The following is a 144,179-nucleotide window of genomic DNA, read 5'->3' as shown; positions in this document are numbered from 1 at the left end:
ACTTTACATTTTAAGAATTTAATGTTTAACAAAGATAAATTTTAGAATTATATTTCAATATTTAATATTTTTCAAAAATATATACTTATCATTTATTAATTGATGTTTTGTTGTTATTTTCCACATTTTAAAATTTTATGTTTAATAAAATAAGTTTTACAATTACATGTCAAAATTGGTTGTTTCACAATGAACATGTATAATTTGATACATATCCATTTTTTTCTAATTAATTTTAATATACACTTCATATTTTAACATTTCTATCTTTAACAAAAACAAAATTAATAGAAAAATTTCTAAATTTTATGTGTTATAATTACAACTTGGAATCCATATATTTATGATGTGTTGTTATTTTCCAATTTACATCAAATTTTTTAATGTTTTTCTACTCTTTCAAAACCATGTATATTTATAATATTGTATTGTTCTTTCCCATTTTACATTCTAAAATTTATGTTTCATAAAACTATAAATTTTTAAAAGTAAACTTCAAAATTGTTATTTCACAAATATAACCCTGTATAATTTAATAGATACACAATATCTTTAATTAATTTTATATTCTATAACCCGAGGATTGCAATCCTTTCATTCAGTCCGACTCTAATTAACGTATCAAGCCGGGAAAGTGGCTAGGTGTTAGGTTTTGTGTAATAATCATCTTCCATCTCGAATTTAGTTGGTTTCATTTTATATTAAAATTAAAAATTATAATTTTAAATCTTCACTAGAACTAATTCTATCGACTACTTTTATCGTATAATTTCACTTAAATTGTGCGTTAATAAATGCGTTGTTTGAAAATTGGCTGCAAGTTCAATAATAATTTTACATTTTATTTAATAGTATTAATTTTTATTTAATATTAAGGTTTTAAATGAGTTGTTTCAAAATTGGCTGCAAGTTCAATAATAATGTTACATTTTATTTAATAGTATTAATTTTTATTTAATATTAACGTTTTATTTTTCACGTGTTTCATTAACTATGTGCCACAATGCATAAAGGTGCGTCTGGCTTTCCTTTTATTTGTAATAGGGCCGGTGGGCTTCTTCTCTTACCCATCGTGCCACAATTAAGCTTCTTAGCATGCCTTTAGCTTACCCTTTTTTCCAAGGTAGAGGAAAGTAACTACTCCCTCATGGGGAAGCCCCCTTCCGTCCAATGCTATAAGGTTTGTGACAAAAAGAAAGTGGGACTTTCCTCATATGTTAAAGTGGTTACAGAGAAGAAGTGACTCACTCGGAATCAATAACATTGATTTTTAAGTATCGAATACATTTGCATTTAGATTTTAAAATGAAGTTTTAATAAATATTGTATTGTATTTTAATGTATGTTTAATATTGATGATGTTACAATATAGTAAGTAGTAAGTTAATCACCAACTCAGGGTTATAGTCCGAACTTTTTATTTTCATACCCGGAACAAACAAGTTATTTATATTTAATTGTAAGAACAAGTTAGTTATATTTAATTATAAAAACAGTGTGTCAATCATTACCTTATTGCATGGTATTTAATCTTTGCAGTGTTTGGTAAATGCCAGTAAATGGGTATTTTACAGCCGAAGTATCACACTTTTCTTTTGATTTCGTTTAAAGACATTTAACATATTTGCAGAGCAAGCAAAAGTGTAAGGACCTGCAGTCCTTGGCACGACCTCTCGGTTGGTGTGACGAGTTGGTTCATCCCTTGGGCGTGTGGTTTGACGAAGTGCGAAGCTCAGACTTACAATGCGATGAAGTCATATGATAATGAACGCATAAAGGAGGAGAGCGAGGTGTTTTATATGCGTGGGGAACATGAACGCTCAAAACCATGGCCGACCAACAAACGTAGCAAGGCCGACTACACTTGTGGGCGTTTGGACGAAGGCTGACTCATGTTTTGGAGATGTTTGCGATGGAGATGAGGGCGTGGGCAGGTCGGTTGGGTAGCCAAGACCTCGCCCTGCCACTCATATAAACTAGCACGCGTTGGAGCTCATTTGGACAATCAACAACTTCGCTCATCATGTGAAGAGAAGTGCGCAGATCAAGTGTGGACGCAGCAAGAAGGAAAGGCGCAGATTTTGGTGATGCACCTGCTCTTGGGCAAGGCCGCACGAAGGTAGCACATATCTCGGTTTTGGGTGAGACTTGGCATGGGTGTCTTGGTAGCTCGGGTGAGCGCCCGCTCGTCGTGCAAGGGTAAACGGTGGAGACTTAGTGAGTCGCCCGCCGGTGCGAAGATGGAGAACGGTGGAACATGGTGAAGCCGAGTACACGGTGAAACGTTGGTGAAGCTGGTTGTGGGAAGGGGGTGTCTTAGTGACTTGGTGGAGTCACCCGCCCGTCGTGCATGAAAACAAGGTTCGGTTGTGAAGTGCGGAAAGCAGCTCGTGTGAGGGCGCGCCCGCCCGCCTTGGGCAAGGAAATCTTGGTTGTCGCACGGAGGTGTGACAAGGTTGTAAATTTGGCTAAGTATGAAACTTGGTGTTTCCAAGTATACTTGTAAAGCTTTGTAATATTGTAGATTGTATAATATATTATTTGGACAGACTCATTGTTCAGGGAGTTGCCCCTCCCTTTATACTGTGCAATTGCGTTCTTCATTTATAATTGCTAATGATAATGAATGTGTATGGGTGTTTATTGGTATAAAGGAAACATTAATAATACTTGGTTGCGAAACACAAACTAAGTAGGATAAGTGGTTAGGCGTAGTCCACGAACATAAGTATTGGTGAAAAGAAGTGTTCGATGGTGCCGCACCTCACCAAGAGTGGTTGAAAGACTACTGAGGCTCCGGTGTCGTGATAGTTGGTATTGGAGCTAGTTTGAAGACTTGGAGGAGTCTTGCAGGAAGCTTGGAAGCTAGTGATAGTGAAGCAGGTACTTGCAGGTGAAAGAAGTTGTTTCACATACAAGTGGAACAAGGGTTGGTTCAGGTTGCAGGCATCCTGGTGAAGCTGTTGGATGGTCGAAACTAGATCGTAAAGAAGAAGGAAGTTGTTAGCAATGGCAGCTGAATCTCAGGCTGGGTCTAGTCACGATGCAAAGGATGCTACTATGGCATTCATTAAAAAAGTGTTGGAGAAGATAGAGGACTTAGACGCTTTCAAGACTAAGAAGATGGACTTGGTCGAGAGAGATCAAGAGGCCAATTCGAAGATGAGAGAAGAGCTCGAGGAACTTCAGACTCAACACGAGTACACTGATCTTTTGTGTACACAACTTGAAGTAAGGGTCAAGGAGATTGAAGAGGCAAGAGATCGAGGCTTGGCAGAGATCGTGAACTTGCAGAAATCTCTTGATGAAGCCAAAGATGAGATCGCGGTGTTGAAGAAGGCCGTGAGGCATAACTCCGGTGGAGGAGTGCCTCATGTGAAATTCAAAGAACCAGAATCTTATGATGGTACAAGGAGTGCAAAGACTCTTGGCAACTTTCTATGGGACATGGAGCAATACTTGGAACACTTGGGTCTATCTGATGATGAGACAAAGGTGAAGGTAGCTGCTCAGTTCTTGACAAAGGATGCTAAGATGTGGTGGCAAAGGAGGATGGATCAGATTGCCAATGGCAGTGCTGGTGACATTACTTCGTGGGATGAGATGAAGAAAGCTTTCCAGACCCATTTCAGTCCTCAAGATGAAACGTGGGAAGCAAGGATGAAGATAAAGTTCATAAAGCAGACAAGGAACCTACAGACATATCATCAGGAGTTTGCAAGTGCGATTCTGGAACTTCCTAACATGGCGGAGAGGGACAAGGTGTTCAACTTCATTATTGGGTTGAAGCCTTGGGCATGCAATGAAGTGAAGAGGCAGAAGATTAAGACACTTGAGGAAGCTTTTGCTGTTGTGGACAGGTTGGTGGAGCATTATGATGAGACTTCTGATGATAGGAAGAAGTAGTCCGATAAGCCGAAAGAGAAGAAGAAGGAGGATGCTTCGAAATCAAATGATAAGACGAAGACGAAGAAAGCCTTGAAGTGTTGGATATGTGTTGAACCACATACGGTGAAGAATTGTTCTTCTAGACCGAAAGTGGTTGCGATTGCACAGTCTAATGCGAAGAATGAAGAAGCTTCTGTGGGGATGATGCAGATACTTGGTGGTGCTGCTGCTACAGAGGTGATCTCTCGGAGGGATCCTAAGAGGAACAATTTGGAGTATGTTTGGATGAAGATTGGGAATGCTGATATACTCACTATGGTGGATAGTGGGGCTACTCACAACGTCATGAGTGAAGATACTACGAGAAGAATTGGGCTGAAATTTGTACCGGTAAAGGCACAAATGAAGACAGTGAATTCTCCTCCTGATTGTGTTCTTGGTGTAGCTGAAAAGGTGGACACAACACTAGGTGAGTGGATTGGGAAAGTCGAATTCACTATAGTGCAGATTGATGACTACGAAGTTGTGCTAGGAATGGAATTCTTGAAACAATTTGATGCTATGATTGTTACACATTTGAAGAAGCTGTACATTTATGATGGAAGGGAAGATGTACCCATTCGTGTTCCAACCATTGGAGTGACAAAGCTTGATTGTAAGTTGGCAGTGATGCAAATGGAGGATGCGAAGCGAATGGAAGACATGAGTAAGCGGTTGTCTATGGTTGAGATAAAGCTTACCGAGAAGTTATTGATCATCAGGACTCTTTCAGATAGTATCTTGGATTTGTCAAGAAGGCTAGAAGTGGTCGAGGATGATGATGATGATGATGAGGCATACGTGAGGCCGAATGTCCGGGAGGAGGATCAGGTCACTTATCTACAAAGGATGGAGATAGAGAATCCTGACAGATGGATTGAGATGATTAGTGAGGCTGAGCCTTCAAGCTCTACTCCCTCTACATCTTCTTAGATGACATAGAAGATGGGGCTCATTGTTAGCTGCTCATGGTAGTGAGTCCTTAAAACAGGTTGAGCAGTTATGAAAGATGGTGTAGGGATGGTTCGGCATCAAGCATCATGACATGTTGCAGATGGGATGGAATTTCCATGGACCGGAGCATGGGTGAGATTCTTGGCTAGTCCAGGATGTGGCAGAATCCGAGATAGACTGGTGAAGGCATAAGGATGGGCATTCTTATGATTTTAGTGTGACAGTTGGACTGATTACCCGACTAGTTCAAGTCATGGGGGCTAGCAGTGTACTAGAGAGATGTTGACATCAGGCAGGCAGGAAGGATGACAGTTCACAGGATGGGACGATTCCTGATGGATATGGTAGTTCTACATATGTTGCAAGGATGTTTGCAGTATGTGGAGGAGTTGACATCATGGGCCAATGATGAGATAGATGATGATGTTGATCTTGGTGGATGGCTACCAGGATGGTATGTTGTCGAGGACGACAATGGTTTTAGGCGGAGGAGGATGTAAGGACCTTCAGTGATTGGCACGACCTCCCGGTTGGTGCGATGAGTTGGTTCATCCATCGGGTGCGTGGTTTGACGAAGTGCGAAGCTCAAACTTACAATGCGATGAAGTCATATGATAATGAACACATAAAAGAGGAGAGCAAGGTGTTTTATATGCGTGGGGAGCATGAACGCTCAACCCACGGCCGACCAACAAATGTAGCAAGGCCGACTACACTTGTGGGCGTTTGGACGAAGGCTGAATCATGTTTTGGAGATGTTTGCGATGGAGACGAGGGCATGGGCAGGTCGACTGGGTAGCCAAGACCTCGCCCTGCCACTCGTATAAACTAGCATGCGTTGGAGCTCATTTGGACAATCAACAACTTCGCTCATCATGTGAAGAGAAGTGCGCAGATCAAGTGTGGACGCAACAAGAAGGAAAGGCGTAGATTTTGGTGATGCACCCGCTCTTGGGCAAGGCCGCATGGAGGTAGCACATATCTCGGTTTTGGGTGAGACTTGGCACGGGTGTCTTGGTAGCTCGGGTGAGCGCCCGCCTGTCATGCAAGGGTAAACGGTGGAGACTTGGTGAGTCGCCCGCCGGTGCGAAGTTGGAGAATGGTGGAACGTGGTGAAGCCAGGTGCACGGTGAAACGTTGGTGAAGCCGGTTGTGCGAAGGGGGTGTCTTGGTGACTTGGTGGAGTCACCTGCTTGTCGTGCACGAAAACAAGGTTCAGTTGTGAAGTGCGGAAGGCAACTCGTGAGAGGGCGCACCCCCCCGCCTTGGGCAAGGAAATCTTGGTTGTCGCACAGGGGGTGTGACAAGGTTGTAAATTTGGCTAAGTATGAAACTTGGTGTTTCCAAGTATACTTGTAAAGCTTTGTAATATTGAAGATTGTATAATATATTATTCGGGCAGACTCATTGTTCATGGAGCCGCCCCTCCCTTTATACTGTGCAATTGTGTTCTTCATTTATAATTGCTGATGATAATGAATGTGTATGGGTGTTCATTGGTATAAAGGAAACATTAATAATACTTGGTTGAGAAACACAAACTAAGTAGGATAAGTGGTTAAGCATAGGCCACGAACATAAGTATTGGTGAAAAGAAAGTGTTCGGTGGTGCCGCACCTCACCAAGAGCGGTTGAAAGACTACCGCCAGCCTGGGGGCGTGACAAAAAGGGTTCCATCGGCATCTCAATCGATGCCCCGTGGTATGTACCAATGATAAACTCGTCCAAAGACAGCGCTGCGACTCAAAGAATCTTAGATTTCTGGTATGGCTAGTAATGGGAGAACCAGGAAACCCAACAAAGAATGATAAAGTCACTCACCGTTTTTCTGACTAAATTCCATTGTTAATGCATGAATTCATTCTCTGATTGAACATGATAATAGAGCCTGTTATGTATGGAGATTACCCTTCTTCTATGAAGAAGATTGTAGGCTCCAGAGTGCCTTCTTTCACCAAACAAGAATCCGAAATGCTGAGGGCTCCAGAGTGCCTTTTTATTAACTCTTCCCACTCCTTTCCCTATTCCAAAGTTCAACCCCATCCACTCTCCCCACTCCCTTCCTTCTCCCTCTTACTCCTCCCATATCCCTCGTTGCTTGTTCACCCATCCCCTTTTTATTGTCCCACAAATAAATATATTCCTCCCAGGTTTCTTCTTCACCCATCCCCTTCTTATCCTCCCACAAATAAATATATATATTTTTAAGAGAATGGTAGATGTGTGAAAGAAATAGAAGAGAGACTATTAAGAGTTTAAAATTACTTCAACCATTACACATACCTAATGAAATATGAGAAGAAATATATATGGATTAAATTACAATACTACTAAAAAAAAAACCAAGGAAATTATTTTCATTCTAGTTGGTGGATTCACAAAATATACACATTTTTGTGAAAAAGTACATATATTCTAAGAAGGTGATAGAGTCTCTATAAAAGAAATACATAGGTATCATGGATTTTGGAAAGTAATATATGCGATAGAAATCTAAAATTCATGGGAAAATTTTGGAAGAATTTGTAAAAGATTACAAAAAAAAATATCAGCTATGATTTCATCATATTATCACAAATAGGTGGTTAAATAGAAATATTTGAAGGGTTACTAGGAAAACATCCCACAATTCCTCTAGTAAAATGAAATTATAATACTAATCACACCATTTTTAAAAGTCACACAATTTTTAAAAGTACCCATTTGAAGGTCTTTTGGGATATTTAATTGTTGTGTCACATATTATTTTCAAAACCATTCTAAAAGATAAGCAATAGATTTGTATAAAGAAAAGAACCAAAAAACTTTATTGGTAATTCAATAAAACCTTCAAAATGTCCCAAATAAGATGAAGCAACAAATATATAAATTTCACAATAAAATAATTTGAACTAAGAATTTGAGTGTTTCTATTTTCTAATAATATTCGACTCTTAAAAAGATACTAATTTTAAAAATTTCAAAAAAAATACTAATTTTAAAAATTTATGATTTTCGAAATCATTTACAAAATTAAAGAAATAATTTATAAATTAATTTTTCATTTTACATACATCCTTAAAATTTTCCATATTTATTATATAAAAAAAGTTTTTTTAAAAATATATATTAAACTTTTACATTTTAAGATTTTCCATATTTATTATATAAGAAATATTTTTTATAATACATATTAAAAATATAAAATTAAATTGAAAAAATTCACATAGTTAAAAATTTATAATATCTTTATTATTGAAATACAACCATTACCAAATACTTGATCAAATAAACATGCCTCGAGGAAAAATCCGTTGAGAAAAATAAACAATTTATGAAATAACATCCTCAATTATAAAACTTTGAAGCACAATTCTTTTTAAAAACGATAAATTATTATATTCATTTTGATTATGGTATCATATCGACGATCATACTTATCTCCTCTTTGTTTCCCAATATAAACCTAACAGATTCATTTAAATAAATCATATATCGCGCGTTTAAATGTCATTTGTTTTTTTGTAAATGTTACTTAATATTTTAAATAGTTTTAAATATATTAAAAAAGGTTTGGAAATTATAATTATATAAAATTTATTTTTTACTAAAATTTATTTGAGAAAGGAAAATATCATAATAACATTTAAAAATCATAATTTAGCGAGTAAAAAAGTTGAAGTTCACAGTAAGTTTTTCAATTTTTATTTATTATTTTATTAATGCTATAATTCTAATTGAATTTATGATGGACATTGGTTTCCAAATATTTGTATGAAAGAATTTTCTCCAAGAATTTATTGTCAAAATAGAAGTGTCACATTTTTTTGGATCATAACCTTAGTTTTTCCACTATTAATAATTATACCCATTTTGGAGAAGAAATCTTGGAGGATTCTTAGTGATCCTAATGACTCCTTGCCAAAAAAAATATGTTTAGCATAAAGGAGAGGAGTTATGACCATATGACCATACCAATGAACATGGTGCCAAGATAACCTGCATCTTCCAAACACTATTCTAGCATATTAATGTATATGCCAAAATGGGTAAGGGATAAGAGACAACCTTACTTGGACCCAATATCACATTTACTTTCTTAATCCCGGGAATAACATTTAGGCACAACCTTGTCAAAAACTGACAACTTGAGAGGACCATTATCCCTTCTAGCCTCTTCCATAGTTTTGTTCTAGGAACAATGTCAAAAACTTTTCTAAAGTCAACAAAACAACAGAGGATATTAGTTTTATTATTGGGGCATTCCTTTGCAATTATCTTAAGAGTAACAAAATGGTCCATGGTTGAATGATACTTCCTAAACACAATTTCGCCTTTAGCTATTCATGCCAAAGGCTAATCTCTTTTTCTAAAATAAGCTCATACAACTTGGCTAAAATGTGGCTAATCATAATGGTCCTGTAATTAGAGGAAATACTTTTATCCTCACTCTTAAAGATAGAAAAAATAAGCTTATGTTTTGAAGGCTTAGAGAAACCTTGCTTCACTGCCAAATTAAAAAGCTTGTGTATGTTTGAGATGAGGATAGGTTCTGACATTTAAAAATTTCAACTTGTCAACCTTCAACACCCTAAGTTTTCCCATTAACAATGTCTTCCGAAGAAAAGACATCATCTTCTACAAAATAATTCAAAATGGTGTCATGGCATTAAGGGATTCATAGAGGTATTTAAAGTAAATATTTTAGTTTTTGAAGGGAATCAAATTATTTTTTTAATCTTATGAATTGAATTTTCCTCCAAAACTTTCTAGCATCAAAGATAGAAAGACACAATAATTGTTTTTTACTTATATAGTGTATTTTATTTCTTTTAATAAAAGCTTTACAGGTATTTATCTTTTTAAGTTTTAAAATTTCTTTGAAGCATCCCTAATAGATTTTCTAGCAATTTTAAAATAATTATCATATTAAAAATTTACCATTCTCTTATTCTTTTTTATCAAAACGCATCTCTTTGTTCTTTCTAATTTTATTAAATAATTTCTCTAATCACTAATATAATTATAAATTTATTTAAAATGATAAAATATATGAAAACAAATTATATATTACCTTTTTCAATATTTCTCATTAATATTATGATTATAATTTTAAATGAGATAAAAATATTTTCAAATATAAAAATAAAATTTATAATTAAATAATTTTACAAAAAATTTAATTTAATTTTATAAAAATTTTAATTTTAAATATAATAAAATTGTTTTGAAATAAAAAATAAATTTTACACTTCAGAAAACTTTTATAATCTAATTATACTAAATTAATATTTAATATATTTTATTTTAATGTTTTATAGAATAAAATATCCAATATTTTATATAATAAAATATCCAATATTTTATAGAAAATATTTTAATGTTTTATAGAATAAAATATACAATGTGGATATTTGGAAGATGCCTACTGAACATGGACAATATGCTCATACATTCCACCAGCTGGCTCATTTGGGAAGTTCACATTTTCAACAGCTCTTCAAGGCTCCACCTGGGACTTCACTTGCAGAAATCATTCGTATTGTTGGTCTCTTCCCACGGTTTGTAGATCCTGACATATCTGAAGACCTTACCAAACCTATATCTATGGGGGAATTGGAAAGTACACTTAAATGGTTCAAGAAGGATAAAAGTCCCAGTCCTGATGGATGGACTGTAGAATTCTATCTCGCCTTTTTTGAGACTTTAGGCATGGACCTTCTCAAGGTTGTTGAGGAATGCAGAATTATGGGGCGCATGTATGAGGCTATCAACTCCACCTTCATTGCCCTCATCCCAAAGGTGGATTCTCCCCAATCCTTCAATGATTTTTGGCCCATATCCCTTTGCAATTGTTTATATAAAATTATAGCCAAAATCATTGCCAACCGTATCAAGCCTATTCTCTCGACCAACATCTCATCTGAGCAGTTTGCATTCCTTCACAATCGACAGATCCATGAGGCCATTGGTACTGCTCAGGAAGCACTCCACTCCATCAAATTGAAGCACCTTAAAGGAGCTATTCTCAAAATTGACCTTTCAAAGGCCTTTGATCGAGTGAGCTGGCTCTATCTAAGAATGCTTCTTACTCATCTCGGATTCCCTATCTCATTCATTCAATGGATCATGTGTTGCATTTCCTCTATCTCTTTCAGTGTACTTATAAATGGATCTGCCTCCAACTTCTTCCATGCTGAGAGGGGCCTCAGACAAGGCTGCCCACTCTCCCCTTTACTTTTTCTGCTTGTCATGGAAGGCCTAAGTAGGTTGATCCTGCATGAAAGAAGAGAAGGGCGACTACAGGGGCTTAAGATCACTGATAAGTGTACTATATCCCATCTTCTATTCGTCGATGATGTGCTTATCTTCCTCAGCGGTGGCATTCGAGACTTCACTACTTTCTATGACATCATGCTACTGTTTAGTGCTGCCACTGGGATGGAAATCAACAGGCAAAATTCAACCATCTCTTTCTCGGCATGCAGTCCATTGGAAACGAGATATGCTTATCAGAAGTTCCCCTTTCAAAGTCAGCGATTGGATGATGGACTTAAATACCTAGGGTTTCACATAAAATCCCACGGGTACAAAATAGATGATTGGATATGGCTGGTAACTACGGTGGAAAAAGGCTGCTAAATTGGAATCAATGTTTCTTATGCAAAGTAGGGAGGTTGGTGATTATCAAATCGGTATTGGAAGCCACTCTGGTTTACTGGATGTCCTTAGCATGGATTCCACAAGGTATACTTTCGAGAATCCAAAAGATATGCTGCAAATTCCTATGGAATGGACACAAGGAGGGGAAGCGATTCGCATGGGTGAGATGGAGTATTGCACTGCCCAAGAAATGGGGAGGATGGGGCCTCAAATATCTTCCAGCCTTCGCACATGCATTGGTTGCCAAATTAGGTTGGCTTCTCCTAAAATCCAGAAGCCTGTGGACTGAAGTGATAATCAATAAATACATATGGTTTCTAAACCAATTGGATTAGATCCACCTCCCAATATGGAACAAACATGGCATCTCTGTTATCTGGAGGGTTGTACTACAAATCCTCCCCAACATTAGGAATGGACTCATGTGGTGAATTAAAGCTGGAACATCAGTTCGCATTGGCTCAGAACCATGGACACGTTGTGGCAATTTATATCAACTTCCACTAGACCTTATTGATTTCCTAAATGACTGGGGCATAACTTTGATTGCACATATAGTGGATCAGGAAAGCTCTAACATTTTCATGCAGGCCTAGAAATTAGCAGACACACTTGGTATTCCTGATTAGTGGATTTAAGATTGGGAGGGTTACATAAATGCTTTATTTGAATCACACGTCCACATATTTAATGACGAAGATGATCTCATCTGGGCACCTACAACAAACAGAGTATACTCTCCCAAGGAAGGATACCCCATTATACATGCTGCGCACAAGCTACCCAGTTTGGAGGGGCGATGGAGAGCTCTATGGAAACTTAAGGCGCCCCCATGAAACCGTCTATTTATGTGGAATGTCATCATGAATAAAACTCATACTGCCATCGACGTGATTAAGAGATCACACTTTGGTCTGACCTAGTGTGTCATCTGTTAACACGACGAGGAATCGAATGATCGCCTATTCCTGTTCTGCACAACATTATGACACATTTGGGAGCAAGTCCTCTCCTCCCTGGCTATCACACAACATTGGGATGGGCACAATATCAAGGAGGCATGGAACAAGTGGTGGGTAGCTTCCTCCAACATGAAGATCCGTAACCTCCCACTGATTATATGTTGGCACTATTCATATTCAATAACTTGCAAATTCGGTGGCCATTAGTTATTACTCGGATCATCAATAATTTTAATGAGCTGCCTGATGATGATCAACCCCCACCTGCTTGCTCTATAACTCCTGAAGCTATCAACCATAACCACCCCTGGGCTTACTTTGATGGATCTGCCCAAGACTAGGGATGTGGGGGGGTATATTACTTCACCTATGAGACAGTCATTCTTTCTGAATTCGCATGGGGTTGGGTGTTGGCACAAACAACTTCGTAGAACTCATTCCTCTCTGACATTTATTATATTTTGCCTTGGCACAAGATTGTAGACAAATTCAGATCTTTGGGGACTCTAAAATCATCATTAGTTGGTTCAATTGCACATCTGTATGTCATATGCATTCTCTCAGAAACATTTTGGGTGATGCTTTGCAATTAAAATCACATTTTGAATAGATTTCTTCTCTCCATATTTACAGGAAGCGCAACGAGATTGCAGATCAGCGTTCCAAGGAGGCAACGAACCAACCCAGAGGTCAATGGTTGATATAAGAATAGAGGGAGGGATATTTTTTTTCAGAATTATCATAGGCCCTACATCGACCAAATACAGCAAAAGGCCGATAGGCCCTAATTTTACAGTTTTTGGAGCATATCAGTAAACTTTGCAATATAAATTTTTATATTTTTGTATAAATATTTACAGAACCTGAAGGCATACCCTTAGTGGGTAATTATGTACAAAACTATATATTTTGATGGCTATGGCCACACATACAGCATATGCCACTGGCATTTACAACATGTAATTTTTCATTTTTAATAGAAAATTACAATTTTTCCCTGGAAAAAAAATATACAATATGGGTTATCAATAAAATATTTTAATAAGAATTAATATTGACATATATTTAAAAATATATATTAATAACAAAAAAATTAGTTTAATGTGAATTGATAAAATATTTCAGTGCATATGTTATTTAATTTTTAACATTCAAAAATATAATTTAAACAATAAAAAATTACACATTATTTTTTGCACTCTAAAATAAATTTGTACTTAAAAAAATTTAATCTTAAAACTCATATTAAATATAAATTTGTACTTAAAAATTTAATCTTAAAAGCCATATTAAATCTGGGATTAAAATAAATCTATACTTTTTTATAGTTTTGGACACTGTGAATCTGCGGTTAAAATAAATCTATACTTTTGGACGCTGTGATTCTTCTAACGGTCATAGATATCATCAAGAAGCATATATATCATTGAGGAGAAGCTGTGGCTGGGATCTGTTTAAATGTACACTGAGACTTACATTCATTTCCAAAACTCATGGACATTGGAATTGGTCAACTGACCTGAACATCGCCTAAGACTAAACGGAGCTGCGCCTTAAATCGCTTAATTAAATGCACGCGGCGAGGTGGTTCGAAATAGACCAGAAAAACCCCAACAACCATGCCGTAGAAATAGAACCATAGACTCGTGCAGATTTTCCTCACAACAAACGTTCAATATTAAAGAATAATTCTCTGCCCCTTCTCAAAGGTTTTAAGTTCATTTTTCTATCTTCTCAAAATATCCACAAAAGGTTTTTAATTTATCCATTTTGTTCGCATCAAGGAAAACGTGGCGTTATGTTCAAACTCGGCTGTATATACTTGTATATATAAATGATAAATTAGTCAGCTTTGAAAGGTTGGTCGAAAGAAAATACCTGAGTTCGTCCTCCAAAACAAACGTGAGCTGAAAGCCATTTTGACTTGGATCCGAAGAATATGCTGAAAGTCCAGAACCTTCTGGACCTATAACGACGTCTACGATGACGTTTGCATGGGGAGGAGACGGAAATTTTCTTTTGCGTTGATGGGAAATTGGGCCCAAGTTTCAAATTACACAGCAAGAAAAGGGTTTTTGAACTCTATGTTTGTTGAAGCTTGGTAATGGTATCCTCATGCCTGTCTACCTTAATAGTTTAGTTGTACGCATAAAAATAGACATTATCTTACCTTGTTACCCCCTGGGGGTTAAAGGCGACTGTTTGTTCAGTCGCTGCTACCTAATAACTCTAGAAGAGAAGAGGAGACCTACATCAAGTATTTGCTTGTCAAAGTCTATAACCCAAAATCCAAGGGAAATAACATGGCAGCCGTCTCCCGTAGACAAAGTCACCAGCGTCCTTCTCCTTCGTCGTCGTCTTGGCTTGCCGCTCACTTCACAGCATTGCCAATAAAAGGGCATCGATTTAGCAGCCAAAGTTATTATCAGTTGTAACAGCTTCCTCAGCCATCAATTGCAGATTCCTTACACACCTCGAGAGTCCAAGGCATCGAAAGTTTTGTGAAGTTAGAATGGAGAAGCAATTGCAAAAGCATTCAATAGCCCATTCATCGTCAACGTCATCTCTGGGCATTGACATGGCCGGGGCCTTCTTCAAGTCCATCCACAGCGCCGCTCCGCCTTCTCCGAGCACGCGAAACACAAAGATAACCGTCGTCGGCGTCGGAAATGTGGGCATGGCAGTTGCGCAAACGATCCTTACACAAGAGCTCACAACGGAGCTCGCCCTGGTGGACATCCAGGCCGACAAGCTGCGGGGCGAAATGCTGGATCTACAGCACGCCGCCGCCTTCTTGCCCCGCACCAAGATAGTGGCCGGCACCGACTATGCCATCACGGCGGGCTCCGACATCTGCGTCATCACGGCCGGCGCCAGGCAGCGGGATGGCGAGTCGCGCCTCAATCTGGTGGAGCGCAATTTCCATCTCTTCAAGTCCATCGTACCGCAGCTCGTGAAATTCAGCCCCGACACCATCCTGCTCGTCGTCTCAAACCCAGTGGACATACTGACATACATCGCGTGGAAGCTCTCTGGTTTGCCGTCGAACAAAGTGATGGGCAGCGGCACCAACCTCGATTCCTCGCGCTTTCGCTCCATGATCGCAGATCATCTGGACGTGAATGCGCAGGACGTGCAGGCGTACATCGTAGGCGAGCATGGCGACAGCTCGGTGGCTCTGTGGTCGAGCATCAGCGTGGGGGGCGTCCCAGTGTTGAGCTTCCTGGACAAGCAGGAAATTCCGTACGAGAAAGAACATCTGGAAGACATTCACCAGGCCGTGGTGAACAGCGCTTATGAGGTTATCAAATTGAAGGGGTACACTTCGTGGGCTATAGGATACTCAACTGCTAACTTGGTGAAAAGTGTGATTCGAAACCAGAGGAGGGTTCATCCCGTTTCGGTGATGGCCAAGGATTTCCACGGTATCGAAGAGGAGGTGTTCCTGAGCCTGCCTGCTCAGCTGGGAAGAGGAGGGATACTGGGCGTTGCCAGCATTCACTTGACAGAGGAAGAAACCCATTGTCTCAAGATGTCAGCGGACGCCATTTTTGAAGTTCAGAAGCACCTTCACATTTGAGCTGAGCGCATGCAATACATCATACTGCCCGATGCTACATTTTAAAATCTTCCTATGCGTACATTGATTTGACTTTAGCTTTTTGCCTGGGGAAATCTTTTGCAAAATGACGATTCTACATTGGTAGCATCCCTTTTTCATCTATATTGTTTTTATTTATTGAAAAATGACAATTTACATCGGTAGAAATCTAAAATTCATGGGAAATTTTGGAAGGAATTATAGAAGATTACAATAACAACATTAGTTATGAGTTTATTATATCATCTCCAAATAGAAATACTAAATACATGTTTGGATTTATTTTTATATTTTTAGGAAAACATCTTCAATGAGTAAGGTGACTTTTTCTAGTAAAATGACGTGTAATACTATTTATCGCACAACTTATAAGATGTTTTTCCAGTAAAATGACGTGTAATACTATTTATCACGCAATTTATAAAATGTTTTTATTTTAAATTTTTAGATATTTAATTCTTAATATCGCACCTTATTTTAAAAACCATTCTAAAATATAGGAAATAAATTCACATAAACTAAAGAATCAAGAAACCCTACAAATAATTAAAGAAAGAGTCAAGAAATTCTCTGAATATTATAGTATCATATAAACTAGCAATTGTCCTAAAAGGTATAAAGAGAGACCGATAGACTTATGAAGTTGGAATTGTTGAATTTCTATGAATGATTAAAAAGTACAATTCTTTTTCAAAAAAATATTAAAAACTGAAAATAATGAATATTGGAAACCAAATAACATCTACAGTCTAAATTTTATCTCTATATATATATATATATATATATATATATTAAAATCTCAATTTTATTGTCAATTTGGGTATTGGTTAACTTTTACACAAGCATATGCTTCCACAATTGTAACTCTTCTCCAACATTGATTCATATTCTTTGTGAAACCTGCCACATTAGTGCAGTGCAATAAGAAATATTGTAAAGAAAGGTTGAGAAATCTTTCTTTATATATAAATATATATTTTTAATATGTTTTGAATTTATTTAAAAATGAGCAGTTTGTATCAAATCTACTGTGCTTGTCCCAAGTAAGATATAATTTTTATATTTCATTTACTTAATTATTCATAAATCTTTTTAATATTTCTACTTATTATTTGTTCATAATGGACATCGCAGACCATTGTCATTATGAAGCTCTGACAAATTGTATAATTCATACAGCTCGGCAGTACTTCTTAAGCAAATGTTGTGAACTTTGCATGGTCTTTCCATAAAATTGACTGCACCAAAAATGGGATCCATAGATTTAGAGAAGCCTACTCTTGAATAAACTCCATTTCTAATTTTTCATTTTTCAATTCTGGTAGTGACATGTAGCATATTTCCTTCAGGTTGGCATCTCCTCACATATCACCTTAAGAGGGGATTAAGAGAGTCTGAAGTTCAACAATTGTTTTTGTGGAATTCTAATTAGGCTCTTAAATATATTAAAGTAATTTTTCTGAATTAGGCTCTTAAATATATTAAAGTAATTTTTATAAACCACTGCCATTGTACATAATTGAATTAAATGTAAACTTTATAAACCACATACATGTTATTAGTAAGTAATCTTAAAAGTAACATGTTAAGAGTGACATGGTTCATAAAATGACTTAATGTAATGTAAAAACAAATTATTAATGTTTAAAACACTGGTGGATCCATATCCAAATTTAAATCTGAAATCTGGTAACTTATACACACACACACATCAACCGGATTTAGCTCAGGTGGTTGGCATAAATGTTGTTAACTTGTTATCGCCCCCAAATAGGTTCAATCCCTGCATGTGATGTATTGAGTTCATAATGAGTATTTCTTGTAATGGCTTCTAGCCTTAATGTATGAGCAATCCCTCAAGGACCGAAACATTTATATTCCTCATATGGAATATAAAGATATTTCTTATGGAAAAAAATATTTTCCTGTTCACTCTTCAACCAACAAACAAGCAATTCAAAATTAGTGATGAAAGGAATATCTTTCTTTTTATTTTTACATGATCATTAACCAAATAAGAACAACATGAGTAAAGAAATATCTATTACAAAATAAATTCAACAATAGAATTGAAAGAAACGTTATTGCAGGAGGTCCAACATCTTCCAGCCTTCATAACACCAACTCCTATTCCAAGCAAATGTGGGAAACATGAGGACTATGCTATTGGCCTAATTCCCCTTGCACCTTCATTTAAAAAAATTACATCTTCCTTTATATATATATATATATATATATATATATATATATATATATATATATATATATTAAAACTACATCTTCATACTTTTAATTCTTAAAAATATATAATAAATTTAACAAAATTAACTCATCCACAAACCTAAAATAATTACTAAATTAACTAATCCAAAAATGTAAAATAACTACAAATTAACAATGGAATTTTCTCATTGATGTTGGGAATTGGTGAAATCATGTTCACAATGTTTGGTACAAACCAAAGAGATAGTTGAGTTGGTGTTAGTTATCTTGCACAGTGCAGTCACTCATTTGAATCCGAAGGTTATAAACCTATTTGTTAAATATTTTCAAAGTTTCATGATATCGTTGTTGTAATACTTATACTTACCAATTATTGGTCTTATACAAAAAGAAATTTCAATGCGTACGTATACACAAATGAGTCAATTGCAGATAATGAATTGTGTGCCTTACAATTGCAACCATGATTGTGCCCTCGCTGGGAATTTTGAATGGCTCCCTCTACCAAATCTAATATCCTTTCTACCTTACTATCTGCTTCATCATCTTTACTTAAATCAGCATCACTATTGTACAAGAACAGTCCTTGTCTCGGGTGGTTGCTCATCAACGAAGACAACAAGGAAGGAGGGTTGTGGGTTTGGGCATGGGAAGTTCCATGAGAATCCACTGCATTACCATCCAGAGTATTGAGGTCTCCAGCATCACCATCATCATCAAAAGGGGCAGGCATGCTTAGGTCCAATAGTTCCACTCTTGCAGGCAGCTGCTGCAGCTTAGGGGTCTCCTTGTTGCCACAACTAGTAATTATAGTATCTGAAGCTCCGCTACCCAGTGGAATCTCTTGTGACCACCCAAAGCCTGACCTGAAGCAAAACCCTTTTTACAGATTGAGCATTCATGGATCCTTGGAATCTTCTTACCTGAAATAGCAGCAGACTCAATTGTCCTCGTTCCATCTCTGGCTTTGGCACCAAAAACCTTAGTCCTCTCCTTTGTAGGAGACTTGTGGAAATTTCCAGGCAGCTGAGAGCCCAATCCAGTACTGAGCTTGTCAGCTATGTCTTCTTCTAGGCTCTCATTCTCATCCTATGTCTGTGTAAAACCGCCCTTGAACTTAACGTGGCTAGCACTGTGGCCTCCCAGAGCCTGATAGCAATGAAAAACCTTGTTGCAGGTGGTGCACTTGAACTTGCCCTTCGTAGCCTCATCATCATCATCATAAAGACTGGCATCATCATTAATTTTCTTATATTTGACCTTCTTGCTCATGGATTTTGGAAGCTGGGAACCAATATTGGGAAGCTTGAGGGAACCTGCTTCAGGATCTGCAGCCCCAACTTGAAATTGTGGGTTTTGGGCAGTGTTTACTCCACTTGCAAGCATTACAAGACACAGGGCCAAGTCCTCTTCTTCATTATTGGTTACTGAAACAAATTGTTCATGCAGACTAATTTGGAGTGCATACCTGGGTCTTTTAAATCTCTTTTCCTTCACCCACTTATCAAGCCTGCTTAAATTCCCACTTGGTTGATCAATCTCGATCTCGATCTGACCACCACTATCTCCTCTTTTTTCTTCTTCGTCTTGGGTCTCATGTTTATGTGATTCTTCAAGACAGGCATCACCAAGTCTATCTTGATGTGTTTCACAGCAGCAGTTCATGTGACCAAACAAGCCTGACCACCAAGAGCTCTTCCCGAAATGAATCCCTTGCTGCAAATCAAGACACTGATTGTTAATGTGCCTGAATTCTCTTTTGTGTTTCTCCAAATAAGCACACAATTTGGGTACAGTATCTCTCCGGAAAATATCCCATAGAGCACCTCAAAATTCTGAGTTCAGGTTTTCCATCTTCTCTGAAATCTTAAGACAGTGATCTCAAAGTTCTTGTTTTGGTGCTATTACATCCAAAGTGCTTATTGATGGTCAAGAAAGGCAAGTTGTGGGAGGTTAGGAAGCCCTTCTATGAAATGCCTAATGAAAACATTTGCCCCATTGTTGTCACATACAATGTTGTTATTGCTAGTTTTTTGTAAGAAAGGCAAGTTGGAGGAGGCCAGGGAACTCCTCTATAAAATGCCCAACAAAAATATATCCCTTTTAATGTCACATATGCTACATTGGGTAAGGGGTTGTAAGCAAAGGGCTTTAGCAGTACACCAAGAACGTGATTCGAGATTTGAATTATGACCAAGTGAAGTTTGTCATTGACAAAAAGAAGAATGATTTGTTGGGGTCATTAAGACCTACAGTTATCGACAGATTCAGTTTCATACAAGTGGGATCATCTATCTGTAGACAGTTTCACTGTACTCAAGAAGTCCACAACACCTAGATTGGGATGATCCTACAAGTATGACACCTAGACTTATGCATTACAAAGATACTTAACGACAATATTACTAAGGCTATAAAATGTACATAGAAAATCGCTAACGTGAAAAGTACACATTATATTGTTGATCTAACTAAAAAAGGATATAAGGATGCTTAAGAAATTTTGACTATTCAAGCTAACCTCCTTTTGCTTTCATATCTGATATACCAACACTTTCAGAGAGCTTTGGACCATTATTTTCAGGTTGATTATCCTAGTGCTTATCAAAATACTCCATTATATTCAAAAAAATTGAAGTCACTTTCAAAGAAGGATCTGTAAAATTAATCAATTTGCAATTGTCTTCATCTTGTATATTTTTCTGAAGAGGAAAACAACTATGATTGTTGCAGGCCCCTCCCTGTGAGTGATGTAAATACATTCACTTGTAGATGTAGAATGCTCCTCTTGTTGGTGGAGAAGCATTTTTGTAACAGATAAGGCTATAAGTTATTTATTAGCATCATAAAACATGGGAGTTGGTAATGACTTGTAGGTGTTGTGAGTTAAGGATAGCTTAGGTACAACTACTAGTTCATCAAAAGATCCATGTGATATTAATTTGGACTCATCTGATTTTTCCCACAATACCCCCACCTCCAGAAGCTGAATTGGTCTACAAAATGCGATACCCTCTGTCACTACTCCACCCAAGCCTTGCTTAATCACTACAACAAAACAGGCAATTTGCGCCAGATTTAGCACCAAATTCTAGTGCATTTTTTTCTCAATTGGGATGAACAACCTGGCGCTAAATCTGGCTCTATTGTACAATTTTTAAAGCGTCTTTTTTTGCACCAAATTTTGCATCTTTTTTATGCCAAATTTTCCATCATTTTCTGCATCATATTTTGCACCAAGATTTTCATTTGGTTTTACAACAGGTTTTGATTCTAGTTTTGTGCCTTTTTTTGCATCTATTTTTGCATCATTTTTTGCTTCCTCTTTTGTGGAATTCTTTGCTTCTATTTTTGTGTCATAATTTGCATCGATTTTTACACCATCTTTGACATCTTATTTAGCGCCTTTTTTTACATCCAATTTGTGCCAATTTTTGCATCTGGTCTTATGCCATCTTTTGCTTCTAATTTTGTACTTATTTTTACATCTATTTTTGTGCCAATTTTTGTGCCTTTTTTTACACCATCTTTTCCATCCAATTTTGCACCATATGTTGAATCTGATTTAGTGCCAAATTTCGCATGCATTTTTGCACCATTTTTTGCATCCACTTTTGCATTTTATTTATCTCCCTTTTTTGCATCCTATTTTGCACCATATTTTGCATTTAATTTTGCATCATTTGTTGCATCCAATTTAGCATCATTTTTAACACCATTTCTTGCATCCAATTTTTCATCCTTTTGAGCATCTAAATTTGCATCCTATGTTGAACCATATATTGCATCCACCTTTGCATCCCATTTTGTGTCTATTGTTATGTTCACTTTTGAGCCATTTTTTCGTCTACTTTTGCATTTGTTTTTGCACCAAGTTTTGAATGATTTGTTGCATCATTTTACATCCAATGTTGCATCTCAATTTGCATCCAAAATTGAGCCATTTTTATGCCCATTTTTGCACCATTTTTATTTCTTTTGTGTCCAATTTTGCACCATTTTTTATGTCCAAATTTGCATCCTTTTTGGTATCTAGTTTTTCATCCTTTTTGGCTTCCAAATTTGCATCCTTTTTTCTGCCACATTTTGTGTCCACATTTGCATCTCATTTTGCACCTAGATTTTAGTTGGAATTTTCATCTAGTTATGCATCATCTTTGACATCCTTGGTTTCACCATTTTTTAGTCCCATTTTGCATCGTGTTTTGTGTCTTTTCTTACATCCTTTTTGCATCCTAATTTTACACCATTCTTTGCATCCTCATTTTGGTGTCCATTTTTGCATCCTTGTTTGCACCCAATTCGGTATCCTTTCATATACCCTATTTTGTTCCCTTCTTTGTGTCTAGTGTTGCACCCTTTTTTAATTTTACTTTAAAAACCTTTTTGTGTCATTGTTTGCATATTTTTTTGATGGCTAGTTTAACATCCAATTCTACTCCCAATTTTTCATCCATGGTTAAATCCACTTTTGGCTTCTTGTTTAGAGTTTTACTTTTATTTGCATGACCACCTCTATGGGTTCATTTTACTAAGTTCATTTACATAGTGAAATATATTAAATTTTCTAAATATCATTTTGCTGTAGGATTTAATGCATGGTTAGATGAAAACAAAACCCTCTCAGTTTATCTCAGAAACCTAGGACAAACCAATTAAGAGAAAGGTTGTTCTAAGGCTTAGGATTCTTAGTAGATCAAGATGTAGAGTATAGATTAAGAAAAAGAGAATGAATTCTTGTGAGTCCTCGCATGCAGGTCTTCTTGGAGTTTTTCGTATAGCCAAGAAGCGCTCCTAGCTAGCTCCAAAGCTTGGTCCTACACATAAGAGAGAGAATAAAGCAACCTTCACAACATAATATCTTAATAATCAAAACTATAAAAAACATATAAATATTATTGAATAAATAAATATAAACCAAAAACCCATGCATACATTAGTTAAATAGAAGAAGTAAAGAATGAATAGAAACATATGGAAGGAAGAACAACTGATCTATATGAATAAAGGAGTTAGAGGAAAGTTACAACAATCAGATATAGTTGCAACATCACCTCCCCCAACTCATAGCTCCAAAACTCTCCCTCTCAAGATAGATCTCAAGAGCGTGACAATACAAAATTCCCATCATTTTTTCAATGGCCAAGCCTCTAATATATTGGAAAGTGGAGGCTATGAAGATTTCCAAAATTCCTCATTAGTTCAATTTGGGAAAAATATTTTGGGTGAATAATGTTTCCTCATATAAAAAAGGAATTTTCCACTTTTTAGATGCTTTTGTGCTTAGGAAAAAGCTTCCCCATGCTTTATGGCTCTTTCCCACTTTTGTATGCTTTTATTTTTTAGGAAAAAGCTAAAGATGAGGATAAAGAGATTACATTCCACCATATGTTTCCGAAAGTGACCAAGAATGTCAAATTCAAATTCTAGTTTGCTTATGTTTTAGTTTTTTTTTAAATATATATTTAGTTTTAGTATTTTTTTTTCTAGAAAAATATATTTAGTTTTTGGTATATTTTTCTATAAGAAAAATTATATTTTGTTTTTATAAAAATGGATTTTAAACATTCCATTCATGCTAAATTTGTGATTTTATGATAGGAGTTTAAATTATATATAGTAAAGTAACTTAATGTCATGTGTCGTGTTGCTGAGATGGGTGTTATACATCTCTTTCTTGCTAAGTTATAGAATGTGCTTGGGTTTTTTTAATGCAATAAAACTAATTATGTTCTTCATGATATCTTGAAATGTTCATCTTGAACCAGGCTAATAAAACAATAAAGTTAAAATAGGTTTTCCTTTGTCCTTTATAGATCTTTGTCCCCATTAATCTTGGTCTTAGTAGATTAATTGTCTTGTGGTGGCCTTGAGTGGTCACTTCCATTAGTTGCATGCTTTGTAGTTTTCAGTTAGTGACATTTTTCAGGCTTGATAATATGTTATTTAATTTATCAAAATGTGTTATTGTCCATATTATTGTTAAATATTAATATTAAATATGTTGATTTTTAAGCATGTTTTAGCAAAACTTTCCCAAAATGTTTATAGATTGTATTTTATAATGCAATGATTCTTTGCTTGATGAAATTTTTTTGGATATTTTTTTTAATGATTCATTGATTGATGAAATTGTTATGGATATTTTTTTTAGTATATTAAATTGTATGTGATAAAGTCAAAAATCACCTCTTTTTTAGATTTTCATTGATCAATTTCCCTTAAGGCCATCAAGTTCACCATTTGGTCCTAGGTTAATGAAATATAGGAGTCATGAAGTGGAATTGTCCAAGCACTTAAATCTTGAGACATGTTTCTTTTTAGTCACTTTATACTTTCTTTCTATGTAAATTTTTGATGAAAATAGTCTTGGAACATGAGGGGCGTCAATAGTAAGCGAAAACAAACTCCTAAAAGAAAAATGGTATGCAAAGAACCCATAAATAATGTTGATATAAGAAGCAAAAATATTAAGTGAGGTTCAACCTCATATAATTAGAAAATGGGGGAGGAATTTCCAAGTAGTAGTGATTGGTGCTTAGAGATACTTGGGTGGAATGGTTATTATTTGAAATGATTAAGACATCAAGGTTACCAATATGTTTACCTCTTTTCGCATTATGACAATACAATTTTAGTTCATTGACATTGAGGACTACTACCATGTATCCAATGTCTATGACTCCAATATCGCAAATGGAAAACCTCTATTTCTCAATTCTATTTCTAGCACAAGTAATTTATACTCCCCATCTCCATGGATTGTTGGGAGTGACTTCAATATTATAAGTGTCTCGAGGAAAAGAAAGAATGAATCGAAATGTTTAACAAGATATTTTGTAAGCTATACCATTAAAGCCACAAAGTAGTCTCCATTAAAGTTGTCAAGAAATGAGTCTCCAACCCACACATGTGGATCAATGAGATGTAATACATGTGTGTGTGGTTACGAACTCAATACACCTCTATAATAACTCCACAAACTTATGTATTTCACTCTGTCACATAAATTGACAATAGTGTGACATAAGTAAACCAAGAGTAGACATGAAAGCCTTAGGAAACAAACATTCCTTAGATCCTCAATTAGGTGCTTAAATGATGAAGTGAAAATGCAAGGAGAAAAGAAGAATTCATGATTTAACCATCACATACATGTGATCAAGTGCGACTAGGAGTGTATATATTCATATATTTTCCAAAGAGGGAGTGAATACATGAGTTACCATTTATTCCCTTATTTTTCTTTCTTTTTCATTTTCTTATATATAGGACTTAGGGAATAAGGTTTTCATAAGTTTGGCACAACTCATAGATATAAGATTTACGTGAATTTTCACTTCAACCTTAGAGTTTAGACGTAGATAAATCAATATAGTGTATGTTTAATGATTTTGGCTTTCACTTTTTTATTGTATTTCATCACAAATACAAAAGGGGAAATATTTTGCCACAAATCTATGAATGCTTAATCATAAAGTCATCAGGTGATGAAAACAAATTAATGATGTTATTCTCTACGAAAATGATGGGTATTCTTGAGAAAATCTTATGCTTGTGGATGTTTCCTCCCTGGTGGGAGTGAGGGTAGACACCATGTTATCCATGTGTCATGTACTATGGCTAGGATTAACAATCGTAAGCCTAGTAAAGGCACTAGTAGGGATAATGGTGGATTGGATAAACATCTGGGACCAATATTCTTTGAGAATTTGGACATTGACTAGGACTAATCGCCATAAGTCAAGTACATTAATCCAAGATAAGAATAGTCATGAGGATTGACATTTTCTGGTGTCAAATATTATGATAGTGGATTAGGAAATGATCATGTGAGGACATACCTGGTAAACATCTTGGTGGGGTAAGTGCCTTGAAAGGCAGTGGTGTCCAAATTTATGCCTCCCAACATTGTGCTCTGATCTAATGGAGAGATAAACCTGTTAGTCAAGGCCTTACTATTTTGAGAATTTTGGCTATGATGATGTAAATCATCATTGATGCTTATCAATCTAGATCCCTTCTTATATGAATATTTCAACTTGAGACTACTTTTTTGTCTCATTATGAGTACCTCGCTAGTTTAGAGGGAGGGTCATCATCTTCATTATTGCCATCATCACCACCATCAATGTGATCATTATTGTTATCATTTCATTATCATCATAATCACCATTCATGTCTTCTTCATGATCATCATCATCATCATGATTTTATATATTGTCGTCAATTGTTCATAATTATAGGTATCATAAGAAATATCACCAACCTTAGGACACATGATATATGAAAGAAAAATAACCACTTTATTTTTTAGAAATGATTGATGATCATCAACATCAGTACCATTATCATCGTCATTATAATTGTCATCATCCCCATCATCATAACTAATATAAGTTTTATCATAATTTTTGTCATCTTCATCATGAACATCATAATCATCATTCATGCCATTATTGTTCTTGATTATGACCAAGATGAAAATAATGATAATGATGATCAGATGATGATGACTTGGAAGATGAAGCCAAAGATAATTATTATGATTTTTACCATGATAACATTTAAAAATTGGGAGGAATGGCCAAGGTCATTAGCATCATCATCATTGTCATTGTAACTCTCATCGTCTTTATCATCATTGTCATTATCATAACAATCACAATTCATGTCATCGTCATCATCTTCATTATCATCATCGTTATAATTATTGACATTGTCATCAGTTGTTCATAATTTTCAATGTCATAAGAAATATAATCAATGCAAAATATATGATGTGTGTTGGAAAATGGATGCAAAAGTAAACAAAAAAATGGGGGTAAAAATAGACGTAAATTTGGATGAAGAGTGGACACAACATAAGTAGATGCAGAACAAGACAGAAAAATTGAACAAAAGTGGATGAAAAAGTAGATGCAATAGTTCATACAAACTTGAACACAAAATAGGACTCAAACATGGATGAAAAAGTGGAAGAAAACATGGGCACAATAGTAGGCATAAAACTTAGCATGAATTGTGGTGAAACAAATGTGGACACTCCAATGAATGTAAAAAAAAAGGGACACAAACTTGAATGCAAAAAGGAGGAAAACTTGGATGAAAAAAGGGATGTAAACATGGGCCAAACATGGGTGCAATAGTGAACACAAAATTAGTTGCAAAACTAGACAAATCAAAAGTGGATGTAAAAGTAAATTCGAAATGGGATGCAAAAAACATAAACAATATTTGATGCAAACTTGGACACAAAAGAGGATGCAAATATGGATGCAATAGTGGAAGAAAATGTGGGTTGCAATGATAGGCATAAGATATGGCACAAATAATAGCACAAAAAAGGTGGATGTAATAATAGACACAAAAAAATATGCAAACTTAGATGCAAGACAAGATACTATAAGGGATGTAAAAGTGGATGCAAACACGGGTGCAACATGAGAAACAAAATTGGATACAAAATATGGATGAAATGGAAGTACATGCAAAAGAAGATACAAAATGAGATGCAAAACCCAACACAAAAGTGGATGCAAAAATAGATGAAATATTTTATGCAAAAGAGGATGTGAAGATGGATGCAAAATTGGAAGAAAACGTGGGTACAACAGTATGTGCAAAACATGGAACAAATTTTGTCACAACAAAAGTATATGTAATGATAGATGCAAAAAAAGAAGCAAATGAAGATGAAAAATAGGATGCAAAAAGGGATGTAAAAGTGGGTGTAAACATGGGTGCAACAATGGATGTAAAGTAGCTTTTGCAACTTATTTGAAAGAGCAATTTTGTCCCAACAATTAGACTTGTAGCATAAAGAACATGGTTAATACATATGATTCGACCAAAAACTAGTTACTACCAAAATTCAACCAAAAAAAATATTATTGCATAAAAATAGAATTAAAAACAAAAAAATAAAAACAAAAAATTCCCAAATTAAAAATAAATAAATGATAAACTTTTTTTTACCAAAATTTAGTGATTTTTTTAGTGCTAATACTAACATCACCATTACAACAAGATATTTTTTTAGTGCCAATACTGCCATTACAACAAGATATAAGAGGGATATAATGCAAAAAGTTTAATAATAATATGTATGTAGAAGATGGTCTTCAGACTGGTGAATTCATGATAATCAATGGGACTACATTCAAAATAATTGGATGTTATTTACTTTTTTACATAGATTGTCAAAATAATTGCATAAATCGATTTTTTTTAACCAAAATTTAACAAAAACTTTGCTAGTGCTAACATTAGAACCACCATTACAACAAGATATCTTTCTAGTGTTGACAACACCATTATAGTAAGATACCTCAAGAGAGACAAAAAATTTAAAAAGTATGATAATAATATGTATCCAGAAGATGGTAGTGAAACTAGTAATTGTTCATTCTCATTATCATAATCATTGTCATCATCATCAACATCATCCTTGTCATCGTTATTGCCATCATTACATTATCATCATAATCACCATTCATGCCATCATCATCAGCTCCATCATCATCATCATTATGGACATTGTTTGCAATTGTTTATAATTATAGACGTTGTAAGAAATATCATCAACCCAAAAAATGTGATCAGTGCTAGAAAAGGGTTGTTTAGGACACATTGATATACGTAAGAGAAATAACAACTCTATTTTTGAGAGATGATCGATGATCATCATCATCACCACCATTATCATCGTCATTGTCATTTTTATCATCCCCATCATCATCATTAATGTAATTTCTATCAACATTGTTGTAATCATCATCATCATTCATGCCATTATTGTTTTTGATGATGACCTAGATGAAAATGATGATGATGACACCAAAGATAATGCTTATGATTATGACAATGACAACATCTAAAATTGGGAAGATTCGCCAAGGTCATTAGCGTCGTCATCATCATAATCATTGCCATCATCATCATTAATGTCATTGTAACCACTATCGTCTTTATCATCATAATCACAATTCATGTCATCGCCATCATCTTCATTTTCATCATTGTCAATATTATTGACATTGTCATCAATTGTTCATAATTGTCAATGCCATAAGGAATATCATCAATGCAGAAAATATGATGAGTGTTGGAAAAGGGATGCAAAAGCGAACAGAGAAATGGGGGCAACAATAGAAGTAAAATTGGATGAAAAATGGATACAACATAAGTAGATGCACAACAACATGAAAAACCTAACACAAAAGTGGATGCAAAAGTAGATGCAGTTGTCAATGCAAACTTGGATGCAAACATGAAGGCAAAAGTGGAAGCAAACATGGGTCCAATGGTAGGTGTAAAACTTGGCACAAACTGTGGTGAAACAAATGTGGATGCAACAACGGACACAAAAGTAGATGCAAAAATGGATGAAACAAAAGTGGATACAATAGGGGATGCAAAAACATACACAATATCTGATGCAAACTTGAACACAAAAGAGGATGCAAATGTGGATGCAAACATGGAAGCAAATGTGGTTGCAATGGTAGGCGCAAGATATGGTGCAACAAAAGTGGATGTAACAATAGACAAAAAATATGCAAAATAAGATGCAAAAATGGATGTAAAAGTGGAAGCAAACATTGATGCAATAGGCAAAACAAAATTGGATGAAAAAAATGGATACAATGGAAGTAGATGCAAAAGTAGATACAAAACGAGATGCAAAACCCAATGCATAAACCTGACACAAAAGTGGATGCAAAAATAGATGCAATATTTGATGCAAAAGAGGATGTGAACATGGATCCAAAATTGGAAGCAAACGTGGATACAATAGTGAGTGCAAAACATGGTGCAAATTATGGCATAACAAAAGTGGATGTAATGATAGATGAAAAAAAAGAATCAAATTATGATGTAAATGAAGATGTAAAAAGGGATGCAAAAAGTGAAATTTAAAATGGGTGTAACAGTGGATGCAAAATTGTATGCAAAAGTGGATGCAATAGAAGTTGATGCAAAAGTAGATGCAAAACAAGACACAAAACCCGATGCAAATCCTGGTCCAAAATTGGATACAAAAAGGGATGCAAAAATAGATGTAGTAGTTGATGAAAACCTAGATGCAAATGAGGATGAAAACGTGGATGCAAAATTATAATCAAAAGTGGGTGCAAAAGGAGGTGCCAAACTAGGCGCCAATTGTGGCACAAAAATATTAGATGCAATAGTGGGTACAATAATAGATGCAAAAGAGGATGTAAATATGGATGCCAAACAAGATGGAAAAGTGGATGCAACAAAAGTAGATGCAAAATTATATGCAAAACTAGACACAAAACTCGATGTAAAACGTGGCGCAAAAGTGATGCACAAATGGATGAAAAAATGGATGCAAAAAATGATTTAAAAAAGGATGCAAAAAAGGAGGGAAAAGTCGATGCAAAAGTTGATGCAAGTGTAGGTGCAAAAAGTGGATGCAAATGAGGATGCAAAAGTATGTCAAACAAAAATAGATGCCAAAATTGATGCAAAACCTGGAACAAAACCTGGTGCAAAGGATGACATAAAACTCGGCATAAAATTTGGTGCAAAACATGGTGCAAAACCTATTGCAATACCTGGTGCTAAACATGGTGTAAGATTTGGTGCAAAACTTGATGCAAATTTTGTGTCAAGTTTTGCACCATATTTGATAAATGGATGCAAATAGCACCAAAAATGGGCTCTAGATGCAAAAAAAAGAAGTAAAAAGGGACGCTAATCGTTGGTTTTGTTGTAGTGAATGCAATTATGAGTTTCCTAATTTGGTTCATTGTTCATAAAGGAACTCAGCCCATAAACATAATATGACTTTCCCTCCCTTGATCTACATTTGTTATCTTGCTCTGCATAAGCTATGCATCCTCTTAGTACCTAGACACATCCACCTAATATGACTCCTTCCAAAGACAGACAACCCCCAAAAGGGGTAAGCATGTCACAAGCAGAAATCCAACCTAGATGGGGAGGAGAACAACCTCTCATATTAACCACCCAAGCTAGACCACATTAACAAAATGTCTGTTAACAACGACAAGGTACATATTGTGAAAATTTGGAAATAGCTCAAACGAATCAAAGATCCTTATAGTATGCAAATGGGAAAATCCCAGAAATGATCAGGGTATGGTCGAGGACACCTTTTACAGTACCTTAAAAACATGTATGACATAGAAACATTTCCCAGCCATACCTAATACTGATCCTTTCAGCAATATGTTGTTCGCACATGATATGTGATCCTTGTAGGAAAAATCCACATGTTTCTTACACAACGTAAAACCCATTAAAAAATGCATTTCAATAACATTCAAGCAGAAGGTATATATTCTACACATTTGGTAGAAAAAAATACTAAGAATAAACCCAAGCAAATGGGACAGAGGATGTATTTTCTTACACAACGTAAAACCCACTCAAAAATGTATTTCAATAACATTCAGGCAGAAGGTATATATTCTGCACATTTGGAATAAGCTCCTCTCGGTTTTCACCTTAGAATCCCTCTGTTCTCCACATACCTTGTCCCTTTTACTGGGAAACAACTAAATTAACACTAGCATATTTCCTCATCAATTTGCATGTAATCACCATTGAATTATTTCTTAAAAGACCAGGAAAATGAAAAAATGGATCATAGACACCAAGGGTTTTAATACAGAACTGATATAAAACTCTTTGAACGACCTCTAGGAAAGAAAACATGTCATGAAGGACCATGGACCGAGGGGATTGAAAACGTCTGGGAAAGAGTTCCTGACATAGAAATTGTATTTTTGTGATCAAATGTCTGATCGAACCATCTATTTGATTGATTGAAACAGCCCAAATTGCGCAAGCCAACAATTGATGATAAATTATCTGTGCCAAAATCATAGGAAAATGAGATATTTGGCCATTGATGGCCTCCTTTGAGTAAACCCCTTGCAAACTTTTGATGTTTTGGGTGTTTCTAATTTCTTTGGAAATTTCCTTGGAAAGCAGCTTTCAACCTCAGTAAGTTTTGCGCAGATGGCATTTTAACCTCGATTAACTATCTTCTCGGCCTCCAAGAAAAATCAGTTCCTTTATGGGGCAAGAGCTCATGGAACTCTCTCAATAAACCACTTCATGACTTAAACATAAGAAAAATCGCTTTGTGAGTATGTAATTGTTAAAAAAATGCGAGCAAATTATTCACAATCATAATTCGAAAATCAGGAGCTACCCTTCTACCTTTTGCTTAGTCTTCAATCAATTCTTCAAATGAAGAATGACATTTGCCTACACACCAGTAGGGTTTTGATATTAATTACAACATTGTCATCCTTCTATTTATCAATTCCAAACCCTCCTACCAACAAAAAAATTTACCCCCAAACACCTGTCAATTAAACAAATACATCTAGATTTGAATACCCCGAACGAAGAAACCCACAACCCAATAAAAAATTGATTCAAGTTTAATGCCCGCAGTGAGAAACCCTCTGCCCAATAAAAGAATTTATTCAAGTATAATGCCTGCATTGAGAAATTCTTCGCCCAATAAAAATTGATTCAAGTTTAATACCCACATTGAGAAACCCTTCGAACTAAAAATTTGACCAACGATACCTCACATAGAGAAACCCTCCCTAGTTATAATTTCACCTTAACTATAGTAACCCTGTTCTCCGAATTGACCCCAAAAACATTTCTGCAGACTTTTCAAGCTGCCAGTTTTGGGCACAATGCATAGAACTTGACCTTAATATTTCAACATTTGAATTCCAGGAAAGATTAGTTACAAAATAACTTAGAAGATACAGTTTTATTATAGACCTCTAAATTTTTTGCACCACATCGACTCTTTTCAAGTTGTCAGTTTTGGGCAAAATGCACAGAACTTGACCTTAATATTTCAACATTTGAATTCCAGGAAAAATTAGTTACAAAATAACTTAGAAGATACAGTTTTATTATAGACCTCTAATTTTTTTGCACCACATCGACTCTTACAGGTTCTAAAATAGAAATGGGCAAAACCCTAATGGTGTTTAGGTAACTTCACAAAAAAATTACTGAAAATCTCAATACCATTAAGATTCTGAGTGTCGATGTCGCCTCTGTACATATAATCACCATCAAATTCTTTCTTAAAAGACGAGGAAGATGAAAAAATTGAACATAGACAAAGGCTTTCAATATCGAACCGAGACAAGAACCCTTTGAACAACCTCTAGGAAAGCAAGCTCTTCATTGTCGCCATCGACAGTAGTAGGTTCAGAGGTTTTAATGAAAATTTCAATACTATTAATATTAAGAGTGCAGATGCCGCGTAGAGGTCACCTAGAGGGATTACTGCTACTTCCAAAGCATATAACTGATCATGTTATGACATTTTAACTTAGTTGATTTTACTCTAGTATGAATATGCATGCCCCCTACCATTTCTTGCCCTCGAGCCACATATCCGAAATGATAAAAATGAGACTTTGATTCCGCTGCTAGGAAACAAACCATATCTAGTGTACTATTGGTCATTAAGCCAAGAAAGAACTTAATATAACCAAGAAAATAGGCTACATTGATACTTGCAAGGCTTATAGATTCTAGGCAGAAAACTGATTTATTCGACGCAGAAACTGATTTAACCTGTACCTGCCATAAAAAACCCACAACAAAACACTGGACTAAGATTATAACGGTGTAAGAATGGGATCAGAAAAGCCAGTCTTGAGAGCACTAACCATTGAACTTTGAACAAAAGAACTCTGAGCACCTAAACGAACAACTTCTGAACAGAACAACGGAGCTTTAAACAGGGTATAGCAGAATCGAGCTATAAAAATGGTATAGCAAGATCGAGTTGTAAAGCAGAATAGTGAATCACCACTGAATAACCGAGAGCTCAATTCATTGTTAGGCAGCAAGGCAGGTTGTGCACAACAGAGTGCACAGCAGAAACCGGAAACATTATTGCAGCAGGTTGTGGAAGAACCCGGAAACATTATTGCAGCAGGTCATGGAAGAGCAGTGGAAGAGCAGAAAGCGGAAAGTAGGAGGAGCAGAAATCGGAAAGCAGTTTTGGTGAGGGAGGAATAGTCTGAGAACATATGCTAGATGTCAATTAAACCAGATGCTAGTTGGACGCCAGATGTCAATCAGAGAATCAAAAGGTAGACGACTAAACTCATTCAAAGGAAGGCCTATCAGCCTAATTATCATACTTATGTCCTCTTTGTCTCCCATATATAAACCAAATAAATTCATTTAAATAAATAATTTATAAAATAACACCTTCAATTATAAAACTTTGAAGGACATTTTTTTTAAATACAATAAATTATTATATTTGTTTTGATACTTGGGATAATCTGCAAAAAGGCACAAAGAAGGCCGTGGATGGTGTATTATGTGCAAAATTGGGACAAAATGAGTCTTTCAGTATTCTTATAATGCCCTTTTGCTTTAAACATCTAGTAAAACACAAAACATATTTTGGGATTTAATGTGCATTGGCAAGGATAGTTTTAGGGAAGCTTGGAAGAACTGGTGAGATGCATCAGGAAGTGAAGTTGTAAGAAATATTCCTACTCTCATTTTCTTGGGAATTTGGATCGCCTATAATAAATCTACCTTTATGGATGATCCTTAACCCTTGACCTCATTGATGTTGAAATAAGAGTGATTCATGCATTGTTACTGTATATGGAAACAATTCAAAATCATAGGAACATCTCTGAAGAAGAAATAAACCAAGAAATTTCCCATGGTCATATTTTGACGACGCTTCATCGGAGGATGGAATCTATGGGGGAAGGGGCTCATTCTATACCTTAATGATCATCGTGTTCTAAAATATAAAAATTGGGTTGGGCAGGGGCACATATAACTATGTTGAATTCTTATCCTTAGAATTTTATTATGTTGGGATTTGGAATATGATTGTTGATCTCTTCAAATTTTTGGGGATTCCTTAAATGTCATCAACTTAACTCATTTAATGAGTTTCAAAGATGCCATAATCACACACTATTGTCGATTTTTGAAGAATTTTTTTAAACCAAACATGCCTTTAACTTTATCACGTGCTGTCACATCTACAGGGAAAGGAATTCTGTACTAGATCAGGTATCCAAAAGAGACACTCACCACATTTTGGGGGACTAGCAGGTCTCAAAACATGTAAATGGGACATAGCATAACTGCAGACATTAATCTTTTATGCAAATCTAAAGCTCCAACTTTACTTTTCAGCTCTTTTTGTTTCTACTCTCGGCACCAATTTTTTATTTTTTATTTTTATTATCGTTATATATGTATGAGATCCTTAAGTGAACATTGATAGAAAGTTTATATTACATTATTTTTTTTGTATTTTTCAGACTATGAAACTGATCTATATTTTCTTCTTAGCCATTTTTTCTGAACACAGTCTTTAAAAAAAAACAAGCTTCAAGAATGCACCTCAATGCATCAGCAGATATAACCTTTTATTTATAATAGAAAGTTGTGATTGCTCTTCAGAGAAAAAAAAGAAGAAGAAGAAGAAAAAAGAAAAAAAAAAAAGAAAAAAAAAAGAAAAAAAAGGAGGAAGAAGAAGAAAGAGAAAGAAAAAAAGAAAAAGAAAAAAAAGAAAAAAAAAAAGTATTATAGCATTGAATGGCATTTTCTTTAAAAGCAATAAATTATTATATTCATCATTTTGATCATGGTATCATATGGACAATCATACTTATCTCCTTTTTATTTCCCATAGGTAAACCAAGTAGATTCATTTAAATAAACCATATATTTTGTGTTTAAATATGTCACTCGTTTTTTTAGTTTTTAAACTTGAGATTATTGAAATTTTGGTTAATACCTTTTTTTATTCATTTCATTGATTTTTTTTAGTACATATTTGTCATACACAACAAACTTTTATGATATAAGAATAAAATAATAACAAGTGTAATATGCATTGTTGTTTAGTAAATGTCTCTTATACAAAAAGTAATTAATAGTAAATGTTATTGTAATTGATCTGAATTATATCATTATATTTTTTATCATCCATCTTGATACTTTTAGAGTAGAAAAAATGGAACATGTCTGAAACCTTTTATCAGAATTTTGAGGCATTAAATGATGTTTTTTTGAGTCTAACCCTTTGTCAATTTAGTGCCACGCTTTTTTTTTCCTATTCTAAATATAAACACCTTTCCAACAATGCAGAGTCTATATGTGAAAGTTACGCCACTCAGAGGTTGCTTTCCTATTTTCAACACCATAATTCCAGAGGATGCCACATCAACCCTCATTATTGATGGAAAATGGGCTAGCCAAGTGATTATGATTTAGAAGACTATATAAAAGTCTATTTTGTAAATTTGGTTAAGAGTTGAGGTAGTCAAACCTAACCACTAGTAGGCTATCAAGTTGTGTTATAATCAAGTCATTAGGAGGAAAATGGATTCCATTCTTTTGAGTGAATTTGTTCCATAACTGACCAAAATAGCCAAGAGGGATAGAAGGTAAAGCACATAGAGAGGAATTGTGCATTGTAGCAACCCACAGGCCATAGGTCATACTTCTTTGTACACACAACCATATTTCCATCCAGAAAAAGAGAGCGGAGCAATCTCACCTTCTAGCTAGTTTTTCTCCTGAAAGGGTGTCCAAAACATATTTTGTGTTAAATTTGTGTGAGAACTTTTATTTTTTTGTTCTCTATTTTCTGCATAATTTTAATTCGTAAGCATGCACAATTAATAATAAATCTATAGATCCAAAAATCTAATTAAACTATAATATTGTAGAATTTTAGATTTTAAATATAATTTTATTAGAGATCTGTTGTGACAAACTGTCCAATGGAATATCCATAATAGTTTACGGATCAATAAATGTGATAAAAATAATATTACTACTATGTAAAGATTTATCTAGATTTATAGCGATTTTTTAACATATTTTTTTAGATAAATTATGTTATGTTGAATAGCAAAGTTACTTTTATGCATATGTTAAATGGAATGAGAAACAAATCAACTTTTATATTGATCATATTATTATAGAGATAGATGAAGTTGTTTTTTAAATAACATATTAAAATCTATAAGTTATAAATAAATTAAATTGAAATAAATATCAATGTTATAAGAAATATGAAGTGAAAGTACTTACATTTATTATAATTATTAAAATCAAGATTTAGATTTTATTTGATTTCAATTTCCATATATGTATAATTGCTTTAAAAAAATGCAAATGTGTGGTGATGAGAAAAGTTAAACACATATTGTGTATGTTTTTTATTATCTTCCATTATCTTTATCATATTATTCATTATTATTCATCTTCTTTAACACATAAAATTTTATAAAAGTTTTAATATATATATCATGTTTCATCTTCTTCATAAAAATGATTTTGTAATATTTTTTTTAAATTTATGATATATGTTATATTGATCCAATTATATATTTTTAAATGTAATTACGGAAAAACTTAGATTCATCCCTAACTTTAAACCTAGCAGGAATCAAGAAATATCAAATTCATTCAGGTGCAAAGTTTTCTTATTATCTCTAAAAACCTTTTATAAAAGAGATATATAATGTTTTAATTACTTATTATAAAATTCACAAATAATATTTAATAAAAACAAAATAATAAAAAATGTTTTAACATTATTCATAATAAATTAAAAAACGTTACGATTAGAAAAATAAAAAAATAAAATAAATATTAAATAATACACCATTATTAGTCCCTGCCTGGACTATAGCGATCGATAGATAGTTGACCGCTCATTAATCCATTCGTTGACCATGTTTTTTTTTTTGCGTTATCATCGTTTAACCAATGTTTTAAAATGACAATTTTCGTCTATCAAAATTTTAACCAAAGTTTTTGGCTGGGCAAAAAAGGACCTCTTATTGCAGGCTTCGCTTATACCAATGTAGATTGAAGTGATCAGAGCATTTACTTTGCCATTTTACCCTAAGTTCGAGCTTTAAATTCGTTATATAAATTTTTGAAGATCGTATACTAAGTTTTATTTTGCAACCTCATTTTAGATTTAAGTGATCAATGCATTTACTTTGTCGTTTTAACCTAAGTTCGACCTTTAAACTCGTTATATAATTTTTTGAAGATCATATCCTAGGTTTTATTTTGAGGACAACTGTGCTTCTGCATGCAGGTTTGAGGCCAGGTGTGTTTTTGCATGTAGGCACATTGATAAAGGTGTTCAACTGTGGCTTGCAGCGGATTGTGTATAATATCATGAACTAACCCAACCCTATGAGGTAAATAGTGGATGTCTATGAGTTATAGCTCCAGTCTGTTCAATTCCGATCAGAGATAGAAGTAAAGTCGAGGAACACTGGAGTCCCAAGAGTTAGCGGTGCCAGTTGCATGTCAAATTGTGCCAGTTTCATAACTTCCAACAATGGAGTTGAGCCATGCCAGGTGCATGTCGAGCTATTCCAGTCGTATAACTTCCAACAGCCTCACTGAGTACTATGTAGAATTATGTAAGGAAGACAGATTTAGCAATGAAAGTAAAGAGAACAAAACGACAAACATGAAACTTAGGCGCATGCAAAGTTTATTATATAGCTGCCACCTCTCACCTCTCAGGCAGCTGGCTACCACCGTCTGCCACCTCTCAGGTAGCTGGCTACCACCGCCTCTCAATTTCTTGCCACCAAACACAATATGAAATTAGTCTTTACCATCTGCGGAGGAAGGTTTCCGGTTACGGTGGTCGCTGTTGGTTATCTAAACACTCGGCTTCTCCTGACATATGTTGGGGTTTCGCGGTGCTCATGGCGCGGATTTCGTCCGCGATCAGGTTCACCGAGTTAAACCAGGTATATCTTGCAGAATGTCATCATTAAGGTTTCTCTTTTGTTCTTATTTGTTGTGTTATGGTTTTTAACCTCTGTTTCTCCTCCCAGTTGGGGTGGAGGGTTTTTTCAAAGGCAAAGCGTCGGGCGAGGAACTGGATGAGACCGTTGTTCAGCTCCCTGAACGCGAATAAAACAGGCCCATATGCTTTCTGGGTATTTACATTGTGCATGGTTCCTTGCTTGGTTTATGAGGTGAGCGCTTCAGCTCCATAGGGAGCTCGTTGTATGATTTATTTTGTCGAGTCTGTAATATCACAAGCTTTTGCTTAAGCTTTTTCGAAAACTGTAAACACTTGTGATAGTTAAGGTTTTCTATGCGGCCCTCCGGTCTTTATAAACTTTCTGTTTTTATACCGGCATGTCAACCGGGGTTTCATGTTTGTATATGTCACCGAGAGTGGTGAATTTCAAATCCTGGCTGGTAATGGTTACATTCGTTTTTTGAAGACAGTTAAGAAAATAATATTTCTATTATGACTATAATTACAATGTTTGAATGTATTATTTTCCATCCTTATTTCAGAGCCGAAGTCTGCAATGGCAGGAGTGGCAGAAATGGAGACTCCTTTCATCTGCGCCTGCACCACAGAAGACAAGGCAAGCACTGAGAGCAGAAAAGACATGCGTGAGAATCGCTGCAAAAAAACACATGATTGACTGTGAGAATCGCTCCAAGTGAGGTAAGTTTAATGGTTAATGCTCATAGTCCAACATTCGCTGTGCAGAGATTTCAAATAACTTGGCCATGGATTTTGATAGGTCTTTGTACAACGAAGGATTTTTACAGTTTACTCTCAATACAATGATGCAGCCAGTGGACGAAGTAATCGAGACGCTGAACAAACAGGAGGACAATCAAATTTTCTGCCATGGACGGTGCTCATTGCCAAGAAATTCAACGTTCCTCTCATCTCGTTGTGGACTCAGTCCGCTGCATCGTATATAATATATTATCACTCAGATATGCTCATTTCCAAAGGCCATTTCCCCTGTAAAACCCACGGTAAGACTCAATCCTAAATACTTTCAGTAGACTGCCATTAAACCCCGTTTCTTTGGTTTATATTTAATTTGCTACTAAGGACTGAAATGTAATGCGTATTCCCAAAATAAAAAGAAAATAAAGAGATTGAGATTAGAGTTAAGGGAGTGGTAAAAAACAGACACTTATGCTAGGAATAGATTTTTTGTTTTGCTTTTGATGCTGAGAATAGATATATCGCTTCTCTTGAATTAATTATACATCTCCACGTAGAACACCTTGTATGAATGTATTCGCATTGCATCAGAGTTGGTGTATGAATGTGTTGTACTGAAATCATTATTCAATTGCGTAGGAGTGAAGCAAAAGCCGTGGTTTTTTAATTTAATATATTGTAAATCAGAATTCTAAAATGGTTTTACATAATATTGAATTTATTAATTATGAAAATGAGGTGTTGTCTATGAGGATTATTTAAATTTAAATCTTTAGATTTATACATGAGTTTAGAAAAATATATATTAAATATTTGAAAATTAGAGTGGCAAGGAACCTGTATTAGATAAATATACTAGCCAAATTATATCACAAAAATACAAAATTAATTATTAAAAACCATATTAAAAATAAACTATTGAACTGTTGCCAAACAAAATTACTTTGTTCACTTGTTAAGCTTGTTAAGTGACACGACATAATTCTTTAAATCTATAAGATATTCTCTAAATATTAGGCAATCACATAGATAAGATATTCACCAAATATTAGGCAATCAAACGGATAAAATATTCCCCAAATATTAGATAATCAAACGATAAGATATTCCCCAAATATTCGGCCATCAAACCGATAAAATATAGAAGCATGAGGACGTTTCTCTTGGGGTAGTTAGGGTAGCTAGTGAATTTGTTTTCCTTACTGCACAACGTTTTGGCCAAGCAAATTGCTCTACTATGAGTAAGTTGGTTGTGTGCCGAGGCCAACGGTCAGCTCGCAATCCAACCAAACATAAACACGAACCATGCTGAAAAAGGAAGCAATGACAGGATTAGTTTTGTCACGCCCCTACACCTGCGGTGATCTTCCAACCGCTTGTAGCGAGGTGCGGCACCACCGAACGCTTTCTTTTTAACAATACTAACGTTTATGGACTACGCCTATACCAACATAAACTTACTTAACTTGTGTTCTTATAACCGAATAAAATGTTATCCTTTATACTTCAACAAAGAACATTCTCATTCATTAATCATCAACAATAAACCGAGAACAATACAAGTATAAAGGGAGGGGCAACTCCCCGAACAGTCTGCCCAACAATAATATTATATCAAGAATATCAGATTTTACAACAAGTGTGCCAAGCCTCACACTTAACCAATATTCTTACAAAAGACAGGCCACCTGCCTTTTACAACATTTCATGCATCCTTGTCCAAGAGAGAGTGCTCACCCGAGCCACTCAACCTCTTTACAAAAACCTACATAAAACCGTGTACAAAACTCCACTCATAACGGCACTCTTTGCCAACCTTCACCCAAGATAAAATGCGCACTTCCTTCAAGCCTAATGCACATGAGATATGCGCATTTACCTACCTAAGAATGCGTACTCTTTTACCCCTTTATGCGAAGACTTGAGCGAATGTTTCTTGGTTCGAATGAGGAGCATCCTCCTCATATATATACACTCTTCATCATGCGTATTCTTCTTTGAGGCCGACTTATGTTATAAGCCCTCCACATAATAATATTATATTTTATGTTTCAACATGTATAAACTTCGCATTACATGGTTTTAATGTATGTGCTCCATTATTTTATATTATCCATGGTTCCTCACATACATATGTGCCATCGCATGTCCATATGTATTATTATCATGTCGGTCTTCATATTTTATTGTTTTATAATTCCATGTATATATATAACCTCCATATTATATATAATATGTCCACATAATACTTAGTCGTATTATGATTCATTATTGTCGCATTGTGTCGTTTATCGTCGCATATGACTCGTAGAAACGTCGCACCGTCGTGTGCGCTCACCCGCCGTGCGCCCGTGTCTGCCCGTGTGCCCGTGCACGATCGCCCACCGTCGCCCCGCTGCACGAAGGCCTTACATTCTCCTCCACCTGAAATCGTTGTCGTCCTCGACAACATACCATCTCGGTAGCTCTCCACCAAGATCATCATCATTCAGGATGTCGACCTTTCTACACAAGGCAAACATCCTTGCAACATAGGTAGAGACTCTTTCCCTACTATGTCTCGGCCTAGTGACCACTGCCACCAAGCTCACCATCCATAATCCATGCTCAGGTCCATGGAAAACTCCATCCATCTCATCTGCAACATGTTGTCCATATCAAACCGACTCTTGATGTGCTCCATTACGGTTCATGAAGCCTCTTCATCATCTGCAATGTGCCATCCTCATGTCTCATGTCTTCAAACTTCGGTTTAGTGAACTCAGTCACTCTACCATCTCATCATCATCACAAGGAAGCCTTCTCTCAAGGCTCCTTGTAGAGTTGGTGTGGTTCCTCCCTACCAAGGTCTCCACACCAACTTTCTTCCAAAGTTGTTCATTGAGAAAGGAAAGCCAGGAAGTTCCCTCCCTGACTCTCATCCACCCATGTATCGGATTGATGTTGTGTCCTCAAGTATCTGTGCACAGCCTCAATCTCCTCACATGTACATCCAAGCTCACCTAGCTTGTCCTTTGTCAGCTGAAAGTCATATATGCCCATGGCATACCTGCAAAAGTCCACTATCCCGGCAGGATCTCTACCCTCATAACCTTCATCAACCACTGCCTTTGAAGTAGCACTCGGGCTTTCTTCATTTGCAACTCCATTGTGAAGATCCTTAGTAGAAGATGCCCCCATCAAGTGTCTCCAAGTTCGTGAGACCTTCTTCTCACTTCCTCCATTCTTCTTCCCAGCCTTTGCTACGAAGCCCTCCAACTTCTTTTCCTTTGTTTGCACAATACTCCCAAGTCCTCTTTGCTCCACATCCTCATGCTTCACATTAGGATCTTTGGGATACAAGATCATAGAACTCACCCTTGGTCTATAACCCAAGCAACTCCTCCTATTCATAGGCACCATCGTGGTTTTTCCTTCAGCTGTGATCAAGAGAATGTCCCGGTCCTCCATTGGCATGGCTTGTGCTAGCTCCATGAAGTCCAGCCCCAATACCATAGAATGATCATCCATGTCTACAACTCTCAAGTCCAACTTCCCGAACCACGGTCCTACTTTCACCTGTGTGTCCTTCAATACACCATCAACTGTTTTAATGGTAGAGTTGATAGCTTTGAAAGCACTCCATTCCTTTTCCATCTTCGCCTTCTTCCCAAAGGACTTTGCTGCTTTCCTACTCAAGAAGCTATGAGTAGCTCCCGTATCAACCAAAGCTGCAAACTTCTTCCCTTTCACGGTTACCTGCACAAAACCTGGCTTCAAGGAATCACCTCCTTCTGTTGGCTTTGTCTTGTGTCTCACCTCAGCAATCTTCTTCAAGAATTCGGCCTCAGAAGTGTCAATAGGCTCATGTTCCTTCTTGACATTCCTCTTAAGGTACTTCACCTCCTTTCTTGGCTCTTCTAGGGAACTCGGTTCCGGTCTAGCTTGACCTGCTTCAAGCTTTTCTTCCACCTTGTTCTGCTCAAGTGCACCAACCAAGTGTCCATTGACCAAGTTCACAGAACTTAGCTCCCAAATGCTCTCTCGGTAGTGAGTTCCCAACCTGTCAATGTAGTCGAGCTCCTCCTGTTCAATTACAACAGCCTTCTTACCAAGAAGCTTCTTCTTTATCTCTTCCTCAACTTGCTTGATTTCGACTTTCAACCGGGCTCTTTCATCAAAGAGCTCTTGAAGATCATCAAGTTCCTTGAGTTCCATATCTGCCATGTTATGAGCAACCTTTTCTCACCAGCTCCGACCGAGCTCTGATACCAACTGTCACGCCCCTACACCTGCGGTGATCTTCCAACCGCTTGTAGCGAGGTGCGGCACCACCGAACGCTTTCTTTTTAACAATACTAACGTTTATGGACTACGCCTATACCAACATAAACTTACTTAACTTGTGTTCTTATAACCGAATAAAATGTTATCCTTTATACTTCAACAAAGAACATTCTCATTCATTAATCATCAACAATAAACCGAGAACAATACAAGTATAAAGGGAGGGGCAACTCCTCGAACAGCTTGCCCAACAATAATATTATATCAAGAATATCAGATTTTACAACAAGTGTGCCAAGCCTCACACTTAACCAATATTCTTACAAAAGACAGGCCACCTGCCTCTTACAACATTTCATGCATCCTTGTCCAAGAGAGAGTGCTCACCCGAGCCACTCAACCTCTTTACAAAAACCTGCATAAAACCGTGTACAAAACTCCACTCATAACGACACTCTTTGCCAACCTTCACCCAAGATAAAATGCGCACTTCCTTCAAGCCTAATGCGCATGAGATATGCGCATTTACCTACCTAAGAATGCGTACTCCTTTACCCCTTTATGCGAAGACTTGAGCGAATGTTTCTTGGTTCAAATGAGGAGCATCCTCCTCATATATATACACTCTTCATCATGCGTATTCTTCTTTGAGACCGACTTATGTTATAAGCCTTCCACATAATAATATTATATTTTATGTTTCAACATGTATAAACTTCGCATTACATGGTTTTAACGTATGTGCTCCATTATTTTATATTATCCATGGTTCCTCACATACATATGTTCCATCGCATGTCCATATGTATTATTATCATGTCGGTCTTCATATTTTATTGTTTTATAATTCCATGTACATATATAACCTCCATATTATATATAATATTTCCACATAATACTTAGTCGTATTATGATTCATTATTGTCGCATTGTGTCGTTTATCGTCGCATATGACTCGTAGAAACGTCGCACTGTCCTGTGCGCTCACCCGCCGTGCGCCCGTGTCTGCCCGTGTGCCCGTGCACGATCACCCACCGTCGCCCCGCTACACGAAGGCCTTACAAGTTTCATCATGTGGTCTTCTGACATACTAACTATGTGTTTGGTTTTTCTTGATGCCCTTCTAACACAGGTAAGATATTACTCCTCCAGTTGCAGACATTCCAATCCTATCGGGTCACCATGACACGGGCCGCAGACACACATGCTTAGCTAAGCTCACATGTCGATATCGTGCTTTTGTTAGACATTCCCTCATTCATAGGGTTCCTGCTACACATGTTATCACCAATTTTCTTACTATTAACTCAATAAAATGTGATTTCAACCCAGCAACAATATTGGACAACGACAACAATCACAATTACACGTAGTTGGTGGAACTTGATTTTGTAACTTGATTTTGTATTGTAAATTTTGAAAGGTTTCGAAAATACGATGAGCATAAGCTAAGTGAAATCCTTGATTTTACTCATATTTATTTAACTTTGTTAATTACAGTTTAAAAATGCTATAAGTTTTATAATTAATTTAAAATTAATATAAATAATAAAACATAAATCATAATAATATTTTGATTTTTGAAATTATTATAAAGTATGTCAACATATCTATTTAATAATGTGTATAAGAAAATAATGTAAACAAGAACCCCAAATAGCTTTTTTGAAAATTGTCTTTGATATGAGACTTTCATAATATTAGGGAGATGTAAAATTTTATGTGTTCAATTTCTAATTGAAATACTTATTTTTTTAAATAAAATAAAACAAAAATATTTTATATTATAATAAAAAATTAATATATATATATATATATATATATATATATATATATATATATATATATATATTGGTTAATTTTAATTATAAATACTATATAATATTAATAATATTATTTTTAAAGTGTTTTTAATGTTATAACTAAATATGAGTGGTGGTCAAAGGTATAGTAGTACTTACATTATCGATCCTCATATATCGCTTCAATCATCAAAGTAGTATGATTGATAGAAAAAATTTCTATTTGATTAAACTCTTTCCTATCCATAACTTTATGGAACTTGGAAATGAAACACCGGAAGAATATTTAAAGCCTTTCACTCAAAATTGGTTGAGATTTCCGCATCTTTTACTATCTTTCCAATTGAAAAGATATTACAATCGGGATTTTGATCCCATTAGTTTAAATTCAGGATATGGCAAGAACACAAACAAGAAGGATGAGATTATCTCGAAGAATCAAGGACCGAGCGAAACTCATTCGGAAAATCAATTTGAAGATCGATTCAACTCTTAATTCAACCGAAAATGAGTATTGGAAACCTGAAAAATATCTTTGTGAAGATCCATTCACAAGGAATAAAACGGAGATTGAGCAACGAAGAAAAAGATCAATTCTTTGGGATCTTTCTTTTATTGAAAGAGAACAAACAAAAATAGAATCGGATTTGTCCTCAAAGTGTTTATCAAAAGATTATCCAATCTCTTGGGCGAAAGAATTAAAATATTTTATATTATAATAAAAAATTAAAATGAATATATATATTGGTTAATTTTAATTATAGATATTATATAATATTAATAAAGAATTAAAATATTTTATATTATAATAAAAAATTAAAATGAATATATATATTGGTTAATTTTAATTATAAATATTATATAATATTAATAATATTATTTTTAAAGTGTTTTTAATGTTATAACTAAATATGAGTGGCAACAATTGTCACACACTTGCAACAACTATAATACACACTGGGTCAACCCCAACCCCACGAGAATTTCTTTTCAGATAACTTGCTAATTTTTCGGTTATATAGATAGGAACTACCCGCTGCATGCAGCACTTATTTATATATATAGTAAGAACGCAGACCACGCATGGAAATGAAGATGGAAGAACATAGGTATGGAATCCTCCATGTTTCATGGATGAAATTTAATACAAGTTTTGGTAACCTATTTTATTCGAGGTTAATGTGATCGTTTGTAAGTATGTAATTTTATTGTGATTGTGATTTTTTCCACATTACAATAAATTAAGTTAGGCAACTCATAGAAATACGGTTGGAAGAGCAGAAGCATGAAATCCATCATATTTCATGGATGCAATTTAATAAAAAATTTAGTAACCCATTTTATTTCATGGATGCAATTTAATAAAAAATTTAGTAACCCATTTTATTTCAAGTTAATGTGATAATTTGTAAGTATTCAATTTTATTGTGATTATGATTTTTTCACATTACAATTAGTTTAGTTTGTTAGAAAAATTCCAAGTCTATATTTATAATATAACATTTAAAATTTAATAAAGCTAAAATTAAATCATTTTAAAATTTATTTATTTATAATCATGTTATTTAACATTTATTATAACTCTCTCATCGTACTTTCCTATATGACAGATTATTGAAAATCCACACATTCATTCATTAAAAATGTCACACTAGGAAATGAGTGTTATATAAATAAATAGGGCCTATGGCTTTATCTCATTGTCTCCCAAAGTGGCCAGCATTAACAACAATATGAAGTCAGGAAGCATTCAAGTTTATTGTTCTCTATATTAATAATAAGATTAATAGTTGCAATGCAGTATAGTCTTTTCTCAAGTTTATTGTTCTCTATATTAATAATAAGATTAATAGTTGCAATGCAGTATAGTCTTTTCTTCTACTGCTAATTAAGAGGGGTTCACATTTCGCCCACATTTCTGTGCACATGCTTGCTCTACACAACCACCTCTACACAACTCCATGTGCACTCGCTTCCTTCCCAACACTAGTTACACACAAATTCCTCCCCCACACACTTTGCACATATTCTAGGGTGGACTCCACCAACACTTTCATGGTTGTCAAAGTGTATAGCTTCCTTGTGTGGAGCTTTCACTTTGTAGAGAAAACTTCATCTACACAATGAAATCTCGTGAAAACTTCATCTACACAATGAAATCTCTACCACCATACATATATGATATTTATTATTAACCTATTAAATGTCGAAGATGTTTCATAACCATCGTAACGGTGCCAAGTACCTTCTTTAGGTCAAATTGAACAATTATTTCTTTGATAAATTATTTTCCTATGGGCACCCCCTTCGCTGACTTTGTGTAACAACTTAAGCTAGACATTTAAGGATTACGCTGGAGTGATTTAACAAAGTGAAAGCATAATAATAATGGTATTTTCACTTTTCATAATTTTAGCCAATATTATAGTGTTGTTTAATTTATTTTAATGTATAAATAGATTTATTTGAAAAGTTCAAACAAAATTCTTTAAAAATATTTACGAGACTTATGCAGGGCTTTGCTTATGCAGAGTTGTGAAGAAATCTACTAAGGTCCGCACATTATAAAACAACCATCCTACACGTCCTATCGTACGCACATCCCATCGTTACCCGACATAACAACAACAAAACTTGGTCATTATGCCTTGCTTTAACACAGAAAAAGATAATGTACAAGTACATTTACTGATAAGTGTTTGAATGACCTATATGCGTTCACATAGAAAAGCCACAGATAAGTGCTTGGATTCACCGAGGACAGCCCCCTAACTCCTTTTCTCTTTTCAGAATGTTGCTCCATCCTGCTCTCCTTGTTGCTCACTCTCGGGTAAGAGAATGACTACTGTTTCTTACCCGTTGGTCCCATTAGTCGTATAACTATCAGTATAGGTGGATATAATGCTCCTTGCTCCCGTCAATAAATGATACCCGAGAAATCCATATTCCTATCCTATGTTACCAGAAACGGTATGGGAGGATTCGTTTCCGAAGAAAAACGCACAAAAAACGGAACGGTACGGAAAACGCCGTTTTGTAAGGTCGTTTTTCGTTTTTCAATACATGAAACCGGTTTTTCCATAAACGAATGGTTTTTTGGCACGGTTTTCAGAGACGTTGAGCAGAATAAAAAAATGGCAAACGTTGGATTTCCGAGAAACGTTGCTCTGGTTGCTCCGAGAAAGTTGGTTTTGTTGATAGTTTTTAGAGGCGGTTTTGCTGTATTTAGCGAAAATTTTCTTTAACAACATTGTTTATTTAGGGTTTTGTTTGTTAAAATTATATTATTAGGATGTGTTGCTCTAATGTTTTAATTATTTTTTCTTAATTTTTGTGTTGGTTTTATTTAAAAGTGTATTTAGTGCAGAGTTTCTTATATAATTTTATTGTACTTGATATTTAAAAATTTTCTTTATATAAAACTATAAATTTAAATGCACATGGTTACATTATATATTATTTTTATTATTATAAAGATTAATTACTATTATAATTATAAAGATTAATTACTATTATAATGGATTAACAATAAAGTTTTGAAAGTTTGATGGTATATTCTTTTAGGTTTTGTCTAGTTGTAGCGTTTCTGGTTTTCAACCCTTCCCCTTTTTCTATGCAAAATGTCGGTGGAGGGAGCAACACTTCTTCCTATAGCAAGATAGTTGAAGGTAGTAGTAGTTCTAAACAACCCTCTACTTTTGGCTCAATTCCGTAATCCCAATGGAGCTCAATTCAATCTTCACTATCCTATTACCCAACTAGGGAAATTACATCCTAGTAGTTGCTTACCAAATACTATAATATAGCCCAAATTTGAGGTCTGCTAAAATAATATGGGAGAATATACACATGATATGCCAGATCATGTACTCATCACGAAATTTCTAGGGATATCTCCTTCAAAAAATCCCACTCTCACTAGGTCCAAATCAAGTGGAAATGGAAAGGTCAAATCAAGCTTGAATTCAATGTCAAAGGTTTCTTCACTATTAAGGGATCAAACATGGGTATTTGCTAATGACCTATGTAAGCAACACAAGCGTTGTTTCTCACTATGAATATTCGAGAATGGTCTATGTGAGCTGCACGACGAAAAAAATCTATTGGTTAAATCAATCCTAAGCCTCTAGACCTAGATCTAGACCGAGACGTAGGAGCAGTACCAATTTTATATTATGCAGAGCTCCTACCAGTTATAGATTATGCAGTTATAGATTCAACAATAGATTCTATTTATCATCTTTGCAACGACTTTCAAAGTTATCCCATCCTAGGTCATGCTGGATCCATCTGTGATCCACTGCTTCCATGCGTCCTGTGAATACCAACGTTATTATGCCACCCGCATTGAAATCTCTATAATATAGTCACTAGTAACATTAAATATATATTAATGTTTCAGTGATGGGTTTTAACGTCCGTAGTTACATTAAAGATATATTAATGTTTCAACAATGGATTTTAACGTTGTTGCAGCTATTACTAGATTCTTTCGTGCTGTAAGATATTTTACGGCTAGTTTAGCTTACTTCATTAATTATGGATTATTTGTTTTCTCCAAATTGCAAATTTATAACAACTTTTGCACTGTTCATTTCCCTCCATAGTGCAGAGGAAGCTCATTGTGCAAAGCTCGGCGCAACCTCCGCACTATGCAGCTCGTTTTCACAATAATATAGAGATTTGAATTGCTGCCACATTTCATTTTGCACAATATCTTGCAATTGTTTCTTGGTAAATGAGAGTATCACCTTTGTGCCACACGTTTGACCCCTCAGCATGCCTTAATTGTCGTAAATTATTGCTCTTCTTAAGGATAAACACAGGACGTTGGAGAATTGTCTGATCATCTGGTATGCTATTCTGAATAATGGAGAATCGTTTGGTCATCTGGCTACTAAATTCCATTTCATTCAACGAAAGGTTCATCTCTTATTACGTAAATAAGAGAGGGAGCCAATGATGTTTAAAAGTGGAGAATCAAGCCCTTCGTAATACTTGTTATGTGATCGAGCGCTTCACTCAGCAACTCAGTGCACACTGACCTGCAAATACGCTCTTTTCAGTCAACCATCAGATGATTATGTATAATACCAGATATGAAAAAATAAAAGGGAAGAAGAAATAGTCCTTTGTTTTGGCGTAGATAAACGATAGCACTTGTCCTAGTCTATTGTTTTGGCATGGATAAAGAATAACACCTCCTTCCATAAGAATATAGAGAGACAAGAGACGAAGGAAAATAAATAACTGAGTAAGAGGTATATTTCTAGTATGAAACATATGATGACGTCGAAATTGACTTTATCAGTAAATTGTACATCCAGATGACCAATAATAAATGCTATCTACCAGTAATATTCTGCAAGTCACAAAACAATAATAGCCTCTTGTGGGTTGGGTCCATGCATAGTTCCTAATGGCCTGGCATCTCGAAAGTGAAGTGTTCTGCCTAAGGCTAAGGGACAGTCTCTCGGTCGATAGAGGATCTACCCCTCATTGGTATCTACTAGTATTATTCAGTGATACAGTTAGGCTAGATGTTAAATATTAAAGCGTTAATAAATCACTTGCTAGAGCATTTACTAAGCATTAGTTTTAGGCCAAAATAAAGCGTTGGGTAAGGATAAGAAAAAATTCAGAGTCGGAAGGGAATAAGATGATGGGGGAGGTATAGGGTTTTTTACTTTGAAATCCTTTAGTGGGTGGGTAGTTAAAGCGCCGAAATTGAAGGTGGGAACTCACTACAGGATTTCAGATTAAATCGATGAAATGTGTAGCTAGAGAAGACGTAGTTAGTGAGCCCTCTCTCATTATAAATTCTACGACGCCCTTGTACAAATCAACCGTTACAAAAATTATTTCTTAGGAGGTGCACACAAGGCCTTATAGAACTGTTAAGAATCAGTTAACTTATGTCTATGAGTGCAATGAATGATGGAAGGCACCGAGATTGTCCTTGGATTGTCGAGATGAAACACCGTCAAAGCTTTCAGATCAACTCATACTTTATTATGCCACCATATATTCGTTGAGGTGGTGATTTATGCAAATTTCAACTGCAAAGCATAGTAATGGACACATAATGGTTAAAATTAATTATTGAATAATCTTTATACAATGTTGTTCCAACTAGCACATTTGAGCCTTTTAGTGGACACAATTTTTAAAAATGTGAGTGACACGATTTTTTAAAATGCGAGTGCAGAGCTCCACACTCTGCACAATGATGTTTCAGCCTCACTCTCCGCAATTCCGCACATTCGGGTCCCACCCCCTTGCTTCTACCTCCACACATCCGCATTCTGTACTTCTGCACATTCACACCCCACTTCCTTGTTTCGCTTCCACACAGCCACACTCTTCCACTCCACACATGGGCTCCTACACAGTCTGAAGACATATCATCCACATAACCTAATATGTTATTCAAAGAATAAACATAACGTTGTTATAAAAAACATTCAAAAATTTCCCGCCGCCTCCATCTGGCTTTTGAATTGGCGACTTTTCATATTAACACACATTTGTGTATTCCCTTTGACATCTTCAACTGAAAAGATCTGAATATTTCCTAGGGCATCACATTTTGCAGTTGTCCGATACAGGTGAAACCATTGGCTGAAATAATTAGGTGCCTGGAGATCGCTAGGAAACTGCAACAACAACAATTAGAAGTTAAAAATAATTAATATTATTTTGTATTAATGGAGAAAATGGTTACATTGTTGTAACGTTCTCCCTAGTTTAGGATTAGTTCCTAAAATTTAGGGGTTTGGGTGCAACTTCCTAATTCCTAGTATTGTATTTAATGATGTAATCTTTCATTGTTGAGGAATAGAGTGTACGAGAGTGATCTCTCTATTTTGGTGAGTGTAGTCTCCAGGTGCAGGCCACACCTGAGAGCTACATCTCTTTCTTTTCAATTATGTTCACATTTTATCTTGGTATCAGAGCTCAGATTGGGTGAGCCTGATTTTTTGTCACCTTTGTGGCTGAAGTGCCTTTTGTAGCTAGCTTACCTGTGTGGTAGAATTGTCTGTGTGGCTTGAAGTGCCTTTGTGGCCGCGTGTACACAAGAGCTCTGTGCTCAATTGAGCAGGTGGACTGCAGAACACCTGGCTCAGACTCAGATATTTTTTTCTGAGTGGAGAGGATATTGGCGCGCTTTTTGCACTGACAGAAGCGCCAGGAGGGGGAATTAGCGTGGATTTGTGGGATTAATCGCGCTACAGCGCCAGAACATCCAATTGGTGCAGAATTTAAGGAGGAAATCGCGCCAGCAAAAACACTCTAACCGATTTTTAATTGGCACAGATTTTTCGCTCGGGATAGCGCCAAAACAAACGGGATTTTTTGCACGCTGATTGAGGACGCGCCAATCTTCCTTCAAGGGGATCTGCGGGAAGCCTCAACTTCGTTTGGCGGTTTGCAAGGGGTGCAGATCGGCGAAGTTGCAGATCTATCCGGGAGAGGCAGATCAGATCAATTTTTTGATCAGATCGGATCTTCGGCTGTATTGAAGACGCCGAATTTGCTCGTTGGAGTGGGATTGCCAGACACTATAGATCGGTGGCAGAGGTGACAGATCGATTTGACAGGTATTGTTTTTTTGGTTGTTGGGTAGATTCAGAATGAGTAATACGATGGAATCTTAACTTAACGAGTCTGGTAAACTTAATGGATCTAACTTCACAAACTGGAAGTTTAAGATCTAGACCTTGCTCGAGGGTGCGAATGCTTGGTCCATAGTTACAGGCGATGAGCAGAAGCCGAACGGAGGGCCACAGGAGCAAGATTGGGAAAAACGAGAGAACAAGGCCAAAGTCTTGTTGAAGATGTCTGTGAAGGACAATGTTATTGCGCACATCAGAGACTGTAAAACGTCCACGGACATCTGGACGAAAATCAAAAGTTTGTATGAGACCCAGAATACAAGCAGAGTCTTGGCACTTAAAAGCAAGCTATTTTCAATGAGGATGGACGAAAGGGAGACTGCTACTGCATTTGTTGCGCGAATTAAAGATGTGAAAGACGGATTGGGGGCCATCGGAGTGGCGGTGTCTGATGAAGATCTTGTTGCAATCACAATGAACGGGATGCATGATGATTTTCAAACGTTCATCACTGGAGTTTCGGCAAGGGAGAAAGCGCCCTCATTTGATGATCTCACTGGGATCTTGCAGCAAGAGGAGGAGCGGCGGCAGAACTTGAACCCCCAGAGTGATGATCTTGCGTTGATGGCGAAACGACGATCATCCAAAGGAAAGCAGTCACAACAGCAATCAAAGCAGAAAGGAGGAACATCACATAAGAATCTGCATTCTCATAAAGGTATGCTTGCAAATAATTCTGAAAAGAAATGTTATTATTGTGGAAAGAAGGGTCATATACAGAGTGAATGTTATAAGAAGCAGGTTGATGATGCAAAGAGGAGGCAGGCAAATGCAAAGCACAGAGGATACTTTGTTGAAGAAGAAGACTTCAGTCATGAATTTCGATTGTTCACAGTCGACTGTGCCCTTTCAGCATCTAATGAAGATGACATTTGGTATGTCGATTCTGGAGCATCCTCTCACATGACAGGTAAAAAGGAATTTTTTGATAGTCTTGAAGAAAGTATAAATGGATCAAAAATATATCTAGGAGATGATAGTGGATACGAGATTAAAGGTCATGGGGTGATTTCAGTTAAGTTACCAAATGGAAAAATTAGTCACCTTACAAATGTTTTATATGTACCTGGAATTAAGAAAAATCTGATATCTGTATCCATGATGGCTAATCAAGATATGTAAGTCGAGTTCTTCAAGACTCATTGTGTGATAAAGGATTGTAGGAATGAAATAGTTGCAACAGGCATACGAGTTGGAAGCCTATACAGACTGGATGCAAAAAGCATACCAAAGCAAGCCATGGTTGCAGGAGGATCGACAACCGAACAACTCTGGCATCAGAGGTTCGGTCATTTGAATTTGCAGGACCTCATGTTATTGCAGAAGAAAGGTATGGTCGAGGGACTCCCTATCTTTCGTAATGTTCAGTTAAATTGTGATGGTTGTGCCTTAGGAAAAATGAATAGAGAACAGTTTCCTGTGCATGATAGGAGGAAGGAAACAAACATTTTAGAACTAGTTCACACTAATGTATGCGGACCTATGCAGACAAGGTCGCTAGGAGGAGCATACTATTTTTTGTTATTTACTGATGACTACACTAGATATTCATGGGTTTATTTTTTGAAGAAGAAAAGTCAGACTTTCCAGTGCTTTATAGAATTTAAAACCTTGGTGGAAAAGCAGTTTGGTAAGAGTATAAAAATTCTCCGATCTGATCAAGGGGGAGAATACAAGCTAAAGGAATTCATGAAATTCTGCAAATCTCGCGGGATTGTTCAACAGTATACAGTGCCACACACACCACAGCAGGATGGAGTTGCAGAGCGCAAAAACAGAACCTTGGTGGAATGCGCAAGGAGCATGTTACAAGGTAAGGGTCTATCTAATAGCTTTTGGGCAGAGGCTATTAATACTGTTGTATATTTGAAGAACAGAAGTCCTACAAGGTATCTTGGCTTCAAAACCCCTTTTGAAGCTCTATATGGATTTAAACCAACAGTAAATCATCTAAGAGTATTTGGGTCAAAAGCATTTGCCCATATACCCAAAGCTGATAGGAAAAAATTAGATCCTAAAGCTATAACCTGGGCAGGTAACCTGGATGATCGGAGGTCCATCACAGGTTACGCATTCAACATAGGTTCCGGGGTCATAGCTTGGAGCAGCAAGAAGCAGAGTACTGTAGCCTTGTCTTCATGTGAAGCTGAGTATCAAGCATTGTGTGCAGCAACGTGTGAAGCGATTTGGTTGAGAAGGCTTCTCAAAGATGCAGGAAAAGAACAGAAGAATCCCACTTCCATCAAAAGCGACAACCAGAGCACCATCAAATTAGCATACAATCCAGTGTTTCACAAAAACACCAAACATATAGACACTCAGTTTCATTTTGTTAGAGAGAAAATACAGTCTAAAGAAATTGCTGTTGAATATTGTAAAACTTGTGACAATGTGGCTGATATTTTCACAAAGCCTCTTGCACGAGTGAAATTTGAATTGTTTAGAAAGATGCTAGGAGTCCAGGAGAACCCTTTCTCCATTAAGGGGGGGAGTTAAAAATAATTAATATTATTTTGTATTAATGGAGAAAATGGTTACATTGTTGTAACGTTCTCCCTAGTTTAGGATTAGTTCCTAAAGTTTAGGGGTTTGGGTGCAACTTCCTAATTCCTAGTATTGTATTTAATGATGTAATCTTTCATTGTTGAGGAATAGAGTGTACGAGAGTGATCTCTCTGTTTTGGTGAGTGTAGTCTCCAGGTGCAGGCCACACCTGAGAGCTACATCTCTTTCTTTTCAATTCTGTTCACATTTTATCTTTAGAATGCCTCAAGAAGTTTGTGATGTTCAGTCTTAGAAGTGTGCAACATGATGCAACAATCTGCAAATCGTACCCCAAGGATAATTATAGCATAAGCTTTCCTCCTGGTTGGTGGCTCTTTTTGGCTTCAAACTTTTATTTTTAAATATATACTTTCAAGAATTCTTGATTAAAATATATGATTTCTTGTGCAAGTAACTATGACTACTTGGATGTGATAGCACAAAATCAAGCATAAGTGATTGTTTGTTCGTGGACTTAGATTTCATAATATAGTTTGAGATAGCAAGACCCACGAGGGAATAAAACACACTCCTTGAGTTGCTTCCCAACATATACAATAGATTGCAATCCATTGTAAATATAATGTGTGAAAGTGTGAAGAATTGGTTAAAGAAGATGGGGATGTAGCTTCCTCATGGAGGAAATATAAGTACAAGCACTTCATGTGGTTGGGTTCCTACAAGAGAACAAGGGCTTGCAACTGACATGCAACTGAGTTAACTGATGTATTCTATAGTTGCATTATGAGTTAATACCTTGTGAATTAATTAATAACTAATTCACCCAACTCATCTCTAGTCTATTTGCCAGTTAGACTAAATACAACCAGTTTAACAAAGCTAAACTGAACACAACTCCATCAACTGCACCTCCAGTCCACTAAACTCAATTCACTTGAGTTCTAATTGAAGTCCTGCATGAAAATATTAGTCATCCCATAGGTAACCACGTATTTCCCTTTGGGATCTGCATGTACCACATCCGTAGCTCATCCTGAAGTGCTCCAAGAGAATAAGATCAAGTTTATAGTCCAAATATTATTATGAGACAATAATATTTGACTTTTCTATTTTTGACAGCCAATCTAAAAATAGAATTTGATCACTCATACTGTGATCACTCACACTGTGGTCACCCACAATGTGATCACTCATACTGTGGTCACCCACACTGTGATCATCCCTGCTGGGATAAAAAATAGAACTTGCGCCATAATTTGCCTGCAGGCCCACTTAGTGAAGGCGACTCTTTTCACTAAGCTCCATCATCTTGTTGCAATCTCAACAATTCATGTGCTACATGGAGCACTCTCTCCGTCAACTACGAATTGGGCACCAGAAAAATGCGCCTCTTGTAATAGCTGACATCATCCATCACTCGGTAGCACTCATCTGCATGGGTACCCTCCAAGATCTCGCATATCCTACAGTCCTTGGAGTACTCCACCAATAGTTTAGCCTTCCAATCATGGCAGATGCTCATGAGTGATAGACCAGTTGGTCTCTAAGATAGAGCATCAGCCACCACATTGTGCTTTCCTCGCACATACTCTATATCAAAGTCATAGGCCTGCACCTTGCTGACACATCTCTGCTTCCTTTCATTGAGACCCTGCTGCCCCATGAAGTGATGAATACGGTTGTGATCAGTCTTCACCCAAAACCTGTTACCTACCAAGTACTGTCGAAATTTGGCCAACGCATGCATGATGGCCAACATCTCCTTGTCATATATGGAATATGACTACTCATGTGGTAGGAGCTTCCGAATCTCGAAAGAAATGGGATTCCCATCCTATGATAGAACTGTGCCAACTCCCTCCCTAGATGCATTACACTCCATGGTGAAGGGCTAGGAAAAATATGGAAGTGCCAAGACCGGGCAGCTGCTTATCACCTACTTGAGGCGATAAGAGGCTACCTGTGCTCCATCAGTCCATGTGAAAGCCCCTCTCTTGGTCAAATCTATCAAGGGTGTTGCCAGTTGTGAAAACCCCTTGACAAACTTCCTGTAGTAGGTGTAAATGCCCAAGAAACCCCTCAGAGCTATCACATCTCGTGGTACTGGCCAGTCCTGAATGGCCTGTATCTTCTCCTCATGGAACTTCACCCCATCAGCATTGATGATATGCCCTAAGTAGGGCATCTCTATCAACCCAAACTCACACTTGGATAGTTTGGCATAAAACTGTTGCTCCTCCAGAATACGTAGCACCTCCTCCAAGTGCTGGAGATGGTCCTCCCATGTCCGACTCTAAATCAAAATATCATCGAAGAAAAGCAGCACAAACCTCCTCAATTGTCCCCGGAAGACATGGTTCATGCATGACTGGAAAGTGACTGGAGCATTGGTCAGCCTAAATGGCATGACCAGGAACTAGAAGTGCCCATAGTGACACCGGAAAGCTGTCTTAGGGATGTCTTGATCCCTCACCCTAATCTGGTGGTACCCCAAACGCAGATCGATATTAGAGAAGTACTTGGCTCCTCTAAGCTCATACATCAACTCATTTATGCGGTGGATGGGGTACCTATTCTTCAATGTCTTTCGGTTGAGGGCCCGATAGTCAATGCACATGTGTAAGGTCCCATCCTTCTTCTTCACTAGTACTATTGAAGAAGCGAAGGGGACTTGAACTTGGCCCATTTCTAACTTCTCCTAAATGGCCCTCTACATCTCATTCTTATAGGCCATAGGATTCCTATAAGGGGTAGTGATCACTTCCTACACACTTGGCTCCAACTCAATAGTGTGCTCGAATGCCCTGTCTAGTGACTGCCCTGGTTGAATGTCCCCAAACACCACTATGTATCTATCCAGCAAGGATTGTATGTCTGGTGGTGGTGGATGGGTTTGTCCCCCAACCTCCAAAATCCTTAGCTCCACTGCCCATGTGATGTCCCCGTGTCGCAGATCTGCCTCCATCCTGTGGGCCGAGACTATCTGAGGTGGATATGAATGCATGCTTCTGAGAACTACTGGTTTGCCATCTGACCCGATATACTCCATCTCTAGTTTCTTCCAATTTGTAGTGACTCACCCAAGGCATTACAACCACTAGACACCCATTAGCACGTTGGTGTTTGGCACATCAACAACAAAGAAGTGGTCCATCATCGAGTAGTTCCCCATAACTACTGTCAAAGTAGACACATACCGAGTGCACTATATGGTATGGTCACCCGATATTAGGACTGCATATCCCTCAAACTTAGTCCTAGTGAGGCCCCTCCTCTAAACCAACTGGGCATCTATGAAGTTGTGGGTAGCCCCAATGTCAACTAGGATTGATACCTGCTGCCCCTATATGGTGCCTCTAATCCTCAATGCCAAGAATTTGGGGACTTCGCATAAGGAATCAAGGACTCCCCCGGATGGGGCAAAGGATGCCTCTCCCTATGGAGGTGGTGGTGGTGGCACCCTATCTGCTGGACTCTCACCATCTCCCACACCACACTCTTGCTCCAACTCGTCCTCCTAGTCACTATTTGAAAAGACTTCAATATAGTGTGCTTTACTGGAAGTGCACCAGTGGCCTGGTGCTCAGGGCTTCCTACATGTGAAGCACAACTTCCTCCTCCTGAGGTCCTGTTGTGTCTCATCATCTAGCTTCCCCCGCCCCTATGTGGTCCTTTGAGGTGGAGGTCTAGTCTCATGCCCCTTTTGTGGGAAAGGGGTCCATGCAGGGAAAGGCGCTCTAGTCTTGGGGATGGACCCTGTAGATCTCTGGTGCACAAAACTACCTCCCGCATTGTGGAAGGTCTGTGTGACTTCACCAGTCCACACAGGGGCTCAAGTAAGCCATCAATGAAGGTGTATACCCTCCGAGCCTCTAATAGATCTAAAACCATCACTCACACTTGCAAAAACTTTGAGATGTACTGCTCCAGGTTGCTTGTCTGGCACAGTTGGGTTAACTCCTTGAAATGGGCCTTCAGATCTCTCTGGTCAAAACATTCCACCACCCTCCTGGTGAAATCCTTATAAGAAGCCACATTAGAATGCCCTAAGGTGGCCAAGCCATGAAACCACTAGTCATGGGTTGCCCCCTCCATGTGCAGCATGGCCATCTTGATGGCTTCCTGTTCTGTAATCTGGTTGAGCTAGAAGTAGGTGTCCATCTTCTCAACCCAAGCCATAGCAGTGCACTTGGTAGTGCCATCAAATATAGGGAAGTACATCCTCTCTATGGTCCTCTACAGCTCATAGTTCTATGTACCCTAACCTCCAAAGCCCTTGCTCTTCTCACTCTTCTTGATCTTTGCAGAAATATTTGAAAGAGAGTGCTTCCCTGAAGTCTGCATCCATAGATTTCCACTCTCTGAAATGATATCCCATCTATGTGGGATCGAGTTGGCCCACTATTCGATGGGTGTTGTGCTGCTAGTGAAGGGTAATCAAATGGCTGGGAGGCTCCATAATTCTCCGCAAATAGAAACCATCTAGGAGTGATCCTCCCTTTGTTCTGTAGCTTTATCTCCTCCAACATCTCTTTCTGGCCTTTGGTTAAGTCATTCAGAGCCCTTAGGAGGCTTTCGAAAGCCATCTCTTCCCTACTCTTGGGTTCCACCATGTCCTCCTCTTCTACCACTGCTTCCCTTTGTCTTCCATGTCTGGAGTAATCTCCATCTCTCTTTCTTTTCTCTGGTACCCTGCCTTCTATATGTGATGTTCTACTGGTCCCCTTCTCTCATAGGAGAAAATCCCTACAGCTGAGCCAAGAACTAGGCTCTGATATCACCGTAATGTTCCTAAGTAGGAATACAAGTGGTATACAAGCATATAATCAGTTCAGCAAATGTAAAAATGAAATAGGTACTAAGCACCCATGGAAATGCTGGAAATAATGAACTATTGTGCCATTTTATTACTTCTTTGAGGGAAAAATACAATAGAAAATAGAGTGGTGCACCTAGGGTTGTCTCAATGGAAAAGCATGACCAAGCACAGGTGAGAAATAGATGAACTAATGGCTACTCCAATTGCTACACCAATTTGCACTGTGTTGCCCAGAAAACTGCTCTTTATGCTGGCTTCGAATGGCTGGAAACACCACTTCTCGTGCTTAGAAAATTATGAGATTCGAGCTCCTGAATCCTTGTCATAAACCCAGAAAAACCCAAGAAGGAATTTAGCTGGTTCAGACTTCTGAAATTCAACCCCCAAGTAGCCCAACTTCAGCTGTAACTGCAAAACTCAACCTGCTTGATTCTGACTGTAAAGCCTCATGGAAAATGTACAAAAGTGTTGGGCTGATCCATCCTATAAATTTCCTGAATTCCTAGATGAGTTTACGGGTTGTAGCACATTCCCCCAAGACCCATGAAAATGCTAGACTGGCCCTCTGCGCTATCCCCCAGGCCTAGAATTCAAACTGCTGGGTTGCTATCTCTGCTGGCTCCAAAACTCTCAAGAAATTTTGGCCTAATGTTGTCCTTCAGATCCCTTATCTCTCCCGGAAAATGATTGATATACTGTGGCTCAATTACCTCCTATGTGTTCTCCTCGTAGCTTAGAAATACACACTTCCTGAGTGTGGCTGAATGATGGTGTTGTGGTAAACTCTCGGATCTCCTGAAAACGCTGATGGAACCGCCTTCCTATAGTGGGCAATCAAGGTTCCTTGAAGGTAAGGTTGAATCTCTCGCTTGAGAGATTCGTGGCTAAACATACAGTTGTCTCGGCTAAGCAACTGAGCGAATAGTCAAGTAAATTTGATTTGCAAGGTGAAATGAATGATGCAAATGAGAGCTTCCTCCTCCTTTTATCTTCGTGGGCCTTCCTTGCCTCATGTGGACCCCTCCATTCAACATTTCGAATTCCATCCAAGCCATTTGAATGGACTAGTTCGAATTCCCACGTGGATGGCCCCCACCTTCCATTAGAAACCAAATTAAGTCGAAATTTTTCCTAACTCCCTAAATCGAAAATGATGGGTTCTTTTCCTTAACTAAAATTGTACAAAAATGTGTAGAGACACCCTGTTACAAATGTGTTTGAGAAGGAACATGACAGAGTTGTGTGTATGTAAAAAAGGTCAGTTTTATGATGGACTACCGGATAAGCTCGGTACATAGACATCTTACTTATATAACTAGAAGTATGTATTTCGATGCATACTACTAGGATGGGAGCATGTCCATAGAGATATTTAGTATCTAGACTATTCTTCGGGGTAGTCAAGAAGCGTTAATTATACAAAGTAAATCAATGATGATTAGAGGGAATTATGTTTTAAATGGAGTTCAAGTGGTAGCGCGAAGATGTGCTGGTGAAGAAAGAGTGGTGTTTGCGAGATTCCAAACTAGATATGAGTGTTGATGAAAAGCAGTCTGACAAAGATCATATTTTTATTGTAATGTGTGTTTTTTATATTTGTTACATGTAAGCATTAAGGGAGGGTATTGGAACTAATTCTCCCATGTGTCAATGTGAGTCCCTAGGTTTCAATCTAGAAATAGTTCTTTTCCATGTGTGAGTTGTATTAGATATCTAGATCCACTATTCTAGGATCTAGAAGAGTATGGATTCCTATATATATATGTGTAACCATTGTGATTAATAAAATATAGTATGTGATTTGAGTTGTGTGCAATCGCTCTCTCATCTCTCAATTTTTCTATCACAAGAGGAATTTATACTCAATAGAGATATGATAGCTCTTTCTTTATTGATTGCAATAGAAATTACACTAAAGTTTTGTTAGAAAACAACATTGTGAATATGAATACAATAAATCAATGCTCCAAATGGATTTTCAACTTTCAATCTCTATGATATTGAATTTAAAATGAAGAGGTTAGTTACAAATGGGTAGTAGATGAATTAAGTCATGTGCCATGGAATGGTTGAGGTGTTAGAAACTCGAAAGATTCTTTACCTAACACACAGTTTGGTCTACAAATGAAAACCCTTATGATTGGTTTAAAATTTTTGAGTAATGATTCTGCATTGATAATTTTTCTCACTTGCAAAACAATAGACCCCAATCCTTCAAGGTACATTGAGGACATTAACCCCTCAACAATTCAAGGGAGAACTATTTAGCTTGTTGCAAGTAATACTTGGCTCAAACAAGTTTGAAAAAAGAAATGTCTTTATGCCTAGTAGACGTAAGTCATTGAACCACGATCTAATTAATGTGGATTGTTTCTAATTGTTTTATATATAATTCTATATGCATGGAATGTTAGGGCAAAATTCAATAATTATGGACAATAGGCTTTAATGGATCGACATTGAAAACTAAATGCATCCCCAACTTAGGATATAGATCAAGTTAGAAAGCATTATCATTGACTACTTTAGCGGTGGACTAATGACCATATTAAAAAGACTTAATCTTTCAATGAGGGATCTTAAACGTTTCCTTTTACAATTATAATTAAAATTAGTACCTACTTACAAAGATTGAGGCTCTCAATGTGTGTCATGTGTTTTACTTTTACTCTTCATGTTGGCGCTACAAGATCAATTACATTTGTTCATGGATACTGATCAGGTGATCAATTTTAAGCTCAAAAATGAAAGTTCCCAAAAATTCTTGAAACCAACGCCAAATCAAAGTGCTCATCATTTTGAACCCAACCATGTTCGTTTCACTTTTATCTCACACTGTATTCCCAAGTTATTGCATGCTGACCGTTTGACGAAACAACTAAAATTTTAGTAGGGCAGTTGACTGGGCAACTGACTGGGATTCCGTACTACTGAGTCAGTAGGGTGACTGTGCAGGGTACGACCTAATGACTGGTTGACACATGGTAGACTCTGGTTCATTGGTTGATGGTCAAATTTGATTGGTGGTTTCTTGTTTGAAGTGTCCCTCTGAATGGGAGACACATGGCCCAATGGGAGGTTGCCATGTGGCATCCTGGTATTGGCCAAAACTTTTGGTTCAAGGCTAAACTTCCCTCACAGGAATCGAACACGAGACCTCATGCTAGACAACACAATGCCTTAGAGTTGTGCCAAAAGTGGTTCTTATTAAACCATGGTGACACGTTTATATTTCAATGGTATATGTTTTGTATTTGGGGGAAGTGGTTAGGGCTAAGCCCTAGGCCTCGGTCACCCCATGCCCATGAGATTGCAGACAGGGGAACTAAGGGCTCGGACTTAGCCCCAATCCATGGTTCTGACACCCCCGATAACCCATAGCACTGAACCACATGACAATTCAGAGTGCGAAAGTTGAATGGGGTGGAAGCATTGAGACTAGCCCAGGGTTGTGGGTATTACATGGGACCATAATGAAGGGCTCGGTAGAGAGCGTGAAGGCTAGGCCCCATACTAGCCCATATGGGGCTTAATGTGACCACAACATGGAGTTTGAGCACTAGGAGGAGGATCTTGCAGCAGGGGGACTAGCACCGAGGTCATATGCTGCCAACGTGACCACATTCCAGCAAAAAAGGTGGCTCCGACGGGTAGGGCAGGCCGTTGGCCCAGCCCTCAGACCTGTGGCACCCAAATGACCATGGATCAAGTTATAAGAGGCTTAATAGGCAGGGACGGGCGTTAAGGCCCAACCCTCAGCCCTATGTAGCCCATGTGGCCTTGTTTTTAGGATTAAGGGGTTCGAGGCTAAATTAACTATCCAACAGGATGCACCAATGGGTAGTGAAATTGTCACTCTGATAGCAATTTTCGGGGCAGATTTGGAGAATTGATAGACATAAGGTGAAATTTGTAGGATGGTTAACAGTCAAGCTCATGGGAGAGGTTGGGAGCTCATATATTTTTGAGTTTTTATCCAAATGGAGCTCAGAATGAGTGCACTTTGGGGTTTTTAGATGTTTTGAATCCATTGGTAACCTCTAATTTCTGATTTGAGCAAATATACAAAGTATTTTTGCAAGTTGGAGACTAAATGTGTATGGATCAGTCATGGTTTCTAAGTAGTTCTGGAAGGTATTTGGGCATGGAGAAGACCTTGTAGGGATATGATCACTTCTATAAGTCTGTTGCAGTAGTTGTAGCTTACAGGGTTTAGCTCAGGTTCAACTTTTATTAACTTGAAGTTTCATTTATGTGCTTCAATGTGGAATTGAAGTGTTCATATGCTCTTTTTTAACTCATTTCAGTTGGAGTATGTCATCTTTGTAGGATATGATCTCACTTGTTGTTTGTGTGAGTTCGTTGTAGGAGAACATTATCTTATAGGGGTAATAGTCATATATTTACCTACAACAAACTTTTATGTACTTCATTTCATACCGAATATATGAGTGGAATAGTCATGTTGATAGGCTTGTAGATGTAGCCTAGGAGGGGTGAACTCCGCCAACAAACCTTTTGTCTTGCTCTTCATTATTCCTGCATGGATTATGTGATGATATGTTCATTATGTTAAGTTACATATGAACACCAATTCATGACTTGAAGAGATATTAGAAACTTGTTTGTTTCAAGACTCAGTTTTACCTTGCAAAGTGTTGACACGGTCCTAATTTTTGTTTTTGATTTTGGAAAAGAGGAAGAAATCACCTACTCCAATTTCAGATCAAGTTTGGTATCAGAGCACCAATTGACCACGTTACAAGAATGGGTAGGAAACATATTCTTCAATAGTGTAACTTCAAGATGAAGTGTTTTTGGAGTCGTGCAAAGATGAGAGTAAAGAGATTGTTTAGATTCCTCTCATCAGTATTTTGTTCATGCAACAACGATATAAATGATGGCTCAATTCTTAACAAGACAACAAGTCTTCATGAAGATGATAAGTGAAGTGCCTTGAATGGGGCTTGAAGGGCACCAATTGAAAATTTTGCATTTTGGATTGAGTTTTTGGGTATTTTTTAGTTCCAGCCTCTTTATATTGACTAGAGAAGTAAAATTTTGGAGTCCAAAAGTTACTAGTGGGGAGGTGTGATCATGTGATCAATTTTAAAAGTGTTAAGAAAGTCTTGAAACCAACGCCAAATCGAAGTGGTCATCGTTATGAATCCAACGACATTCGTTTCACTTCAATCTGACACCTTATGCTCAAGTTATTGCGTGTTGACTGTTTGGCGAAATAACTGAAATTTGAGCAGGGTAGCTTACTAGGATTCCATACTGCTGAGTTAGTTGGGTGTCTACGCAGGGTACGACACAATGAAAAGATAACATGTGGCAGACTCTGGTTCATTGGTTGATGGTTGAATTTGATTGGTGGCTTCTTGTTTGAAGTGGCCTTATGAATGGGAGCCACGTGGCCCAATGGGAGGCTGCCACATGGCCCGATGGGAGGTTGTCATGTGGCCCAATGGGAGGCTGCCACGTGATATCACGGTATTGGTAAAAAAAATTGTTCAGGGCCAAACTTCCCTCATAGAAATCGAACACGAGACCACATGTTGGACAACACAATGCCTTACCACCGTGCCAAGGGTGGTTCTTATTAAACTATGGTAGCACATTTATATTTCAATGGTATATTTTTTGTATTTGGGGGGAGGGGTAGGGGATAAGCCCTAGCCCCCAGTCACTCCACACCCACGAGACTGTAGGCAGGGGAGCCAAGGGCTCAGACTTAACCCTAACCCACGGTTCTGGCACCCTCGATAACCCACAACATCTGACCAAATGGAAATTTGGAGTGCGGAAATTGAAGGGGGCGGAAGCACTAGGACTAGCCCACGGTCATGGGTGTTACATGGGACCATAGCGAAGAGCTCAGCGGAGAGTGTGAAGGCTAGGCCCAAGCCCAGGCCATATGGCCGTTAATGTGACCACAACATGGAGTTTGGGAACTAGGTGGACGAGCTTGTGACAAGGGGGGAAACCCTGAGATCAGATGCTACCAACATGACCATGCACTAGAATAGAAGGGGGCTCTGACAGATAGGGTAGGTCGATGGCCCAGTCCTTGGACCCGTGGCACCCAAATTACCATGCCATGCCATGAGTTTTAAGGGGCTTAATTGATAGCGGCGGGCATTAAGGCCCAACCCTCGGCCCTATGTGGTCCATGTGGCCTTGTTTTCAGGTTAAGGGGTTCGAGGCTAAATTAATTATCCAATAGAATGCACCGGAGAGTAGCGAAATTATCACTCCATTAGTGATTTTTAGGGTGGATTTGTAGAACCGATAGACAAAAGGTCGAATTTGTACGATGGTTAACAGTCAAGTTCATGGGAGAGCTTGGGAGCTCATATATTTTTGAGTTTTTATCCAAATGGAGCTCAAAATTCATGCACTTAGGTGTTTTTGGATGTTTTGAATCCATTGGTAACCTCTAATTTCTGATTTGAGAACATCTACAAAGTATTTTTTAGGTTGGATACTAAAGGTGTATGGATCTGTTAGGGTTTGTAAGCAGTTCTGGAATGTATTTGGGCATGGAGAAGACCTTGTAGGGGTATTCTCACTTCCAAAAGTCTACTACAACAGTTGTAATGTCCAGGGTTCAAATTAGGTTCAACTTCTATTAACATAAAGTTTTGTTTATGTGCTTCAATTTGGAATTGAAGTGTTCATATGCTCTTTTTTAACTCATTTCAATTGGAGTATTTTATCTTTGTAGGAGATGCTTTGAGTTGTTGTTGTTTGTGAGAGTTCTCTATAGTATAACATTACTTTATAGGGTTAATAGCCACATATTTACCTACAACAAATTTTTATGTACTTCATTTGATATTGAGTATATGAATGGTCTAGTCATGTTGACAAGCCCAGAGATGTAGCCCAGGAGGGGTGAACTCCGTCAACAAACCTTTTGTCTTGCTCTTCATTATGCCTGCATGGATTATGTTTTGATATGTTCATTATGTTAAGTTACATATGAAAACTAATTCATGAGTTGAAGAGATATTGGAAACATGTTTGTTTCAAGACCCAGTTTACCTTGAAAAGCTTTGACACAACCCTAATTTTTGTTTTATTTGATTTTGGAAAAGAGGAAGAAATCACTTAATCCAATTTCAGATCAGATACAATGAATATATCCTTGATGAAGGTGGTTATTGTATCTTGTTCTTTAGCAATTTAATAAGCAAATAATCAGACATAAACATAATTGGATGGTGAGAAACCAAAATATGTTTCAAAAGGAGTATGTTTGGTGGGACTTTTCCAAGATCTATTAGAATTATTTTGAATAAATTGTATTTTTCCATCCGAGGTGAAAGGATTTTCATTATTATACATACACAACAAATGAACTAAGGTTTTATCAACTACATTTGTTTGGCCATTGATATGAGAATGGAAATTAGTAGAATAATTTAGTTTGGTGTAAGAATTGACCTTAATGCACTCCAAAACTTGCTCAAAAATATAGAATTGTGTCCATGCACTATGGAAGATGTCAAACCAAAATAGGAGTAAACATGGATAAAATCCAAATGAGTTATGACGAGAGTTGTAGTGATATTTAGTGGTCTTCTTACAAGTGGTCATGATATCAATTTGAGGAAGGTGATCACAATTACTAATACAAAGTCATGTTGATGCTTATTGATAGATAAACTTAAGATAATTTAATCTAAATTGACATATTCTCAAGGTCTAGAAGGAATGATTAAATTTGTATGCATACCTAAAGGTTAATTGGATGATTTTATAACGGAGGAAGAAATACGATATTTATTTTATCTTTCAATGAGTTAATAGTCTCATATGGCACTAATAGAAATGTTGTCCTAATGTGGTTATCGTCTTTGGGACTCCATAGTGTGCAATAACTATTTTCTACTTATATAGTATCTTTTCTTTATTTTAATAAGAGTTTTGTAGGTATTTATCTTATCAAGTTTTAATATTTTGTTAAGAGCATCCGTAACAAATTTTCTAACGACTTTACAATCATTATCATAGAAAGGGTTGGTAGTTTTATTATTTTTTTTATCAAAACCTTTTCTATTTTGGTTAAATAATTTATTTAGTCACTAATATAGCTATAAAAATATTTGAAATCATTAAACATATGAAAAAATATTATTATTTTTAATTTTTTAATTTTTTCTCATTATTAAGCCTTGAGGGTTAGCTCAATTGGTTGAGGTCTTGTTGCTAAAGCACCTTTCCATTGGGAGGTCGCCAATTCTATTCTCCTCGACATCCTCGGGGTTAGTATCAAATTAGTTTTGTAGGGGGGTGTGGTCCCTTCAGGTGGACCTACCTTGATTTTCTAGGGAAAAAAAATATTTTCTCATTATTTTTTGTTTGTTTGTCAAGTGGTATGAATTCCCCAGAGATTATTCCAGGCTTGAGTTGTGGCTTGAAATACTGTGATCCAGGGGCATCTAAGCCATCAAAATCACTCGGGGACCGCACCTACCCTAGGCCACACCAACCCTTAACATGGTTCGATTTTTGTCCATGAAGTTTTGAACTAGTGACCTTCACATCACGGAGTGACAATACACCCTATCACATCTATTCTACTCCCTATGAGAAAAATAATTTTTCATTATTAATTATAATTATAATTTTGAACTAAATAAAAATATAATTTTAAATATAACAACTTTTTTTAAATAAAAAATAAATTTGTTGGCATTATGAATTATGTGTTATCCTTGATGGCAACCTATCTTATGAGTTGTCCTTGATGAAAACCTACTTGATGAGTTGTTCTTTGATGGAAACAAACTTGTATATATGTCAACGATTATTCTTAGTGTTTGTTTCACAGTTCGCTTCACAAACTACACAATTCTTGCTGGAAAGGCAGAAGTGTAGTAATCTATTGTAATGGAGTCATGAGGTTTCGTGTTTTCCCGAAAATTTTTCATGATGCGGTTGAACCTATGATTGAAATCATTCACTTTCTCCTTTTTCTCCATCTTAAGATTACCTAGCTCTTTCAATAACATGGCAAGGGTCTTATGATCAACATTTTTTTTAAGGAAGATCTTCTTAAACCCCCTCCAATTTTGGATGTAGTTTGGAGGAAGGTTTTGATACCTTAAAACTACTCTACCATCCAAGGTACATGGAAAAATTATACATGCAACATCATCGTGACGTACCTCAAGTGTTTATAGATGTAGGTAAAAGTTGTCCAGATGGTATTCAACCTTCACTGTTTTATCAGGGTCATACTTCGTTAAGAGCTTCTCTGAATGCTTTGGCATCTTGTGTAGAACACCTGAAAGTGCAAGTGGGACCTAAGTCATCCAATCCAAATCTTGGTCTGCCATGTATTCTTCTTCGTTTTTCTCCTCTTCTTTGTTATAATTTGATGTCTCTTCTTCCTTTTCCTCTTCTTCGCCGAACCTGCATAAAGTTGTGTCTGAGAGCACAATGTTATCTTCGTCACCACCATGAAAGAGTGGAAGCTCTTATTCCCTTTCCACAGAGTCTATTAATTCTTCAAGAGTGGCAAGAACCACATCTTCAAGAGTAGAAACCATTATCCCACGTCTTGTTCTTCTTCAGAGAATATGGAAGATTGATTATTCCTAGGATCAATTCAATAAATTTTGCAAATTGACGGGTTATAGGGCGGATGGCTCGAACCTGATCATATGGGGTTTCACGGATTGGGCTGAGAAGAGTCACCAACTTCAGAAACACGAGTATGGGAGGTGCAATGAATGTTGTTTCCTTGACCAGAAGATGATATGTTGGGGTCGATGAGTTTATCAGGGTTATCAGCCATAAAAGACCGGTTTCCCTCCTTCTAGCACCATAAATGTTGACGGTGCTGGACCCACTAACGTTAAGGGGATCTCCCTAATGTGAAGTCCCAATTAGACCTCACACCATTTGGTGTAGGATTCCCATCCAGTATAAAGGCCCAATTGCTAAATTCTTAAAGACTTTCCTTAGCTCTAACTGTCAGCAAGAGAGAGGGATGTCATGGTATCTTTGAAAAGAAAGAAGGTGTGCTTGATGAGTGTTAAGTTACAACTTTGTCAAGGTTCTTTTACTATAGTGGGGGGAGAAAAGTGAGCCTATAAGTGAGAGCTAATAGTACCACCCAAGAAGAGACACACATGAACCAGAAGGGTCTGTCTAACATCTAGCGGAATAGTCCACAACGGATGCGATGATTCTTACAATCAACAAATAAAGAAAGATTTGTCTAATATCCCACGGAATAGTCCACAAGGATGGGACAAAAATAGCAACCATTACAGCACATTATCAACAAGATAAGTTCGAAAATAACTGAAATAGTTCAATTATCTTATCACATGTGAAAAAAAAACATGAAATACAAACATCTGCATAATAGTCTTACAAACATTCATATTCCATGCATGAAGAATGTGATGGCCTTGAAGGCTTTTGTTATTAAGTAAAATTTCCAAGACACATGTTTATAACGTACACCACTAGCCCCAGTAGTGGAGCATTGGAGCCACTCATTATTCCTCAAAGAACTAGCTGATCTCTCTAATGCCTTGTGGGAGAAGCCAAGGTGAAAAGTCCTTTACAAATATAATGAGGGAGTATATACAACTAAGGTAATGTACTTGTTTCTCGTAGGAAGTTCTTGGCTACAAAACTACGCTGAGAAACCAACTCGACCAGTCTTTAGGTTCAAGCTGGCTCTTGAACTAGAGGGGGCTCCCTCAAGTGTTATGAGGCTTTTTTTTAACATTGTTCACTGTCACTGGAGCGCAATGTCTAGATATATAATTTATTGTAGGTGGTTGCTAATGATTGTACAATCTCTTTCCATAAATAAATCTGTCTCTTGCAGAGTCCTTGGTCAAAGTGCCAACATCTAATTTGACAAGATAACATGATTTTTAGAGAATTGGATAGAAAAATATAAGAAAATTCATTGTAATTAAGTAGTCATACTGAATACTTAATCAACTAGACATACTAGACGCATATAAAATATTTCTACAGCCAAACAAAACACATTCAAGAGATGACAAAAGGCAACAATTAAAAGATGTGGAGGAATTAACCAAGACAAACAGTTCAGTTAATTAATCTCTTTAAATGATTATGACTTGGCAAGGGGGTTTCAAAGAGATTGACACTCAATTTGTTCTTACCTAGGTCTCCTATGTTACCTTGAACATGTGTAAAAATAAATTATGAAAACATTGGAAAAACAAATCCTGTCATGAACTGGAGCTAGAATATTTAAATTAGGAATTTTATAATAAAAGTTTTACAAAGCGATAGGGTTTTGGGATCAAAATCCAACCACTGTTCATTACAAATCAAAGAATATATAGAAAATCACATCGAGCTAACTATGTCTAGATTTTTGGAATAAAAATATGAACAAAAAAAAAAACAATCTCTAAAAAACTGTAAAAAAATTGGAGTTGTTTTCAAGTCATTTGCCTTGAACTCTTGAGCTGCTTAAACTGTCTGCTGGAAAACTACACTTTTGATCCCAATTTGTTGATCTTCTGCTACTAGGTGTCCTTTGAAAGCTGATATCTCCACCTCTAAATCTGAATAAGAATCACCGTTTATCTGTCCCTTCTTCAGATGCTAAAATCATGTCTATAATCTGGTTGACTCATCTTTTTGTCCTTTGAAGCTCCAATGCTTGGATTTACCAATGATTTTTTTCACTATTTAATTTTCAAAAATATAATTTTTTAATTATATCGGAATAAAATATTTTGATAAAAATATTTTCTAAATATTTGTTAACCTGTAAAGCCATATTTCTATACTTCCATAGAAAATCATTTATGCCTATGGTATCTTGAAAAACCATGTCTCTTGTAGAAAACCATGTCTTGTTTTACCTTGATTTTATATACTTATGAATAAATCAAATTCATAGACATATTTCATAAAACTTCCTTCCCATGGTTTTGAAAACCATGTCTTGTTTTGAAATCCAAGTCTTGTTTTTCCATGATTGGTAAAATATCTTTTACTTTCCCTTTTTACTTCTATAAAATATTTGGATAAGAATTTATGCCTCGTTTTGAAATCCATGTCTTGTTTTGCATTGGTAAAATATCTTTTAATTTCCCTTTTTACTTCTGTAAATGATATGGATTAAGAATTTATCCAAATTCTCTATTCTCGTACATTTTTCCTCTTTATAATTATGTTTCTCCACATCTCTGTTGTTGGTCTTGCTCTCATGGTTTTGATTTTAAAAATAATTAAAATTATTTTAAAATTCAAAACTATGTAGATAATTTATATAATTTATATTCATTTGTGTCAACATGGAGGAAGATAAATTTTATGCCTTGTTTTGAAATCCATGTCTTGTTTTGCCATGATTGGTAAAATATCTTTTACTTTCCCTTTTTACTTCTATAAATTATATGGATTAAGAATTTATCCAAATTCTCTATTCTCGTATATTTTTCCTCTTTATAATTATGTTTCTCCAAATCTCTATAAAACTGTTGTTGGTTTTGCTCCCATGGTTTTGATTTTAAAAACAATTAAAATTATTTTAAATTTCAAAACTATGTGCATAATTTATATAATTTTTAAATGAACATAATTGACTTTTCCTCTTGTAAATTTAAATCAATGTAAATATGAAACAACTTTTTACAGGGTGGGGGAGGCAGGTTAAAATATTAGACATTTCACATATCTCGATGCATTTAGATTATGGTGGTTTAATTTAATAATTTGACTTTCCTTTAATAGGAATAGAGATATAAAACTAATATTCAATATTTTAAATAAATCATTTTTATAAAAAATATAAAATTACAACACAATGACGACTCTTTGACTGCCCTTACATGTGTGTCCTTTGCACTTCCATGAATTTTCAACTTACATGACTCTTTACATTACATGTGTGTCCTTTGGACTTCCATGACTTTTCAACTTACATGACTATTTATATTACATGTGTGTCCTTTGGACTTCCACTTTACAATACATTTGAATACAATATACATGATCGAAAATAGTGATGTGGCATATGACCACTCATGACATGACATGACACAACTAACGTGGACTACTTGATGATGTGGTAATGCCAAGTCCCTGTTGTTGTTAAGTGTTGGATGTCTTCTTGAAGATGCTTTCTCTTCACCTCTGCATGGCTTGGAGATGTAGAATTTTCTATGATCTTCAGTCTTGGATAGTGGTCACAAACTTGTGTCTCTCCACTTTGTCTTGATTGATCAACTTGTCAATTCAGCTACAAAAGAGTCTTTGGGCATGGTTCCTTCCTTTCTCTCCTTCTCCATCATCTTGCCATGACATGATAGGGTACTTGTTCTTGCAATTCACTCATGACGAGATGAAATCAATCCAAAAACCCCCTAGTCTAAGATGATGCATTCTGATCCACCAACTGAGCTTGGAACATGTGATAGGTTGGGAAGAGGGACGCAATGATTGCGTAATGCGTAGTTCCAACAGCTAGGGGGAAAGCTTGAGCTCTGAGACTGTGCAGTGCGCAACTTGGGGAGGCTTCAAGGAAAAGACTGTGCAGTTTCCAGAGCCAGTGGGGTCAGGCTGAGGGAATGGACATTGGGAGAGCCAACTGTGCAGTTTTGGGAGTCAAGGGAGGTTGGACTTCTGCACAACTACACAATTCAAGTACTCAAGGGTTGAGCTTGAGACTTGAGGATGCGAAGTGCATAGTTAAAGTCAGGCTGGAGGACAAGACTGCGAAATTCTTAAGGTCAAGGTTAAGACTTGGGCACAAAAATTGTGCAATGCAACAGTCTTAGGAGACAGGAACAGCGCATTGCGCAGTGCCAAGTACCAAGGTCACATCTAGAGGGTTGATACTACACAGTGCACAACTTAGGAGAGGCCCGAAGAGGCTAGGTTGTTTGGTCAGGAAGTTTTTCTAAAAATGGCTAAGTGTGGGATTGATAAGATAGGTGATGAACTATGATGAACCTTGACTATGATCACACACTTAGAATACTTTGACGAAAGAAAAACATAGATCATCCAAACACATGAACAAAGCATCCCCCTTCGCGTATCTGCTTTACGACAAGATATGACAAATTCGACACTTGAGATAGACTTTGGGATGACCGTGACGACACTTGTGAGATAGTGCTCATGACTTTGTGTATGAGTGCGACAGATGTTTACATAGTTAGTACAACTCATATACACAAAGATGTACCTTCAAAAGCATCAGAATAAGCTTGCAAATATTGCACAATAGCCAAACATGCCAAAAGAGGACAATTAACCCAACATGCAAAAGGAAACAAAGCACTACAAGAAAGCTCATGAGATAAGCTTTAGTGTTTGTGACAACAATGAACACGACCAATAAAGGATGTGAAATTGAGTGTAAACCAAAATTTTGGAGGGTGTTGAAGCAGCTACAACAGTTTGACATTGTGGACTTGAGGGTCTGTAGAACTGTAAGAGACAAAATGGTAGTTCCCTGGCCTAAATGGACAAGCCCCTGGTCTGTATGGACAAGTTCTTGAACCATGCCTTATATTCGTATCATCAAGAACCCTAATATGGTAGTCTTGTGGGAAGCTTAGAAGGGATAGCACCACAGTGTACTTCATAAGCATTTATGGGCTACAATTAGACTCTGGCATAAGTCCAAATGTTTTTAGAACCACCATAGCCGAGCCATGGATGAATCCTTCACAAATAGTGTAAGGTACAGAGTGAGAGAAATACATAGGCCCATATCCTCAGCCTGATAACCCTATCCATGAACTTGGATGAATGTGTTGGGTCGCGCGAGGATCAATTTAAAAGCTAAGTTACTAGCCGTATGATCGAGCGCGAGGCAAATGTATCAAATAGTTAAGACTTAATTTGAGAGATCAAGGATAGAGAGAGAGAGTCAGGGATGGCGTTTGCCCAAAAGTTACAATCCTAGAAGCCCGCAAAAGATCACACAGGTCTGACAAGGATCGAGATGGTGTGGCAACACTGTAGTGTGGAGAAGGCTTGGATGATGTGGAGATCATGCATTCACTAGTAGAAGAACCAAATCCCATGTGAGTTAGCTTATCACAGCATTAGGCAGTGGAAGGCAGGACCCAAATTAGAGAGGGAATCTAGCGGCATTTGACGGGAGAATTTTTGTCTCAGAATCTGTCTTTGGGAGGTAACCATTTGCATCGCTAAAGGGAGACTGAGGCTAACTCAACTCTAGGCTGCCATGGTGGAAACAAGGGTAGTAAGAGCCAACAAATGGGAGTATTGATAAAGCGGAGGTGTGGACCCATCGAGACACATGAGGCAAGATGAAGTAAGTCAGTTACGGTTGCGAACACGTCAACCCGGGTAATGAGAGGCTTGCCGTTAGATAACAACCTGTCAATCTATATTTTATATAAGTTGTTAAACTGATACGAATTTAATGGCGGGAAATGATAATTTTCTTATGTTAAGAAGAGTTTTTTCGGTAGAAATCACATAGGAGAAAATTTTTGCTGACGCGTTTTGAACTAACTAGTGTGATTCATCATCAGGGCCAGAGGAAGATGCAGACGATCGCACTCTGTTTAAGCCCGTGCCATGATCTGCATCTTCATCTGGCCTTGATAATGAACCACACTAGCTGGTTCGAAATGCATCGACAAAATTTTCTCTTATGTAATTTCTACCGAAAAACTCTTCTTAATATAATATGGATCACAGTTTTTTTTATTATAATCATTGAGATTCAACCTCCATGATAGTTTAGGAAAAGACATGAACCAAAATCTCTATTTGTTTTTATTATGGTAGCAACATTGAATAAAAGATAATTTGTTCATTTTCGGCAAAAACATTTCAAATAATATTAAAGATAATTATGAGTATGAGTATACAATTTTCTGATTTTCTGTTCCAATTTTCTGTATCATTTTTATAGTTTTGAAGACAGTGATTGTTCAACGGCCATAGATACCATGTAGGAGAAGCTGCGGCTTGGATCTCCTGTTTAAATGCACACTGAGACTTACATTCATTTTCGAAACTTATGGACATTGGAATTGGTCAACCGAACTGAACATCAGCTAAGACTAAACGGAGCTGCGCCTTAAATCTCTTGATTAAATGCACGCGGTGAGGTAGTTAGAAATAGACCAGAAAAACCCCAACAACTATGCCGTAGAAGTAGAACCATAGACTCGTGCAGATTTTCCTCGCAAGAAGCGTTTCCTCAATATAAAAAATAATTCTCTGCCACTTCTCATAAGGTTTTAAATTCATTTTCCTATGGGATGCTTGTACTTCTCAAAATATCTATAAAAGTTCTTTAATTTATCCATTTTGTTCACATCAGGGAAAACGTGACACTAGGTTCAAACTCGGCTGTATATAATTATAGATTATAAATTATAAATTAGTCAGTTTGGAAAGGTTTGTCAAAAACATACATGAGTTAATACTGAAGAGTTCGTCCTCGTAAAGCAAACGTGTGTTCCAAGCCATTTTGACTTGGATGCCAAGAATATGCAGAATGTCCAGAACGTTCTGAACCTGCATCGACGTCTAAGATGACGTTTGCATGGCGAGTAGAACCAAATTTTCTTTTGCGTTAATGAGAAATATGGCCCTCCTTTCAATTTACACAGCAAGAAAAGGGTTTTAAAACTCTCTGTTGGTTGAAAGTTGGTAATGGTAACCTCATGTGTCTGTATTTTAAAGGCGACATTCTCTTACCTTGATACCCTCTCGGGGATAAAGGCGACTGTTTGTTCAGTGGCTGCCGTCTCCCGTAGACAAAGTCACCGGCGTCATCCTTCTGCTTCGTGTTGGCTTGCCGCTCACTTCACAGCATCGCCAATAAAAGGGCATCGATTTAGCAGCCAAACTTATTATGAGTAGTAACAGCTTCCTCACCCATCAATTGCAGATTCCCTACACAGTTCGAGAGTCCAAGGCATCGAAACTTACAATGGAGAAGCGATTGCAAAAGCATTCAATAGCCCATTCATCGTCAACGTCATCTCTGGGCATTGACATGGCCGGGTCCTTCTTCAAGTCCATCCACAGCGCCGCTCCGCCTTCTCCTGGCACCCGAAACACAAAGATAACCGTCGTCGGCGTCGGAAATGTGGGCATGGCAGTTTCGCAAACGATCCTCACACAAGAGCTCACAACGGAGCTCGCTCTGGTGGACATCCAGGCCGACAAGCTGCGGGGCGAAATGCTGGATCTACAGCACGCCGGCCTTTTTGCCCCGCACCAAGATAGTGGCCGGCACCGACTACGCCATCACGGCGGGCTCCGACATCTGCGTCATCACGGCCGGCGCCAGGCAGCGGGATGGCGAGTCGCGCCTCAATCTGGTGGAGCGCAATTTCCATCTCTTCAAGTCCATCGTGCCGCAGCTCGTGAAATACAGCCCCGACACCATCCTGCTGATCGTCTCAAACCCAGTGGACATACTGACATACATCGCGTGGAAGCTCTCTGGTTTGCCGTCTAACAAAGTGATGGGCAGCGGCACCAACCTCGATTCCTCGCGCTTTCGCTCCATGATCGCAGATCATCTGGACGTGAATGCGCAGGACGTGCAGGCGTACATCGTAGGCGAGCACGGCGACAGCTCGGTGGCTTTGTGGTCGAGCATCAGCGTGGGGGGCGTCCCAGTATTGAGCTTCCTGGACAAGCAGGAAATTCCGTATGAGAAAGAACATCTGGAAGCCATTCACCAGGCCGTGGTGAACAGTGCTTATGAGGTTATCAAATTGAAGGGGTACACTTCGTGGGCTATAGGATACTCAACTGCTAACTTGGTGAAAAGTGTGATTCGAAACCAGAGGAGGGTTCATCCCGTTTCGGTGATGGCCAAGGACTTCCACGGTATCGAAGAGGAGGTGTTCCTGAGCCTTCCTGCTCAGCTGGGAAGAGGAGGGATACTGGGCGTTGCCAGCATCCACTTGACAGAGGAAGAAACCCATTGTCTCAAGATGTCAGCGGGGGCCATCTTTGAAGTTCAGAAGCACCTCCACATTTGAGCTGAGCATTATATCGTACTGCAGGACACTACATTTTAAAATCTTCCTGCGCATACATTGATTTGATTTGATTTGACTTTAAGGCTTTTCTGGGATAATCTTTTGCGAAACGACTTGGATTCTACATAGTAGCATCTCCCCTTTTTCATGTATGCATCTCCCCTTTTTCATGTATGTTGTTTTTATTTATTGAAAATTTTCCTTTCTTGGAAAGACCTTTTCTTCCGGTCTTTCTTGGATCTTTTCTTGTACGAGGACTTGGGTTCTACATAGCTAGCATCCTATTTTCATGTATGTTGTTTTTATTTATTGAAAAACAACAAAATAGCCAGATATCCATCTATATATATTGAAATTTCCTTTCAAAGACCTTTTCTTCCGGTATTTCTTGTATATTTTCTTGTACGAGGAGTTCAATTATTTCTCTAATTTCTTATAAGTTTTCGCATAGTAAAAAAAAAGGGTAATTCTCGGATAAACTATACTTTAAATTCCTATTTTATAGATTTTCTATCACTACAAAAATTTCCTATACATATTTTAATAAATTCTCTTTTATCTACAAAAGTCTACTCCAGTATACCCATCTATTATTTTTCATCATAAAATATAATTTTCTTTAGGGTTTTGGATGCAACGTTATTAGGTTTTGCTGGATCGTTTCATCCTTAGCATGGCCACTCCTATACGGTAGCTTCTCATAACTAATAATTAATTTATTTTGAGAATAATTAATTTTAACTCAATTAAAATTTAATATATGTTATTTCTCTATACAATCTCATAATGTTAGTCCTAAATTTTCACTAGTTAGGGTAGTTTTGTTAGAAAATTAATCCAAACCACCGCTTTAAATACACCCACGGCCACCATACTTGTTGTACACGTGTGAATCAACCAAGTAGATTACTTGTTGTACACGTGTGAATGAACCAAGTAGATTTTGTTTGCACATTGTGTTTTTTTATTTGCACTCATGTGGTGTCTTAATGTTTTGTTCTATCATGAATTAATGTGTTGAAATGTATGTTTGAATACACATGTGAATAAGTTTTCAGTTTAGTTGAGAGGGTGTAAGTATGAGAGGTCAAGAGGAGAAAATGATTTGTTGAGGGACAATAGGAAGAAGGATTCAAAAGCCCAATTCTGTATCTTTCAAGCAGTTCATGAAAGTATTTTCCCAAGGATTGCAGCAACAACGAAGTCCAAACAAACATGGGATACCCTCAAGACAACATACCAAGGCATGGAAAAAGTGAAGACAACAAAACTACAAATGTTAAGGAGTGATTTTGAGACAATTTGTATGAAAGAGTCTCTAATGGTGAGGCACTTGAGGAAAGGAGAATAGTTGAGAGTGTTTTGAGAAGTCTGCCAGCAAGGTTTGATGCCATTGTTGTGGTCATAGAAGAGACAAAGGATCTCTCACAGTTTTCAATGGATGAGTTTCATGCATCACTGGTTTCTCATGAACATAGACTAACCAAAGCAACGAACTCCTCATTGGAGCATGCCTTCAAGACAAAATTTTCATTTGGTCAAGGCAGAGGGAGATCAAATGCTAGAGGAAGAGGAAGAATCCCACATAGAGGTGGAAGAGGTAACCCTTCAAACTCAAGTGGAAGGGGCAACAATCAAAATTCAAGTCAAGGCCCAAGCCAAAATCAAGCATAAGGTCCGAGATATGATAAATCTCAAGTTCAATGTCATTATTATAAGAAGTATGGTCATTATGCAAATGAATGTAGAAAGAAGAAACATGACATAAGTAACAAACCAAGTGAAAATTTCACAAAAGAAAATCAAAACCAAGATAGCATGTTTTTAGCTTGTAATGTAGCACAAGAAAAACAAAGGGATGTATGGTTTCTAGATTCAGGGTGCAACAATCACATGACAGGGAACATAGAAATGTTTTCCAATTTAGATGAAAGTGTGAAATCTGAAGTGACATTAGGGACTGATAGCAAAGTCTTTGTCATGGGAAAAGGAAGAGTCAACATTCTAACAAAGAAGGGGGAGAAGAAGTACATTTCAGATGTTTATTTTGTTCTTGGTTCGAAGCATAACCTCATAAGTGTTGGACAACTCACACAATTTTGGATAAGTCTCCAAGCAGACATCTGATTGAAAAAGTTTAGATGAAAAGCAATAAAACGATTCCCCTAAAGATAAAATCATATTTGAAGGAAGAAGGTGCCCGAGCACAATTGTCAATGAATTCACAAGAGGATGAAAGAAAAGTTGCAACTGTCACACAAGTAAACTTTCAAGCAGAAATCAAAGATGAAAATTGGTCATGGCATTTGAGATTTGGTCACCTCAACTTTGGAGGTTTGAATTTTCTACAGAGGAAAGGCATGGTGAAGGGATTGCCACTCATAGAAAAACTAGACAACCTATGTGAAGGATACATCTTGGGAAACAACATAGAGAGACATTTCTATCAGGAAACTCAATAAGGGCTAAAGGACCCTTGGAAATTGCCCATTCAAATTTATGTGGACCAATGCAGAAACCATCAATTGGTGGCAACTACTATTTCTTGACATTCATAGACGATTATACAAGGAAGACATTGGTCTACTTCGTAAAATAGAAAAGTGAAGTGTTTGAACGCTTTCGCCAATACAAAGCTCTTGTTCAAAAGAAAAGTGGACACTACATCAAAGTCTTGAGGATTGACAGAGGTGGCAAATACATCTCAAATTATTTCCTACATTTTTGCAGGGAGCATGGAATTGACAAGCAATTTACAACAAGGTATACACCTCAGCAAAATGGAGTCGCAAAAATAAAAAGTAGGACCATTATGGAAATGGAAAGGAGTATGTTGATGGAAAATCATTTGCCAAATGACTATTGGACTGAAGCTGTCACTTTCACAACATATATCATTAATATGTGTCCAACCAAAACTTTCAAGAATGTGGTGCATGAAGAGGCATGGAGTGGAAGAAAGCATAGTGTCACTCACATGAGAGTGTTCGAATGTGTGGCTTATGCACCTGCCTCGATGAATTAAGGAAGAAGTTGGACATCAAGGGGGAGAAAGGCATATTTGTTGGATATAGTGATGAATCCAAGGCATACAAGCTCTACAATCCATCAACCAAGAATGTCATAATTAGCATAGATGTGCAGTTCATAGAAGAGGAAGCATGGGATTGAAGTTTAGAGAAAAAAATCAATGTGAAAACATGTATATCACATTAAGACAAAGAGGAATTTACTGCAACAAGTAATTCCTTAACAATGACTCCTTCTACTCCTATTCAAGCTAAACAAAGCAGTCAACAAGTGACACCATCAATAATCAATATGAAAACGTCGCGCAATCAAGAACGTACTACTCCAAGCACACCACAAAGACCAGAAACATCATCTACCTCAAGCACAACATCGAGTGACATGTCAAGTCCATATTCCGCAAGAATAAGAAGACAGAAACTCAGAAATTTGAGTGAAATTATGAGCAAGATGAAGTTGATAATAGTGTTGGTCTAAATTCATTATTTGCATTGTTTTTTCTTGTAGATGACCCAATCCATTTTGAATATGAAGTCAAAGAAGAAAAATGAGTTGCGGCAATGGAGGAAGAAATAGAAGCAATAGAAAAGAATGACACGTGGGAATTAGTGGACCTTCCGCAAGGAAAATAAGTTATTGGAGTGAAGTGTGTCTATAAGACCAAGAGAAACACTGAAGGAAAGATTAAAAGGCATAAAGCAAGGCTAGTTGTCAAAGGATACAAGCAACAACATGGAAGAGATTATGCAGAGACATTTTCCCCAGTCGCGAGGATGGAGACAATGCGTACAGTGTTGTTGATTGTCATGCAACATAAATGGAAAGTGTATCAAATGGACATAAAATCAACATTCTTGAATGAATCGCTGAAAGAGGAAGTATATGTTACACAACCCCTTGGCCATGAGGTAGAAGGCCAAGAAGACAAGGTGTATAGGTTGAGGAAAGCTAATTATGGCTGAAGCAAGCACCTCGTGCATGGTAGAGCAGGATAGATGCTTACTTGTTGGACAATGGCTTTGACAAATGTGAGGGTGAGCTACTCTCTATATCAAAGAGAGTGACTTCTTAATGTTGTCTTATATGTAGATGATTTGATTTTTACAGGCAATGATGATTTCCTCATCGTTGATTTCAAAGAAGTCATGGAAAGTGAGTTTGAAATGATTGACTTGGGGTTGTTAAGGTACTTTTTGGCACAAAAGTAAAGCAAAAAGAAAATGGTATTTTTATTTCTCAAGCAAAGTATGTAGCAGACATTTTGGAGAGGTTTAATATGTAGAACAACAAGCCCGCACCAACTCCAACTGTCATGGGGTTGAAGTTGAGCAAAGAAGATTGCAGCAGTAATGTCAATCTGACATTATACAAAAGTATGGTGGGCAGCTTGATGTATTTGACAGCAACTAAGTCAGATATAATTGATGCAATAAGCCTAGTGTCAAGGTTCACGGAGACACCCAAGGAGACACATTGGCATGCAACCAAAAGGATTCTAAGGTATGTCAATGTGACAAAAGAGTATGGTATTTTTTACATTGCAACAAATGATTTTAGTTTAGTTGGTTATACTGACAATGACTGGGAGTGAAGTCTTGATGATAGAAAGAGCATGTTAGGATATTTTTTTCATTTAGGCTCGGGAGCCATTTCATGGGCCTCCAAGTAGAAACCAATAATGCCATTGTCAATAGCAGAAGTTGAATATGTCGCCTCAACAACAACAACGTGTCAAGCAGTTTGGATGAGAATAATGTTGAGGGATTTATGCCACGACCAAGAGGGAACAACAACTATTTTCTGCAACAACAATTAGGTAATTTCATTACCAAAGAATTTTGTGTTTCACAAGAGGACCAAGCACATTAATGCTAAATATTATTTTATTAGAGAGTTTATTAACAATGGTGAAATTGTGTTGCAACATTGTAGGCATGGAAAATTTTAGTGGCTAATATTCGTAGGTGGGCTAATGTTCATGATTTTTCAAAAAAAAAAAAGATACGCCAATTTCCATTTTTCATATAAATGATTCACCCAAATTTTACAATATAAATTATTTTACCTTAAAAATCGCCAACATTATACAGAGAGTATATAATAATAAAATCATTATAAATTTGAACTATTTTACAAATACATCAATAAATTTTTTATAGTTTGCATATTAGGGACTAGTGAGATTCGCCAATGTGTTTAAACTTCAAGATAATTCTCCATCCTTAAAATTTTCCCTGACTGCAGGTCACATGAACAATTTGCTGACATTTTCACAAAGCCATTGGCAAGTGACAATTTTGTTTATCTCAGAGACTATTTGGGAATTGTCAATGGCATTAGTTGAGATTAAGAGGGAGTGTTGGAAAAATAATCCAAACCACTGTGTTAAATACATTGTCAACAACCATACTTGTTGTACACGTGTGAATCAACCAAATAGATTCTGTTTACAGGTTGCAGGTTTTGTTTGCAGGATGAACGACAAATTAAATGAAGTTTTGAGCAGGAGTACAAACTCCCCATTCCGCAACACACATCAAGAATTTAAGAATAAATGGACATTTAATGAAGGGTTGGTGAAATTTGTATGGTCAAACATTTATTCTGCTACTGAAATATGTACTCCGCAACATACAAAAACATTCTATGTAAAATCGGCCTTCCTGTGTCTTAATTTTTTGTTATGTCATGAATTAATGTGTTGAAATGTATGTTTGAATATACATGTGAAGAAGTTTTTAGCTTAGATGAGAGGGTGTAAGTCCTAGAGGTCAAGAGGAGAGAATCATGGAGCAATTTGTGGTGGGGGCATAAATACAATTTGTTATGAAGTTTGAAAGTGAGTTACTCCACAACTCTTGGTGAATGTAAATCATAGTAAGAACACTTATTTTACTTGGTCAAGGAGCCACAGTCTCCATATGAATGTATTTCATGCATTATAATTATAATCCAAACTTTTATTGTGCTGATCCCAAATTTTTACTCTGTCTTATTGTGCCTTAAATTTTTGAGTTCTAGCTCCAGTTTAGTTGCGATTCAATCTCCGCAACTGAAGTCTTGAGGGAAAGAATCCTTTGTCCCAAATATTTCAAGTGCAATTGGATAGCTAGAAAATTACTATGTATTTCAATTGTGATATATCCACCACTATTATTTATCTATCTGCAAAAATATTGTTTTGTTGAATTAATGACATATTTACTGATTCTTAGGGAGTGTTTCCCCTTTAGCTTGTGTTGAGTCCTCAAACTCGAAAAAAATAATTAAGAGGGGATTTGATATTTAGTTTTTCATCATCCTCTGCCTAAGGATTTTCAATTGAAAAGTAAAATAATAACTAAAAACTCTTATCAACTCCTCTTACCCCACCTCCCTATCTCACAGTTCAACCCCATCCAATCTCCCCACTCGCTTTCTTCTCTCTCATACTCCTCTGATATCCCTTGTTGCTTGTTCACCTATCACCTTCTTAGCCCCCCAAAAAATAAAGATATAAAAAAAATCTAAGAGAATGGTATGTGTGTCAAAGAAATAGAGGAGAGACTATTAAAAGTTTAAAATTACTTCAACCCTTACACATACCTAGTGAAATATGAGAAGAAATATATATGGATTTCATTATAATATTACTAAAATCAAAGGTAAGGAAGTTATATTCATTCTAGTGGATGTACTAAAAAAATATGCACATTTTTGTGAAACTCAAAGTACATGTAATATTAGAAGGTGATAAAAGTTTTCATGAAGTAAATTCATATCCATCATGAATTTCCCAAGGTAATATATGCAATAGAAATCCAAAATTCATGGGAAAATTTTGGAAGGAATTATAGAAGAGTACAAGAACAACATTAGCTATGAGTTCATCATATCAACCACATATACGTGGTTAAATAGAAATAGTAAATAAATGTTTGGAGTCATTATTATTTTGTAGGAACACATCCTCAATGGGTAGGGTGACTTCCTCGAGTAAAATGATGTGTAATACTACTTATCGCACAACTTATAAGTTGTCTCAATTTCAAGCTCTATTTGGATATTTAACTCCTACTATCACACCTTATTTTCAAAATCATTCTAAAATATAGATAATAGATTCACATAAACAGAAGAATCAAGAAACTCTACAAATAATTAAAGAAAACCTTCAAATGGTCCAAAATGAGACGAAGCAACAAGCAAATCTACTTCACAAGAAAAGTAATTTGAAATAGGGGATTAATTGTTTTTATGTTTCGAATAGTATAACAAATCAACTCTCGAAGAAAACAAAATTAAAATACTAGTATAAAATTTTAAAGAAAAGTAATTTGAAATAGGGGATTAATTGTTTTTATGTTTCGAATAGTATAACAAATCAACTCTCAAAGAAAACAAAATTAAAATACTAGTACAAAATTTTATAGATCTTACAAAATTAAACAAATATTTAGTGAATTAGATATTCCTTCTACATACATTAATACGGTTTTCCGTATTTGTTCTGTAAAAAAATTGTTCAGGAAAAATATTATAATACATATTAAACTTATAAAATTTAATTTAGAATAGTTAGAAATTAATAATATCTTTCTCATCGAAATAAAACCATAACAAAATATTTAATCAAATGAAAAACTACACTAAATAAAAAAACCACTAAAAATTAAACAATTTATGAAATAACACCCTCCATTATAAAACTCTGAGAGACGCATTTTTTAAAAATTAATAAATTATTATATTATAGTATCATATAAACTATCATACTTATGTACTCTTTATCTCCCATATATAAACCAAATAAAATCATTTAAAAAAATAATGTATAAAATAACACCTTGAATTATAAAACTTTGAAGGACATTTTTTTTAAAATACAAATTATTATATTTGTTTTGATACTTGGGATAATCTGTGAAAAATGCACAAAGGCTTTAGATGGTGTATTTTGTGTAAAAATAAGACAAGATCAACCTTTCATTTATTCTTGTCGTGCCCTTTTGCTTTAAACATCTGGTAAAAAACAAAACATATTTTGGGATTCAATGTGCATTGACAAGGACATGGTTTTAGGGAAGTTTGGAAGAATGGGTGGGATGAATAAAGAAGGGAAGTTGTAAGAAATATTCCTACTCTCATTTGGTGGGGAATTTGGATTACCAAGAATAAAGCTATTTTATGGATGCATCTTTAACTCCTGATCTTATTCTTATTTACTACTGGAATAGGAGTGATTCATGCGTTATTACCGTATAAGGAAACAATTCAGAATCATAGGAACATCTCTGAAGAAGAAATAAACCACCAAATTTCATGGTCATATTTTGACAGCGCTTCATTAGAGGATGGAATCTATGGGGGATGGGCTCATTATATACCTTAATGATTATCGTGTTTTAAAATTAAAAAAATTGGGATGAGCAGGGGCACAAATAACTATGTTGAACTCTTAATATTTTTTAAAAATTTATTAGGTTAGGTTTTGGAATATGATTGTTGATCTCTTCAATTTTTTTGAGATTTTTTAAATGTCATTAACTGGTTTAACGAGTCTCAAAGATGCCACAATCATACACTATTACTGATTCTTGACAGATTATTTTAGATCAAACATTCTTTTAACTTTATCTCTTGTTATCACATCTATAGAAAAATGAATTCTACAGCAGAACAATTATCCAAAAAGGGCACTCACCAGATTTTTGGGACTGGCAGGTCTTAGAACAGAACAATTATCCAAAGAGGGCACTCACCAGATTTTTGGGGACTGGCAGGTCTCAGAACAGAACAATTATCCAAAAAGGACACTCACCAGATTTTTGGGGACTAGCAGGTCTCAGAACATGTAAATGGGGCAGATCATAACTTCATACATTAATACTGTGTGGAATTTTAAAGCTCCAACTTTACTTTTCAACTCTTTTTGTTTCTACTTTCAGCACCATAAATCTGTTTTTTATCGTTATATATGTATGAGGATCCTTAAGTGAACATTGGGCTGATATATATTTTTCTTCTCAGCCCATTTTTCTGAACACGGTCTTTTTGGTAAAAAGGCAAGCTTCAAGAATGCACCTCAGTACATGAACATATTTTATTTTATAATTAAAAAATATTAATTTTGATACCATTAAATGCCATTTTTTTAAAAGCAATAAATTATTATATGTATTCTGATAATTGTATCATATGGACTCAACAAAATTTTATGATATAAAAATAAAATAATAACAAGTGTAATATGTATCATTGTTTAGTAAATGCTTTTTGCACAAAAAATAATTGATGGTAAAAGTTATTGTAATTGATTTGAATTGGATCATTATATTATTTTTCATCTATTTCGATAGTGGAAAAAGCGGAGGAATCACCACACGAGATCGTTTTCACTGGTATGACTCAATTTAGAAAAACATATTTGAAACCTTCTAGGAGCATTTTGAGGCATAAAATGATGTTTTTTGGGGATAACACTTTGTCTATTTAGTGTCACACCTTTTTTAATCTTATTATACACATATATACCTTTCCAATGGCGCAAGAATCATGTCAATCAGAGTCTATATGCAAAAGTTATGCCACTCAAAAGTTGTCTTCCTGTTTTCACCACCATAATTCTAGAGGATGCCACATCAACCCCCATTATTCATGGAAAATGGACTAGCCACGTGATTATGATGTAGAAGACTCTAGAAGAGTCTATTTTGTAACTCTGGTTAAGAGTTGAGGTTCTCAAACCTAACCACTAGTAAGCTATCAAGCTGGTTTATAATTGAGCCACTAGGAGGAAAATGGATTCCATTCTTTTGACCGCATTTGTTCCATGACTCAGAAAAATAGGCAAGAGAGATAGGAGGTAGAGAACACAGAGAGGATTGGTGCACTGTAGTAACCCACAAGAAATAGGCCATACTTCTTTTAACACGCAACCATATTTCCATCCAGAGAAAGAGAGCGGAGCGACTTCACCTTAGCTTCCCGAAAGGGTTTCCGAGAGCATATATTGTGTTAAATGTGTGCGTGAACTTTTATTTTGTTGTTCTCTATTTTCTGAATAATTTTAATTCACATTCATGCACGATTAACAGTAAATCTATAGATCCAAAAAATTAATAAAACTGCAATACTGTAGAATTTCAAATTTTAAATATAATTTTGTCAGAGATTAGATCTGTTGTGACGAACTATCCAGTGAAATATCCACGATAGTTTATGGATCAATAAATATGATAAAAATAATATTACAACTATGTAAAAAATTGTCTATATTTCTAGCATATTTTTCCAGATAGATTATACTATGTTGAGTAGCAAAATTACTTATGATACCTGATATGTTTAATGGAATGAGAAACAAATCAAGTTTTACATTGATCCTATTGTTATAGAGGTGGATGAAGCTGTTTTTTAAATAACATGTTAAAATTTATAGGTTATAAATAAATTAAATTGAAGTAGGGATCAATGTTATAAGAAATATGAAGTGAGAGTTCTTACAATATTTATAATTATTAAAATCAAGATTTAGATTTTATTTCATTTCAATTTTCATATATGTATAATTGCTTTAAAAAAATAGAAATGTGTTGTGAGGAGAAAAGTTAAATAACACATATTGCAATCAAGCATTATGTAATGTATATGTTGTTGATTATCTTCCACTATCTTTATTATTATTCATCTTCTTTATCACTTAACATTTTTTACTATATCATTGTTAATCTTTTTAATAAAAATAATTTTTAACATTTTTTTTAGAATTTATGATGTATATTATATTGATCCAATTATTTTTTTGATGTAATGATGGAAAGACTTAGATTCATCTCTAATCGAGAAAGATCAAATTCATTCAAGTTCAAACTTTTCTTATTATCTCTAAAGATCTTTTATAAAGGAGATATATAATTCTTTAATTACTTAATATAAAATTAACAAATAACATTTAATAAAAACATAATAATAAAAAATATTTTAACAACAACAACACCAAAATTAAGAAAAAAAAAAAAAAAAAAAAATATTAAATAATACACCCCACGCATCTATATATATATATAAACTCATGGAAATAAGGGTTCAAGAGCATAGATATGGAATCATTCATATTTTATGGATGAAATTTAATACAAATTTTGGTAACCTATTTTATTTCAAGTTAATGCGATTGTTTATAACTAGTGAATTTCATTGTGACTTTGATTTTTTCACATTACAATAAATTTAGACAATTTACAGTTTTTTTAGTCTGTTATACGGCGCTTAGTATAAAGTCCGGAAATGCGCTGTGCGGTGTTCTCCCCAAATAACCAAAGTCTGATTCCCCGCTGAAGCTTTCCCATCTTATTTGGCCTCTTCCCGAGGCGGAAGAGGCCCGAACATAGGTTAAGTTGCTATTTAGGCCCAGTTCATTATGCCTGACCGTCAACGGTCTCGTGTTAATGCTAGCATTAATTCGTATTATCTGCAAACAGGTATATGCTAAGGTTGCAGGGTATGCTCCAGTTTGGTCTTAACAGGTGTTGTGCAGGTACGTTACTTGCCTTGTGCATTGAACTACTTGCCATGTGCTGCCACAGCTGCCAGCATTTGCGGCGGCACAGCTGCCAGCTTTTGCGCTGCCTACATATTGACTGGTACAGCAGAGCTACAGCTATAAGTACTAGTATTACACCCATAGACCGCTTCCCAGATGCATACTAGTATTATGCCCATAAACCTTCCCAGATGCTAGATGCTGGAAGTTGATGGCTGCCCTCTTCCGCCATGCCTGGACCTGCTTGGTAACCTGAATCGCAAAGCGACCCCATCTTCAAAAGGGTATGAGGCGCGAACGATTATCTCCAAGACGCAGGTCACAACATTTTGAATTCTAATTTTCTGCAGAATGATCAATTTCCATTTATAAGTTTACATAATTGTTAAAAGCATCAAAATTTCAAAACTGTAAATCAAAATTTCAAAACCGTAAAGACAACATCTTAATTTTTTTGGGGTTACTGGTACTTACTGAATTTTACAGCTCCATTAGCATTGAATGCGGCTCCATCAGCTACTTCCGCATCCTCAAAAGTGACGTCAATGGTTGCTTCAACGAACTCCATTGCAATTCCTCGCATATTTGGGGTGATATCATTCTGTACAGTCTCCATGAAATTTGCCGAAGGCCTATTCTTCAACTGAAAGAAGTATCCATAAAACTGTCAGTCGACAAATGCCCCTTTTCTTTTCTCAATTAGATCCATCTGGTCAACTGATATTATATGATGTGGGCATAATGTAAGTACGATGGTCTGTGTAAAAGATGCATCACAATGCAAGGGTTTATCTGTATTAATATGTGTTTTAAAGCTACAGGTGAAATGCATGCAATCCACACCTCTGCATTTCGTAAATACTCGTAAATATCTTCGACATAAGTAGTACACATTTGAGGATCTGTGTGGTCTTTGTCTATGTCTGTGTGCTTCGAACAGCTTTGTGAATTGGAGCTTCCCTCCTGCTTTGCCTTTGAGGACTAAACAAATTATAAAAATAAATTAAAATCATGCATAAAAATCTCTGCAAAAGTAATTTTGCCTGGAATAGGATTAGGAGGATCGCATTTCGGAACCAAACCTGGTCTTTCGCTGTTGACAAGCAATCGGTAGCAGCAGCATGAAGATTTGTGACATCGCCTAAAACTGTGCGCCTTTTAGGCTGAGAACCGCTTGCAAATATTATCAGGGTTTGAAGGCAAGAAATGCAGTTGGTGAAATTCCAGCTTACCAGTAATGGCGGTCACTGTAATTCCAGAGCGATTCCCTCTCAACTGAGCTATTCGAACGCAATAACACGTAATTGCGGTTACTCTGGCCTAGTTGGAAATGCGCCCTGCTACTGACACGTAAAATCCATGCAAAAGGTAATACTTGTGTGTTGGAGCGAACCCTTCGTACTCTAATACTTTTAGAGTCGTCGCATTTCCCGAGGTTTACAGTTCTCGCATTGCCTCAGGAGGGCACGGACTTATTTTATTGAATATAACGAACATGGACAGATCTTGTATATAGGAAACATCGACTTATTCTCGTATAGATTCGTGTATATCGAGTGACACTTGGACAAGAAGATGGACAGATCTTCAGGTCACCTAGAAGCATCGAGTTATTTTTATTTCAAATTGTAATCGAGCTATTTCAAGTTACAATTTTTTCTTGTTAAAAGAATTGACAACAGGACACTTTCATGTATATTGGGTTATTCATTTCAAGTTACAATCTTTTCTTGTTAAAAGAATTGACCACAGGACACTTTCATGTATATTGGGTTATTCTTAAGATCTTATTGTATGCTGAACCATCGAGTTATTTTTATCTTAGATTATAAATTTTTCATATTAAAATTATTGACAACTGGACTCTTGTATACTGCAAAGCCAATCATTTTTATCTTAAATTATAAGACTAGTCCCCGATAACCGACTCTTGTATACTGGAAGAATGCTATGACGACAGGCATCGTCTTATTTTTATTAAGAGGATACATTTTGAAAAGTTGAGTATCCTATTAATAGAAATTAAAACAAATATAGCTATGCGAAGTAATAACTTATATACATAGAAACTAATAAAAGGAATTCAAATGTTACATAAGCTTAGTGCTAGTTGGAGCGTTAATTTTAAGGATTTTTGGCAATAATTAATAGAAATTAAAACAAATATAGATATGCTAAGTAATAACTTATATACATAGAAACTAATAAAAGGAATTCAAATCTTACATAAGCTTAGTGCTAGTTGGAGCGTTAATTTTAAAGATTGTTGGCATATTTTTTTTTACAGTTCTTTACAGATTTGGTCTGTTTCCCAGCTTCGCCCCACATGACCACGATATCTATATGTGGGAGCTCGTTCACCGGTCGTTTTACCCCATCTCTGCTCAGCGAAGCCCCGCACTTGACCCGAAATCTGGTAGTCATATTGTGAACGGTCTTGTGGATCCGGGAGGGTCACATACGCATTGTGCTCTCGATCTTCCCTTCAGGACAAGTATATCGTACAAATTCTTTGATTCCATGCGACCGGGCTCTAAAATTAGCTCCTTTGCTCCCGCAGAGGCCTGCAGTCCTCTAACCTTGGAACGGGCGGTGTTTGGCGGCCCATATGACCAGCACTGGCACCAAGGTGGAAGAGAGCGGACATTCTGATTTTCAACACAGGGCATTGGTGGGCACATGGAAAGACATCAAAGGGGTGAGGCACTTTAATGAATATTGCTCTGTAACATTTTTTTCGTTGCAAAGAAATTTTCATTCATTAAAACCTGGATTATATATCAGAATCTTAGGTCAAACTTTTAATTCAAGGTTTCATTTGGTGGTAAATTTTTGGAATGGGATTAAACTATAACAGGAAAGACTACTTTCAAGAAGGAGATGAAGTGCATGAAAAATTAGATGTGCTCACAGCTTTCAGGCGGGCAATGACAACATGGGGGAAATGCATTGATGAAAATGTGAATCCTGCAAGAACCCGTGTTTTCTATCGTGGCTACTCAGCCGCCCATTTCAGGTGAGTGCTAGATTCCAATCTTGCTTTGTGTTTTCCATTACGTTCCTTATATTGTTGCCTAAATAAATGAATAAACTTCAGAAAAGATATTGTAAGACGGCTATCTTAAATACAGGGGGAGGTGAATGGAACTCTGGTCCAGCAAATGCATACTCCTGTTACTATTTTAAATGTTACAAGATTGACAAATTTCCGTAAGGATGGGCACCCTTCTGTTTATGGCAAGCATTTTACAGAATTAGACCAAAAGAAATCACGGAGATATCAGGATTGCAGCCATTGGTGTCTTCCAGGGGTCCCAGATGCATGGAATGAGTTGGTCTTTGCTTCCTTGGTCATGGAAGAGAAGTGGAAGCACAGATAGTGAACTGCTGAGAAAAACGTGCATTTAGAACAAGTTTGTAGATTTTGGTTCCCCAAGTAAGGATCAAGGAGAGAGAGCAAATGAAGGGAAAATGCTGGGCACCACATTGCTGTTTGCAGCTGAAGATGGTGTAGTTTAGTGGTTGGTCACGCTTGTTTCTTAAGTGAAAATCGCATGACACCAATGCTATAAGGAGGGTACGTGTTATGCCTGCTACATTATCAAAAGTCAGCGTTTGACATTTGCAGTAAATGACAGCAATGTCTCAAAAGAGATTACATGTTATGTTTCCCTGAAGCAGATTGCTATTCAGCTCACGACCACTGTTGAAAGATCAAAAACTTTCCACATCTGTCAGCCTCAGGACAAGTTTTGGTATTTATATGTTGAAGTGGGACTATATAGCAGATATTTCATATGGCTAATTTGAAGAGCTTGTAAGCTTCACCTGTTAATCATTGTCATATCAGTAAGCTTAGATTGCTATTATGGTTCCACATTCAGTGTTGACGGGTATTATATTCACCTAGACTGAAACTGGTATGCCGTCTAAGATTTTGTGGTGCACAGCAAAATTTTTGCTTTCTTATACTATATCCTCATCATCGTAGTGTAGAGACGGCTGATTTATGACTAGGATGCCTAAACAGGCCGTGACTTGAAATATGTTTGATTTTTTTACATGATATGGTATCAAAATGGCTAACAATAACCTAATCGTCTCTTCGTCTTGTCTTTAGTATCTAGTCCTGTTTGCTTAGTCAATCCAGAAGTTTGATATAAAATGAGCGGTGGAAACACTTTCATATACAGAAGGATGTTTTGTATAATGTTCAAGAAAGCCTATAGGACACATAACATTTAGGCGCTAAGCCTTACCAACTCTAAATCAATTTGTTGAAGATCCATTTCACAATACTGTCGAGTATCCATGAGTCACATGCCTCGGCGAGTACGACTCAATTGTATGGTAACAATGTCTCAGACAGTTGTGGCATATGTTTTGCCTTACTGTCTTCTATAACAGCAGCATATTTAATCTACCGCCCATTGATGTTCCAGATTCAATGCAACAAGCTTCTTGGAGAGACTGAGAGACAAGCGAGTCATGCTAGTGGGGGACTCGATGAATAGGAACCAGTTTGAGTCCATGCTTTGCATTCTTCGGCAAGGTCTATCTAATAAGAGCAGGATGTTTGAGACTCATGGCTATCGCATCACGAAAGGCACAGGATACTACGTTTTCAAATTAGTCCCTGCTTACCAGACTTCATCAGACATAGTCACAGCGCCAACAGCACCAACTCCAGAAACTGTCCCCTCACTATCCCACTGGCTCTTGCAAATCCAAGCTATGAAGAATGATTCAATTCGATTTCTTTCTGCCACATCTTCAAGGAACAGAACTCTCAAGTGGACCTCCTATCTAGGAGGCAGATCTCCTTGCTCTTTGGACTCATTAGATGTCAATGCATTGATCAGCGATCAGTCATCTCTCTATAGTTCATTTTGTTCTAGGTAAAAATAGAGATTGATCTGATCCTGCAACTGGAAAATGTTGTTGTAACTATTGGCAACTCAATGAAAATGAAGCAGGCTACTAATATTTTGGACTCTTGTATCAGTTGAATTGACTTAATATCCACTTGAAACATTTTTTTTACTACTGTTTGATCTGAATGACTATGCTGACTGCTTTCTATCAAATATTTTGGAGAGGCCTGAATGAAGGCTATGAATTTCAATTAGATTAGCAAAGAGTTTTGACCTTAAGGTTCAAGGTTGGGTACTTAATACCAGCTGCATTTTCTGTCATATACCTCTTATGTATCCTTTAGTTCAATCATTGAAGTACAGTATCAAGTACTAATGGTTACACCCCTCTCTTATTCGTATTCAACGCCTATTTATTACATCTACTCAACACACATGAGAGGGACTATGTTGGTCAAGCGGGTCTGTTGATCAACCCGCTCATTACACAGTTTTGACCCAATCCAAACACTGGTTAATGCCTATCATGGGCAGCAGTACTGAACATAAAGGTATGCCATGAAAGCATTGGCCAATTAATTCTTGTCTTCTTGATACAAACAGCTCACATATTGTTGTAGTTCCTTTGCTCTATGTATTTTCTGGTACACTGTGTCAATAATTGTAACACTGTAGTGAGCAGAATGAATAATCCAATTCAATATACAACAATTCATACAATCCAATCTTCAAAACCTGAGCTTGACAGAACAATGTATGTATAGATTAACCAAAATTCAAGAGTGTAAGCTTGTTCAGAGTTAACTTCAGGGCAGATTTTAATCATAAAATGAATTCTACAGAACTGAAATCAATCCAGAAGCCCTAACCAGAAGTTTGTAACCAAAGTTGCTACAGAAATTACTATAGATCTGGAACTATCCTTTAGCTCCTTCTTTGCTCAGGATCTGCTGACATAGGAGCCACAATTCCCTTCCTTTTCATCACTGTTCTGCCTCACGTCAGCTACAGAGGCCCGAACCTGTGAGGGCTTTTACAAGGTATCACCGGAGGGTTAATATGCTGATAACGCCTGCACTCTATGAAGCACATAATGTTTTTAAGGGATCAAAGGTTTTCAACTTATGGACCTTAGTACATGCTTAACCATTTACTATTAGTCAAGCAGTACGATACTTTTCAAAGATCTTTGTTTGTTGAATATAATAAATTAACCCAAATATGAGTTGCCTAGAACAAGACTTATTTAGACTTTAAACAGGAAGTCTTTGCATTTGTTCTCAAATCTTTCTCATTCTAGTATACTGCAGCATATAAATAATGACATAAGACATTCCGGAAATCAAGATTGGCATGTAGTAGGGTAAGGACATATTGGTCAAAGACCAAAGCAGATCCATTGATTAATCAAGGTGAATAGGTGGTCAGTGGATTGATGGATGCTCCTTTCTGAAGTAGTTGGAAGACCTCTTTTGCATAGAAACTTTAAAACCTTGCTTTGATCATACCCAGCTATGATTACATTCATTGCAATCGTTGTTCCAACTGCCAGTCCTGCCGATTCTCCTATCTGTTCCATTGGAAACTCGCGGTTACTGTAATAAGAAATTTAATGGCATGTGCAGGCATATCTCATCCTTATTAAATGAATACAAATAGTTCAAGAAAAATCGAGGGTAGTCAGAAATAGATACCGCTTTGGTATCAGTAGAGACAACAGAAACCACAAACATTAGGAAAAACGTGATAAGTATTTCTAACACGAAGGACTGCATGTCTGAGCCAGTAGGTACTGTCGCTGCTATGTGTGCCACTTCTCCAAACATCAAACGGAGGACAAATCCAGCAGATATTGCTGCAATAACTTGAGCTCCTATGTAGGCTGGAACCTGTGATTTTAATCCCATACAAAACCATATTTCAAACTTTTTTTTTCATTTTTTATATTTCTGGAATCTGTAATCAACATAACGATCCCGGAGTGTTAAACTTCTGTCCATTGCAGATTCCAAGAATATGTCAAGATTCAAAGAATCTGAAATCAACATATTCTGAGCATCTTAATCTGACCATTAAAAAAAGAGTTGATTAATTAATCTCCCTTTATCTCTCAAATTCTCAAATATTCCCCCATCTATAATCAACAAATTCTCAAATATTCCAGAATTTACAATCAACATAAGTTTAGCAATCTCCGTCCATATATTAATTTGCCTAAAACAATTCTATACATACTTGAGCCCAAGGAAATCTTCGCAGAAGTGCAGAGGCCAGAGTCACTGCAGGGTTGAGATGAGCTCCAGAAATATGACCTATGGCATAAATTATGATCATTACTGCCATTCCCCAAACAAGCGATACACCCAGATGAGTGATGGAATGATCGCTTTTCTGATCAATAACGACTGATCCACATCCTGAAAATATCAGGAAAAATGTCCCAATAATTTCTGCTAACACCTGCACTAAATATGTTCAAGTTCAAATATCATGAAAGTTAACAGAGTAGTGTTTATTGCGACAGTACCCACACCTCAGAAAATGCAATTTCCCTCTTCTTGTGTCTAAGAGAACAAGAATTCACCAACCCTACAAGAATTCGCGGTACAATACTGCAAACAGCTTAACTGAAAAGGAAAGTCTGAATCAGGGTTATAATGTTTTTAAGGGATCAAAGGTTTTCAACTTATGGACCTTAGTACATGCTTAACCATTTACTATTAGTCAAGCCGTACGATACTTGTCAAAGATCTTTGTTTGTTGAATATAATAACTTAACCCAAATATGAGTTGCCTAGAACAAGACTTATTTAGACTTTAAACAATTCCGCAAATCAAGATTGGCATGTAGTAGGGTAAGGACATATTGGTCAAAGACCAAAGCAGATCCATTGATTAATCAAGGTGAATAGGTGGTCAGTGGATTGATGGATGCTCCTTTCTGAAGTAGTTGGAAGACCAAGAAAATAGTGACCTACAATCTAACACTAAGATTCCATTTGAAATCTGCCCCTGATGTCAGATACATCACCTAATTTCCCATTTATTGCCGTCACATACATCATCTCATATGCCATCTGCTTCCGATGTCAGATAGATCGCTTAATTGCAAATTGTTTATTAGAATATCTTGGCCGCAATCTAACCCTAAGATTTCATTTGAGATCTGCCCCTGATGTCAGATACATCACCTAATCTCCCATTTACTTTTGCCGTCAAATACATCATTTCATATGCCAATCGATTGCTCACTTAACGTAAGTTCTCCGTTTTATAGCGATCATTTAATACTGGCCTCCTCCAATCTGATCTTCAAGTATTTCAGATCCATTCCAAATCAATCCGTATACGTACTTACTTCTGCACGTGTCAGCAGTTTACCCCGCATTCAAGTCTTGTGATCTTGCATGGCTTTCCTTATTTGGTTGTACAGTAAAATATTCTCAAAAACCCAGTTCCATTCACACTTAAAACCAGTTTGCAAACACATTGAACTCTTTTATAAATTGGCAAAAGCAATGCCTAATTTCTCGCTTACAAAAGAAAACCACCTTCTCCACCTAGATATTGACATACATCTCTCTGCTTCACATTACATGGAATCCATTAGCATAAGCCAACTTACTCAACTAGCGGCATTGTTTCTCTTAGCACTTGTTCTCATGACTCTTCTGATTATCGACATCGTAAAAGTAGAAACACGAAGAAAAAAGAGACCAAGAAAACAATAACATCTTGAACGAAGAGCATATGATTATGGAGTATGTTTCAGTTGTATAGTCAAAATTCTGAATCTCACGCCTATTTTTGCATTACTTTACGCGTTGTCTTAATTCCCCGCTTCCTTGTCTGTTACAGGTCTACGACAGATGCTTCAAATATGCATTTGGATCTGCCATGGTGCTGAAACTCTCATTTTTATGCTTTTATCGTCTCTGCTGGCATGCCGATGATTACAAAACTAGCACATCAAGCTGACAAAGGAGAAGCACTGCAAACTGCCCTGATTGCAAATAACAACGTTCCTTGAATCTAAAGAATCTAACCAGTATTCCAGTTTCAGTCTGCTCCATAGGCATAATGTCGTGCTTGTCTTGTATTCTTCACATGTTACAGTCTGTCATAAGAAATGCTTATTTTAACTTGATGCTATGCATTTGTATCTGCCATGGTGCTGAAACTCTCATTTTTATGCTTTTATCGTCTTTGCTGGGATGCCGATGGTTACAAAACAAGCATATCAAGCTGAAAAAGGAGAGGCACTGCAGACTGCCCTGATTAGAAATAACAGCGCTCCTTGAATCTAAAGAATCAGTGTATCATTGATGCCAGTATTCTAGTTTCGTTTTTTCTATATATATGAAAACTGTCTGAAAAAAGTATCAATTTGCTTTATAGGCATAATCTGCTTCATAGGCATAATGTCGTGCTTGTCTTGTACTCTTCACATGTTACAATTTGTCATAAGAAATGATTATTTTAACTTGATGCTATGCATTTGGATCTGCCATGGTGCTAAAACTCTCATTTTTATGCTTTTATCGTCTCTGCTGAGATGCCGATGATTACGAAACTAGCATATCAAGCTCACAAACATCAAATAGGACCTACTTGGCTATGCCCTTAAGGCTACTCCTGGCTGTGATTGACTTGCTATGCAAAGACTAGAGGTTCTATGTCTAGAAGTGATTCTATGACTAGAGCTTCTAGACTAAGCAGAGGTTCTAGTAAAGACTGTGAGTATGGCGCATGACTGTGTACTTGACGATCTGGGATAGTCCGATGATATCCATTGCCCAAGCTCGAAATGGCCAAGGCTTGATAATCGGGTCCAAGTCGGAAGCCGGCTTGTGCTGCATTGGTCCATACCTCTGGCAGGCTGCTAAAACTCTCATTTTTATGCTTTTATCGTCTCTGCTGGGATGCCGATGATTACGAAACTAGCATATCAAGCTCACAAAGGAGAGGCAGTGTATCATTGATGCCACATCAAATAGGACCTACTTGGCTATGCCCTTAAGGCTACTCCTGGCTGTGATTGACTTGCTATGCAAAGACTAGAGGTTCTATGTCTAGAAGTGATTCTATGACTAGAGCTCCTAGACTAAGCAGAGGTCCTAGTAAAGACTGTGAGTATGGCGCATGACTGTGTACTTGACGATCTGGGATAGTCCGATGATATCCATTGCCCAAGCTCGAAATGGCCAAGGCTTGATAATCGGGTCTAAGTCGGAAGCCGGCTTGTACTGCACCTTAGTTTACCCGGGAGTCAGTCTTTTCGATGAGCTAACTAGAAGCTTAGAGGAGAATTCTATGACTAGAGCTTCTAGACTAAGCAGAGGTCCTAGTAAAGACTGTGAGTATGGCGCATGACTGTGTACTTGACGATCTGGGATAGTCCAATGATATCCATTGCCCAAGCTCGAAATGGCCAAGGCTTGATAATCGGGTGTAAGTCGGAAGCCGGCTTGTAGTGCACCTTAGTTTACCCGGGAGTCAGTCTTTTCGATGAGCTAACTAGAAGCTTAGAGGAGAATTCTATGACTAGAGCTTCTAGACTAAGCAGAGGTCCTAGTAAAGACTGTGAGTATGGCGCATGACTGTGTACTTGACGATCTGGGATAGTCCGATGATATCCATTGCCCAAGCTCGAAATGGCCAAGGCTTGATAATCGGGTCTAAGTCGGAAGCCGGCTTGTACTGCATTGGTCCATACCTCTGGCAGGCATCACAGCTTTTAGCAGTAAAGACTGTGAGTATGGCGCATGACTGTGTACTTGACGATCTGGGATAGTCCGATGATATCCATTGCCCAAGCTCGAAATGGCCAAGGCTTGATAATCGGGTCTAAGTCGGAAGCCGGCTTGTACTGCATTGGTCCATACCTCTGGCAGGCATCACAGCTTTTAGCATGTGCTATGCAATCTGACAGGACCTTAGTTTACCCGGGAGTCAGTCTTTTCGATGAGCTAACTAGAAGCTTAGAGGAGAACGCTAGTGTGCACACTTCCGGCCGGACAAAGGTTAACTTGATGCAGGGACGGAGATAACATTAGTTCTTAGGTGTTATTCGGTTGTTATCCTAAAGTTTGGAAATGCTGTGTGCCGGGATATGTCGACCTACGCTAAGTTTCATTCGCACCTCAGCTTCGCCATCTTATTTGGCCTCTTCCCGAGGCAAGAGGGCAGAAAGCTATGTTATATCATATTTTTAGTCCCTGTTTGTAAATTTAACTTCGAACTAATGCTGGACTAATGCCAGCATTAAATCTGAGGCATTTTATGTTCTTATTGCATTTGAGCTATCAGGAGGCTGAACCGGTTGATATCACTGTTGCAATGTGTCACTCTGCATGCAGAACAGATGCTGTCTTTCTTGCCTCTTTGCTGTGATATTGTGTAGGCGCTGGTCGCACAGGTACATTTCATTCCCCGCCCACTTTCCCTTGCTGCATGAATTCCTCGAGCTGCTTGCCTGTGGGAGGATAGGAGCGGAGAAAGACTAATAGCTGGAGCTGGAAGCTGGACCGAATGAAAGCATGCTCGAATGAACCTGAGGGAACGCCTGAACAACTCTCAAATGCTCATTTGATCTCATGATAAAGACTGGTACAATTACTCATAATAAAACATGCAATTTTAATACTACTGTACAGGTTTCCACAATTATATTGCATTAATTTGAAGAATTTCTATTATACCAACAGAACATAGAATATACACAGAGAACTACAAGAACATTTTAAAGCTCAGAAAGGGATCTTACAGTCTATGAATCTCTTACAGTCTTCTTCTTTGGTCACATCGGCAGCAATCAGGCTCCCCTGCTAAGTACTGTGCCAGTTGCTTCAAGTGAATCGTTGCGGCCTGCCTGAATAGCATGTGGTAAGTCCTAAAGCTCGCTTTTGATTCCAAATTTTCCCATTTCCAAACTCAGTATACCTCTCTAACTCTCACTGGTACAATTACTCATAATAAAACATGCAATTTTAATACAATTGTACTCTCACTGGTACAATTACTCATAATAAAACATGCAATTTTAATACAATTGTACAGGTTTCCGCAATTATTGCATAATTTGAAGAATTTCTATTATACCAACCGAACATAGAATATACACAGAGGACTACAAGAACATTTTAAAGCTCAGAAAGGGATCTTACAGCAACCATAGAGATTTATAGTCTCGTCTATGAATCTCTTACAGTCTTCTTCTTTGGTCACATCGGCAGCAATCTCAACAACATTTTTAGCACCCAGAGACCTTGATTTTTTAGCTACGTCCAGTTCCACTTGCTTGTCGCTGAGAGGCTTGGTTGTATATGCTTCTTGCGGAAGCGACACAGGCTCCCCTGCTAAGTACTGTGCCAGTTGCTTCAAGTGAATCGTTGCGGCCTGCCTGGACACTCCACAGGTATAGAATTTATAAAATTCACTGCTCAAACTTGCTATTCAAAGCAATCTTCACAAATCCTTATCAAATTAGGGACAAATTCACAAATCCCTACCAAATTAGGGACAAACTTCACAAATCCCTGCCGAACTAGGGACAAATATCACACATCCTTACCAACAACCGCTTTTGAACGCCGCTGGTTAAAAGAATCACTGGAACTCACTTTAGACTTCAGCCGGTTGCCAGAGGGAACGGAAGCTCCATTACTGCTGGCTCTGGGAATCGAACAGGTAGAGGCAGTTGCCACAATGTACAAACTAGAAAGAGTGCATGCCATCACTATTTACAGAACCGAACTTGTCGAAATACAGAATGAAAACACAAATTGATACAAAGTCTACACATTTTCCTGAACCTAGCTTCGCACATAATTCGCAATCGCAGAATTGCAGAAATTTTCTTCGAAATCCATGGAAGTAGCAGATGTTAAGACACAATAGCCTACGTTTGAAAGCTTCGCAGTTTTCAAGAGATGAAATCTGGGCAATGCCGCAAATACGAATACACTAAATTCTGCACGTAACAGTTTCGAATTACCGAGCGGCTAGCTTCGCACATAATTCGCAATCGCAGAATTGCAGAAATTTTCTTCGAAATCCATGGAAGTAGCAGATGTTAAGACACGGTAGCCTACGTTTGAAAGCTTCGCAGTTGTCAAGAGATGAAAGCTGGGCAATGCCGCAAATACGAATACACTAAATTCTGCATGTGTCATTGTGGGCATGTGTCGGTGTGCTTCTGCGTGTCAATTCTTGGTGTTTGATAACAGTTTCGAATTACCGAGCGGCTAAACTCATTCTAATTTTAGCGAGCATGCTTTTATTCATACTTCATCTTGCATATATATCACAATATTTTTATAGTTTGAGAATGAAATTTTGAGATACATTATTATTTAACTTTTAACTTTTATTTATTTATGTTATTAATACAGGTAAACAACTCAGCACGTCTTCCTCCGGTGGTGGTGCCTATACAAGGATCTGGGTAAGTATGTTTTATATGATTTTCTAATATTTAAAACCAGGTGAACATTTACATAAGTGGAATAATATGATCTTTTTAGGGTATTATTGAAATTTAGTTCATGAAAATAATTTGGTGACTATAGGGTTAGATTAAAAAACCTATTTTTTATGTATTTAGTGTATCCCGGCATCTACGACTTTCGGATTCTGCTTAGTCAGTAGTGATGGCAGTCGATTTCGACTCGTGTTCCAATATTATACGTAATTCAACTTTATAGGACTGGGACTCGTGTATCAATACCTCTATTTATACTCTCAACTCGGCTTGTGCTTTTCACCATCTCATCTCATCGGTCTTTCATTTCTTTCTTTCTGGAATTTCACCATCTCATATTTCTTTGTGCTCGATATCAATGGCTTCGAAGCTCGTATTAGTGTTGGGAATTTGCAGTTTTTCCCTCTTCCTTTTATCTCCCGTAACCGCCGTAGACGATGATCGTGCCTCTGGAAACATGGAGGCCATGACAACGTCATTCGGTAAATACCACTGTATCGCTCATCTCTGGGCACAACAACCCAAGTAGAGTCCTTTGGTTTGGAAAAGCTTCAAGTTGCTTGCAAACTGTTGTATAATTAAATGCCCTCATTGTCTTACTATTCATTATTTTTTTTTACATATAATATGTTTCTGAAAAATGTTATTTATCAGAAAACCATATTTATATTTATATCTCCAAACATAGATGCATGATATAAAAAATTGCTAATTATAGTTTCACTAAAATCGCCTCTAACTTAACAAACAACATCTATATTTATATTTCTAAATGTGGATGCATGAACACTGATATAAATTAAATTCGATAAGCAAAATGATATTACCTGCTCTATGGCATTTTGGATTGGAAAGACACAACACTAAGCTTTTCGTTATCTCTGTTAATGTCATTTAATATATCTTTTGTTGAGCATTGAATGTGCACAGGATATACTGTCCTAAGCTTTTCGTTATCTCTGTTAATGTCATTTAATATATCTTTTGTTGAGCATTGAATGTGCACAGGATATACTGTCCCATTACATGATTTTATAGCAATATTATGGAAACAAATTGTACGCTCGCAGAGGCCTGCAGTCCTCTAACCTTGGAACACCCCTGAAATCTAATATTTCTGCTCCAGCTACTACATACCATGGGCGGTGTTTGGCGGCCCATATGACCAGCACTGGCCGATTTACTGGATGAGAAAACATGTGAGGTTCTAAAAAAATCCCCAAGGCAGGGAAGCAGCTAGTCCCTGCACATAGTTCTATCTAGCCCATTTAGCTTCCGAGACTTGTTATATGCAATTCACCTTTTGAGGGTCATACGCCTGAGTCATACAAGATGCACATAAGTAACTGACATAGCCATACAGCCAGACACAGGCACATAGTTCTATCTAGCCCGTTTAGCTTCCGAGACTTGTTATATGCAATTCACCTTTTGAGGGTCATACGCCTGAGTACAGCCAGACACAGCCAGTCATAGCCTTACAGAGCCAGTGCAGCCATACATAAGCACCAGACATAGCTGCCAGACATAGAGGGCTGTCGAATAATATAAAATGCACCAGTTATTTCAAAACAATGTACGAGTTTATGTTGCTAGCCCAAAATGACACAACTGCAATAGAAATAGTCACATGAGCAAGTTTCAGTAATACATAAATCGCGGGGCCCAAAATCACACAACTGCAATAGAAATAGTTACATGAGCACTATATACTAAAGATCTGAACATTATTGAATAACTAACTTGCAAAGAATCATCATCAATTCAAGATACACCAGTTTATGTTGCTAGCCCAAAATCACACAACTGCAATAGAAAATTGAAGACACGAGTAACATGAAAACCGCCGTGAAGCCATCAGATTCTTGTAATTATTGGCAAGCAATATTTCAATAGTTCCAAGTCTATTGAGCCATAAATAAATTGGAGCAATACTTCCAAGTCTATTGAACCTATATTAAAGAGATTAAAGCAATATATGGGCACTGTTGAATCGAAACAGTATCCAACCATAAACATATAACATATGTTATCCCGCGTATTAATAGCTGAATAACCTGGTAAATAAACCTGGTCATGTTTACGAGGGAACCATATGTTGCATTCGTTGACACACACAAAAGAATCTTGGTACTTTGTAGAAAAAGAATCACTAAAAGTCCACAACTGCGAAATGGAACATTAGATGTGGGCATTAGAAATATATACCTGTACATTCAACCAAAATGCACCGGGTTGATATTGACTTATGTTTTCTGGTCGAAGCAATGGATATAAATTGTCAAATGCATAAGAGCGGGATTGGATTGACTGAATTGCTGCAAAAAATTGAAGCATCAGATTCTTGTAATTATTTAAATTCATCAAAATCAAGAAATCCCACTACGAAAGTATAGATTCCCCTTTTTAAATCTCCATCAACTATAATATCTATTTGACCTTGGCTATGAAAAGGTCACACTAAGTATTTTCTGTTATTATAAGAGGGCCTCGGAGAGCCGGTTAAAATAAACTTGGACCATGGCATTACTGCATGCAAATAGTAGGCTCGAATTTGGCGTTTCGATCATTCCTATGAAATCTTTAACTGAATTGCACAATGCACCGACATTAAGATCAGAGTCTCTCTCAGAAAATTACGCCAGGTAAAAGAAACGAACATAAATACTGGCTTAAAATTTAAAGATTCACACCAGGAAAAACGTGAACACGAATATTTCTTTACTAGTCACTGTAACTGTGATCCAAATCAGAGAGACCCAAACTTCTTTCTGTTCCTTGTCACTGCAACTGTGTCTAGCCCTAAAGCTCTTCGTGCTGTGCGTCTTCTGAATCAATGGCACGATCCAAAATACCACCAGGTGTAACACTGTGTCCAATAACGAATCTAATAACAATGCCTTTCTTCTCCTCCAACTGCTTCAGTTTGGATCCTGTGAGGAACAAAAGGTCCAATTATCAAAATCAACGGATATCTAGAAAAGCTACAGACAGCAGAATATCCCTGCCCTAGGTTCATACACGCTCATGAGAACTATTTTTGCAATTAAAAGCATTTATTGTTTATTAACCAGATTTCAAAACCTAAAAATTTATTAGCAATAACTGATATGGACCTTGTGGCATCCAGGTTTCTCGAACAGAGTCCCGCCGCTTTCTACTGCTAAACGCTGTATTGATTCCAATCACAACAAATGCCTTCTAGCATACCTCAGGGCCTTGTCCATCAGGCTTCAGTCCGAGCAACTGCTAATTCCATTTCAAGAGAAGAAATTGTTTTGTCTAACGATCTGGAGACAAGAATTTGCAAGCTCAAATGAAGGGTTTCAATTTTGTTGTCAAAGAAGTGCACACAAACAAAGACCAAATCCAAATTTTATACAATAACAAGAAATCCTGTGCCATCGATGCCTAAACCATAGAAAGATAAAGCCACCTCAGTGTCAAGGGCATTTGATAACTACAACTGACTACCCTATGAACTGCTAAATACGTATGATGAATTAGAAAAATACTAGGCAATGTAGCTGAAATAGGCAATATTCAGGGTAGTGATCATGAATGACAGCTGACATAAGTTAACCCATAAATCGAAAGAGAACAATGAAAGCCGCTGCCTGTTACCTCGAAACAACACAATCATCATAGGCATCCATGAATGACTTCGTTAAAATTAAGGGTGCTAGAATAGTCACATAAACAGGTAGAACAAGGTCTTTAAAACTGCTCACTCAATGGCATAGATAAGATAGGGAGCGAACACGACACTCCAAACTTTCCCCTGCCAACGAGCCTAAGCCTAAGCCTAAGCCCGTTTTCTTGTCGGTTTGCATTTCAACTCTGTAAACAAAAAAGGCATTAGGAGCCAGCAATGGTTTGAGCTCCACAAAACAGAAAAATAGTAAAACTTGAATTGGCATCTAAAGAAACGGGAAAGGAGGCCGGAGTTCGCACCATTCTGCTGTCAAAAGGCAGTCTTCATACAATTGCTGCCAAAGTCAGACTTTTAGCACAGGAGTCCTGGATCAGATGATGTCAAAGATTCACGATTCAATACAAATTATAGCCAGTTCAACCATAAATACGAAAGAAATCGTCGAAACGCATTAAGAATTTAAGTATTGCAATTTACCACAGCAGGGCAAGGCACCTGTGTGCTGTCAAATGCTTCATCTGTAATTCCATTTCCAACCAGATAACCCTGAAAAACTAGCCATGCAAGAAGTCAGTAGGCCTGAATGAAGCCTATGAATTTCAATTAGATTAGCAAAGAGACTGGATGTAGTAATAAACAGGCTAGTAATAAAACGAAAAAACGAATAATTAAAAGTTATATAAAAAATTATTAAATAAAATAATATGACAATTAGAATATATAAATATATAAAAGTCGCCACAGCTGGACCGCTGGACTTCATGCTACCGCATGGATACCAAGTGTCGCGTTACCTGCACCCTAAGATCGCCATGATCGAGCGACGAAGCTGGAATACGTTGTAAGTAAAGATAAGAAATCAAAGAACCATCCAGTATATGCCGTATAGGAATACCTGGGATGTTTCAGCCTGTGTGTTGATCCTGACGGTACAGAAAAGCCAGAGAACTTTCCTGCGCGTCTTTCTGCCTTCATTTTCCAGAGATAATTGGTATCTCAGACTGCCGGCTCCCGCTCAGAAAGGCCTTGCCCTGTTTAATTTAATCGTCTTCTTCTGGGCTTAGATGTGACAGAGAATTCTAGATTTTAGGGGTGCCCTGTGTTCGATTTTGCGATGGCAATGGAGAAACAGAAAGAGACAGAGAAGGAATATCCAGGCCCTGGATTTATTTCAAGCTGCAAGGGAGCTAAATTTTTCATGAAGACGATTATAATTATGGGTTTTTTGCTTATAGCAAGCCACTATTTTCTATTTGGAAGACAAGATTTCTCCTCCTGTAAATCTCTGGCACAAGCATTTCTCCAGGGAGATTCGAACCCTGGTGCATACAGTGTCAAAATCAGAAAAACAGAGCTGAAGGATATGATCATGGCAAGTAAAATGCATAATACTGGTATTGTCATGAACAGCACCAATAGAATCACTGAGTTAATTCATGTGAAAGAAGATCCGAACAAGAGGGTGTTTCGTCCTTATGGGAGTGCTGCATACTTGTTTATCCAAATGGGCGCTTACAGAGGAGGTCCAGCCACGTTTGCTGTAGTTGGGCTCGCTTCCAAGCCTCTCCATGTTTATGGAAAGCCACGATTTGAATGTGAATGGATCCCCAAGAATTTGTCTTCTGGAAGATTAATAAAGGGCAAGGCCTACAAAATGCTCCCAGATTGGGGCTATGGCCAAGTTTACACAGTCGTGGTTGTCAATTGCACATTTTCTCAGAGCGTGGGCACCGATGACAATGGTGGAGAGCTCATTCTTCACGCAATCCATGGCGACGAGTTTGGAAAACCAGAGAGGATCGTTGCTCTCGAGGAAGAAAAAGGTAGCTACAATGGCTCTGTTTATAGCCAAGCTCCTCCCTATGATTATCTCTACTATGGTTCCTCCCTGTATGGTGACCTGAGTGCTCAGAGAATGAGAGAGTGGATGGCTTATCATGCCAAATTATTTGGGCCTAGGTCGCATTTTGTTTTTCACGATGCAGGTGGAGTGCATCCCCAGGTTAGAAAGGTGTTGGAGCCATGGATCAGGGCAGGTCGAGTGACATTGCAGGATGTAACAGAGCAGGAACAATATGATGGGTATTACCATAATAACAATGCCTTTCTTCTCCTCCAACTGCTTCAGTTTGGATCCTGTGAGGAACAAAAGGTCCAATTATCAAAATCAACGGATATCTAGAAAAGCTACAGACAGCAGAATATCCCTGCCCTAGGTTCATACACGCTCATGAGAACTATTTTTGCAATTAAAAGCATTTATTGTTTATTAACCAGATTTCAAAACCTAAAAATTTATTAGCAATAACTGATATGGACCTTGTGGCATCCAGGTTTCTCGAACAGAGTCCCGCCGCTTTCTACTGCTAAAAGCTGTATTGATTCCAATCACAACAAATGCCTTCTGGCGTACCTCAGGGCCTTGTCCATCAGGCTTCAGTCCGAGCAACTGCTAATTCCATTTCAAGAGAAGAAATTGTTTTGTCTAACGATCTGGAGACAAGAATTTGCAAGCTCAAATGAAGGGTTTCAATTTTGTTGTCAAAAAAGTGCACACAAACAAAGACCAAATCCAAATTTTATACAATAACAAGAAATCCTGTGCCATCGATGCCTAAACCATAGAAAGATAAAGCCACCTCAGTGTCAAGGGCATTTGATAACTACAACTGACTACCCTATGAACTGCTAAATACGTATGATGAATTAGCAAAATACTAGGCAATGTAGCTGAAATAAGCAATATTCAGGGTAGTGATCATGAATGACAGCCGACATAAGTTAACCCATAAATCGAAAGAGAACAATGAAAGCCGCTGCCTGTTACCTCGAAACAACACAATCATCATAGGCATCCATGAATGACTTCGTTCAAATTAAGGGTGCTAGAATAGTCACATAAACAGGTAGAACAAGGTCTTTAAAACTGCTCACTCAATGGCATAGATAAGATAGGGAGCGAACACGGCACTCCAAACTTTCCCCTGCCAACGAGCCTAAGCCTAAGCCTAAGCCCGTTTTCTTGTCGGTTTGCATTTCAACTCTGTAAACAAAAAAGGCATTAGGAGCCAGCAATGGTTTGAGCTCCACAAAACAGAAAAACGGTAAAACTTGAATTGGCATCTAAAGAAACGGGAAAGGAGGCCGGAGTTCGCACCATTCTGCTGTCAAAAGGCAGTCTTCATACAATTGCCGCCAAAGTCAGACTTTTAGCACAGGAGTCCTGGATCAGATGATGTCAAAGATTCACGATTCAATACAAATTATAGCCAGTTCAACCATAAATATGAAAGAAATCGTCGAAACACATTAAGAATTTAAGTATTGCAATTTACCACAGCAGGGCAAGGCACCTGTGTGCTGTCAAATGCTTCATCTGTAATTCCATTTCCAACCAGATAACCCTGAAAAACTAGCCATGCAAGAAGTCAGTAGGCCTGAATGAAGCCTATGAATTTCAATTAGATTAGCAAAGAGACTGGACGTAGTAATAAACAGGCTAGTAATCAAAAGAAAAAACGAATAATTAAAAGTTATATAAAAAATTATTAAATAAAATAATATGACAATTAGAATATATAAATATATAAAAGTCGCCACAGCCGGACCGCTGGACTTCATGCTACCGCATGGATACCAAGTGTCGCGTTACCTGCACCCTAAGATCGCCATGATCGAGCGACGAAGCTGGAATACGTTGTAAGTAAAGATAAGAAATCAAAGAACCATCCAGTATATGCCGTATAGGAATACCTGGGATGTTTCAGCGTGTGTGTTGATCCTGACAGTACAGAAAAGCCAGAGAACTTCCCTGTGTCTTTCTAAAAAATAATAGTCTATTTATTTTAAAGTAGATTATATTATTTTAAAGTAGATTTTGTGATAATTTTAATGGAATAATATTGAAATGGTTAGATTATAATAATTAGATTTATATAAATATAGTAGTTTTTTCTTTTTTCTTTTTTAAATATTTTAAATAAAGAATATATATCTTTATATCATACAGAGAATAATTTTATAAGACTATTCAAAGTCATTACAATAAAATTTATTATGTATTTTTTGGTGGAGGAGTATAATAATTATTATTTGGATAACAAAGAGTTTTTCCAATTAATAAAAATAAACACCACTGACATATATGGTTATAGTTTTATATTTAAAGATATTTTAACTTAATTTTTAATTAATTTAATAATCATTTAACCGAATGGCATTCTAAATGATGAGACGTTGGGAAGCTTGGCGAGGGCTCTTCACCCTATGCCTCCTTCGTGACATAGGCAATGCAATCGTCTGGAAAGTGGATTATATGCTGCAATTCATGAGGAGTAATTTTAGTTTGTATTGCAACTTATTGGTATTAACAACAACCTTAACGATTGTGCTTTAGGGATCTAGATGGATGCTCAAACAACAACGATTAAGTACTCTATGACATTTATGTGTTAAGATTGTAGTCGGGCATATTCTGGATTTCATCTCAAAGTGGATCCCTTTGTCATTGAGCTTGGGTTTGAGTGGGGAGTTTGTGAGGCAATTGGTTGTATGGGAATTCACAAAGCAGAGAGTCTAAGCAATGGTGAAAGCAAGGTGGTGAGGGACAGTGCTAGCTTCGATGTGCGGGCATTGTTTGTAGCGGTCTTATGGGTAATTCATACTAGACTCAAACTGTCTAGTTCTAGTTATTACTTTTCTCTGGTTGTAAGAAATCTTGTAGAAAATTTGTGATAGGTTAACCCAATAATGCAATATAAATCAAAGAAGAATACTATAACCTACTTCTACTATCAATTTGTGGAAGCTTAAAGATCGATCTGAACAATATAACCAAAACAATAAGAATCAATGGCACAATACACATGAAAATACTTTAGGGAAAGCCTCAGCTAAAAAAACCCCACACTATTGCATTATCATGCATGGTGGAAATACATAGGAATTATACAAAGCCTTAGCTCTCACAGCTAGCCAGCTCTCAGTACAATCCTCAAAGATGCTCACAGGAAATATTGGCTTCTCTCCAGCGTTCCTCTCTGACCTCCAAGCTCCTATTTCCTTGCGCTGTTCCTTGTGGATGATTTTTCTGTTACCAAGTGGAAAACCCTTCCTCCAAAACTGTGCAATCCTCAAGGATGAATCCTTGACTGCATGCATGAGTTTTCTCCATGATAAAACACATGCAACTGATAGTACACTGTCCTTGAACATTAATCTCAACTGGGTCTTTCTCATAATAGATATGCATGAGTTTCTGATGAGGGAATCTTCAGTTAACTGGAGTAGCACTAGTTGAGTGCATTAATGCGTCAACTGACTGTTAACTCACTATTAGTTCCTTAAACAGTTTGGAACTAATTTAACTAGACTTAACTCATTAAACTGAGTGATCTAATTACAACTCAATTATAACTCAATCTTATCTCCTTAATTTAAGGGATAACTCTTGCATGACTTAAGAAAGACTTCTAACTTGAATTTCTCCAACTAATTAATTTAAAATAAATTAATTAATTATTTCCAAGTAGCTGTTAAGACTAAATTTGATTTTAATTCACAATTTAATTCAAGGACAAATTAAATTGAAATATCCTTGTTGCCATATTTCAACACTCCCTCTCAAAAAGAAAGGGATTATCTGCCACCCCGATCCTCTCTCTATGGAACTCGAATTTACACTTTAACAATGCCTTTGTCAAAATGTCAGCATCTTGCTTCTCTGTCGAAATATACTGCATCAACATGATCCTCCTCTCTACACAGTCTCTGAGATGATGATATCGGATGTCGATGTGCTTGGACCTATCATAAAATACTGGATTCTCAGAGAGTTTGATACAACTCTAATTATCACAATAGATCACAGTTGGATCCATCCTCTGATCAAGCAAACCAACTAGGATTTTACGCATCCAGATGACCTCACATGCTGCCTAACTTGTAGCCACGTATTCTACCTCTATCGAGCTGAGTGTAACTGACCTCTGTTTCCTGCTGTACCAAGAAACTGTCGCTGACCCAAGGTTGCAAATCCCTGCCCAATCTGCATCATTGAAACCCTGTAGCTTCACTCCCTCTGTATGTTTGTACCATAATCCATACTGAGATGTGCCTCTGAGGTATCTCAATACATGCTTTGCCACCTTCCAAACCATCTTGGTAGGTTGAACCATTGCTTGACTCAGTTGGTTCACCGCATAGCACAAATCTATTCATGTGTTCACTAAGTACATTAGTGAACCCACAAGCTGCCTGTACATAGTAGCCTCTACCACTTCTTTTGAAGTAGCAACCTCCTTCCTCTAGTTACCTGCTAGAGGAGTCTACATGGGCTTGCACTTCTACATGTGGAATCTCATGAGTATCTCGTTGGCATACTTTCCCTGAGACACAAACAACTCCCCATCCTTCTGCCACACTTCCATGCCAAGGAAGTAATGCATGAGACCTATGTCTTTCATCTCGAATTCTCAACTGATCATCACCAATCAATATGAGATCATCAATATAAAGTATGATGATCAACAACTTACCTTTCACCACGATGTGGTACAGGTTCGCATCCGCTTCACTCTTTGTGAAGCCCAACTCGGTGAAGTAGTTGTCTATCCTGGTGTACCAAGCACGAGGTGCTTGCTTCATCCCTTACAACGCTCTCTTGAGTCGGCACACATGTAACTCATGATAGAAGGCCTCAAAACCTTCCGGCTACTCTATGTACACCTCTTCCTCAATCTGGCCATTGAGGAATGCAGTCTTCACATCCATCTGATGGACCTTCCAACCCATCTATGCTGATAGTACCAACATAGATCTGATAGATGAGTACCTTGCGACAGGAGAAAAAATCTCATAATAGTCAATCCCCTCGACTTGTGAAAAGCCATAGGAAACAAATCTTACCTTATGCTTCTACACACTACCATCAACAACTTGCTTTACCTTGTAAAGCCAACGGGAACTCACAACTGACTTGTTCTCCGGTCTCAGAACCACGTCCCAAACATTGTTACAAACTATGGAGTCATACTCCTCCACCATAACATCAACCCAAATTAGCTACTACACTGCTTCCTCAAAGGAATATGGCTCGGTCTTAACACATTCCCCAGCAAGGGCCATGTATCCAGTGTACCTATCAGGTGACCTCCTCTGTCTTCGCTGAGAAGATGGTGCTCCCACATACTCTCTCGCATCCTCCAGCAATTTGTAAGCTTCTCTTGTGCGCTTCCGTCCATATCTGGAAGACTTTGCTTGAGTGGATTTCTCCACTCCTGGATCCTCTGCATGCGGCTACTCCACATCAGTCTGAGGCTCCTCCTCCTTAGGAACCAACACTTCCTCCACAGCCTATAGTTGGAGCTGCCTCTCAAGGGAAACTCGCATGGCCTTCTGCTCATCAAACTTGAGATCTCTACGAACCACTGTCCTCCAACTGGTAGGCAAGTACACCCGATAGTTGTGAGGTGTATCAGTGTACCCCACAAATATCCCCAACTCTGTTGTCAGCTTAAGCTTCTTCCGTGCATCCTTTGTCACATGGAAATATACGGATGAGACAAACATCCTGAAGTGACCTACATCTGGTCTCTTACCAGAGAAAGCTTCCTCTAATTCTTCATCCCAAGTATGCGATGCGCGCTTCTATTCTGCAAATAGACCGTTGTGTTGCATGCCTCAGCCCACAAGTGAAGTGGTAGGCCTTGGTCATGCAGCATTGCCCATGTTTCCCCTACAATAGTTCTGTTCTTCCTCTCGGCCACCCCATTCTGCTGTGGGGTATGCGGTGTCATCGAGTCTCATTTAATTCCTTCCGTTGCATAGAAGTCCTTAAACTCTTGAGAGACATATTCTCCACCGTTGTCACTTCTCAAGGCCTTGATCTTCTTCCCTAACTCTTTCTTGACCAAAGCTTTGAACTCACAAAAATTTGTGAAGGTTTGGTCCTTCTTCTGCATGAAATAAATCTAGCATTTACGAGAATAGTCATCAATGAAAATCACATAATATCTTTTCTTCGCTGTGGATGACGTCGAGAATGGTCCACACAAATCGGTATGAACTCGCTCTAAGATAACCTCTGCTTGACTATCTCGATCATGAAAGGAAGACTTGGTTTACTTTCCCAAGGTACAACCTTTTCATGTGTCAACTTGCTCAAGTTTACCTTTGGGAAGCCCTATAGATATTTGTTGCATTATCTTAAAAACCCCATGTTACAAATGGCCCAACCGCCTGTGCCACAACTCGCCAATGTCTTGGCTTTGCACCAATTCTGATTTTGTACTCAATGCTACACAATCATCTACCTCTAGTTTATAGAGATTCTTCACTCGAATCCCTATCCTCTTGGTTTGACCCGTGTCTATATGTCTTAGGAACGCCTTTCCTTTACTGAAGACAACATCGTAGCCTTTTTCCTCCAACATCGCAACTGATACCAAGTTCTTCTTCAGTCCAGGCACATACATCACATCTGTAGGATAGAACGAGCAGCTTCTGGACCTCCACTGCTCTTTTGATTTTTCCGAACTTCAAAAATATATTCATTTTATTTTTAATTCTGAAATTGTGGTAGAATTTTGAAACAATTAAATAAATTTGGGAATAGCATTACGTATTTTGAACAATCTTGTTCAAAAATTCGAAAACATATGAAACGCCTCAGCATTTTAATCGCACACAAGCAAGTGATTTTGTCGTGTAAAGTGCGAGACATCTCCCTTTCCCGTTCCAAGTGGAACATTAACTAAACTAAAGTAAAACAACATTTTTTTAATGTGTGATAAGAAAGAAATATACATGGGGTTGCGAGAAAGTGGACGAATAGACCAAGCTCGCCGGTGGAGACTGTACCGAATTCGAATTAGGGGTATTATTCACCGTATCGAACTGAATCGGCCCACAATTTTGCCACATGCCTGCCTTTCGTTCTTCTGCCTCTCGTCCTTACCCAACGTCTTTACCTCTGTCTGTTTTGCATGTCCAACGTGTCTACCTCCTAGCTAACGAACCTGCGTGGCCGATATTTACAAATCGGCTGAAATTTGCAGCATCGCGGAAGATATGAGTCACATCTACTGTGTTTTCTCTGTTGGAAGACGGTGACACAGACAGAAGTAGAGGCCTTTTATACAATCAGACCAATTACATGAATTCCACTCGTTCCCTCGCTTCCCATACCTGCATTCTGTGAAGGGCAACACGGCGGCACAGTCTCTGGCCTGCTTCGCTATCTCCGATACAGTATTTAGCAGATTTGCTGTTGTGACGACGGCTCAGATGGACAAAATTGCCATGCAGATTATGGGGAAATGAATTGAATTTGCAGAGGAGTATGACATCAGATTTTTTGATGCCCAGATCGGCCAAACCAGCCGCAACTGATTTCACTCTCCGCCATAGCTGAGGGAAGGTGATGGTTTCTCCTGTGGCGGAATCGATGAGGGCTATGCGGCCTCTGTGGGGAGGCAAAGAAACGAAGATGGGGAGATCCAGGTATGCACAAGGAGAAAATCAAAATTACATTTAGAACACTGTATGTGCAAAATAGCAAGAAATTATCAGCTGATAAGCTGTATGAGTGCTGTAGAGAAAATAACAAAACCAGAGCACTGCACTTTGTATTAAATGCAATTGCAGAAAGGAAAGCAGAGCATGCCTCAACATTACATTTAGAACACTACTATGTGCAAAATAACAAGAAAATATCAGCATTACATTTACTGATAAGCTGTATGAGTGTTGTACAGAAAATAAAGAAACCAGAGCACTGCACTTTGTATTAAATGCAATTGTAGAAAAGAAAGCAGAGCATACCCTAAAGATGAGGGGATTAGGGGTTTGGCAATTTGCAGGGAGCCAACTCCAAAGCAGCCATTAAATCCTGTATGTACCAAGTCATCCTTCGGGCCTTCGACAGCAAGCTCTGCACATGAATAAAGCAGCATGGCGGTTTCGGCCCAAATGGGCCTCTGTGATGATTTGGTGCCATGAGTGTGCGAGGACGAATGTGATGGAAATGCCCATGGAGCCAAGCTTCTTTGCGAGCTGCATCATGGGATTGATATGTCGTTGCCACGAGAGCAGAGTGAAAGCGACTTTGTCATGAAAGCCGCCACCATTTCATGTCACAGTGTCTCCTTCATGGGACATGCCAGCCTCCGGGGAGGAGTTCTTAGATTCGTCGTCGCAGGTTCGAACCCAACCTCATCGTCGCCCATGGAAGCGCGAAACCTCCGAGAAAGTGCAGCCTCAGGCGACGAAAACAGCGGCAAAACGCAAGAAGATAATGGCGCTTCTGGAAGCGGTGTACGAGGCGGAGATATGGAGGTCGTTGTCAATGGAGGAGAGGCAGAAGAAAATGGTGAGCAGCGGAATACTAGAAGGCACAATGAGCCCCATTCGGACTCTGTCGAACGCCATTGTAAACGAGGTAATCCGCGTTACGATGAAGCGGAAGTCGAGAGCTGCGTTCCCGGATCAAGTCCCGCTGAGTTACCTCATTCACCAGACATCAGTTCTGGATCGTAAATTTAAGGGAAATCTCCAGCTTGACGGACCAAGCCGAAACCAGTCGCGGAGAGGCTCTCCTGACCAAATCGAACACCAGCAAGCAGCTAAGATAGCACCAGTGGAGGCAGCTGTAAGTTGCTTTAATGCAACAGCTGCAGTGCATGCAAGGCACGCACACCTGCACAACACCTGTTAAGACCAAACCGGAGCATACCCTGCAACCTTAGCATATACCTGTTTGCAGATAATTAGAATTAACGAATTAATGCTAGCATTAACACCAGACCGTTGACGGTCAGGCATAATGAACTGGGCCTAAATAGCAACTTAACCTATGTTCGGGCCTCTTCCGCCTCGGGAAGAGGCCAAATAAGATGCGAAAGCTTCAGCGGGGAATCAGACTTTGGTTATCTGGGGAGAACACCGCACAGCGCATTTCCGGACTTTATACTAAGCGCCGTATAACAGACTAAAAAAACTGTAAACTAATGCTAAGTCGAAGACTAACGATTACTATAGTCCCTGCCGATTGCCAGATGGCAGGGACTAATGGTTTCTTAATTTGCTTAAGATCAGAGTACAGAGGATTACTAAGCCTGAGAACAAGAAAGAACAGAGAATTCCATGTCGATCTTTAAAATAACAATATCTGGATTAATGTTGTTTAATGTTTGCTTAATTTGCTAGATATCAGAGTAGCTAGAAAGAACAGAGCACAGAGGACCATTCCTGAATCCAATGTCGTTTGATCTTTAAAGTAATAATCTCTGGATTAATGTTGTTTAATGTTTCCTTAATTTGCTTAAGATCAGAGTACAGAGGATTACTAAGCCTGAGAACAAGAAAGAACAGACCAGAGAGGATCACTCTTGAATTCCATGTGGTACGATCTTTAAAGTAATAATCTCTGAATTAATGTTGTTTATTGTTTGCTTAATTTCCTTAAGATCAGACTAGAGAGGATTACTATGCCTGAGAGCTTAGAAAGAACAGAGCAAAGAGGATCATTCCTGAATCCAATGTCGTTCAATCTTTAAAGTAATAATCTCTGGATTAATGTTGTTTAATGTTAGCTTAATTTGCTTAAGATCGAAGTAGAGAGGATTACTATGCCTGAGAGCGAGAAAGAACACAAGAGACAGGATCATTGCTGAATTCCATGTCGTTCGATCTTTAAAGTAATAATCTATGGATTAATATTGTTTAATGTTTTCTTAATTTAATTAAGATCAGAGTAGAGAGGATTACTACGCCTCAGAGTGAGAAAGAACAGAGCAAAGAGGATTATTCCTCAATTCCATGTCGTTCAATTTTCAAATAACAATCTCTGTATTAACGTTGTTTAATGTTTGCTTAACTTACTTAAGATCAGAGTAGAGAGGATTACTACGCGTGAGAGCGAGAGGAGCAGAGCAGAGAAGATCATTCCTGAATTCCATGTCATTAGATCTTTACAGTAAACTGGCCAAACACAATCTCCATCCCTGCATGAAGTTAACATTTAAGGTCTAAGCCAGTTCGAATACCAGTCGATGAATCAGTGACAAAGCGCTTATGAAAATAGATAGCATCAGTAACCATTTAAGTAGCAGTCGATGAATCAGCGACAAAGCGCTTATGAAAATAGATAGCATCAGTAACCATTTAAGTAGCAGCAGTTTAGCTTGTTTACTCCGAAGGATTCTAGTTAGCATTCAAGCAAGCAGCACTAGGAACAGAGGCCATAGAGACAGAAGCAGGGGCATCATCAACACCAATTGCATAGAAATAAAGGGCATCAGAGGTAGAGCCAATTTCAGATTCTCCGGTTACAGGGCATCAGGAGCAGCATTCAAGTAAGCATACCAGCCATCAGATCCAAATCCCATGCCCGCGGGGGAAATTTTTGGTTATTAAGGTAAAGCCTTAGCCCACAAGCGTATTCATTGATTGACGGATAACCTTTCTATGCCAAGGCCATATATATATGCTTCGATTGCAGTTGCAAATATCCCCCATCATGCAGATCATCTAGTTTACCGAGATCCAGCAGTAGCAGTTACGGAAGGCAGAGGAATTAGTTGGGTCGAGTGGCTGAGGTGGCAAGAGCGATACTCTCCCAGGGTTGACCTGGGCAACTCACATACTATGGTGAATTTCTATAGAATCTCCTGCAGTGAGCAATAGCAACGGACCTACAGCAGCTCCTCCTCCTGTATCTAGGAACGACAGACATAACGTACATTGGGCATCACTTCTTCTGAAACTCAGACAACAACTGCACCAGTTTCAGTAATACATAAATCACACAATTGCAATAGAAATAGTCACATGAGCAAGTTTCAGTAATACATAAATCGAGGGCTGTCGAATAATATAATATGCACCAGTTATTTCAAAACAATGCACCAGTTTATGTTGCTAGCCCAAAATCACACAACTGCAATAGAAATAGTCACATGAGCACTATATACCAAAGATCTGAACATTATTGAATAACTAACTTGCAGAGAATCATCATCAATTCAAGATACACCAGTTTATGTTGCTAGCCCAAAATCACACAACTGCAATAGAAATAGTGACATGAGCACTATATACCAAAGATCTGAACATTATTGAATAACTAACTTGCAGAGAATCATCATCAATTCAAGACACCAGTAACATGAAAACCGCCGTGAAGCTTACATTTGACCTTGAAAATAAGTATTTCTTATGACAGACTGTAACATGTGAAGAATACAAGACAAGCACGAATGCTAACAATTAGGACATTAGTCCGGCATCCGAGCAGAGACGATAGAAGCATAAAAAATGCGAGTTGCACCACCATGGCGGACCCAAATGCATATTTGAAGCATCCGTCGTACACCTGTAACAGAGAAGGAAGCGGGGAAATAAGACAATGCGTAAGATAATGCAAAAGAGATGTTATTGTTTTTTTGGTTTCTTTTTTCTTTGTCTTTCGACTTTTACGATGTCAATAATCAGAAGAGTCATGAGAACAAGTGCTAAGAGAAACAATGCCGCGAGTTGAGTAAGTTGGCTTATGCTAATGGATTCCATGTTATGTGAAGCGGGGAGATGTATGTGAATATCCAGGTGCAGAAGAGGCCAATTTATAAAAAAGTTCAACGTGTTTGTAAGCTGGTTTTAAGTGTGAATGGAGCTAAAATACTTGAAGCTCGGATGGAGCAGGGCAATATTTAATGGTCGGCATAAAACGAAAAGCTTACGTTAAGTGAGCAATCGGTGCAATTAAGTGGTCGATATGACATGGGGAGCAAATGGCATATGGAATGATGTATGTGGCGGCAGAAGTAAATGCGAAATTAGGTGATGTATCTGACATCGGGCAATCTTGGTGGTAGATTGGGTCCAAGCTATTCTAATAAACAATTGGCTAGACAGGAGATCTATGTCAATATCTAGGTGCAGAAATCTTGAAGATCAGATTGGAGCAGGCCAGTATTTAATGATGGGCATAAAACGAAAACCTTACGTTAAGTGAGTGATCGGTGCAATTAGGTGATCGATCTGACATGGGGAGCAAATGGCATATGGAATGATGGATGTGGCGGCAGTAGTAAATGCGAAATTAGGTGGCTGTGGCCAGTGTGCCCACAAGAAGAGCATCTTAACCAGCCAAATTTCTTGAAGATAGCCCCTTTGAGCCTGTTGCGGTAGATTAAATATGCTGTTGTTATAGAAGACAGTAGGGCAGCTGCGAGGGGTCTTGGTTTTTCTAAATTGTGGTGCAATGGCTTGCAAAAACCCAACCTCGGTGGAAGAAATGTAGTTCAAAGTCATTGATTTTGATAGAGATATCACAGATGATGACATGCTTAAGTTATGTTTTTCATAAAACATGGAGTACTGCCACATATCAAGAAAAATTTAAGTATCAAAGATGATGAAAAGAAACAAAACAGAGCATAAGAGAAATCATTCAAAACTACACCCACAAAAGAATCTTGGTACTTTCTAGAAAAAGAATCACTAAAAGTCCACAACTGCGAAATGGAACATTAGATGTGGGCATTAGAAATATATACCTGTACATTCAACCAAAATGCACCGGGTTGATATTGACTTATGTTTTCCTCATAGCAAGCTGTATTGTCATTAATCCACAGAAATCCAGTTAGTTTATAGTTTTAAGAATCTTGATCAACAAAGAAATATATTCAGAAAGAGATACATACTTATTATTATAAAAACATTCTGGCCTTGAAAGACATAAGAAGAATTATAGCCCTACATGGGTAGGGGATTGTACAAATTGATGGAGGTTAAGTAGCAAGAAAGCCATACCTATAGCCTCTGACGCTGTTACAGAGAAATCGGTTATTCTTGTTGTCCACGAACTGAAGATATTCCCTTATTGGATCATAGCTATAATTGATTCCAGCAGCAAATGTCTTCACAAAACGAGGGAACCATATGTTGCATTCGTTGATGGGTCCACATCTTCTTTGCCCAGAAGCATCAGTATTAGCTTTGTCTTGGTTTTTCTAAATTGTGGTGCAATGGCTTGCAAAAACCCAACCTCGGTGGAAGAAATGTAGTTCAAAGTCATTGATTTTGATAGAGATATCACAGATGATGACATGCTTAAGTTATGTTTTTCATAAAACATGGAGTACTGCCACATATCAAGAAAAATTTAAGTATCAAAGATGATGAAAAGAAACAAAACAGAGCATAAGAGAAATCATTCAAAACTACACCCACAAAAGAATCTTGGTACTTTCTAGAAAAAGAATCACTAAAAGTCCACAACTGCGAAATGGAACATTAGATGTGGGCATTAGAAATATATACCTGTACATTCAACCAAAATGCACCGGGTTGATATTGACTTATGTTTTCCTCATAGCAAGCTGTATTGTCATTAATCCACAGAAATCCAGTTAGTTTATAGTTTTAAGAATCTTGATCACCGAATTTGACTCCCGCAGAGGATAAAGCGGCCACGGATATTCACCTTGATTAATCAATGGATCTGCTTTGGTAAGACGGCTATCTTAAATACAGGGGGAGGTGAATGGAACTCTGGTCCAGCAAATGCATACTCCTGTTACTATTTTAAATGTTACAAGATTGACAAATTTCCGTAAGGATGGGCACCCTTCTGTTTATGGCAAGCATTTTACAGAATTAGACCAAAAGAAATCACGGAGATATTAGGATTGCAGCCATTGGTGTCTTCCAGGGGTCCCAGATGCATGGAATGAGTTGGTCTTTGCTTCCTTGGTCATGGAAGAGAAGTGGAAGCACAGATAGTGAACTGCTGAGAAAAACGTGCATTTAGAACAAGTTTGTAGATTTTGGTTCCCCAAGTAAGGATCAAGGAGAGAGAGCAAATGAAGGGAAAATGCTGGGCACCACATTGCTGTTTGCAGCTGAAGATGGTGTAGTTTAGTGGTTGGTCACGCTTGTTTCTTAAGTGAAAATCGCATGACACCAATGCTATAAGGAGGGTACGTGTTATGCCTGCTACATTATCAAAAGTCAGCGTTTGACATTTGCAGTAAATGACAGCAATGTCTCAAAAGAGATTACATGTTATGTTTCCCTGAAGCCTGACGATGTCACCTTCTTGGCTGTTCTGACTGCTTGCAGCCATTCAGGTCTAGTGAATGAAGGTTGGCATTATTTCAATACCATGACTCGAGATCAGTGTATCCCACCAAGAACAGGGCATTACGCCTGTATGGTTGATCTCCTTGGCCGTGCTGGTTGTTTGGATGAGGCATATGATTTTATAAAAAAAATGCCATTTAAACCTAATGTTACTGTTTGGGGAGCCTTACTTGGTGCCTGCCAAGCCCATGGCAATATGGAGATAGGAAAAGTTGCAGCAGAACACTGCAGTTGGATTGAGCTAAAGAGCAGGGTACACGTTTTCCCTGTAGGAGATAGATCACACCCACAAATACAAGAGATCTATGCCATGTTGCAAAAGTCAGCTGGGCAGATGAAAGAAGCTGGGTATTTGCCTCAAACAAACTTTATATTAATGACATAATCAGAAACTGTTATGCAATTATTTTGGAAAGCTAAATTATGGATGGCTGATCCTGTTATTTGCTGCGTTGATTTTTGACTGCTCTGCTAATCTTATAGTAGAAGCATGGGAGGCAGCAAACTATGCAAATAAATGGCTAACCCTGGTAAAGATAGACGAGTTGCTGCTGCTCATGGAGAGCCACAGGCCTTGAAGGATGACTACAGATAGGCAAGTCTGTTCTAGAAGGAGCTGAGTCTGGGAAATGGCTGATCCTGTTATTTGCTCCGTTGATTTTTGACTGCTCTGCTAATTTTATAGTAAAAGCATGGGAGGCAGCAAACTATGTAAAGGAGTGCCCTAGCCTCACATAAAAGCAGCAAAAACATTCCATAATGGATTGTTAAGCAAGCTAATGCTTAAAATTAAATTCAAAGAAGAAAAGCATAAAACCTCAACTAGATAGTATAGAATGACCAGAAATTCAAGAACTAAATCTTCCTGTGGCATGCTAGCGTATTCTATGATCACTGGATAACAGATCACTACTCTGTATTTTATGCAAATATATGAGTCTAGATATCAGCAACAATCAGGAATAAGAACCTACATTATAACGCATTGAGACTTCCCGCCACCTTGTCCACCTTCACGGCTGGGAATTCCATAAGGACCGGCTCACGACCGTCAGTCCGCATTTGGTTGTTGGTCTGCCATTGAGGCTAAGCCCTATTTGAGACTAAGGCAGGCTTCTTTTGACTGCATTTTTTCCTGCTTGCGCCCTTTCCAACTAGTTATATCTTTCTTTAATGCCTATAAACTGGGACCAAGCAGGATATAAAGAAGTGGAAACTAAAAGCAGCCACCCAGCTCTCAGTCCCGGCTGCTCCCGCCCCGTCACAGAGCCGTAGTTGCAGGTCGAACAACGCATTTCGCAGGTGCTCTACGGGTATAGATCCAGATCTAGTTGCAGTCGAGGATCCTGTGTATAGAGAAGACCCATTCGAATTCAGAGCGAGGGCTTTGACAGGCGAGTTTGAGATTAAATTTGAGTCCCTGTGTTTGGTTTTCCCGTGTAGGGTTGTTAACAGAACGTGCGACGAAGGCCCCAAAATTTTTCTCCATATTTTCACCGTGCAGTCATCCGACCCAGTGAAGATCAACCCGTCCCGCCCGACAGCAATGGCGTTTACAACGTCATCATGAGCCTGAATCGTTTCGACGCACTTGAGGTCCGAGACTCGCCATACCTTCACAGTCATATCTGAGGAGCCTGAATACAAGAAACCATTCGTGTAAGCCAGACAGCATATCGCGCCCACATGCTGCGGGCACTTAGGGTTTCTCTGCTGAGCGGGTATTACCCATAGTCCCCCGGGACGGGGCTTACCATGCTATGTTACATACGATGCACCTGTTGATGAGGATCATGCGACAGAGCACGCACACCTGCACAACACCTATTAAGACCAAACCGGAGCATACCCTGCAACCTTAGCATATACCTGTTACGAATTAACGAATTAATGCTAGCATTAACACCAGACCGTTGACGGTCAGGCATAATGAAACTGGGCGTAAATAGCAACTTAACCTATGTTCGGGCCTCTTCCGCCTCGGGAAGAGGCCAAATAAGATGGGAAAGCTTCAGCGGGGAATCAGACTTTGGTTATCTGGGGAGAACACCGCACAGCGCATTTCCGGACTTTATACTAAGCGTCGTATAACAGACTAAAGAAACTGTAAACTAATGCTAAGTCGACTACTAACGATTACTATAGTCCCTGCCGATTGCCAAATGGCAGGGACTAATAAGGTTGAATAATTTAGGTATGGAATCCTTCCTATTTTATGGATGAAATTTAATTAAAAAATTGAGTAACCCATTCTATTTCAAGTTAATGTGTAATGTGATTATTGGTAAGTATTCAATTTCATTGTGATTATGATTTTTTCACATTACAATTATAATTAATTTAATTTAGTTTGTTAGAAAATTTCCAAATCTACGTTCATAATATAACATTCAAATGACATATTTATTAATATTTTTAAAATAAAAATAAATAAATTATTTTTTTAAATAAAAATAATAATTTTTTAACAAATATTTAGTACATTAAAAAGTCATTGTTACTTTAAAAAATGAAATCAGGTATAATCATTAATATATATCATATTTCTTTAATAAAGTGTGATAGTTAATATGTATTCTCTTTTATATATTATCACTGTTGCTCGAAACAGAATTGGTTTTTTAAAATTTAATAAAGCTAAAATCAAATCACAATTTAGATTTCTTTAACCATGTTATATGACATTTATTCTAACCCTCTCATCATACCATGCTACATGGTAAATTTGTGCAAATCCACACATTCATTCATTAAAAATGTCACGCTAGGAAATGAATGTTATATAAATAAATAAGGCCCATGGCTTTGTCTTATTTGTTCCCACTATCTTCCAACGTGGACAACATTAATAACCATATGAAGTCAGGAACCATTCAAGATCATTGTTTTCTATATTAATAACAAGAGTAATAGATACAATGCAATATAGTCTTTTTCTCTACTGCTAATTAAGAGGGGTTCACATTTCGCCCACATCTATGTTTTTGCACATGCTTGCTTTGCACAGGTACCTTCGCATAACCACCTCTGAACAAGCTTCATTTTCACCACTACCTACACACAAATTCCTTCGCACATGCTTCCTTTGCACAATTTCCTCTGCAAGCGCTCTAGGCTGGACTCCACCAAAGCTTTCATGGTTGTCACAGTGCATAGCTTCCTTGCGCTGAGCTTTCACTTCGCAGAGAAAGCTTCCTCTGCATTCACTTCGCAGAGAAAGCTTCCTCTGCATAGTGAAAGCTCTGCCACCATGCGCCTATGATATTTATTATTAACCTATTAAGAGGTTTCATAACCCTCGTAACCATGCCATGTACCTTCTTTATGTCAAATTGAACAATTATTTCTTTGATAAATAATTTTCTTATGGGCTTCCTCTTCACTGATTTTGAGTAGCAATTTAAGCTAGACATTTAAGGATTATGCTGGAGTCAGTTAACAAAATGAAAAAATGAAAACATAATAATAATGGCATTTTCAATTTTCAAAATTTTGGCCAATATTGTATTGTTTAATTAAAATATTGTATTGTTTAATTTATTTTAATGTATAAATAAATTTAATTGAAAATTTCAAATAAAAATCTTTAAAAATATTTAGTAGACTTATGCGGAGCTTTACGTGTGCAGAGTTGTGAAAAAGAAATCCCCACAAACAAAAATTTGCCCACTGTATGGGCAAGCAAATCTCCGCACACTATAAAACGACCATCCTACACATCCTATCAGACGCACATCCCATCGTTACCAGGCATAACAACAACATAAATTGGTCATTATGCATTTGCTTTAACACCCAAAAAGATGATGTATAAGTGTGTTTACTGATAAGTGTTTGAATTACCTATATGCGTTCACCGATAAGTAGTTGCATTCACCGAGAAAAGTCACAGATAAGTGATTGCATTCAACGAGGAAAGCTCCCTAGCTCCTTTTCTCTTTTTCCAGAAAGTTGCTCCATCCTTTCCATCCTTCCCTTATTGTTGCTCCCCCGGGAAAGAGAATGAATTCTTTTTCTTACCCGTGGGTCCCATCAGTCATATAACTATCAGTATAGGTGGATATAACGCCCCTTGCTCCTCGTGGCGATAAATGATACCCGAGAAATCCATATTCCTATCTCCAGGTCTGAAGACTTTTAGAGTAGCATTTTAAACATATATTATATATATGATGTGGCTCCGCTATTGTGGCCTTTTTAAGTCATTCAATTTGAGGATGTGCTCGAGGAAAAACAAATCTATTGGTTAAGGGAATCCTAAGCCTTTAGATCCAGATCTAGATCAAGACCTAGGAGAAATACGAGTTCTAGATTATGCAATTATAGATGCAACAGTAGATTCTATTGATCATCTCTGCAATGGCCTTCAAAGTTATCCCCTCCTACGTCATGCCAGATCCATCTGCGATCCACTGCTTCACGCATCAGCGATGGATTTTAACGTCGGTAGTTGCATTAAAGATATATTAATGTTTCTTTTGTGTTGTAAAATATTTTACACCTTATTTCATTAATTATGGATTATTTGTTTTCTCACATAGCAAATTTATAACAACTTTTGCAGCCTATGCTAAGAAACTATTCATTTCCCGCCCTAGTGCAGATGAAGCTCATTGTGCAGAGCTCCGCACAACCTCCGCACTACGCGGCTCGTTTTCACCATAATATAGAGATTTGAATTGCTGCCACATTTAATTTTGTATAATATCTTGCAATCGGTTCTTGGTAAACAAGATTATCACCTTTGTGCCACAGGTTTGACCCCCCAGCATGCCTTAATTGTTGTAAATTGTTGCTCTTCTTAAGGGTAAACACAATACGTTGGAGAATTGTCTGATCATCTGGTATGCTATTTTAAATAACGGAGAATGGTTTGATCATCTGGCTACTAAATTCCATTTCATTCAACGACGAGTTCATCTCTTATTACGTAAATAGGAGAGGGAACCAACTTGATGTTACAAAGTGAAGAATCAAGCCCTTCATAATACTTGTTATGTGATCGAGTGCTTCACTCAACAACTCAGTGCACACTGACCTGCAAATACACTCTTTGTAGTCAACCATCAGACGATTACGCATAATACCAGATATGAAAACATAAAGGGAAGAAGAAATAGTCCTTTGTTTTGGCGTAGATAAACAATAACACCTCTCCTAGTCTATTATTTTGGCATGGATAAAGAATAGCACCTCCTGAGTCCTTCCATAAGCATATAGAGAGATAAGAGACGAAGGAAAATAAATAACTGAGTAAGAGGTATATTTCTAGTATGAAACATATGATGACGTCCAAATTGACTTTATTAGTAAATTGTACATCCAAATGACCAATAATAAATGCCATCTGCCAGTAATATTCTGCAAGTCACAAAACAATAATAACCTCTTGTGGGTTGGGTCCATGCATAGTTCCAAATGGCCTGGCGTCTGGAAAGTGAAGTTTTTTGCTAATGGCTAAGAGATAGTCTCTCCATCGGTAGAGGATCTGCCCCTCTCATTGGTATCTACTACTATTATTCAGTGATACAGTTAGGCTAGATGTTAAATATTAAAGCGTTAGTAAATCACTTGCTAAAGCATTTACTAGGCATTAGTTTTAGGCCAAAATAAAGCGTTGGCTAAGAATAAGGAAACATTCAGAGTTGGAAGGAAATCAGACAATGGGGAGGTATATGGTTTTTTGCTTTGAAATCCTTTAGTGGGTGGGCAGCTAAAGCACCGAAATTGAAGGTGAGTACTCACTACAGGATTTCAGATTAAAGCACTGAAATGCGTAGCTAGAAAAAATGTAGTTAGTGAGCCCTCTCTCATTATAAACTCTACGACACTCTTATACAAATCAACTGTTACAAAAATTATTTCCTAGGAGGTGCCTTATAGAACTGTTAAGAATCAATTAACTTATGTCTTTGAGTGCAATGAAGGATGGAAGGCACCGAGATTGTCCTCGGATTGTCGAGATGAAACACCATCAAAGCTTTCCGAACAACTTATACTCTATTAAGCCACCATATACTCGTTGAGGCGGTGATTTATGCAATGTTCAACTGCAGAGCATAGCAATGGACATATAATGGTTAAAATTAATTATTAAATAATATTTATACAATGTTGTTCCAACTAGCGCATTTGAGCCTGCTAGTGGACACGATTTTTTAAAATGCGATTGCGGAACTCCACACTCACACTCTCACTCTGCACAATGACGTTTCAGCCTCCACACCCCGCAATTCCGCACATTCAGGTCCCACCTCCTTGTTTCTACCTCCACATATCCGCACTCTGCACTTCCGCACATTTAGACCCCACTTCCTCGTTTTCTTTCCACACTCTTCCACTCCACACATGGTGTCACGCCCCCAAGTCTACGGTAATTTTTTTCCCGTGCCCGGCAGGGTGCGGCACCACCGTGTACGTTCTTTTCGTTAATACTAGTACATATGGACTACGCCTTAACCGATATAAACATGCTTTGATCATTATCTTATAACCATATGAAAGCATTAAACTTCATAATTCATCATAAACCATTCATAACGTTTCCATGTGCAATTAAACCGAACAACAATTGCAAACAATCATGTAGAATGGGAGGGGCAACTCCCGGTAAAGTCTGCCCGAATATATTATGATCATTTCAACAATACAAATGTACAAGTGTGCCGGGCAAAGTCCACGGCCAACACTTAGATCCTTTTACAATATTACAACAAGGCATGAGAAGCCTTAAACATACACCATTCTGCACCTTTACATGTGAGCGGGTACCCACCCGGGTCACCAAGACACTCACGTAATTCTGCACCGAACCGTGTACTAAACCTCCTCAACCGTGACCATAAAATCTCCCTTAACCGAGACCTTATTCCACATAAGCCAATCTGAAATATGCGAAGACCTTCTTCACCTTATGCGCATGAGGAATGCGCATCACCTATGTGAACCTTCGCACTTTCCTGGTCTCTTATGCGAAGGAGAGTTGAGCGAAAGTCGATGTAGCAAATGAGCTTCATCTCCCATAATATATATGCTTCCTCTCTTATGTTTACAAGGGGGTTGCTTACTCATGGCCGACCTCCCTTATTTACATGTAAAGCCCACGTATTATTATGTTATATTATATTTTATTCTTATTAATTCGCACATATACATATGTGCCCCCATATAATGTGTTTATGTTTATTCGTTGCTCAAATGAGCCCAAGCTTTTATGTTTGTGCTCCATTGTGGGTTCATGGAACAGGTGTCTAGCCTTAAGGCTTCACCGCACATGCCCGCAATACATATGATAACATGTCAGCCTCGCTCCTTTTGACAACGCGTATAAGCTATGTTCAACACTTGGTTTATTTGAGCGCTGTTCCATTTCGCACCAAGTGTAAAATGTCGCACCGCCCTACAGCTCGTTGCATTGCTGCAGCCATTTGTCGCACGGTCGGGTCGCCCGCCCGGTTCGCCCGCCCGTCGTGCGTGGGTCATCCGCCGGGGCGCTCGCCCACCGTTGTAAACCATTCTCGCCCGCATATGCTGCCGCCCCATCTCGTCGTTCTACTGCACCCGCTCGCCCATCTGCTGCACCGTGTCCGCATACCGACTCGCCGGTGACTCATTCGCCGGGTCTGCCCATCATCGGGTCCGCCCATTGTCGGGTCCACCCAAGTGTCGGAGGTTCGCCCATCCGCTCGTCGTCGTGTCAAAACGCACCCGCTGTTGTGCACGAGGGCGTCCGCCCATCGTGCACGCCTGCCCGAGACTCGAGGGCGTCACACTCTCCTCCACCTGAAGTCGTTGTCGTCCCGACAACACAGCATCTTAGTGACTCTCCACCAAGACTAGTATCGACCATAATGTAGACCCCTCCATATAAGGCAACCATCACTGCCACATATATAAGGCCCGTCTCCATCAAGTCATCTCCATGTGAAAACTGCCCATGTATAAGTGCTACACATCTCGGTCATGTGTCAACACCCATAATCCATGCTCAGGTCCATGAAAACTCCATCCATCTCATCTGCAACATGCTGTCCACGAAGTGTTGGTGTCAATGTGCTAAGTCTGCCACATTTATCCCAACAACATCATGTGTGAAAAGTAGTTGAGTCTCGGCTCAACCATGCCCAAGTATATCCACCAAGGCACCATCATCATCATCATCGTGACCTCATCATCTCAAAGTGTCTCATCGATCCTCCTCATCAAGTCACTCTTCCAAGTCATGTCCTATGCATGTACTTTGGAAGTATGCATCCCATACTGCATCAAAGTCACCTGACCTCAGCTTCTCAATGCATCAGACCTCTATGTCCACCATGTACGATGTCCCAAAAGTCACAACGATCTCATGTCATCATGAGCTCCTCCACCAAAGGTCCACCAAGACTATCTCTTGGTCTTAGCCATGAGAAGTCCATCTAAGCATCATCCAAGTAATCAATCTTCATTTTAGTGAACTCGGTCACCAACCATATCACCATGTCATCACGAGTCCCTTCTCGATAGCTCCTCCACCAACGGTTCACCAAGACTATCTCTTGGTCCCGACCATGAGAAGTCCACCCAAAGGTGTGCCCTTCAACCTGTCCATGAGTCATGCCGGGCACTTAGCCATGTGGCTAAAGCATGACCCAAATCATCCACAACGATCATCAAGTTCCACCCTTGTCACGGGCCCTTGCACCTTCCATCTCAAGGTAGCAAGCAACCTCAACAAGTCCTTCAGCGAGCAACAACCCTTGCTTCTCCATACAAGGTTCCATCATAGTCTTCCATAAGATGCCTCCATGCTTCGGCAAGCTAATCTTGCCCTCTCCTACACATGATCCATCTACCAAATGTCCAAATGAAACACAAGTACCAATACTTACTTTATCAATATGAGGCTCCTCCATATGAGTGACCTCACCCATCCATGTCGATAAGCTGCACGATCCTGGTTCAACTTGATCACCTTCAAGTTCTGCCTCCATCATGTCCACAACATCTTCATCTATCATGGCTTCCTCTTCCCGGGCTGCACAATCTGCAACTTTACCTTGCCCCATTGTCCAACCGAGTTGAAGAAGTTCTTCTTCAATGTTTTCCTCCAAGACTTCAAGTTCTTCTCGGATTCGGGGCCTCTCTTCTTTTAACCTTTTCAACCTGCATAAGGTAAGCAAGAGCTTCCCTTCACCTTCTCCCAAACTTGTCATGCCTTGTACCTTGTCATCATGTGGTCCATCCATGTGAGTGTCCGTCCATGCTGCCAACCTGTATGAGTCTGGTTCAACTTGATTAAACTCAAGTTCGGCCTCCATCATATCCTCATCATCACATGGTCCTTCCATATGAGTATCTTCATCGGTCCATGTCCATGAGCTACATGATTCGGGCTTAGCTTGATCATCTTCAAGTCTAACCTCCATCATAGCTAAGTCTTCAACATCTTCGGTCATCATAACTTCCTCTTCCTGGTCCGCAACTTCATCTATTGCCTGACTGATTTGAAGAAGTCCTTCTCGTCCAAGCATCACATCAATGCCATCTGTATTTATCACCACGAAGTCCAGCTGACCCCTACATCTTTCCAACTGTACAGGTACATCTCGTATCATGCCTACTGCCAAGTTCCACGAGGTTATCTCCCAGTTTTCCATAGTAGATATCAGCCCCACTTCTTCTATTAACCGTGCCGATATAAGGTTATATGAGCCACCTGTGTTTGCCAACGCTTGAACATCTTTGCCACAAATCTTCAAGGTTACAAGACCTCGGTTGTTCTCCATGACCTTATCTTCACCTGTCAACTGTCACGAGCAACCTTTGCTCACCAGCTCTGACCGAGCTCTGATACCACCTGTCACGCCCCCAAGTCTACGGTAACTTTTTTTCCGTGCCCGGCAGGGTGCGGCACCACCGTGTACGTTCTTTTCGTTAATACTAGTACATATGGACTACGCCTTAACCAATATAAACATGCTTTAATCGTTATCTTATAACCATATGAAAGCATTAAACTTCATAATTCATCATAAACCATTCATAACGTTTCCATGTGCAATTAAACCGAACAACAATTGCAAACAATCATGTAGAATGGGAGGGGCAACTCCCGGTAAAGTCTGCCCGAATATATTATGATCTTTTCAACAATACAAATGTACAAGTGTGCCGGGCAAAGTCCACGGCCAACACTTAGATCCTTTTACAATATTACAACAAGGCATGAGAAGCCTTAAACATACACCATTCTGCACCTTTACATGTGAGCGGGTACCCACCCGGGTCACCAAGACACTCATGTAATTCTGCACCGAACCGTGTACTAAACCTCCTCAACCGTGACCATAAAATCTCCCTTAACCGAGACCTTATTCCACATAAGCCAATCTGAAATATGCGAAGACCTTCTTCACCTTATGCGCATGAGGAATGCGCATCACCTATGTGAACCTTCGCACTTTCCTTGTCTCTTATGCGAAGGAGAGTTGAGCGAAAGTCGATGTAGCAAATGAGCTTCATCTCCCATAATATATACGCTTCCTCTCTTATGTTTACAAGGGGGTTGCTTACTCATGGCCGACCTCCCTTATTTACATGTAAAGCCCACGTATTATTATGTTATATTATATTTTATTCTTATTAATTCGCACATATACATATGTGCCCCCATATAATGTGTTTATGTTTATTCGTTGCTCAAATGAGCCCAAGCTTTTATGTTTGTGCTCCATTGTGGGTTCATGGAATGGGTGTCTAGCCTTAAGGCTTCACCGCACATGCCCGCAATACATATGATAACATGTCGGCCTCGCTCCTTTTGACAACGTGTATAAGCTATGTTCAACACTTGGTTTATTTGAGCGCTGTTCCATTTCGCACCAAGTGTAAAACATCACACCGCCCTGCAGCTCGTCGCATTGCTGCAGCCGTTTGTCGCACGGTCGGGTCGCCCGCCCGGTTCGCCCGCCCGTCGTGCGTGGGTCGTCCGCCGGGGCGCTCGCCCACCGTTGTAAACCATGCTCGCCCGCGTATGCTGTCGCCCCAGCTCGTCGTTCTGCTGCACCCGCTCGCCCATCTGCTGCACCGTGTCCGCATACCGACTCGCCGGTGACTCATTCGCCGGGTCCGCCCATCGTCGGGTCCGCCCATTGTCGGGTCCGCCCAAGTGTCGGAGGTTCGCCCATCCGCTCGTCGTCGTGTCAAAACGCACCCGCCGTCGTGCACGAGGGCGCCCGCCCATCGTGCACGCCTGCCCGAGACTCGAGGGCGTCACACATGGGCTCCTACACACTCTACACACATATCATCCACATAACCTAATATGCTATTCAAAGAATAAGCATAACGTTGTTATAAAAAACATTCGAAAATTTTCCGCCTCCTCCATCTGGTTTTGAATTGGTGACTTTTCATATTAATAATCATTTGTATATGCCTTTTGACATCTTCAATTGAAAATATCTGAATATTTCCTAGGGCATCACATCTTGTAGTTGTCCTACAGAGGTGAACCCATTAGCTAAAATAACTAGTGCCTGGAAATTGCTAGGAAACTACAACAACAACAATTAGAATGCCTTGAGAAGTTTGTGATTTTCCATCTTAGAAGTGTGTGACATGATGCAACATTCTACAAATCGTACCCCAAGGATAATTATAGCATAATATTTCCTCTTGGTTAGTGGCTCTTTTTGGCTTCCAAACTTTTATTTTCAAATATACACTTCCAAGAATTCTTGATTAAAATATTTGATTTCTTGTGCAAGTGACTATGACTACTTGGATGTGATATTGAAGAGCACAAAATCAAGCATAAGTGATTTTTTGTTCGTGGACTTAGATTTCAGAATGTAGTTTGAGATAGCAAGACCCACCAGGGAATACAACACCCTCCTTGAGTTGCTTCCCAACATATACAATAGATTGCAGTCCATTGTAAATATAATGTGTGAAAGTGTGAAGCATTTGTTAAAGAAGATGGGGATGTAACTTCCCCATGGAGGAAATTTACGTACATGCACTTCATGTGGTTGAGTTCCTGTTAGCCCTGAGGTGCAGTGCTGCTATTTTGAAGACTAAAGGAGGAAAATGGTCAATTTTTCTGTCGTGGAGAGGTTCCCATACGGTTCATCACCTCACTTTTCTCACTCATCCACTCCCATCCACATTCACTCATGTCCTAACCCAACCCTCACATCATAACAAAAGTCACTTTCGCCTTGGCTCTACATGAATTAATCATTTCCCCCCCTATGTATTATTATTTTTCAGAGTGCATGAAAACGTGCACTAATGCGCAAAAGTCCCCGAAAACTTTACCTTTTCGTCCATATGCGCCCCTTTGCACATTTCTCGAGGTCGTCCCATACCTTCGTGTCCCCCGCTATCAATCTTCCCACTGATCTGACAATCCACAATTCATCCGACTAATGTTATACGCTCACCCGCTTCGACCAATCACCACCGTTAGATCATTTCCGCTAGATCTAACGACTATCGCGCATATCGCTTGGGCAACAAGAGAGAGGGATACCCGCCCGATAAAGCAGTTTCCTCTCTCTCCTCCGCTGCTACGTGGCACTCGATGAATGGAATCAGGCGAGCTTTGACCTTTACCAGATACCGCCCAATGACTGCCCGATATAAACCATTTCCACTTGAGTAAACCGCTCCTGGGATTTATCATTCGAGCACCTCCTCCGCCCGATAGCCATTCGATCTACCCATCTAAGATGTGACGACTCGGACTTATTCCACTCCTACCACAACTTCAAGCCTCCAGAAATTGATCTCCTTCGCCCATTCCTCCTGATCCAATGGCCCCCATACCCCACTTCCCACTAGTCACCTGGGGAGGAAATTTGTTGGCTTTGTCAGTGTTTTTGACAGTAGAACAGTTGAACTGAAATAACAGAATGCATGGTCGAAAGGGGAAAAAACAACAACACGATGCAACCGAACCAACAAAAATGATCATGGAATATCGCTGGCACGAGTGAACCACCTGACAGTGAGACAAAATTAGCAGAATTTGATTTCCATGTTTGTTAGAAACAAAGTTCTCTGAGCTCATGTTTCTCTAGTTATGGGATCAAGTAGTTAGAAGACAGAGGGGATGTATTAAGACATCTAGAGCCTCAGAGAGTTCGAGAGTATTGTAAAAAGCCTATAAATGGCCAAAAGTTTGAAGGAATAGGGGTTCAACTTTTGGAGACTGTGGATACTCTGTTCCTCCCAACGTCTCATCTTCATTCCAGTAATACAAGCTTCTTTTGTTGTTACATGTTCAATTATCATCTTATTTTATGTTCTAAGCTTGCACTTGAATAGGTTATTCATGTTTTCTTCTATATCTAATGCCAGATAACTGTCATCTTATCTCTGCGTTGATAAATTAGATTTGCAAGCTTCATTTACTTTCTGTAGCTAGCCATTCATATGTGTTTATGTTTGTATATGCTAGTACAGTCAAGATTCTCCATCTATTCATTGAATCTGTAAACTATTGAGCATTAGTGGTCGAAATCCTTGTCAAGCTGAGAGTGTTCATGCATGTCTCGAGTGAAAACAGAGTTGAGCAGTCATCTGACTTGATCCAAACCCCAATCCATTCCAATAGTTCAGATAACGATATTAAAGATTTATATGTTGCCAAGCATCTCTGAGATACAACCTAGGAGAGTTTCCTGGAGTGCTAACATAATTAGCGTCGTTGCCAGGGAGAGGAGACTGAAGCTCAGCGTCTCTGGGGGACAACACAGATCCAGCTTTGATGATAGACAAAGTCTGGACACTATTTAGGTTATAGTCATCTATCTGGCGACTCTACTGGAGGGCGAACCTCTTGGCAACTCCACTCCATAGTTCTGGCTCAGTTTGCGAGGCATACTCCGAGAAATCCTCAGAAGCCACAAGCTGACCTAGTACCTGACCCTGAAAAAATCATCAAAGAAAGAAAGGCGTTGCAGAAAGGAGCATCAGGTTCAGGTAGCTCTAAACAATATTCTATATCTCTTTAAGAAAATCCTGTAATAGAAAAAATACATGTTGAGAGTATAGCATCTAATACTAGCAGTGAAGAAAAAATCTCAGAGATTCATAGAGCTCCTTATTGTTTAGGTTCTTCTTTCATTGTAAGCCCAAAGGAAGTCTCTCCTCCTATCCATCATACTCCTTTAGTCCTATCAGTCACTTCTCAACCCTCTGTCATTCAGACTTCTAGTACCTTTATATCCACCACAGCTATGGCAGCACCACAAGCACCTACCAAAATGGAAAGAATGATAGCTGCTAGGTATGGACCTCTAGTACTGCCCACTCCTTTGAATGCCATGCCTACTGGAAAATATTAGAAGTATATGCCTAAGTTCACTAGGACTGAAGGTGTTACAGCTGAGGAACATCTTGAATCATTCTATAGCTATGGTGATAACCTGGACATTAGTGAAGTTGATGTATGGATGAAAATCTGTGTCCAAAGTCTAGATGGAGAGGCTAAAAAATGGTTCTAAGAGAACTGACCCCAAGGTATATAGCAGATATTGAGGCCTTAGATGATGCATTCCTAAAGCATTGGGGGGATAAGAAGGATCTACTCTACTACCACACCAAGTTTGGGAACTTAAAGAGGGAAAATGATGAGTTGTTGTCTGATTTTAATAAGAGGTTTAACCACATGTACAACAAGAAACCAGCTAAACAAAAACCCACCACTACCTTTGCTAAACTCACCTATGCCAGTGCCTTTGATTCTGAATTTTGTCTTCAATTGAGGGAGAGACGATGTGCTACCTTGGCTGATATGCAGGATGCAGCCTTGGAAGTAGAATCAAACATCATGGTTGCAGAGAAGCTCAAATGGAATGTTGATAGAAGGAGACAGAGGGGCGAATCTTCATCATCTTCAGATCCCAAGATAGATAAAATGACCAAGATGATAAAGTCATTAGCCTTTGAAATATCCAAATTAAAGGTTGAGTAGCACCTTGGGAAAGGAAGAGTTCCTAATACCTTTGCTCCTAGAAATCCAAATCCATATAGAAGAGCTAATGAGCAGTTGCATATTCTGCAAAGAAGCAAAGATGCCAATGAAGACCAAAGGGTGAAGACCCCTTTCCAGAATGTAGTCATGGAAGAAGAGTAGTTTGAAGAAGATGATGAGATCCATTGTCTGAAAGACAAAGGCAGTGCCTCCTTTTTGACTTAGCTACATATGAAAAGTCATTATTCAACAACCAAATCAGCCAAGAGTTGGATGGTGGAGCTATTCTGCAAACTGATGATCAACACAGATATGATGGTCAAAGATGCCAAGGAAACTCCTATTTAGAGAGCTGTTGTCCCTGCAATACAACAAGCTAATAAGCAGAAACGACCAGCAGTTGATCCCATCATCCTTAAAGCTCCAGCTCACGAGGTTAGAGGCCTTGACAAGTCTCCTTCTCCTTTCAGTTTTGAATCAGAAATTCAGAAGCTAAGCATACTTATACCTCTAATTGAACTAGTGAAGAATGAGTCCTTCAAGAGATCTATCCTCAAGGCCCTTGAGCCTAAATCCATCCAAGCCTCCACTAACTATGTAAATTTTCAAGACAACAAACCAGCTATTGTTCTCAGCCCAATGATTGAAAATTGTGATGACAGATTGTTGGGTCCCTATAATACTAGTGATTACCCCATTACTATTGTAGTTATACCCCTTATTAATATTTTTGTGCCCCTATTTCCCCCCATATTGTTATTACTGTGCCCCATAGAATGCCTCTATTGTTATTTTTGTGGCATTATATTAGTATTGTTAGGTCGGCTGGATTATATTGTGACTCCTTAGACTCCTATATATAGAAAGGAGGTTTTGTCATTTGAATCATCCAAGAATTGTTCATTTATGTAATGTAAAGGAGGTTTCCCCCTCGAAGAGGCTGAATTCTAAGTCGTTGATCTATCTTTTCTATCTTTTCTTGAGCTGGTTTCACAACATTTGGTATTAGAGCTTTGGATTCTAGGGTTTCCCTGCTCCAAACAGGTCATCGTGGAATTTTCGCTATAACTTTTTTTCTGCAACGTTTCAGAAGTTGCAAAAAAAACCCATTTGAGAAGAAATCACGCTGAACCTCAGGTCTGAATTTCAGATCTTTTCGCACTATATTTGCAGAGATATGATCTGAGGAAGTTGGTCTTTTTGCAGACTCCTGAATTACATTCCAAACAGGTGACCTGGGGAAAATCGTCATAACTTTCTTTCTGAGCATCGGATTGAAATTTCGTAAGAAGGTACAGAAAGAGGATGGACTTTAGTTTTCTTGTATATATTTTTCAGAGTCAAAGGTAGAAACAGTGACACATAGCACTTCATACAAGTTCGCTCTACTGAATTAGTCTATAATCAGGTCACTGCGGGAGATTGTGCATAACTCTTTCTTGGAGAATCCAATTTGGATCAGACTAGTGGCATTGGAAAGAGGACATAGAAGGCTACTACAGGTCACAATTTCAGAACTGGATGATTTGAAATTACAGAGATACATCAGATTCAATATCAGGCTTCTACAAAGTGAAAAAGGTGTGTAGTTTTTTTTAAATTTTTGCGTAAGCTTGGTTTGAAGGAATTCAAAGGGCATAGTAAAGCATTATTATCAGTAATTGATGCCCCGAGGAAAGAAAATGCAAACACCTAGTAAGAAACCTGAAAGCTCTAGCATGACTTATGAAGAAGAGGAAGAAATGGAACATGGTATAACAAAATTACGAGACCAAGTGCATCAAGTGTCACTTGCAGAAAAAGGAACAGAATCTAAGATGGATGGTTTAAAGAAAGATGTAGAAGCTAAGATGGATGGTTTAAAGAAAGGCATAGAAGCTAAGATGGACGATTTGAAGATAGATTTGAAGACAGACATGGAAGAATTGAAGAAGTTGCTACAAGAAAGGGTCACTAATGGTGAAAGGGTAGTAAAGGAAACTCATGATGAGAACAAAAGAAATGTTAATCATGATTCCATAGACTCTAATGTTGGATCGAAGACCCACCATATTTCAAAAATAGATATGAGGAAGTTTGATGGCAAGGATCCCACAACATGGATATTACAGATGGAGCAATTATTCGATCTCAATAATGTGCAAAACACACAAAAGGTACGTATGGCAACTTTATATTTGGAACCAAATCAGTTTGTATGGTATCAATGGCTTTGCTCTCATAAACAATTTATCACTTGGGAATTTTTTACGGAAGAATTGATAGCACATTATGAGGATACAAAAAGCAACACTTTTTTTAGCCAATTGATAAGTCTCAAACAAAAGGGTTCAATAATGGAGCACATTGAGGAGTTCCAAAAATTGAACATAAGGGTAAAAGATATTCCAGAGGAGCATAGGATTGATGTGTTCATAGGGTCTTTAAAGGATAATATCCAACATGATGTTCGCCTTTGGGAACCTGATTCATTAGAGAAGGCATTCAGGTTAGTAAGAAAAATGGAAAGCAAAATTATGGCAACCAGGAAGCATACCACTCACAACTATAAAGACGGAAGTGTTGTTTCCCCTAGTCTTCCACAACCTATAAGGTTGACACCAAAACAATTAGAAGAAAAAAGAGTAAAAGGGCTTTGTTACAGTTGTGATAGCAAATACACTAAAGGTCATAAGTGTGCTGAGAAGAAATTATTCTACATAGATTGTGAAGAGGAAGAAGAAAAGGAGCAAGAAAGGTCAAAAGAAGAGGATATACTCCAGGAAAAAAGCCTAGATAAAGAACAAATAAATCCGACCATATCTTGTAATGCATTGGCGGGAATTACCACTCCTCAAACCATCAAGATAGAAGGACAAATCAAGAAGAAAAAGGTAATAGTGTTGATTGATTCAGGAAGCACCCACAATTTTATTCATTGTAAGGTAGCAAAAGAATTGAATTGCTTCCTATATCCAGCACCAGAGTGTCAAGTGATGATTGCAAATGGAGGAACAATAAATTGCTCTGGAAAGTGCCATAATATCAAGCTATCCATGGTAGAATATGTATTGACTAGCCCAATGCTTTCCATTCCAATGGGAGGTGCTGATGTTGTACTAGGAGTCCAATGGCTACAATCCTTGGGTACAATAGCTTTTAATTTTCAAGAACTTTTCATCAAATTTTCTACGGAAGGAAAGGAAGTTGAATTAAGGGGTATTGTAGGGAAACCAGGAACGATAATCAGCTCTAATGGTATGACAAAGCTTCTAGAAAAGGAGCAAAGAGGTGTAATTGCACAATTATGTTCGCTAGATGTTTCCACATCGGAATCATCTACTTCTCCAGATCTCCAAAATGTCTTGGACAATCATTCCAAGGTATTTGAGACTCCCAAAGGTCTCCCACCTATGTGTGATCATGATCATGCTATTCATATGATTCCAGGAAGTGTTCCTCCAAACATTAGGCCATACATATATCCCCATGTCCAAAAGAGTGAAATTGAACGTATGGTTGCAGAAATGCTAGAGGCTGGTGTAATTCAACCAAGTCAAAGTTCTTTCTCTGCTCCAGTAGTATTGGTGCACAAGAAGGATGGATCATGGCGCATGTGTCCGGATTATAGGGAGCTCAACAAGCTCACTATTAAAGATAAGTTCCCCATTCGTGTCATTGATGAATTACTGGATGAATTGTATGGATCAATTTACTTCACCAAGTTGGATCTTCGTTCAGGATATCATCAAATTAGAATGAAGACTGAAGACATTCCGAAAACAACATTTAGAACTCATGAGGGTCATTATGAATTTTTGGTCATGCCTTTTGGCCTTACCAATGCACCTTCAACATTTCAAGGTTTGATGAATTCAATTTTCAAACCATTCCTTAGAAAATTTGTGTTAGTATTTTTTGATGATATACTGATCTACAGCAAGTCTTGGAAGGATCATGTTGAACATGTTGACAGGGTGCTACAAATATTGGAGGAGAAACAATTATATGCAAAAACATCCAAATGTTTCTTTGGAGTCCAGGAGGTGGAATATCTGGGTCATATTGTCTCTCATGAAGGAGTTAAGGTAGACCCTAGCAAAATTAAAGCCATTAAGGAATGGAAAATCCCCACATCCATAAAGCATTTGCAAGGATTTCTCAGGTTGACAGGGTATTATCACAAGTTTGTTAAGAATTATGGGAGAATAGCAGCACCTCTAACAAAATTATTGAAGAAAGATGCATTTTCATGGACTTCGGAAGCAACAAAGGCCTTTGAACATCTTAAAGAGGCAATGTGCCAAGCACCGGTCTTAGCTACACCGGACTTCACAAAAACCTTTATTGTGGAATGTGATGCTTTAGGAAATGGAATTGGTGCTGTTCTAATGCAAGATGAAAGACCCATTGCTTTTGAAAGTCGTCCAATCAAGGGAAAGTTTTTAAGCAAAGCTATTTATGAGAAGGAAATGTTGGCAATACTCCATGCACTTAAGAAATGGCGACCCTACCTAATGGGAAGACACTTCAAGGTAAAAACGGATCATGATAGCCTTAAATACTTTTTAGGACAAAGATTATCCTCTTAAGAGTAACAAAAGTGGGTCACAAAGATGTTGGGTTATGACTTTGAAATCATCTACAAAAAAGGGAAGCAAAATGTGGTGGCAGATGCACTCTCAAGAAAGGATGAGGATGTGGAAGCATTGTTGTGCGCCATTTCTATTATCCAACCAGATTGGATAAATGAAGCAAGGGAGGAATGGAAGAATGACGAAGAAGTGTGGGCACTTATTCGAAAGTTACAACAAGATTCCAGTACGTCTGATACATTTAGCTGGCAAAATGATTCGTTATGGTACAAAGATCGCTTATACCTCTGTAGGAATTCCCAGCTAAAACAAAAGATTCTTATGGAATTGCACACTTCTCCCTTAGGAGGGCACTCAGGATTTTTAAAAACTTACCACAGGGTTAAGAAGGAATTTTTTTTGGATGGCCTTAAATCAGATATTCAAAAGTTTGTGGCGGAATGTTTGGTTTGCCAACAAAATAAAGTTGAAACTATTAAGACACTGGGTCTATTACAACCTTTATCCATTCCAAGCCAACGTTGGGAGGAGGTTTCAATGGATTTTATCACAGGTTTACCCAAGTCTGAGGGAAAGAGTGTCATCATGGTGGTAGTTGACAGACTTACCAAGTATGCACACTTTTGTGCATTATCACATCCATTTAAAGCCAGTACGATTTCTATTGCATTTATGGAAACAATTCAAAAGCTACATGGAAACCCAAAGATTATTGTAAGTGACAGAGATCCCATTTTCACTGGAAATTTTTGGACAGAATTATTTTCTTGTCTTGGTACTCAGTTAGCTCATAGCTCATCTTATCATCCTCAATCTGATGGGCAAACTGAGATAGTAAACAAATGTTTGGAAGGATATCTTCGTTGCTTTGGATCTGATAAACAGACACAATGGGTCAAATGGTTGCCTCTGGCTGAATGGTGGTATAACACTTCCTTCCATACAGCAACAAAAATGATCCCATTTA

At 37.9% G+C, this 144,179-nt stretch overlaps 1 protein-coding gene, 4 long non-coding RNA genes and 2 pseudogenes across 5 annotated transcripts; 2 read left to right on the top strand and 5 right to left on the bottom strand.

The window, feature by feature from the left end:
* The first annotated feature begins 14,929 nt into the window (after window positions 1-14,929).
* LOC149223495 (L-lactate dehydrogenase B pseudogene) lies at window positions 14,930-16,097 on the top strand (annotated as a pseudogene).
* A 61,844-nt stretch (window positions 16,098-77,941) lies between these two features.
* On the top strand, window positions 77,942-78,962 carry LOC149223494 (L-lactate dehydrogenase B pseudogene; annotated as a pseudogene).
* A 17,739-nt stretch (window positions 78,963-96,701) lies between these two features.
* LOC149223493 (aquaporin NIP1-1-like) lies at window positions 96,702-100,285 on the bottom strand. The gene is made up of 5 exons (XM_089387925.1): window positions 100,126-100,285; window positions 97,918-97,979; window positions 97,626-97,850; window positions 97,085-97,279; window positions 96,702-96,960 (listed from the first exon to the last, which is right to left on the bottom strand). The coding sequence occupies exons 1-5, from the start codon at window positions 100,283-100,285 to the stop codon at window positions 96,769-96,771; spliced, it is 834 nt and encodes a 277-aa protein (XP_089244051.1). The 3' UTR covers window positions 96,702-96,768.
* A 7,352-nt stretch (window positions 100,286-107,637) lies between these two features.
* LOC149223492 (uncharacterized) lies at window positions 107,638-108,920 on the bottom strand. Its single transcript, XR_016248974.1, has 4 exons — window positions 108,423-108,920; window positions 108,005-108,073; window positions 107,827-107,892; window positions 107,638-107,712 (listed from the first exon to the last, which is right to left on the bottom strand). It is a non-coding gene; the product is annotated as an uncharacterized LOC149223492 (long non-coding RNA).
* Window positions 108,921-110,524: 1,604 nt separating this feature from the next.
* LOC149223491 (uncharacterized) lies at window positions 110,525-110,996 on the bottom strand. Its single transcript, XR_016248973.1, has 3 exons — window positions 110,863-110,996; window positions 110,685-110,750; window positions 110,525-110,570 (listed from the first exon to the last, which is right to left on the bottom strand). It is a non-coding gene; the product is annotated as an uncharacterized LOC149223491 (long non-coding RNA).
* An 8,974-nt stretch (window positions 110,997-119,970) lies between these two features.
* On the bottom strand, window positions 119,971-122,055 carry LOC149223490 (uncharacterized). The gene is made up of 2 exons (XR_016248972.1): window positions 120,499-122,055; window positions 119,971-120,284 (listed from the first exon to the last, which is right to left on the bottom strand). It is a non-coding gene; the product is annotated as an uncharacterized LOC149223490 (long non-coding RNA).
* A 423-nt stretch (window positions 122,056-122,478) lies between these two features.
* LOC149223489 (uncharacterized) lies at window positions 122,479-122,936 on the bottom strand. Its single transcript, XR_016248971.1, has 2 exons — window positions 122,852-122,936; window positions 122,479-122,672 (listed from the first exon to the last, which is right to left on the bottom strand). It is a non-coding gene; the product is annotated as an uncharacterized LOC149223489 (long non-coding RNA).
* Window positions 122,937-144,179: the final 21,243 nt, after the last annotated feature.

The sequence above is a fragment of the Pinus tabuliformis genome, chromosome Q (assembly GCF_031772625.1).
Source record: "Pinus tabuliformis cultivar Carrire ecotype Pingquan chromosome Q, CPIR1, whole genome shotgun sequence".
Taxonomy (NCBI): Eukaryota; Viridiplantae; Streptophyta; class Pinopsida; order Pinales; family Pinaceae; genus Pinus; species Pinus tabuliformis.
Note: the sequence above shows the minus strand (reverse complement) of the source record. Positions and strands in the feature narration are given on the sequence as shown.

Coding starts and splice junctions, on each gene's coding strand:
- LOC149223493 (XM_089387925.1), bottom strand. CDS start 100,285: ATGAGAGTTTTAGCAGCCTGCCAGAGGTATGGACCAATGCAGCACAAG. Junction 97,851..97,917: donor TTGCATTTTCTGAGGTGTGG/GTACTGTCGCAA, acceptor TATTTAGTGCAG/GTGTTAGCAGAAATTATTGG. Junction 97,280..97,625: donor GAAGATTTCCTTGGGCTCAA/GTATGTATAGAA, acceptor TTAAAATCACAG/GTTCCAGCCTACATAGGAGC.